This window comes from Petaurus breviceps, unplaced genomic scaffold (genome assembly GCF_028583685.1).
Source record: "Petaurus breviceps papuanus isolate PSGF00001 unplaced genomic scaffold, PetGlider_PUasm1.0 90845, whole genome shotgun sequence".
NCBI lineage: Eukaryota > Metazoa > Chordata > Mammalia > Diprotodontia > Petauridae > Petaurus > Petaurus breviceps.
The window spans coordinates 4,801,363-4,927,361 of record NW_027187359.1 but is presented as its reverse complement, the minus strand read 5'-3'; the positions used below and the strand labels follow the sequence as shown (position 1 = coordinate 4,927,361).

General features: G+C 39.3%; 2 protein-coding genes and 2 pseudogenes across 2 annotated transcripts in view; 2 read left to right on the top strand and 2 right to left on the bottom strand.

The window, feature by feature from the left end:
* The first annotated feature begins 6,422 nt into the window (after nt 1-6,422).
* Nucleotides 6,423-77,179, top strand: DNAJC27 (DnaJ heat shock protein family (Hsp40) member C27). The gene is made up of 7 exons (XM_069071955.1): nt 6,423-8,016; nt 19,703-19,785; nt 29,114-29,183; nt 36,105-36,269; nt 57,168-57,290; nt 64,280-64,440; nt 73,639-77,179. The coding sequence occupies exons 1-7, from the start codon at nt 7,930-7,932 to the stop codon at nt 73,769-73,771; spliced, it is 822 nt and encodes a 273-aa protein (XP_068928056.1). The 5' UTR covers nt 6,423-7,929; the 3' UTR covers nt 73,772-77,179.
* Nucleotides 8,038-13,574, bottom strand: LOC138149090 (small ribosomal subunit protein mS40-like; annotated as a pseudogene).
* On the bottom strand, nt 53,953-57,117 carry LOC138149088 (carboxypeptidase N catalytic chain-like; annotated as a pseudogene).
* Nucleotides 77,180-109,654: 32,475 nt separating the features above from the next.
* ADCY3 (adenylate cyclase 3) overlaps nt 109,655-125,999 on the top strand; it is a 136,650-nt gene continuing 120,305 nt past the window's right edge. Inside the window, exons 1-2 of the mRNA XM_069071985.1 lie at nt 109,655-110,387; nt 111,068-111,948. Coding sequence (XP_068928086.1) covers nt 111,274-111,948 — 675 coding nt within the window. The 5' untranslated portion in view covers nt 109,655-110,387; nt 111,068-111,273. The remainder of the gene's footprint in view (nt 110,388-111,067; nt 111,949-125,999) is intronic.

The following is a 125,999-nucleotide window of genomic DNA, read 5'->3' as shown; positions in this document are numbered from 1 at the left end:
AAAAAAAACCTCCGCCGTGTACTCTGGCGAATTTTTTTTACCCCCTTGCGCCCCAAAAAAAAAAAAAAAAAAAAAGTGGGAAAGGAACTAGTTGGGGTGGAAAAAGGATGGGCATATCTTTTCAGAGACCATTTTGTGTGAGGCCTGGCATGACTATGAAGCTAACAAAAGAGCTGGAAACATGTTGATCGTCCGAAGGCATGATGGCTAGAGAGTCTCAAAAAAAACCCAAAACAAACAAACATGAGCATTCTCTCTAAAGGAAAAAGAAAAAAGAACAGCAGATGATGACTGCAGGAGATGATGGCAGCAGCAGCCACTTCAGAAGAAAAGAAAAACCTCAGCTTCGGGGCTGGAGTAGAGCGGGAAGCAGTGAGACGCATCCAACTTCTCAGAGAGGGAGCAGTGAAAGGAGTCCTAGACACCGTGCTGCACTGGGAGCATGGGTTGTAGCTCTTTTCTCTCCAGCACAGGAGCCTAGAGGTGACTTTACTCTTTTGTTTCAAGGGAGCTAAAAATGATTTAGTTCATTTCAATGAAGCAGCTGCTCTCTTCCAGGCACTGTGCTTGTGATGGGGACCAAAAACAAAAATGAACCATTCCTTCAGGTAACTTTAAGGGAGAAAGAACATATAAATCAATGAGTAAAATCAAAATATGTACAAACTAAATACACAGTGATTTGTCTAGATTTCAGCAAAGCTTTTCATAAAGTATCTCATACTATTTTTGTAATAAGATAGAAAATATGGATTATACAGTACTATCATATGGATTCAGAACCGGTTGCATGGCCAGGCTTAAAGGACATTTTTGGGTTAGGGTTAGGGTTTTAGGGTTAGGGTTAGAATTTAGGGTTTAGTGTTAAGGTTTTGGTTAGGGTTAGGTTTAGGATTTAGCATTAGGGTTAGGGCTACAGTCAGGGTTAAGGTTAGGGTTAGGGTTAGGGTTAGGATTAGGGTTTTAGGGTTAGGGTTCAGGTTAGGGTTTATGGTTTAGGGTTAGGTTTAGGATTGGGTTAGGGTTAGGGTTTAGGGTTTGGCTTAGGGTTAGAGTTTTATGGTTAGGATTTAGCCTTAAGGTTCAGATTAGGACTTAAGTTTTAGGGTTAAGTTGAGTATTAGGTTTTTAGAGTCAGGGTTATTCAATAAGAGGTGTAGTTTTTGAGTTTGTGCACAATGAGGATAAGGGTTAGGGTTTAGGGTTTAGGATTTGGGTTTTGGTTTATGGTTATGGTGTACGCTTTTTGCTTTTAGGTTTAGTGTTAGGATTAGGGTTGCGTTCGGATTAGGGTTTTTGGTTTACAGCTAGGGTTAGAGTTTTAGGTTTGGACTTAGGTTTAGAGTTTAGGATTTATTTAAAGGTTTAGGGTTTACCATTAAAGTTTGTGTTAGGGTTTAAGGTTATGGTTAAGGTTAGGATTAGAGTTACTGTTCACGTCTATATTTTGGATTTGGATTAGGGTTAGGTTTTGTTTAAATGTAATGTTAGGGTTAGTTGATGTCTTAAAGTCAATGCACCAAGTAATCTCCAGTGGAATACACCTGGGATCTCTGTTTGATCCTGCATGATATAACATGTTTATCAATGACTTAGATAAAGGCATAGATAACCCACTCCTCAAATGTGCAGATGATCAAACACTGAGAACCACAACTCCTATATTGTATGACAGAATTAGCATACAAAAAGATATTGAGAGGCTATAAAGCAATGGGGTGAATTGATCAAGATTAAATTTAAAAGGGATTAATCTATCAATCAACAATCCTTTATTAGGTGCTTACCAGGTGCTGGGCCCTAGGGATACAAAAAAGAGGCAAAAGATTGTCCTTGTCTTCCAGGAGCTCACAATCTAAAGGCGGAAATATAATGCAAACAAATATATACAAAGCAAGGTATATGCAGGATAATTAGGTATAATTTTACAAGGGAAAGTATTGGAATTGAGGAGTCAGAGGAGGCTTTCTAGAGAAAGTGGTATTTCAGTTCGGGTTTAAAGGAAATCAGGGAGGTCAGTAGTCAGAGCACAGAAAGGAAAGTATTCTAGATCTGGTGGATAGCCAGAGAAAATGCCTGGAACTGAGACATAGTGTCTTGTTTGTGCAACAGCCAGGACTCTAGTGTCACTGGATTGAGGAGTACGTTTTGGGTAGTAATGTGTAAGTAAAGTCTTATACTTGGGTACAGAAATCAACTTCCCAAGTATAAAACAGGGGAGGCATGAATAGCAGCTGTTCTGGAAAAGATCTTGGGATGTTAGTGGACTACAATCTCAATATGAATCAGCAGTTTGATAAGGCAGGCAAAAAAGCTAATATAATTTTGGACTACATTAAAAGGGGCATAATTTCTAGAATTAGGGAGGTGGTGGTCCCTCTATACTTTGCCCTCAGTTTGAGAGAACTAATAAACTAGAAAGTATTCAGAGGAGAGCTACCAGAATGAAACCAATTGAAAGTGGGCATGTTTATTAGCCAGAGGAAGAAAAGTTTAGGGATGGATATGATAGTTGCTTTCATATATTTGAAGGGCTGTCATATGAAGGAAGGATTCAATTTGTTCTGTTTGACCCCCAGGGATAAAACCAAGAGTAACGGGTAGAAATTTCAAAGAAACTAATTTAGGCTTAATATCAAGGGGGGAAACTCCCTAATAATTAGAGCTATGTAGAAGTGAAAATGAACTGTCTCACAAAGTCTAGGCTTTTCCTCTTTAAAGGTCTTCAGTCAGAGGCCAGAGACCCACTTGACAGGTATATTGTGTACCTTTTGCATATGAGTTGAACTAGAAGTCACTGGGAATTTCCAAATCTCCAATTTTGTGACTATATGATGGAGAGTACATAAGTACCAACAGCTGGGGAAATCAGTAAGGCTCTTATAGGAGGTGGCTCTTGAGCTCACTTTTTGAACGAGGTAGGGGTTCCAAGAGTAACTGAATAAGGAAAGAATCCCAGGTATGAGAGACTGCTTGTATAAAATCATAGAGGCAAGAGATGGGATGTCATGTATAGGGAATAGCAAAGAATCCAGTTTGACTGTAATATAAAGTACACATGAAAGAATCATAAGAGATCAATTTTACTGCTGGCTTTTCCTTTTTAAAATTCATTTTGTGATTCTGTTCCAATTAAAAGCTTTAGGATTTGGTTTATGGTTCTTGGTCTGTATTTACAGAATATCCTGGATGAGCACTCAAAATATATTAACATAACTGTAATTAACCACAAAATATATAGAACCTGATGGTTATGAGGCAGCACAAAATCAAAGTTAAATGTAGACTCAAAAGTCAGAGAATGCATGTATTGGAGAGATTGTCATGTAGAAATCCTGAGAAAATAGGAAAAAGTTGTAATGTGTGCTGAGGTACAACAAAGAATCTGTAAAAACAATCGACCATTCTAGAATTCCTAGGCTGGACTATTATTTTCTCAAAAGGTTATTCTTCACATGACCAGATGATCTACCCTCCTGCTCTCCCAACTCTACCAATAACGGCATCAGTTGAGATGGAATATGCAGTCATGGAGAAAATAACATCTGAAGAGTTGAGGAAATATATATGTCTACTACTCCATGCTCCATCATTTTCTCAAAACCAGAGAAATATGCCTATATTTCTACTTTCCATTATTCTTCCCAGCATAAAGATGGGGAGAAAGAGGCATGATTAGGCTTTAATGGGTACATGCATGTGTGTGAGAGCAAGTGAATGAATTGGTTGTTTTATTTACCAAAGTGTTTACAAAATCAGTAAACTATTAACTATATTCTCAGGGTCTAGTATTCATTCCTATGACAAAATCCCAGAAAACAGAGGAACTGAACTCAACAATTCAATTCAATAAGCATTTAGTTAGGGTCTTTTATGTACCAGCAGTCTGCTAGGTCCTGGAGGTTAAAAAAAAAGACAAAACTGAAACAGCTCCTGCACTCAAGGAACTTACATTCTTGATGTGGGTGGATAGAACTTACACACAGATAAATAAGGGGATCCAGGAATGCCCCATGGTGGAGCTGGCCCCTGGGCTGTGCTTTAAAGGGATTTTGCATGGCAAGAGGAGTCAGGAGAGTATCCCAGCTATGGAAACATGGTGCCAATTACCATACCAACAAACAAAATCTTTTTGTAGCTCTGTTCTCATAGATTTCCTAACTTTATAACTTATTTTGCCATATTTTGTAGAGTCAGGGAGTCACCTAGTGGTAGAGAGAGAAGTTACTACTTCCTTTTTACTTAATGGAAAACTCTTAATTGTTCTATCAAAAGCCCTTAGCAAACCTAATGAGTTTTTATAGTTCTTTATATAATTCAAGGAAGAAAACACAACTCTGCTTCTAAAATATACTATGTGACCATGGGAAGCTCATCCCTCTGTGATACAGACCACCCTCAAGGTTCTACATTGCAGATGAGATTTTAATCTGTGTTGGTTGAGGATTTCCACACCAGGAGATTCCCACACCAATAAGATCACAGAGGTGGGGGGTGGGAGAATCTTAATTCATACAAACCCTTCCCAATTCTGAAAGAAGTATATTTTCTTTTTGGGAATATATTTTTCTTTTTTAAAGTACTGAATTTTTACCTTCTTTTGGTCAGATTGTGTCTGCAGTTACACAAGAAAACTGAATGAATTGGTTGTTTTATTTATCAAAGCTAACTAAAATGTGAGTTACTATAATTAACAAGAGGATAAAGACTTTTGTATTAGTGTTGCCACTAACTTGGCATTCCACCTCTCTTGGATCATTTTCTTATCTGTAAAATGATAAGTTTGGACTAAATGCTCTCTAAGACATTCTTTAGCTCTAACATCCTATGAATGCCTTCTGACAAGCAAAAGTGCTATAGTTATGGATAATCACATCACTGAGATAATTTGATTTTGTATTATCTCCAGGATTCAGGTTTAGCATCAGAAGGTTATTTTCTAAAAGTATAGATTCCTAGGAAGAACACAATATAACACAGAGAGGAGGTTAAAGCAATATAGAGCTTTGGAGAAAGGAAATGAGAATATGGAAAGTCCATTTGACTAAAGGAAGTATTCTCATGCCATTGTCAGATTAATCAATCAACAAGCATTTATTAAACACCCACTATATGCTAAAGCACTAGGTTAGGTTCTGGGGATACAAAGAGAAATGTAAAGGAAGCAAATTCTACACTTTACAGATTCTATGTTCTATTGAGGGAACCAATGAACATGAATGGGATGGAACCACATAGAGTTACTTTCCCTCACTCCTCTCTTTTAGAAAAACTAAAGATTTACATTTTTTAAATTAAGAATTCAAAATTAATAAATAATTTAAAATTATCCTAGTGTAACATGCATCACTGGTGTGGTGAGTCTCTAAGTGGAATACTACCCACTGGTAGTAAAGCTCCATGTCTTGTAAGGGTTCTCTTTGTGTCAGGTAGCCAGAAGGGAGACAGTATAGACTTTCTCCTCCCACCCTTCTCCAAAGGACACTTTAATGCCTCCCAGGAGGGGAAGCAGGAGTTTTTGTATTCCTCACAGAGAGGAGTACTAGGCTAGAATTATATCTATCTGCTCCCTTAAATATTATTAGTCTATGGGATATGACCAAATTCTAGCTAACTTGTGATCACTTTGTCATTACTGGGGGGAAACAAGGACCCCAACTAAGGCTTCACTCCTTTCCCACCTATTACCAGTTTCACAATGAACACAAATAGCAAATAGAAAAGAGAACCCATTTATCCAAATTGGTAGCAAAATAGAAATTAGAGAAGGTATACATAGAATATATACCAGACAATACAGAGTGAAGGTACTCTCCTACTAGGAGATAGCTCAGCTCAACTAAAAGAGATAGTTTTGGATCTCATTCAAGAGGTAGTTCCCCAGTCTCTAGAGTGACAAGGGGGGTAAGGGACATGATAGATTGCTGGCTTCTCTCATGTCTTACCAGTCTTTTCTTTCAGCAACTTGAAGTGGGATTAGCCTCTTTCATCTTCCTTCCTGAAGCTGGGAGCCTGAAGCAATTTGAAGCTAGAAGAGTCCCAAAGAGGACTGAAGGAGGATGCTCTCTGCCACACTCACTAACTCTGCCCTGCTCCTCATGCAGAGCAAACATTCATCTCCACCAATAGAGAATACTATATAAGTGGGGCTTGGGACAAGGATTACAGTAGCCTGAAATTTTTGGACTAATCTAAGAAAGAAATCTTATCAGTCATCAGCCATCAATTCCAAAACAATATCCTGCTTCTGTTCTTGTTGGCTTCCCCTAAATTCAGTCCAGGAAGGACTCCTCCCTGTAAGAAATTAGTGACAAGAAAAACGACTGGAGTCCTGGACTGATCCACCTAAGAGTTGTAGCCTTTTTCTCCACATTCCCTGAAAGGATTGTTGTTATTGTTGTTGTTTGTCCTTCCTTTTTTTTTTTCTTTTGAAGAGGACCAATGACATGACAGTGATATCTTGACTTGGTTGTAAATTGGATATGTGATGCACAGTCGCACAAAATTGTCAGCTTCACTCTTTCTTCCAGAGTCACTGAAGTTCACCGTCAACAAAAATCAAGATGACTGGTGTATCTTTCAATCTCTGACCAAGCTTTAAGCACTCCACAGAACCTGCTTCAGCCACCTTCATGGCCCTTGGAACAAATCATTCTCATTAGCCCATTCCAATGGTGGGAAGTCTTTACATGCTTGGGGTAGACATCCCCCTACCTCACTGGTGGGTTTGAGGCCTTTTGGTGACTGGAGGATGAATGGAGAGTGGAGAGACTTGAGGTAAGGCAGACTCACCAGCAGGCTATTATAGTAGTCCAAGCATGAAGTGATGAGGCCTTACACCAGGGTAGTGGCAGTATCAGAGGAGAGGAATCATGGTGTGAAGTATTGATCAAAACCTAATTTGACAGACTGCTATCGAGTTTTCAGAAGTTTTAGTTAAACTATGAGTACTTCCCTCAGAACCCGAGGTCTTTTGGTTTATTAAACACTATGCTAGTATTTTTGTTTGCTTCTATGTTGTGTGTACCTACCATGGATGTTGATCCATGTTTCTTTTTTAAGTAATTACAAATAGTTTTTTAATGACCACTACTGTGTAGTACAGTTTTGAGATCTGGTACTGATCTCTACTTCTTTTTTTTTTTTTTTCCATTTTACCCTTGAGATTCTGGACCTTTTATTTCTCCATATACATTTTATTATTTTTCTAGTTTCATAAAATAGTCTTTTGGGAGCTTGCTACAGCACTGAGAAAATTACCTTAGATAGTAGTCATTTTTATTATATTGCCTCAACCCAGTTATGAACAATTAGTGTTCCTCCAATTATTTAACTCTATTCCTGCAACATTTTAAAATTAGTCATAGAGTTGCTTTCTGGGTTACTATTTGTGAGGGTTGAATGAAATATGTTAAGTCCTTTGTCAGTCAATAAGCATTTGTAAATCTTAACATGCTAAAGTGGTACCGGTAATTATTAATTTGTGCTTAGAGTCCACTGCTTTTTTTTCTATTACTTACACTGCTTAAAGGGTACTAGTCCAGTGAGGTCATGAAAGATCAGGAAGCTGACAGAATGAAAATGAAAGCCCTCGAGAATCACAACGGCCCTCTGACTGCAGAGCACCATGGAAGGAATAACACTCGCGGCCCAGAAGGACTCAAGGCGACGACCCGTAGGGGGAGGGGAAGTGACGTCACGCCCTCCCTAGTCTCCTCGCGAGACTCGTCGCGAGCCCAAGGCTCACAGCATGCCTGCTGCTCGGCAGCCTGGCCCGCTATGGCGGGTCGTGTCACTGAGGGGGCGACGGTGACAGCGACGACATCTGCGGCGGCTCCCCGATTGGGCGGTGGAGGCCCGAGAGACGGACGAGCTTAGCGAAAGAGGAACGACTACGTCCTGCTCGTTGGCCCCGCGGCTGTGAGGGCAATGGAGGCCGGTATGCCAAAGCGGAAGGAGCCGGGCAAGTCCCTGCGCATCAAAGTCATCTCCATGGGCAACGCAGAAGTGGGGAAAGTGAGTACCGAGCGCCAGGAGGGGAGGGGCACTGCGAGGGGCAGGACTGGGCGGCAGAGCCGGCGCCCATTGGCTGCTGCGGCGGCCACTCAAAGGTTTTAGGCCTATCCACCCTTTTGCCCCGCCGCGGGTAAGCTGGGGAAGGCGGAAGAGGACCTTTTCTAGGCGCTTTAGAAATAGACGTTTGAGTTCAACGTTCCTCGTTTTATATTGAAAAAGAACTGAATCCCGGATGAAGTGACTTACCTGGAGGCAGGCGACTTGTCCAAGGTCACACAGGTAGCAGATGGTCCAATCAGATTTGGAACCTAGTACATTGACTCTAGAGCCAACGCTCTTTCTACTGCCCCAAGCTGACCAGCCCCTCAAATACAGCCCCCGAAAAAGATTAAATACCTGCCCCGGCTTAGGGATAGAATCAGGATATCAGAGATGGAAGCGACCTCAGAGGCTATTCAGTCCAACAGGCTTCTAAATACGATAACCAACAAGTGGTCATGCAGCCACTGCTTGAAGACCCCCGGTCATGGGGAGTCTTCTCACTACCTTTAAAGCCAGCCTATTCCAGTGTTGGACCTATTTTATTGTTAACAGATTCTTCCTTCTCTTCAATTGACCCCTTCTTCTTCTAGCTTCTAGGCATACAATCTAATGAGTTGACATAGGAGCTTTACAAATCTTAAAGCACATTACACATGCTAACTATTTATTGTTGGAGTCTGTAAATTTGGGAGGGATATTGGAGGTCATCCAACCTGGCCCTGTTGGAAGCAGTCTGGTTCAGACAGCAAGTATTTATTTTTATTTCCACATTAGTCACGTTATGAAAGAAGAGTCAGAATAGAAGGGAAAAACCGAGAGAAAGGAAAAATAATAAAGAGAATATAGTATGCTTCAATCTTCATTCAGACTCCATAATTCTTTCTCTGCATGTGGATAACATTTTCCATCATGTATCTTTCGCAATTGTCTTAGATCATTATCAGGAAGCATTTATTAAATGCTTATTATGTTTCTGGCCCCGTGGATTAAAAAAAAAAAGACAGCTCTTGCCCTCAAGGAGTATATATTCTTATGGAGGAGACATTATGTAAATAACTAGGCACCTAGAAGATATTTGCAATATTGATTGAAGGCAGCCTGAGAGAAGACCTCTTGCAGAAGGTGGGATTTGATCTGAATCTTGAAGGAAGCCAGGGAAACCAAACCATGGAAGTAAAGTAGAAAGAGCTCAGGATCTTGAGTCAGGGATCCCAGGTTCAATCTCTCTTACATCGTTTATTGACTGGAGAACTTTAACTTCTCTGGGTCTCTGTTTCTTCTTCAAAAGGAGGAGCTTGGACAGAATGGCCTGTAAGGTTTCTTCTAGCTCAATCATCCCTGACAGTCTCTGCTTTAAAACCAAACAGTGAGAAGTGTTCTTTACCTGACAAAGGAAATCCTTTCCATCTTAAAATAGCTCTCATTATTAGAATGTACGTTCTTTTTTTTTGAACCTAAATCAGCCTTCCTGTACTTCCAGTCAGTTGGAAGGAATTGGCTGTGGTCTCACACACAATAGTTAACCCTGGGCTCACAGTCAGCATTTAAACCCAGGTCATCTGACTTCGAGTCCAGTGATCTTATTACTACATATATAAAGCCACAGTTCCCTGCTGATAATAATATAACACTTTGCAAAGCTTCAAACTCTGTATAAGTGTGTTGTTATTCTACAAAGGCTAAAATTATATAGTCTCCACTCTCAAAGAGCTAGTATTTCTTTTTTTTTTAATAAAAGTTTTTATTATAAAGGGTTGACTTGACAAGTTAGGCACCCCCTACTCCTGAAATTTAAAAATATGGGGTGCGGGAAGCAGCATGAAGTGAAGTCGACCAAAAACATTTATTCAGACAATGCTTCATTTTACCTTCTCCCTGTTGTCTCTTTTCCTCTAGGTCAGAGCTTGCCATTATACTACCCATTTCTAAAAAAGGGTAGGGATAAAAATCAGTTCAGTTTAGGCATCAGAACTTTCTAACATCCATCCTTAAGCTCTGGAGCACCACAGAATATATCCACCACTTCCTTTCTAGGGGACACTTGTAGATTCCTCTTCCTCAGGGAGAACATTAGTTTGAGATGCAAGTATGGGCATCATTTCTGGTGGGGGTCCACTCTCTTCCTTAAGATGGCCTCAATATAGCCTTCGAAGATGGGCCAGCTCTCTCTCAGGTGGCAGCTGCCAATTGTACCATGGATACCAGGAGGTACCTGCAACTAGGGCAGGAGCCACTGGGGTACAGCCCACAGCTCCATGGGAGTTGCTGAAATCAGTATCTCGTGGCTGTACCAGTGGGATGTGGTAACTTGAGAAAACCATGGTCTCTGGCCTTCAGGATAGCCTCTGTCAGCTTCTTATGCTGCTTCATACAGACACCTGTGTATGGGGCATGGAAGATGACACCTGTGTGAGCACACACAAACTGTTCCAAGAGCTTCACATTTCTTAAGTCCATATGGAGCTTCTGATCATGGCAGATAGGGCAAGGGTTCCCAGCAACTTTGTTCCCTCGAATGCATGTCTTACGGTTCGCTGTGGTGGGATACCACCTTTGTAGTTTCGTTGATAGTCAGCCCAGACTGGGCAGGAGCTATATCGAGCCAGGTATTCTTCAGTTTCCAGATATTCCCAAGGAGCATCCTGATAGAGGGAGACAGGAATGGAAGATTCCTCCTTTGGTGCATAGAGCCCGGGGAGTAGCCTGCACCCAGTTGAACCCTCTGACAGGTGTGAGGCCCAAGAGCCATCTAAACAGAATTAGGAAAGAGGTTGCCATCTTGGTGTACGGTTAAGGGAGGAGCGGGGAAAGAGCTATTATTTCGATAAGGAGGGAAACGTGTATATCTAGTTAGCTAACAATACAAACTATATACAAGATAGAGGGAAAGCATTAGCAGCGGGGATGACCAGGAAAAACCTCATGCAGACTTACTTGAGCTGAATCTTTAAAGAAACCAGGGGTTTTATGAGGTAGAAGTGAGGAAGAAGTATGCTTCAGGCATCGGGGGACAGCCAGTACAAAAGCAGAGATGGAGTGTCCATAGAAGGCACTTAATAAATGCTTCTTGACTTGCCTTGACTTTTTCTTTTTCATGTACCTCTCCAGGAGAACATAACCTTCCTTGAAGGTAGAGAGGGTTCCATATTTGTATTTGTAGTATCCACACTATGCCTGGCCCATAGTAGTCACTTAAGGACTTGTTGATTGATTTGTTACTATGTCTTAGCAATTTTTCTTGTACATCATTAATGAAATAAGCCTTTTCCCTGTTTACTTCCATGTTTCTTTAGGAAGCTTGGTTGACCTGAAAGAGACCTCTGGATGAATTCAGGGGAAACTTTGGTGGTGGGGGGCAGGTGCATAATTTCTATCAAGTTACACACAGAATTGCCCTTGTCCAGATTTTCAATTTAATATACTCATCTTATTTTTGACCATCTTTGTGAAATTTCCCTCAGGCGAATTTCACCTTAGTCATTTCACTTTGGCTGGCTCTCTTCTTCCCCACCTCTTTCCTTGACACTTCAGACAGAATTAGGCTAGACCCACTGGGGACCTGACAAGCTATGTTTGGAATGGAGAGGGGAGGGGTGTTGTAAGAGAGGGAAGAAAAAGTGAGAAGAGAATGATGAAAGAAACCAGTCATTTCCTGAGGCAATATTTTGAAGTAGGTGATGATGATTCTCTCTAATACCTCTCCTTTCTTACCTCCCTTTCCTCTCAGGGACCCTCTTTCCCTTCCCTCAGCAGCTCAGGTTTCAACTGCCCTCCAAATGCCCCTTTTCCCCAATTCACTCAGGCTACTCTCATTTTTCCTTCTCCATCTTCCACCAATGCTTCATGAACCCTTTGATTCCATTTTGACTTACCACCTCACCCCATCAGGACTTATTTTCCCTCATTAAATCTTAACCATAAAAACATGAAATCATAACATTTTACAGTTGAAAGGGACGTCAGAGGTTATCTGGTTCAATCTATACCTGAAGCAGGATTCCTTTCTGCAACATCCTTAACAGAGTACTCAAGCCTTTGAAGACTACAGATAATCCCTGTATAAAGAAATTGAGTGGATTGCAAGCACATTTGGTAAATGTTCCATATTTACCTTCATTTCAAGTCATTGAAGGAAATGTTAGACAAAAAGAGCCCGATTACATCCCACTAGAAACCTCTCTCTAGTTTGACATTGAGCTATTATTACTTACTGCTTCTTGGATCTGGTAACAGAATTAGTTCCAAATCAAAATGTAATCTAACATCTATCATCCTTGCCTCTTCCTCTTGTCCACAAGATACTTTTAATGATAGATTGACATGTTGCTCCCTGAAATTAGGTATACTTTATCACAGCATTTTCCTCATCTGAGGATGTGATAATCCTGTCAAAAAAAAAAAGATGAGTTTAGTCTGTAATGACTTGTTCTTGATGAACACATATAAGTTTAAAGTGATCACCAGCTCTCCTTTCAAGTTCTTACAGACCTTCAGTAATTCATTCTAAAATTTTTGCAGGCTTGAGCATCAAGATTGGCAGACTATAATTTGAATAATTCGCCTTCTCCTTTTTGAAAATTAGAACAGTAGACCCTTTTCAGTCTTGCAGCCTTCTCTGCATTTTTTCAGCCTCCGCAGACCTTGGCTCAGCAGTTACGTCTACAGATTGTTTCAGTGTTCTGAAATGTAGTTCATTCAGGCATCATGACTTGAGAGTGTTAAAGTGCTTTCTTACCTTCTCATCATCTTTCTTGGTAGACATTTTTATTCTGCTTTTAAAAAAATTGGCATTGATAATTTTTGCAGTTCCAGCTAGAGCCTTGGGGCTGCATCCAGAGTTAGGGGCCAGGATATGAGAGATCTAATAAAAGACCCTGGAAAAGAGCATTCAAGATGAGCAATAAGAGAACCAAGAGAGAACTGGGTCATAACCCACAAAGGACAGAGTACCCAGTAGCAGAGGTTAGTCAAGTGGAGAAGGATGAGGACTAAGAAACAGTCCTCGAATTTGATAATCAGGAGATCATTGGTAAGAGACAACCTCTTTGTCTGCCGCTACTTACAGCTATCCTAAACCAGTTAAACTAGGTTTCCTAGAGTCCAGGCTCAAATGTTTGCTTGTTTTTGCTTGCCTCTTTCCCCTTAGCAATTGTCAAGTGACCACTGACCAAGATTAAAGAGACTTGATCTTGTTACAATTTTGTTAGGAACTAGCTGCATGACCATGGGCAAATCACTATACTTCTCTGGGCCTCAGTTAAAAGATGGTCTTGAACCATATGATTTCTTTTGTTTTTATATGACATACTTTCTTCTACTGTATTACTTCCCAATCCTTCCCAGAAAGTCCTGTTATGATAAAGAAGGAAAAAAGGAAAGAAAAAACTTAAGTAGAACTAACCAACATATTGAAAAAAATCTGATTTTATTTGTAGTGTTCTGAATGCATGGTCTCCCATCTCTGAAAAGAAGGAGGGGAGATGTCTTCCTATAGTTCATAGGCAAATCTTGGTCATTATGATTTTTAAATTAATTTTTTTTTCAATTAACACCTACCTTCCTCCAAGCCCCCAAAAGAAAAAAAAAAGGCCCAGCAACAAATATGCATAATCAGGAAAAACATGTTCTTACATTAATTAACCTTGTCCAGAATTGCATGTCTTACTCTGTATATCTATCACCTTTCCATCAGGAAGTATGTACATTCTAAATCATCAGTCCTCTCTAATTGTGATTGATCGGAACTCTTAAATCTTTCAAAATTGTTCATTTTTATACCATTGTTGTTTGTAAAGCTGCATGAGCAACCTTCCAGAAGAATGCTACTGTGAACAGCTTTCAAGATTCTGATTATGTAGTATAGTGAACACTCTATTCAATAACAAATCAGAGCAAAACATTCACAGTAAATCAAGGTACAGCATTCACAATATTACAACGTATCACAGAAAATCACAATATAGTATTCACAACAGCTTATCATTAAAATGGCCACATAGTTTTCACCCAAAGTGGTCACAATATTTAGAACCAAGAACAATCATCTCAAAGTACAATAGTGAAAGTCCTCTACTCATGGAGCATGCAACTCAATCAGTCACTTATTCAACAATCAATTACAAAGTATCATTAATCACCAAGTACAATCCTTAGAGAAAACACAAACCCTCCACCCCTAGGTCACTAGTAAACTACAGTTTCATCATTACTCAGTACCCAAGGAGAGGTCTTTTCATCTTGACTAGGGGCCGGTTCTTAGATTCCCTGGATCCCCTTCCATGGTCCCAGATTCTACCTGGATTCACCTGACCGTCACCTGGGTTCAATGACCGACAACTCCCAGTTCCTTGTCCAGCTCTCTGGGTAGGTTCTGCTTCACATTGAAGGTCACAGGGTCCAGTCCATCTCAAATCCTTCACAATTTCTGCTTCTGGGAATTCAAGGCTCAGCCAAGCCACAAAGTCCTTGCATCCCAGTCATACTTCCACAGTCTTCTGCAGCTCATTTAAAAAATCAGAATCACCTTATTGCCGGGGAGGAGGTGGGGAAGGGAAGGGAGGTATTCCTCGGCTCCTCCCCATCCTCCTCCGGGTGGCTACTTCTGCCTCCAGGGTTCTCCAAGAAATTCTGACTGTGCCTCTCTGAGGCTTTTCTTATATGTACAGCATTAGCTACTTCCTATTTCAGCCAACCCCTTCCTGTTATGTCAGGAACAGGGGTTCATACCTTCTGTTTCTTTCACAGAGGCTTGATCAGTTACTAAGTGCTAAAGTACTTGCTTACTTGCCAATACAAAGAGGTCATTACATTACCATTACAAAACCATCTTGGTTTTGCTTACTTCACTCTGCATCAGTTCAAAATTAAGTTCAAGTGATGCCCACATGCTCCCCAGCAAGCTGTATAGACTTCTATTTGTTGCTTTCCCCAGTTATGAGAGATAAGTTATGCTCCTGTTCCCCATTTCTTCCCTAGTATGTCCTTCCTTCCCTTCATTCCCTCCCTTTCCTATTTTTCCATTTAATATCATCAGACTCTAACAAAAACCACTTTAAGGTGTACCATCTTATTTGACTTTCTGACCCCTGATGACATCGATGTTCTTAGTGGATGGTTGTATCACACACACACACACACACACACACACACTAGAATTCAGCCACTTTATTCTTTCAAAGTATTTTTTGAATATTTACTTATTACTATTATTATTATTATTTGCTTCGCTTTTTTATATTTCTCTTTACTCCTTACTTCTCTTTACTTTGTAGTTCATAGTTTATAATCAGTTCCAGTCTTTCTATTATGAATGTTTGGAAGTTCTGTTTTACCAAAAATCCATTTTCCCCCTGGAGGATTATAGTCTGACTTTCAGGATAAATTATTCTTGGTTGTAAGTCTGTGTCCTTTGCCTTTTAGAATATCATAATCTCTCTTCCCCACTCCTTTATAGTGATAGCTGTTAATTCTTGTGGGACCCTAATTGTCATTCCTTGATACTTTCTGGATACTTGCAGTACTTTTTCTCTCACCTGGAAGCTCTGGGTTTTGGCTATAACTTTCCTGGGAGATTCATTCATTCATTCATTCATTCGTTTGTTTATTTACTTATTTATTTTAGGGTATGACCAGTAGATTCATTCTCTTTTTACTTTGTCCTGTAGTTCTAAGAGATCTGGGCATATTTTTTTTAATTAAAAAAATATATAATTTGTTTCAATCAGTGAAATCTGCCTTTTCTTCTCTGCCATCTCCTCATTCCCCCCAAAGAAAAACAAAACCAAACCCCTTTTGTAATTACATATAAGCAAGTAAAATAAATTCCTACATTGGCCATGTCTGAAAAAAATTTTTGTCAATCTGAGTTCTGAGTTCATCACCTCTCTATTGTTAGGTGGGTAGCATGTTTCATCGTGAATCCTCTGGAATGATTTGGTCATTGTGTCGGTCAAAGTACTTCTGCTGCCCTTCCTTTCTTCTTTTTGCTTGGATAAGGTTTTATATTTCTTGTGTCAAGCTGTTAATTCCCTTTCCAACTCTTTTTCAATAGCTCTCATTTCTTTTCCAATTATTTCCTCTAATGCTCTAATTTCATTTATAAAATCACTTTTAGCTCTTTTAAAAAAACAAATAAAAAGAATTGTTACTTCATTTTTTGCAGGAATTCTGGTTGAACTTATACCCAAGTTGTGTTTTTCTTTGAGGCTTCACTTATAGGTATGTTGGAGTTATTCTCCTTTTCTGCGTTGGTGTCTTAGGTATTCCTGATCTTATAAGAACTCTATTTTTTTTTTAATTTTGTCATTTTTCTAGCAATCTGTTCTAGGACATCTGGCATTGCTAGCCTAGTTGGGAGCTCTAGAGGCTGAGCCTGTGACCCTGGCCCTTCTAGGAGCCCCCTGTGATGCTGTCCTAGATGGGGTCTACAATCAGCTCTTAGAGCTGAGTTAATGCTTCAGGCACTGAGCTAGAAGTGGGAGTAGGGGGTTGGGTGGGGACTGAGTCTGACATCAATTCTAGACATCTCCATGCTATTAGCCTAGTTCAGAACTCTGGGTACTGAGTCCACGAACCTAGTGACCTTTATTCTGTACTTCTTGCTTTGGTCACTTTCCTAAAAATTAAATTTTGTAAGTTGAATTTGTGATCTTGGAATGGAAAGGTCACCCATTGTAGCTTTTTTCTTTGATTTCACAATTACTTCTTGGTCTGGTGTTCTTAGATTGTTGTTGGAATTGTGGGGGTACTTGAGCTGTATTGTTTTCTCTTCACCACCTTGGCTGTAACTTTTGGTCACTGTAATTTTGCAACAGGAAAGGATGATCTTTAAGCTCCCTTCTAGTTCCAACATTATATGTTTCTTTGAGAATGCAGGTAAACAGGAGAATCAGTAGGAATGGTCCTTTCCTTTTTTGATAGGATAGCACCATTGAATATCAGGAAGACATTGGATGATAGGAACAGGAAAGAGATTTGAAGTAGAGAGTTTAACTGAGGGAAAGAAAAAACAAAAAAGGAACATAGGAACTCCAAATCCGGTCTTTGTTTACTTCTTAATTTTGAAAACAGATAGAAACTAGAAGTATTTTATGTCATACATAGTTAAATGTAACTTTGTGGAAACATTGATCTTAGAGTCTTAGAGATCTTTTTAGCTTAAATAGAACCCTCCTGAGATAAACACACTCCACCACCTTTCACCCTCAGATCTTACCTTGCACATCAGATCTTATCTTGCACATCAGGGAAAACTTAGGCATTATATGTGAATACTAGCACTTAGCCAAGCAAATTCAGTGAAAAATGAAGCCTTTTTGGTATCTTAGGTAAGTTGTAGTCATTCCTGATAGTTTTTATTTCTCATTGTAGCACCTTTTTTTGGAAGTCACTGTGCTAAGATAAGCAGTATAAGGGTAAGGAGAAATTAAAACGTAACGTCCCTCAGAGTCTATGGGTTTGGCAACCTAAACCATTTTGGGTATTTGCCTGTCCATAGTAGAACAGTCAGGAATACCATGAACTTTAATTCTTAGAGGTTTTTTAAGTCTTGTGCCAGAGGTGTCTAAGTTCTTGGGCTTCTGGTTAGGAGAAGAGGGAGGGAAGGATGGTTCATTCCAGAGCAGCTCCCTAAGGACAGTGGTTTATATATAAAATTATGTGTAATTACTCTGGAAGTTATGCCTTGCTTCTCCTGTTCCCCAGCCTTGTCATAAAGCTATTGCTTCTCCCTTTCCCAGTCCTAGCTTTGTCAATAAAAGCTTTTTTGAGTGCTCTCTTCATTTAAAAATAATGACAACACACTTATAGGATTTTTAAAAAATTAATAAACTCCTTTAGCAGTATAAAGCTTTTACTTATTTATTTGGAATGAATAAATATGTTTGAAATGACAAACTTGACCCTATTAATAGCTTAGGGTTTCTACAACTCTGGGGTTACAAAATATTTACATATGTGGTTATAAAATATTTAATACTCAAAACAACCTTGTGAGATAGGTAGTAATAGTATTATTTTCTTCATTTTATACATAGAAAAACTGCGACTTAGGTTTTTATGAATAATAGAAGAAAGAATAGAAGAAAGTAAGAAGAAAAAAATCTAGGATGAAAAGGAATTAGCTAATGATAGAACATTGCTTCTAGAAGGCATAATGGGATGAACAGAAAGCAGAGAATAAGGATTGGGGAGGAGGAGGTCTGAGCTGGAAAGGAATGGGTCTGAGGAAAGGTTGAGGAAAGGGGTTTTCACTTTAGTAGATGGGGACTGCAAATAATTCAGATTAGAGGTGCAGGATTTAAGAGTTTGCTAGCCATAGGACTGTTAATCTGTTAATTTGGGTTATCAATTGCTTGGAGCAGGATACAGGAGGGTTGACAGTGATGGTGACCTAGATAGTCATTTGGTGACGGAGGCCACTAGTTCTAGACAGCATTCAACTATGAATGAATTGCAAACCAACACTTTCAAGAGGTTTGTTAGAGATGTCTGATATTTGAAAGAGACTAATAATAAGCTGGTTAACTATAGAGCCAAGACTGCAAAGGAAAAAAGTTCAGAACAGGTATGATGGACTGAGAACAAAGAAAGGTAAAGGAAAAGTTTGGATTTTGATGATAAACGCTATATTTAACAGAAGTAAGACTGAGGGAAAGATAACAAGAAACGGAGATTGTATTTAGGTAAATTTCTGAGATTACTGAGTTGGAAGAGTTTCTGGTGATGGTGTAGTATAGATTTGAAGGTAGAAACCATTCTTGTGAATTTTCTAATTGCCCTGTGAGGCAATATGTTAAGACTGTATGATCTCAACTCCCTAAAGAGATGTGTTTTCACTGAATTAAGATTTAATATTATAATTTAGCTTTTATAGAAGGCAGCATATAAGAGATACCCACTTAAACAGTATTTAGATGTATTTTGTAAAAACGTAGTCAAAGATATTCTGCATTCTGTTAGCCACTGTCTCCTATGTGATACTTTTTCACTTGATTTCAGTGGCAGGAAAAAGTTTCTCTCTTCAAGGAAACTTGATGATTCTTTTATCAAACAATAAGAACTGTGTAACTCATCATGTTTCCTTTTCTGCCTTAGTTGTCAGGAAACTTAGAGATAATTTCAGTGCTCAGCTGCTGCAATGAATTTATGCTAGGTGCCTGGTAAAAATTGATTTTTCTGCACCCTTGAATTGGTTTTGTTTTTAATTAATTGTAATTGACTTTTACATTACTATGTTTAATTTAATAAGCTTCATCCTTTGGGAAATAGAGTGAATATTAAATAAAATAAGTTTTTAAGTGCTATAGGAACTTTGAATCTCTTGTATATAAATGAGATATCCCTTTATCATCCCACTGCACATCTTTATATTGTGGAATTTTGTTTTCCAGACTTTTGCCCTTTTTTTCTTGGTTATGTATTCCAGTTTTCTAGGAAAAAAATATTTTCTATAATATTCAGGAAAGAGATTCTTTTTAGTTATTCTTTAACATTCTTCTTGGAAGCACTTTATTTCTTGACTGCTTCAAGTATTTCTATTGTTAAGATCAACCTCTTTTCTAGAACATAACAATGAATTTTGATTTTTATATGTATGTATGTGCCTGTATATATTTACTACATGTTATTATTTTATTATTTTTAGAGCTGTATTATAAAACGTTATTGTGAGAAGAGATTTGTGCCCAAATACCTAGCAACAATAGGAATTGACTATGGAGTTACAAAGTGAGTATATTATTTCTTTTAGATTATAAATTGCACAGGAAATCAGAAATCCTATTTCTTTATACTTAATAGTATAGATTTCACTCTCAGAGTAGGAACTATGGTAATACAATTGAAGAAAATAGGAATAAAAACTCATTCCAAATATATAGGAATTGTCTAAATTGACAGATAGAACTTTTAAAAAAAATTTAGTTTCTGTTAATGCAAACATTTTCATATACAAAAAGTGGAAAGTGAATTGCATGTGAAACTGATTTATTATTTTATTATGTATAGTTTCTTTTCAAATTACATATTAAATCTAATACAATAGTACCAAAATTACCTTGCTTGCCTGTATCCTTATCTGAACTTGCTTCTTTCTGTTCACTTCTGTGTATTTTTAAATGTTTTATTAATGCTTTCTGTGATTTTTTTCTTTTTTGGGGCGGGGGGGTGTAAAATTATAGCTACCCATCCACTACTCACTCAACTCCCTTTGCCCCAAATTAAAAGTCCTTCTTTGTAACAAAAATATACTGTAGTCAAGCAAAACAGATCCAAATGGAAATTTTCAAGAAGCTATAGATGTTTCTATGTTATCTTTTCAGCAGGTGTATCTTCAGAGCATTTTTGTTACTTCTGAACTGCCAAAATACTATGTGGAAAGCTTTATAATTTGCTTATTATTCAGTACTTAAACATTTCTGACTTCATTGACCTGAGTGCTCCTTTCACAGATACATATGGCAGCCTCTTAGTAGATGGTTTTCATGAGTTGCTGTGGCTAAAAAGTATTGCTTACCTGATTACTCACCTTTGAGTGATCAGTCTCTGCGAGCTCAACTCCATTGGTCCTTAAGACAACAAACATACGTACTCTATAACAACTTGATCCATATTTTCCTTTCTTACTTAGTATGACCCACTAGAGGTTGACTTACCCTACAAAATCTTCATGAACCCAGGCAATGAGCAATCCAAAGAAAGTTTCAGTAGAGGTTAAAAGAATTCTACCAGGAGAAATGTCCTTTCCCCTTATTTGTTTATAGTTCCTATAGCCCATTTGTGACTCCTGTCTGATGTCCTCCAATAAAATAAACATTCTTTGGGGTGGAGGCAACTGAGTGTAATGGAAATAGCATTGACTGTAGAGTCAGGAAAGGTGAAGCTACTTGAAAGGATGGATTGTTTCTTTCTTTGAGTTTGTATCCCCAGTGTCTAGAACAGTGCTTGGAATTTAGTAGGTGCTTTAGAAGTGTTGTTTGATTGTATAATTGAGAGATTAGCTATAATTGTGAGGTCTGGCATTCACTTAACTTCCCTGGGTTTCATTTTTCTCACTGGGAAATGAGGGGGCTGGACTGGATGATTTTTTAAAACTGAGTACTTCCCAGGTGTGGAGAGATGTGATACAAAAAAACTATAAAGCATTATCCCTTCCATCAGGAAACAGTAAGGTACAATGCCCAGCAAATAGGTAAATAAAAGAAAAGAAATTATAGACTCTACCAGTAGTGCCATGGGGAGACATTCATTTTTGGCTACATTGGCAGCAGTAATTTTGGAGGAGAGAATCTATATGGTGCCATAGGTGATGAATTTAGGGATAGAAAGGGCCAGAAATTACTTTGATTTTATATCTATTTTGGAAGTACTTAAGCTTTAATGCTTCAGTGAATCTATGATCTTATTGATTTGGATCTTTACCTCTTCTGAGTGCAATCCATCATACCTTGTCATACTGTACAGTTCTTGTCTGTGTCATCCCAGAAGCCAGAAGGTAATAGGAAAGGGAAAAGCCAGCAAAGCCAGTGCCAAGGCAGTGTAGCCTACCAGTATACCTAAGAAATTGACACATTTAAAGCCTTCAAAGCTGTGTCCAGAGGCAGAAAAAGTGAATGACCCACTCAGCCCCAAACTGAAAACTTTGGCAGTGGGCAGAGATCAATGGGGTAGCAGCATTCAGACAAGGATATCTTTGGCCCAGGGACTCTGGGTCTCTAATATTATGTCTTTGACATACTAGAGAAGACTTTTAAGATCCAGCACTCTGAAATTGAAAGGTCTGGGCGGGGGGGGGTCTAACCTTGGGAAGGCAAGGTCAGCACAGGAATCCAGGGGACCCAGGATTAGACCAAATAGAGCCAACTACCCGACCCAGAAACACAGTAGGAGGTGAAGTCTGGTCCTTGAACCAAGCCTCAATTCAGGAACTAAAACTAGAGAGTTAAGTAAATTTAAAAAAACTTCTACCAGTATAAAAAATTATTATAAATCTAAAGATCACCCCAAAGAGAGAGTAAATCTGTAATAACTGCAGGCAGAGAATCAAAGGAAAAAATGGTCTTTCCTCAAGAATTACATCAATAGGGGTGGCTAGGTGGCTCAGTGAATAGAGTCAGGAGGACGTGAGTTCAAATCCGGCCTCAGACACTTAACACTTATTAGCTGTGTGACCTTGGGCAAGTCACTTAACCCCAATTGCCCTGCTTCCCCCCCTCTCCAAAAAGCAAAACAAAACTAAAAAAAAAAGAATTACATCAATATGTGAAAGAAATGAAGCAAGAGTTTTTTTTAAATGAAATAAAAATCCTAGAAGAAAGAATTGGAAGGAGGATAAATAGCTTAGAAGAGAAAGTAGTCAACTTTACCTAAGAAATAAATTCCCTGAAAACTAAAAAAAGAAATCAGTGTCTGTGAGGCAGCAAAAAAAAAAAAAATCAAAAGATTGAAAAAAGGAAGAAAGAAAAGGTGAGATACCTGACACCAAAAACAACTGACCTGAAAACCAGTCAAAAAAGAGGTAATTTAAGAATCACTGGATTCCTTGGAAATCATGACCAAAAAAAAAGCCTCAGCAATGTATTTCAAGAAATCAAAAAACTTTTTGAAAGCTGCTCAGTTCCATTAGGACTAGAAGTCAAAGTGAAGATAGAAAGAATCCATCTATCACCTCCTGCAAGAAACCCAAAAGCAAAGGTCATTGGTAGGTGGTACAGTAAATAGTGCTGAGGCTGGAGTCAGGAAGACCTGATTTCAAATCTAGCCTTAGGCACTTAATAGCTGTGTGTTTCTGAGCAACTTGACCTCAGTTTCCTCAACTATAAAATGGAGATAGTAATAGCACCTACCTCTCAGCATTGTTGTGAGGATCAAATGAGATAATATCGTGAAGTACTTCCTAAATATTAAAGTGCTATATAAATGCTAGCTATTATTTATCCAGAGTTCCCGCATCAAAGGAAAAATAGTAAAGCATCCAGAAGGCAGCATTTTTTTTGGAGGGTAATTGGGGTTAAGTGACTTGCCCAAGGTCACATGGCTAGTTTGTGTTAAGTGTCTGAGGTCAGATTTGAACTCAGGTACTCTTGACTCCAGAGCCGGTGCTCTCTTCACTGTGCCACCTAGCTACCCCAAGAAGGAAGCATTTTAAAGCCCCAAAATCCACTTTCAGTATCATGAATTATCTAGCATCTTTTGCTAAAACTGAGAGGAAATTTTGGAACACAAATGTTCCAAAGAACAAATGATAGAAGCTTGCCACCAAGGATATAATCCTAAAAGAGGAAATGTAGGACTTTCAAGTATTTCTGAGGCAAAGACCAGAGCTGTGTAGGAACTTTCAAATGCAAACACAAGAGTCAAAGGAAATCTAGGGTCAGCCTTGAAAAGGGCAATATGATGATATAATATTAATATCATAACAGAGAATAAAGAAAAAAGTGGTCCTTTAGAACTTGAATGTCTTCATAGGGAACTGAGGGAGCTGAATAAGGAAAAGAGGAGCTTTATTGAATATAATGTAAAGCTTTCTACATTCTGGCTTCTGACCTCATTCAATTGAAAACTGCTATCTCCAAAGTTACCAGTGTTTGCTTAATTGCCAGATCTAATTGCCCTTTCTCAATCTTTATCCTTTTAAACCTCTCTTCAGTCTTTGACATTATCAGTCACCTTCTTCTCCTTAATACTCTCATCTCTAGGTTTCTGTAGCAAGACTACCAATTCTCCTCACTCTTCTTTGTTGGATTTTTACCCAGGTTAGGTCCTTGCCTCCAGGGCACTGTCCTGGGCCTTCTTCTATTCTCCCTCTCTACTGTTTCACTGAGTGATCTCATCTATGGACTCAATTATTATCTCTATGCTGATGATTCATAAATCTACTTAGCCAACCCTAACCTCTCTCCTAACCTCCAGACTTGCATCTCTAGCTACCCATTAGACATCTCAAACTGGATGTCCCATAGATTTCTTAAATTCAACATACCCAAAACCAAATTCTTTCTTCCCCCTCAAACCTTTGCATCTTCCTTAACTTCCCTATCAAGGGCAACACCATCCTCCCAGTCATCCAGTCTTGCAACCTAGTCTTGCATCCTCAATTCCTGACTCTCACCCCCATATTCAATTTGTTGCCAAGTCCTTGTGATTTTGCCTTTGTAACATCTCATCTATCCCCCCCTCTGCCTTCTGATCCCACTACCACCCTGGTGCAGGCTCTTATGACCTCTAACATGGACTATTAAATAGCCTTTTGGTTGTTTTCCTTGCCTCAAGCTTCTATCAAATTGACATTTTTAAAGTGCAGATCTGACATACCATCCTCTCATTCAGTAAACTTAAATGATCCCCTATCACATCCAGCATCAAATAGAAAAACCTTTTTTGGCTTTTAAAAGCCCCTCATAACCTGGCTCCCTTCAACCATTCCAGTCTTCTTATGCCATACTTCCCCTTATGTACTCTTCGATCCACTTACACTGGCTTCCTTGCTGTCCCTCAAATGCAATGCTCCATTTCCTAACTGGGTATTTAAAAAAAAAATTTTTTTTTGGTGCTTTTTTTGGAGAGGGGAAGGTAGGGCAATTGGGGTTAAGTGACTTGCCCAAGGTCACAAGGCAAGTAAATGTTAAGTGTTTGAAGTTGGATTTGGACTCAGATCCTCCCAACTCCAGGGCTGGTGCTCTACTCACTGCGCCACCTAGCTGCCCCAACTCTGGGTATTTTCACTGGCTGTTCCCCCATGCCTAGAATTCTCTATATCTTTGATTCTCTGGCTTCCTTCAAGTTCCAATTATAATCCCACCTTCTCTAGGAAGACTTTCCTGTATCAGCAATGCAATATTCACAATGCCTACGGAAATTGCAGATATGCTGATGTAGTTATCAATCACAAATATATCAGGCTTGCTATATGGGGGATGAAGAGAGAACATTTATTAAAATACCAAAAGACTGAGTCCCAAAACCAGAAAGTCAAAGCCATCAGAGTAGTTATGAAATTGGCACAGGCAGATAAAGTAGAAAGCACCCACATTCTCAAGCCTTTAAAACAGAACAGGCTACCTCAGGCAAAGGTCCTCCTCTCCCCACTCACAGCAACCACCCAGCGTCCAATAAGCAAGCTCCTAGCAGCTCCGGCCCCTGGAAGTCCTCAGCAGGAGTCCTTAGCAGAAATTCTTGCTGGCTCAAAAAGGGGTTCGCCTGCCGCTGCCTCTGCTGCTGCTGCCGCCACCGTCACCATCACTGCTAGCCACTGCAAGAACTCTCACTTGGCTTCCTCTTCCTCTTGTTCCACCCCTTCCTGCTACATCAGCAAGTCCAATGGGGCATGGAAGATCTTTAAATCCCATAACCCTTACATTTCCTCATCCCCCTTAATGTTAGTACCTTGTTTCTGTTGACTATCTCCAATTTGTCCTGTGTATACCTTGTTTGTACATAATTGTTTGCTTCTTATCTTCCATTAGGTTGTGAACTCATAGAATGCAGGGACTGTCTTTGGTGTTTTTTTAATCCTCAGTGCTTTGCACAGTTCCTGGCACATAAGTAGGAGTTTAATAGATGCTTGTTGACTGACAGACTAACTGACTTCTTCAGTGTGTTGATCAGTTTCACTGAAATTTTTTTTCTTCCTCTTTTTCTTTCTTTGAAAGAATCTTTTATAAGATATGATCCTCTGAGAGGATGAAGGAGAAGTATTCAAGGGTAAATCTATAGGCTATTTAGAAACAAAAATATATTTTAAAAGAAGATACGTTTTTATTTCTGGAAGCAGCTTGGGTCATGGACAGCACTTCATAATTTTCCATTGTTATCATGGCTCCTTGTTTAGTTTGTTATCTCTTTCCCAAACCTCTCTTTCCTTTTTTTCTAGTATACTCTTACGTCAGAATTGCTTTTCTCCGTCTATTGCTCCTTTATCATATTTTGATTTAAATTTATGGATTACCTCACAGTAATATACCTTCCTGATTTAATTCTGTTCCATTGTCACTTTTTTGCTATTTAGTTCTTTTTGGAAAAACTATATCCTTTTAAGCTTAAGTCTTGCCATGAGTTACATTCCAGAATGCGTCAGTGACAGCTATGAGGTTGAACTTACCTTATGTTAAGATTTCTAATTCCTCTGTTAATGTGCTCTGTACATTTGTATATACACATCTGAGACTGTGATTTTAATTATAACTCTTCTTGGCTATTATCTTGTGTGAATTATTGGACCTTTCCACTGATTTTCTTTTCACGTTGGACATTTCGGCATCTGGTTTGGTGGGTATATGTGGGTAATTTTCTTTATTTAATAATCCTGTTCAATAGGCAGTCCAATTCTCTTACATTTTTAGTTTCAAGCCCTCTTGATCCAGATTAGCAGGACTGTAGGCAAATAAATATATTTTTCTTCTGATCTTCATTATATGCACATTAGCCATGAATCTGTGATAGATGGCACCATGTAACTGCTCTCCTCTCTAATTGCTTTTGCCAATGTAACCGAAGAGTCATACCACCTCCCATGGTACCATTGGCAAAAACCGTGGCTTGTTGCTTGCTTTAATCTACCTCTTTATCTGCTGGTCATTGTTGTATTTTTGTTCCTTGTTGCAAGGGCCTATATTTTATAGTTCTTTTGTGTCTTTGTTCTCTTCCATAGCAGTTTTGGATACCTAGAAGGTACTAGAAAAAAGAAAAGCAAAAAAACGAACCAAAATAGAACTTGTTAATTGATTGATTTGCTCTGCTTTTGGGGATGGGCTGATTAAGAGATAGCAATGTGGCTAAATTCCACTGTCAGGAGAGGGGCTGAAGCATTTGAGAGATTATCAATAGAAGTTGCTTCTTTTAAGTCTTAGATTTTTTGAGATCACTATAAGTTGTATTAGTGGTCATAATTATTTCAAATTAATGGTATTAAATACCACTGGAATCAGGGCTCATAATATTGAGGATACAATTAAGAGACAACTTCTTTGGCTGATAAATTTCCCAGGGGCCTAGAAAAAGCACATACCTTAGAAAAACATTTAATTTTCATTAAATGTTATTCACAAGTACAGATTGCTTACTTAATTATTTGTCTTAAAGACTTTACTGATAGTTCAGTTTTTATATTACTATTGTAAAAGTATGTATATTTGTATATAGAGTACTTTAGAAGATCAGAATATTTGAGGGTGGTAATGTATTTTGTATGTTCAGCACAATTATTTACCTCTATGGCCATACATGCTTCATAAATCTTAATGGCACTCTATTTAAAAAACAATAGTCATCTGTCAAATTTAATAAAGAATAATGACTCTTGAGTCTTCTCGGAAATAGTGAACATTTGTTTTTCTTTTTAAGAGAAATGTAATGTGATTTTTTTAAACAAAATTTTTTTCCAATTGATGAAAATCCTCCTCTCTCCCATTTGCTAACCTCCCCCACTCTGCCCACTGAGAAAGAAAGAAAAACAAAAATCTCTTTTTAGTTAAACAAAATAAAATTTCTCCCATTGGCCATGTCCAAAGACATGTCTCAAATATGCACTGAATCTATTAGGAATCCACTCAGTCTCTTAGGAGGTAGGTAGCATGTTTCATCTTGAGTCTTCTGGAATTATCATTGGTCATTACATTGATCAGAGTTCTAAAGTGTTCCTAAGATTTTTACCTTTACCATAATGTTGTTATTGTATAACTTGTTCTCCTTCCTGGATTTCTCTAAAATTGTCCCCTTCATGATTTCTTATAGCACAATACTATTCCATCATATTCATTGCTCAGCTATTCTCCAATTGATAGACACCCTCTCGATTTCCAATGCTTTGCCACCATAAAAAGAGATGCTGAAGATATTTTTGTACATATGGGTCCTTTTCTTTTTTCTTTTTGGAGTATAGATCTAATCTTGGTGAATAATGTTTTTGTAGATTGAAGGGTATACACAATTCAATAACTTTTTGGATATAATTCCCAAATTGTTTTCCAGAATCCCTGGACCAGTTCACAGTTCCACTAAAAGTGCATTAATTACCTTTTTTCCCCCAAAGCCTTTCTTACCCTGGTCGTTTTTTCCTTTTCTGTCAACTTTGTCAATCTGATGGATGTGAGGTGGACCCTGAGAGTTGTTTTAATGTACATTTATCTAACTATTAGTGACTTAGAGCGTTTTTTTCATATGGCTTTTGATAGCTTGGATTCTTCCTCTGAAAAGTGCCTGTGTTCATATCTTTTGACTATCAGTCAGGGAATGGCTGTTATTATATTCTTACACATTTTAATCAATTTCTCATATATTTTAGAAATGAAACCTTTATCAGAGAAACAAGAAAAAATTTTCCCCAAATTTCCTGCTTTTCTTACAATTTTTTTTGTGGTTTTATTTGTGCAAAAACCTTTCAATTTTATGTGATTAAAATTGTCCATTTTATTTCCTACTATACTGTCTTTCTCTTGTTCGATCATAAATTATTCCCCTATCCATAAATCTGACAGGTAATTTCTTCCTTTATCTTCTCATTTGTTCATGATATAGCCCTTTATGCCAAACCCATTTGGAGCTTCTCTTTGTATATTGTATAAGATGTCCTTTCATATCTAAAAATATGTACTTTTAAAGATAAGTTTGGTTTTTGAAAATGTATGAGTGGCCAGGAATGGTAGTACACCCTGAAATCTCTGCTACTGGGGAAGTTGAAGCTGGTGGATCTTTTGAGCTTGGGAGTTCTGAATCATAAATGACTAAGCCAATTTTGTGTCTGCACTAAATTTTATATTAATTTATTTAGCACCTGGGAATGGGGGAGGAAAAAAGTTGCCTAAGGAAGGGCTAACTGGCTCAGGTGGGAAAATAAGCAGGTCAAAGCTTCCAAGCCAATCAGAGAAAGATTGCAAGTAGCACTTGTGTTCCCAGCTCAGGTGGGTGGGTTAGGGAGATCTAGACTTTAAAAAAAATAATAAAATTAAATATTTTTTTTTAAAAAGAAAATCTATAAATGACATGCAGATTTAAAGAGCTCTATTAATGCTCTACATAAACTTTGGCCTCTTTTGAAATGATTTACATTTGGACATTTCAGAGTATACATCAAAGACAGAGAAGTCAAAGTTAACATCTTTGATATGGCTGGACATCCTTTCTTCTATGAGGTAAGAAATAAGAAACATTTTTATAAAGGTGTATATGTGGTATCCTGAATGTGGGATCTTTATTTTTTGTTTTTTAGTTCATCAATAAGCTGGGCACTGTGCTCAATGCTTGGGATACAAAGACGGGCAAAAATAGAGTCCCTGCCCTCAAGGAGCTCTTACTCTGGTGGGGGAGATAGGATGCAAATAACTGTATATATAACATACAATGCAGATGGCAGATGTTCCCCAAGGGATATTGTTGTTCAGTTATTTCAGTCACATCTAACACTTTGTGACCCCGTTTGGGGTTTTCTTGGCAAAGATACTCTAGTGGTTTGCCATTTCCTTCTCCAACTTATTTTATAGAGGAGGAAACCGAGGCAAACAGCATTAAGTGACTTGCCCAGGGTCACACAGTAAGTGTCTGAGGCCAGATTTGAAGTCAGAAAGAGTTGTTATCCTTACTCTAGGAGCTCTATCTAATGTGCCACCAAGCTCCCTCCTTTTCAAGGGAAGGCATTAGTATTAAGGGGATTGAGGAAGAGTGAAAGGTCTACTCCAGAATGTGGGATTATCAGAATCTTTTTTTTTTTTTTAAAGCAAATGGGGGTTAAGTAGCTTGCTCAAGGTTACATGGCCAGTTATTTTGTGTGGCTGGTAAGTATCTGAGGCCAGAACCAATCCCGGGTCTCCCGACTCTGGGGCCGGCGCTCTTACTGCACCACCTGGCCACCCCTGGGATTATCAGAATCTTGAAGGAAGCCAAGAGGCAGAGATGAGGAGAGAGAACATTCCAGGCATTAAGCATAGCTAGTGAAAATCAAATTGTTTGGAAGCAAGCAGTATTTATAATTACATAGGTAGACCTAAAGTATATTTGTCATCTGTCCTCTAAGTTGTAATCTGATGACAAATACTTATTTGTACAAGTTTCTTCTGTCATCCCTTGAAATAGGGTTAGTGATGGGTTCATTGGTTATGTTATAAATAGGCAAACCAGGTATTTTTATTGTCTTTCATGTGTTCCTAATTCTTTAAAATTAATATAAATGTTTCAAGATAGTCAGATCCATGCTGGGTCTTAGGAACTCAGTAATATGAATCATAAATGTCAAGCCTTCCTTCATAGCAGGATGCTAAATTGACTTCTCCCTGAGTTTTGCCCCAAGTTCTTTGTGAGTTCTCTTTCAGCAAAAAGTTAAAACCACACTCCTGATTTCCCTTACCCAAATTTTCTAGGTTTATGAGCTCAAAATGACTCTTCCTTATGGGCAGCTAGGTGGCACAGTGAATAGAGCCCTGGCCCTGGGATTAGGAGGACCTGAGTTCAAATCTGGTCTTGGACTTTGACACTTATAGCTGTGTGACCTTGAGCAAGTCAATTAACCCAAATTGTTTTGCCTCCAAAAACAAAACAAAACAAAATGACTCTTCCCCTTCCCTCCTTGGAGCATATTCATGGTGCATTGAAGAATACTGTCTCTGGAGTAAGAGGACCTGGGATGTATCCAGAAATATAGATATAAAAATGATGTAAAAATGGAAATGAGAAATAAAACTTATTAAAAATGAAAAATATCCTAGAGAAAGAAAGGAAGAGACCTAGTGTTTCTTGAGATTGGGATACCTCAGGTGAAAGTCATCCAAAGAGTAAAAAGATGCAAGGAGAGTGAATGTTATAAACCACATTATTATTTGGATTAAGTAAGGAAAATGTGAAAAATTTATAGCAATAAAAGTAGAATACACTGTTTCTGCTGGGCTGGGCAGGGGAGGGGAGGGGAGGAGAAATGTCTTGAGGGTGGAGTTGAGTAGAACGGATACTATTTAAGTCAAATAAGCCACAGCTACCTAGTCTTGATTCGGTGAAGACACAAAGTTTGATGATTTGAGCTGGGCTGGTATGGTGTCTTTTAGGGATGTAATACTCATATCCTTTTATTATAGTTGTGTCTTGTCTTTATTCCTATTCTACTTACTTAATTATGCCTCAGATAAAAATAATAATCACTGACATTTATATAGTGCTTTAAGGTTTGCACAGCTCTTGTACTACATCTCTTTTGAGCCTTACAACAACCCTTTATTATCCCCACTTTACAGATCAGGAAACAGAAACTTTTAAGAGAGTTTAAGTGATGCCCAGGATCATATAGCATATAACCAATAAGAACCTGAGGTGGAATTTAAACCTGTATCTTTCTGACTTGACTTTTTGCTTCTTAGTTTGTATATGCCTTCTCATATTTCTAAATATTCCCAATATTCATTTCTTGTAGCAAAATAGTATAATTATCCTCTTTAGCACATTTGTGAAACCATTCCCTGTGTATGGGGTACCCATTTTATTTAGAATCCTTTTTTCTTATCATTCAAGCCATATTCCCTCTATGACCTATAGACAAAGTAGGAATCCAAAGGGACAATAATAGTCTTCTCTCAACAATTTCAGAACCCACTGTGTTTCCAATTTTGTGCTGCTATAAAATCTAGAAGATTAGGAGCCATTTCCTAAGAGACAAGCAGTCAAAGAATGTGAACAAGTTTTCAAAAGAAATAATACAAATTATCTCATAATTTAATAGCATTAATTTATAAAAGTTGTTCAAAGTCACTAATAATCAAAAATATACAGATTAAAATATCCCTGAGGTCTCAGCATGTACCTGTAAAATTAGCAAAGATGATAAAAAATGAGAATGCTTATTGTAGGAGGGGCTGTGGGAAGAGTGACATACTAATCCACTGCTGGTGAGGAAGTGAATTAGTTCAACTATTCTGGAAAAGAACTTGGAATTATGGAAGAAAAATGGCTAAATTGTTCACCTCCTTTAACTAAGTGATTCCACTATTGAGACCATAACCTAGGAACACTATTGAAAGCAAGAAAAGTACATGTGTACAGAAATATTAACAGCAATATTTATTTTTATTTATTTATTTATATTCATTTCCAAGTCTGTCTCTTCTTTCTCTCTTACCCAGGGATCCATGCTCTGTAGCAAAAATAAAAAAAAGAAGAAAAAATAGTTCAGCAACACCAGCCAACATATATCAGACAGTATTCCATGCCCATTCTTCTCTGTCTTTTCAAAAAAGAAAGGAGGCACTCAGGAGAAGAAGCATTTTCTCAGCTCTTCTCTGTGGTCATTAATAATTACAATGTTCAGTTTCATTTTTTCAGTTCTTTATATTGTTATTTTATATTGTCTTTCTGGTTCTGCTCATTTCACTGAATCAATTTGTGTAAGTCCATGCTGCTCTGAGTTCTTCATATTTGTCATTTCTTATGCTGTAGTCATATTACATTATCTTCATGTGCTATAGTTTTTTATTCATTCTCCATTCAGTGAGCATCTACTTTATTTCCAGTTCTTTGCTACTACAAAATGTGCCAGCATTATTGTTTGTAATAGCAAAAGCTGGAAACCAAACGTTTGTTCAATGATTAGAGAACAGCTGAACAAAATATAATATATGAGTTTCATATGAGTGATGGATGTGAAACATTCAGAGAAACATGAGTATACTTGTATGAAGTGATAGATTGAAGGAAGTAGAGCCAAAAGAAAACCCACTGTTACTATTAACAGTATTAAAAAAATCAACACCTAACAGGCTGGTTAGATCTAACAGGTAATCTTGGTACCACATTATCAAAGCTAATGTATATGACCTTCCTTTCTGAACAATTGGCAGGTCTAGGTGTATTGTAATACGGGGCTTGAATTAAAAGTAGTGACTGAGGGAGGGGAGAGAAGGAGAAAGCTAAGAGAGAGACTGTATTATAGTTTTCAGATCTTGACAACTGATTGAATGCAAAGGGAGAGGGAAGACTCAAAAATAACTCTGAGTTACAAACCTGACTGACTAGGAGAGTGGAGGAACCCTCAACAGAAGTAACAGTTGGAGGAAGAATGGGTTTAGGGATAAAGGTGGTAACTTCCTTTTGGACCATGCTGAGTGGGAGGTACTAATGGAATATTCAAGTAAAGATTTCTGAAAGGCAGTTGGTGATGCAGGACTGGATTTCAGGCAAGATTAGTTCTAAATGTGTAGACTTGCAAGTCTGCATGGAGATGACAGTTGAATTCATGGGAGTACATTAGGATCTCTTGAGGATCTAGGACAGAAGGAAAAGGGAGATCATTTGGGACACTCACAATTAGGGAATGGGATTTTGATGGATATCAGCTCAATAGGACTGAGAAGGAATAGTCAGGTAAGAGTGGGCATTAGAGAGAATAGTGTTGCAGAATTACAAAATCAGTAGAAATTGCTTAAATCCATCAACATCCAGCAAATCTGTTTGATTGAAATGGCCTAGATTACTGTTTCTAGCTAATATTCTTGCCAGTGTAGCCCTTATTAGAGCCCAAAACTACTTTCCTTTTACCTAGTCCCAAGTTAGCCAGAATTTCTTCTTCCCCAATACACATCAAGATTTACCAGCTGCAGTAAGCCTATCTATTTACCCCAGGCCCTGATAACACTGATTATCCCTTAACAGTGTCATTACTTCCTGTGGTAGATTCTTCATTCGTACTGTGCAAACAAATTACTAAGGACTTATTTCTGAACACCTGCCTAATATCTTAGAAAGCCATCTTTAGAATGTCACCCTGAGGTATTTACCAAGGGAAAAACTTCTCCCAGAGAATTTAGGTACCATATCTTATTGCTGACCAGTTCTCAAATATTCGTTCAATTTAATTGGTCATTTTTAGTGATAGCACTGATAAATGCTCAATTTTAGATAATTAAAGCAGGCCCGATTTAATTGACCTGATAATTAGACCTATCCCATTAAGCTAAAAGTTTCTTCCTCCCTCTGATTATAGAAACTTCCAACCTGAAATTCTGGTCTCATTCTTCAACCTTGCTTTTGTGAACAAGATTCAGTAAGCATGCCAACCTTGGGGTTAAAATGTGTTGTTTTTTTTTTTCTGGAAATGGCATGAATGCTGCTTTTTGCACATAAGTAGTGGCCCTTTCCTCTATTCCTTGCTCTGCAATTTACTGATAGAGAAAGGGACTGAATTTGTGGTTTCAGTAGAGTGAAGGAAGCTTCTGGATGAGGAAATTACTTCAGCATCTTCTTTTCAAATTAGAGCCTTAAAGGGTTACCCAGAATACCAGCTTTGCAATTTAGAGTCTTCAAGTGTTGCCTAGAGCACTGAGGGATTATTAAGCAGGGTTACACAGATAGTATGTTGTCAGAGGTAGGATTTTGAACCTAAATCTTCCTGGCTTTGAGGTGAGTTCTCTACCCACTACTTCATGATGTTTCACTTAACTTATTAATAACGCTAATAATTTTCTTTTTAAAAATGTTTTGTTGCTCACCCAGAAATAACTGGCTGTGTAACCTTGATTAAGTTACTTAACCCCAATTGGTTTTAAAAAAAAATGATTTATTGCTGCCTTTTTTTTACTTTAGTCACTTCCTGATAACCTTGCCATAAAACTTCCTTTTATACAAAGAAAACCAATTAAATTGATCATCTGAAACCAAGATTGGTTGCATTTAATCTAAATTTTAGTGTTTTCATTTACATCATTGTAGCCATTGTGTGTGTTGTCCTCTTGTTTCTACTTTTTTAAAAATTAATTTATTTTTAGTTTTCAACATTCACTTCCCTAAGATTTTGCATTCCAAATTTTCTCCTCATCTCTCCACTTCCCTCCCTGCAGGATGGTGTATAATTTGATGTAGACTCTACATATACATTCATATTAAACCTATTTTCACATTAGTCATGTTGTAAAGAATTAGAATCAATGGGAGAAGCCACAAGAAGAAACAAAAAAAAAGGGAAAGAGCAAATAATATGTTTCAATCTGCATTCAGATGCCATAGTTCTTTTTCTGGGTGTGGATAGCATTTTCCATCATAAGTCTTTTGGAGTTGTCTTAGATCCTTGCAATGCTAAGAAGAGGTAAGTCTATCAAAATTGGTCATTGCACAGTGTGACTGTTACTGTGTACAATGTTCTCCTGATTCTACTCTCTTCACTTAGCATTAGTTCATGTAAGTCTTGCCAGGTTTTCTGAAGTCTGCCTGCTTGTCATTTCTTATAGCACAATAGTATTCCATTATATTCATATACCACAATTTGTTTGGCCATTCCCCAAAAGATTGGCATCCCTTCAGTTTCCAGTTCTTTTTTGCTCTACACTTTGTTCCTTCTGCAGCAGGATGTATAAGTCTTCACATGGTTTTCTGTACTTACTTTCAGCCATACATTAGTGTAAAAGAGTTAAAACAGCGAGACCATTGGTTACTCGAGTGTGGTGTTTCATTTCTTGACCATATTCATTTCAGTTATTCACAAGACATGATTGAAGAATACTATAAACCTCTTAGATGGAAATAACTTGGCTATAGTTTGTTCATATTTTTTATGGAGCTCTATTGAAGATGAACAATATTTGAAGCAGTATGCCAGAGAAGCAGCTTAAAGAGCACTTAACATGGTGTAAAAGATCTGGGTTGAAGTTCAGGCTCTGATCCTTTTTACCAGGTGACCCTGAATTAAGTGAGATAGTTTTAATTTCTTTATCTAAGGAAGTAATACTTGATGATTATTCTCTATACCTCAGAGGGTTCTTATGGGGAAAGTGCTATGTAAACTATAATAAAACATGAGCAAAATGTTTTATTGTTATTAATTTTCTGTTATTAGTTCATTATTAGTTCAATTTTATATGACTTTATTGAATGCATTATTAGTTCAAAATTTGAATTTTGAATATTCTTTCAAATCATTATTGACAGTTTTTTTCTATCAAAATTGCTAGTTGTGTCCTTTGACTACACTACTTTCTAGATCTGTGTCAATTTCCAACTTTTTCCTATTGTGTATCTCTTGTTGAAAACCTATGAAAAAATTTTAGAACAGATTAAAAACCTAAATATATGTGTTTACCTTTTTATAGGTTCGAAATGAGTTTTACAAGGACACACAGGGTGTCATCCTAGTTTATGATGTTAGCCAAAAGGACTCTTTTGAGGCTCTTGATAGCTGGCTGGCAGAAATGAAGCAAGAGCTTGGACCTCATGGAAACATGGACAATATTATATTTACAGTCTGCGCCAATAAGGTAATTACATTGGAACTGAACATATCAAAGGATTAGCTATAATGTGTTGGGAGTATAGCTTTTAGCTTTGATAATCAAGTGGAGATAAAACAACTTGTATCAGTATTATATTTTACCAGAGATTTGCTAACATTTTAAGTGACTTACCAGTGTTCTGAAGAGGAGAGGGATGCTGGTAATAGATACTGACCCTTAAGCAAGAAAAGGAATGGGTCCTGAACATCAAGTGCCAGTCATTGCACACTACCTAATAAACATTGGAGATCAGATGTTAACTCTTATAAGAAGGTTCTTACAAGCCTGTAGGGATGGGGCACTATAATGAGGATTGATTATCCCCCAAGCCATTGAAAGCCACAGAGTCTCAGAGTTGGAGAAACCCTCAGATACCATCAGTAGATGAACTAGTATATGAATTTGAGCATATCCTCTGAACTAAAGACTGCTAAAACAGCAATTTAGGGGAAGTATGTAAACTCCCAGATCTTCAAGGGCAAGAGGTGTCAAACTTGTACCCTAAGGACAGCGTGGCCTCATACTTTCCCAGAGCACCTGGAACCAAATTAAAATGTAATTGGGAAAAGATTAACAAATTAAAATACATAGAATAATGTTATTAATGTTAATTTTGGTTTTCTAAATCAATATGCAGTTTCCATTTGACTTTGACATCACTGTTCTAAAGAATCAGTGACAACTTTGAAACAGATTCCCAGGATAGTGGCTATTGGTAAGTTTTATTGTATCATGACCTAAGGCTTTTGGTTTTGGTAACAAAGCACATTGAGTGGGGCGGCTAGGTGGTACAGTGAATAGAGCACCAGCCCTGGAGTCAGGTGGACCTGAGTTCAAATCCAGCCTCAGACATTTACCACAAAAACTAGCCATGTGACCTTGGGCAAATCACTTAGCCCCAATTGCCCTCCAAAAAAACAAAGTACATTGAGGGGAAAGGCTGCTTTTAGAGACCATCTTAGTGGATTACTGCATTTGCACTAGAGGGATCCATTGCACAGCTATTTATGTCTGTTCCTACTCAGCCATATTTGTTTTGGGGTTCTTCTAGAGATATAGAAGAGAAGAAAAATAGGGAAAGGAGACTTTTTCTGAAATTATGAATTTTTTATTTTTCTGGTGTTTCACATGTCTAGTTTCTAGACAGAATGTTATATTGAGGAGTGCTCTGATCTTGGAATCACTGAGGCCTGTATTCAACTTCTGCCTTCTGTCACACAATAGCTCTATGACTGGAGGAATGTTAAAACTTAATCAATGTTAATTAATTCCTGATTCTCAGTTTTCTTATCTCTAAAAGAGCATAAAAATACTCATGGGTTCCTACCTCAGAGGGCTGTTGTAAGGCTGAAATGAAATATATTTGTAAAGTTCTTTGCACATCTTTTTTTTTAATATTCTTTCATCATCAATATTCAAGTTACCTGCCAGTTTTACTGTTCCTAAACTTAGCGAATAAATCCATGTCGTCATCTTCTAACACAGACTTTTTAGTCCTTCTAATACAAACTCTCATCATTTAATTTGTCGGTCTCTGGAACTTGTAGCCTTGGAGGTGAGATGCCCAAGACTTAATGCCTTCATTTAGGAAGTTCACTCATAGAACTGTAGTGGACATCCGAGAAATAACAGGACAGCAAAGCCAATTATAATTTAGGAGTGTTTATTAGCCACGGTGACTGCCTCCCCAATAGGGAAGACAGCATCGAGTCTTCTATAAGATGCATTTTTATAAACCTTGATGTTGCTAACAAACAAAGTATGGTTCCAAGGGGGGAGGGGTACCATTTCTAATAAAATCTTGGGTACCTAACAAGAACAGACTTGTATCTGGGGTATGTTTCTAGCAACACAGGTGAAATGTTCCCTCACTATTATGGCCTATTAGGTGGTTCCCAGGGACCCTGGTAGGGGTCCCCTTCTAGCAGGTTTAGGGGGCTTTGGTGTATAATTTCTGGTGGGCACTTCACGCCCCCCTTTTTCTTGTTCATAGTTGAAACTTGGACTCAACTGAGTCCAGGGGACTGTTCTCTTGCACTAGGGCTGTGGTACCCACTGATGCCAATCCTGCCATACCAAGGCCAACTAGGATAGGGACTAAAATGGGGGCTGCCAGCAAAAAGGTGTTCTTGCATACAAGCAGTCAGAAGTTAAGCTCAGGTCCGAGGAACTTGGGGTCTACCAGAATGCTGTCCGAGTCTGCAGGGGTGATGGTGATGGGTGAAACAGTGGGGCCATCTGGGGTTTGATCACCACCAGGAGGTGGGTTGAAGACTGGGTTGGGATCGGTGGGAGTAAGATCCCTTGGCACCGGAGTGCATTGAATAGTGAACAAGGCCCCAGGGTCCCTTCCTGTGACATAAAACCTGATTCCCCAAGGTGTCCCAGTTTTCCAATTCTGTTTGGTCCAATACAAAACTCTGATGACAACTGGGTTATTTACATCACTTAAGGGTATTACAATGAAATGAAATGTGATGGTCACGGCTGCCACCGGAGACCCAGTCAGCAATGGTTACACAAGCCCAATTGACACAGTGATATTTCCCTGTCCCCCACAATCGGGAGACCCATCCTCAGGGTAGATATACGCCTGGGTTGACAAAAGGCTGCTTTTCTGCTCCACAAGCAGCAGCATTGGTCCCCACAGAATACATGCCTGTATAGGGAAACAACATGAATCTGGGGCGCAGTGATCAAAGAAAAAAGGTGGGCCGGCCATGAGTCACATTTCTGTAATTAGAGTCCCATCAGTTGTCTTAATAAAAGTCCAAGAGTACAAGGTGGGAGCATAGGAGTTGGAACCAGCCAAAGGCAGGAATGCCAGGAACAGGAGCATCAGGACAGTCTCTTAATCTTCAGTTGTAAGTCACTGGCTGGCTCTGTTACCCACAGGTGTGGTGGGTTGGGAGGAGGCGTCACTTTGATGTGTGAGGGGTAGATCCAGGCTTTTCTTCCAGCCACCTTAACAGCAGAGTGGTCTGATACACCGCTTGGACTGCATCCTGGATGTCTTGGAGAGCTTGGAGGGACTTGAAAAGTAAATCATTAACAATCATACATAACAGCATTCACCACCCAAAATACAATAGAAGGTGGGGTGCCGAACAAAATTTCAAAAAGGGGAATGAATTTTACACATATGCATTCAATTACAAATGTTAGCACTTGCTTAGATGATGAAATAACTACAAATTCAGATTAAAAGAGCAAGTTCTTTTCTGATTTACAGTTTGTTACATCAGTTTAGCAAGAAACATGTCTTGCAAATGGAGATTTTAGTGGGTCTCTTAGAATCACACTAGAGATTTTAAAAATTTCTTCTAAAGATATTTTCCTTCTTCAAAACAGTTTCAAGATTTATAAATAATCACTAAACTTTTATAAAGGAAATTAAAAACTTTTAAAATGATCTTAAGCAGTTTCTATAACTTTCTGTACATTTAATTCTAGATGAAAAATAATATTGATCTTCCAGTAAGCTAACATAAAAAAGCTCATATCTTTTACTGATTACTTGCTTTGAGCATAGAGACCTGTTATAGAAGGAAAAAGCAGGTACATGTGACATTCCAATTATGCCAGGAGAAAATGTCCTTGGCTCTGTATAAATTCAGGTACAGTTGCAGATATTCCATCTCATGCAGCATCTGTTCCATCTCATAGCTAGACTCAGAAATAGGTGGGAAACATTCCTTTTCAAAGGAACCTCATGGGTAAATCAAGCCAGGAGAGATCCCATCCCAGACAGAGGCTAAGATTGTCCCTTCGGCCTTTACCAAATGTAGACTTCCACCTGTTGACAGTACAGGATCACATTTCCTCTGAGTAGCTAGTGGCATTTTCCTCTTAGACACTGATTCAATGCAGACAACTATACCCAAATTCAGACTCAAAATAAAATTTAGTTATGGTCCCAAGTGCTTTTTACCTTAAACAAGTTCTACCAGTCATAGCTCAGAGCCAGTTATAATTATTTCTATTCTCATGGGGCTGCAATAAATAATAAAGATGTATCAGATCTTATAATATAAGGAATTCCATTTTCCATCCTTCTAAAATATAAAAGCCAATTTATAGAAATCCTTTTTAATCTTTGCAACTTCTTAGCAAGTTAGGTTTATTTAAAAACTACATGACTGAAACAAAGTTTCTTTCTCAGGCTGAATGGCCTTGCCTGGAGATAATTTCTAGGGGATTTGACAGTTTTACAACATAAGGAAAATGTATATGAATTGTAAGCAGGAGAGACTACTCTAAATGGGCAGAACTAGTCAGACAGGTTTTTATCCAGTTAGTTTCCTCTTTTCCACATACAATAATCAATTAACAATTACAGGTTTTAGCATTAAAACATTAGCCCAGAATAGCTTAATTGATAGTTTTACAAGTTTTTCTAAATAACAGATATACATATTACAAATCAGGGTTAAAATAACACTACCGGACTTGCACAATTTTTTTCCTCACTCGGGTTTTACAATATACAGTGTAGAAATACAACAATAGTATAAACTGCGAGATGACTTTAATTGCATTTCCAAATTACATAGAAGAATGATTGATCTTACCAAGTGAAGAGGCTAGTTGACTTTTGACCTCATTTTCTCCTCTCTTTTTCTCATCTCCTCACTTTACAGATGAATTGAGATTCAGGGTTAAATGATTTATACTAGGTCACACAACCAGTCAGTGCAGAGTTTGGAACACACTTTCTCACTGACAAACTTTTTCTCACTTTTCTGATTTTCTCTCTTTCATCTTTCTCATAGTTGTACCTCTCTGGTTTTTCTCTTTTCACTCTATATTCTGGGGTGTTTTCTCCCTGCTCTATTGTTTTCCAGGAGTCCTTAGCAATTTTCTTTAATTCCTTGGCACTGGAACAAGCAAAGGGATCATTTGCAGCAAGGGAGAAACCTCTTAGATGGTACTGAAGTTGGGGCTTCATGGTACAGAGTAAACTCAATATTTCAGGGGAAAACCCTCCATTTTTCCAAATTCATCACACTCAAAGCACATTATCAGCCAACTAGGGGGTGCCAGGAGATGGTAGTCTGGAGCATTGAGGAGAGGGTTTGGGAAACTTGAAGTAAAAACTTCAGGCTCTGCTTACTTAGAGGGATGGACTTCAGGGTACCTGGGGATTTAAAACTTTCTGATGGGAGCTAGATCAAGTACTCTTTTACTAAACTATTTAGGCTGTGGAAAGAATATAATTTTAGGCTAAATAGCTCAGATGTAACACACACTTTAGTAGTTCAGATGTATCCCAGGCTTAGTATATGGGATGATTAACTTGTATTTGTATCTTTGTTTCACAAGCTTCTTTTCCCTTGTCTAACTGTTCCCATGCCATTCAGAAAAAAAAAAAATTCTGTTCCAGGGATTTAACCTTTCAGGTAGGCAGATGACAAACCCATGTAGTTTCGAAGTAGCTACTGTACCTTCCCCCCTTTTTCTTTTTGGAGGAGGTTAACTCAAATTAACTTCACTGCAGCCCTAGCTCAATTATAGCCAGGACAACAGGGAGAAAAAATCTTAATGGTTCAAATCTCTTACTGTCTCCTCAGCTCCGTCAGAGCTGGATGACAGGGGAGGGCTCTGTAGCCCTAGCTAAGAAGAACTGGGACCAGAGGGAAGAGAATCTTAGTGAATTTCTTTTTGACCTTTTGATCAAGTAAACTTTTCTTAGGTGTTCATTCCTTTAAAATTTCAGATCTACTTCAAAACTTTAAGAGAAACTGCTTCTCACACAACATAGATGATACAATTGTTTACCAGTAACAATCATGGTCTTAATTTTGAACTTTGAAATAAAAACAATTGAATAACCAATCTAGTGACCTTAAACTTCAGTTTTTGTAGTTACACAGAACTAAATTTTTTTTCTTGGTGCCAAATAGTAACCAGAATGAATTCAATTACCTGGATCTATATTCCCAATGATGTTGCACAGTTCTCTTTCTGTGACCCAGGAAAAGGTTAAGTGTTAGTCCTATTTCAAAGTGCAGCTTGGAAACCTACTTCTCTTTGATCATTGAAGTGACCCCTTTTCCCTTAGATAGATTTTAGGGGAGAAATTTCCCATTCTCTCTCTGTCCATTTGCCTTTCTACTTCGAGAACTTTGGCTGGAGTTCAAGGAGTAGAAGGAGAAATGATATTCTGCCAACAGCCATTCCTTAAGAGATTATTAATTTCTCTAGCGCAGGTACAGCATTCTTTTGGTTGCTTCTTTTAATCTTACAGAATGGTAGATTTAGAAATTTCTTTACACATACAGACAGAATATATGGGAAACGCAGCAGGGCAAAGGGAAGAAGGCTTCACCCTTTGTACCTGCCCAGAGCTCCGGGGCCAGTAGGCGCAATAAAGGCATCACCGGTATCCCAGAGACAGGATATACACAAAACAACACAAAAAGTACACACTTTGTCTCTCCAATGGTTCCTTGCACTGAAAGTTTGGATTTCGAAAGGGAGTCCAGGGGAACCTCTCAAGAAGTAGAAAAAGTGCATTCCTTCTCCCCAGTGGAGCAACCGAGATTCCTCAGGAAGAGAGCAGGTCAGAATCAGCTGTAGATAGGATGCTGCCATGGCCTTCCATACCCCATCTCCTACCCTAAATGATGGCCCTATTTTGTGTGGTCTCTTCTCTGTCACAACCTATATGTAGGTTCCAAACAATTAAGCAGGCTGTTTCTATACTCTAATAGTGAACCATTCTCCACCATGTCTTAAAATAGACAAAAAAAAAAACCCTTTAGCTCCTTAGTCATAGAATCAGAGGATCATCTTACCCTCAGTGCCTCACCCTCATGCACAGAGAGTTTCTGGCTTTACCCCAGAGCTTTCTGGGAGTCTTCTAATACCTTTACTTCTGACTCTTACCAGAGATATGGGGGATCTTACTGGATCCACCTAGCAGAGGGCAACCTCTCACTTTCCTAAATCACCCAACTTGACCAAAACCCAGGCAGTTCCATAATTCACTGTATGCCTCGGGATTCCTCTGCTCACAGTCAGAAGCATTCTCTTCTATGACACACAAAAGTGACAGGAATTCCAATAGCCCTGTCTTCATCCTCACATCATCTCCAATCCCTTCAGGCCGACCAGAGGTGTGGATAAATCCTCCTTACCTGTCTGACCAAAGTCAGATTAGTCATGAAATTCTAGGTAATCTCCCAACTTCCTTTGCTCCCCACAGGCTGACCAGAGCCTAGTATGTCACCATTATTTCTCTGCCCCTAAAACCAGCCTGAAGACTTGGGGGGAATTGCTTTTGTTGCTTTTATCATTTATCCTACTGGTAAGGCCTCTATACCTTGCTAGCCTTTTTTTTACTACTCCCATTCTTAAATAGAAAATAGGGTACAATGAAGAAATCTTACAATGTTAAAAAAAAAAAGCCAAAGCATAAAATTTCTTCATAAATACAAATCGAATTGTCTAATTAATAAGTTGAAATACAAAAGGATAAGTTTGATTGCACAATAAATACAATAAAAGAATTAGAGGAGAGCTTTTAACGTAGTTTTTTAAAAATTCGCAAGAAGAGGTAAAGGAAAAATTGGGAAAAATACAAAGTAATATCCAATAAAAACATCAGTGGATATAGCAAATAAAATAAATGAAGTTGAACAAAGATCAATAGATACTAAAAACAAAATTGAGAAACATACATAAAATTTAACAGCTTAAATAACTAATAGATATGTAGGACAGAATAAGACAAAGCAAGAAGTACAAGCATAAGATTGATTAGGATCCAAGAATGCATCAAAAATGAAGGGAAAACATGTTCAATAATATAATTAGAGAAAATTTTTGAGAGTAGACAGATTAAGTGACATTCTGCAGATAGAGAAAATGTATAGAACTCAAGCACAGAGAAATCCTCAATCTAATTGTTAAATTGTAGAATTACAAAGATAAACAAAAATGTATCAAATATTGAGAGAAGAAAGAAACTTGGCAATTCTTAAGGACAACAAAGGAAAAACCACAACACTGGATAAAATTATGCAGAAGTCTTAAAATGTAAAATTAAACTCCCCCCCCCCCCAAAATGACAATGCTGTTTGAAACAAAAATATATTTCAAATATAAAACCTTGAGGAACTTATTAACAGAAAGCCATAAATAAAGAAATCCTCATAAGCAGCTGAGGGAGAACTACAGTCTGAATGCTAATTTCTTAACAAAAATATTATGTTTTAAGCCTCTTGCAATGTATAGTTAAGACTTCAGTATGAATAATATTAACAATAATAACAGCAACTGATATTTGTCACAATTTAAAGTTTGCCAAGTATTTAAAATACATTATCTCATGTATGTTTGGAAATAAAATGTATGATCTTCTGACTCTGATAGAAATAATAAAATTGATGTTTGAGTAAAAATATGTATTATGCTTAACACAAAAAGGTACAACAATGAAAATATATCCATATTTATTAATAAAAATATACCGGTATCACATTACATGACCAACAAGATGGAGGACTAGACTTTTTTTTTTTCTGGTTAATCTCTACCCTTTTTTTCTTTTAATGAGGCAGTATGTGTCAGATACAGAGCAATTATAGCTGACTCCATTGACCAGGAAATGAAGAACACAAACAAGGTAATAACTTTAAGAATGAACAGTGAAATACACTAATTCTTAACCTGTTCAGTGATCCCCATTCCACCAGCCTCCACACTCTGGCAGAGAGTATTACTTTATCTACTGTCTTGTGGGGCCCACTCAGATATTTCTTAGCTTCAACTATAGTCTCTGCCAGAACGCCCTAACCCAGGGGTGGGGAACCTGCAACCCTTACCTTACTATTCTGTGGCAGCAGTAGTGGACCTTAGCTTTCTCATTCACTTCAGGAAGAAGGGAAGGCATAGGGGGGGTAGGACTATGTTCTACCTGGGACAGTCCTTTATCCAGAGAACTAAAGAATAGAGGAAGTTCATGCAGGGTACCATCATACAAAGCTGCTTAAAGCTTGAACAAAAAGGATAGATTAGAATCCAGCTGAAACCAGTCCTTTCCTCCCAGAAATTACTTACTTGGGGCAATGATAGAGGCCAATGAAAAATGAATTCCCCATTGTCAGAAGAGGCTAAAACAGCTTTGAGGTCCAGCCCCAGGAGCCCCATCATCAGTCAGAAAGTGAATGCTAGAGAAATATAAGGAAAAAAGCTTAGAACTTCTAAAGATGTCAGGAGAAAGAAAACATTTTGGGGGGAAGGAGAGATGGCAAGGCAATTGGGATAAAGTGACATGCCCAAGGTCACACAACTAGCAAGTGTGTCAAGTGTCTGAGATCAGATTTGAACTCGGGTCCTCCTGATTCCAGGGTTGGTGCTCTGTTCACTGCACCGCCTAACTGTCCCTAAGAAAACATTTTAAAAAGTAGCACACAAGCAGATAAATCAGGGGAGATACTGAAACTAGAAGGCAAATCAAAGACTGCAAATGCCTGACAATAAGTATTAAAAGACAAAAGAAATTTAACCTATACCTTATGGAACCCAGGAAGAACCTTGTGGATTCCCAAGAGAATATGGAACTTCAGCAATTTGTTCCTAATTGGTTCAAGAGGAAAACCAAAATCTTGAAAGAAATAAAAGGGAGCAAAGATATTAAAAAGGAACAAAGAATTTATGACCTACACAGCAGAAATAATTAGCAGAATAGAATCCATGGTGGCAAATCTCTCCAAAATAGTGAAAGAAAAATCAACAGATTGGGAATAGAAACATGCTGAAGTAAAGGACAATCTGGAAGAAGAGAAACAAAAAAGCAGTAATGTTAAAAGAATGGATCATCAATGCATTAATCTGAAAAGGCTATATATATTATGACCTTAAGGATCATAGGCCTCCCAGAAGAACATGACAAAAATGTGAACACAATATTAAATAAATAATTTTTTTAAACTGCCCCAGATGTTCTGCATACAGAAAACAAAGTATCAATCAAAAGTATCCACTATCACCTCCATAAAAACAAATACCTATGCTTCAAACTTCCAAGACATAGTGGATACATTTAACAATTCCAGTGACAACAAATGTTACCGATGACCAGGAGAAAGACATTCAAATATAAAGGAAAGGAAATTCAAATACCATAAAACTATTCTGTACTCACCAAAAACTGTAGAAGAGCATGGAATAACATATTCCAAAAGGCAGAGGAACTCAAGATGCAACTCAAAATAATACTCGACCATCCTGAGCCAAATCATGAACAACAAAAAATTCAGTAACAGAGAAGCATTTTAAGTACTCCTATCCCCTCCCTTGCAGAAATACCAGGTATGAGCTTACTGTTCTACTTGCCAACACTCTGAATAGCAGAAACAGAAGAAAGGTAAATAAATACAACCATCAAGGAAAGCACATATAACAAAATAAATCGTCCCATTTCTAGATGGGGTCATTCTCTAAAAGGAAAAAGAAATGCAAGAAAAAGAAAAACACCATGAGATTTAAAAAAATAAAATAAAAACACAAGGATCATTCAGAAAGCTCTCTCCAAAAGAATATTTAAAGGGGAAAAAGATGAAAATGGAACTTTAAGAAATGAAAGTGATAATGGACAAAACAGGCTTAAAACATTAGGACCTAAAGTTCACACCTTTCCCCCTTTACAGGTGAATGAATATATTTTATGGGACTCAGCTGCTGAATTGCAAGGGGCGTAAAAGGAGATGGAGGAGAGATTCAATAGAGGAAATGTACTGTACTGTATGTGTAATGTACTGTAATCAAGTCTTTGGTTAACAATGAAGGGAAAATAATTCCTGAATTATTTAGGAATTATGAGATGGGAAAGCCCTCAATTCATTGGTGGGAGAGACTTCCTCAAAAAAACAGTTTCATGGGTGTAGAGATACTGTATTTGGTAAAAAGAAACCTGGATTTACCATGAGTCTAATCTTCAGGGATTTGTTGCTCAAGGAGACTACTTCCTATGAGAGAATAGTATGCCTTTGTGGACAATATCCTGCCTCAGGAGAAGTGGGGATCAGAGGTTGTAGGGGCAACTGGCATTCAGAAGGGTGGGAGGATATGGAGTCAAAGAGAAAACTGCATGGGAATTGGGAATGAATATTATTGGGAAGAGGAGAGGGGGTAGAAGTAGACTGCACTATTTGGCACAAAGGGACATTTCTACCTTAGGGCAATGATTCTGTTTCCATTGCCTCCCCGAGGAATTGATATTTCTAAGAATGAGGCACAAGAGAAAAAAATGAGAAAGGGGAATGATGAAATAACATAGAAATTGTTTAGAAGCGAGAACTCAAACTTGGTATTTTAGAAGCTTCTATAAAGAAAACAAAGAAACTAAAGATAAATAACTATAAAGTTTATGAAACATCATAAAAATGTAGAAATGATGAAAATGGAAGAGAATGAGTAGAATAAGCTAAAGAAATCCTTTTTAGTCAAGTCATTAAGCTTTTATTAAGTACCTACTGTGTTCTAGCCAGGGTGGGGAACCTATGGACTTGAGGCCATACGTGGCCTTCTAGGTCTTTGGGTGCAGCCTTTTGACTGAGTCCAAATTTTACAGAACAAATCCTTTTATTAAGAGGATTTGTTCTGTGCAGTTTGGATTCAGTTTAAAAAAAAAAAATCTGGCCTCAAGGCCCTAAGTTCCCCACCCCTGTTCTAGACACTTTATTAACTTCTGAGGATACAAAGAAAGGCATTAAAAAACCAAACTTGACCCAGTCCCTTGTCTCAAGGAGCTCACATTCTTACGAAGGAGACAAACTGCAGATATTTAATGTACATAATCTTATGGATAAAAAGACATTCAGGATAAATTAAAAATAGGGAAAGAGAGAAGGGACAAACATGAAAGTCTCCTTGGAGAAGGGGGGTTATAGCTCTCTGGTGATTACTTAATGGGAATAGAAAGGAATTTACATCCCTTATCCATGTCAGTCATACATGGCACTTTTATAAAAATTAATCATTTTGGGGTCATAAAGACCTCACCAAAAATGTACAAAAGCAGAAATAACAAATACATCATGTACTAAAAATAACACAAAAAATTATAATCAGTAAAAACCCCTTAAAGGATTTTAAAGTAATTGGGGGTTCAAATAATTATAAAGCACTGTTGGGTCAAAGAATAAATAATAGAAACAATAAAAATAAATGGCAGTACTGTAATGAGAAAACATTCTGAAACTTGTGACATGCTGCTAAAGCTATTCTGAGAGGGAAATTTATAACTAAACATTTTCTTCAACAAAAGAAAGAACAAATCAGTAATTTGGGTGTGCCATTAAAAAACTTGAACAACAAATCAAAAATTTCCAACTAAATAACAGTTTAAAAATTCTGAATATTAAATGAAAGAGTAATATAATTGAGAGCAAAAAGATAATTGAGTTAACAAATAAACTAGAACATACACACACACATATATGTATAGACACACATTTTGCGGGGGGGGGGGGAGGCAAAGCAATATATATACACATTTTAGAGGAGGGAAGGCAAGGCAATTGGGGTTAAGTGACTTGCCCGAGGTCATATAGCTAATAAATATGTCAAGTATCTAAGGCCAGATTTGAACTCAGGTCCTCCTGACTCCAGGGCAGGTGCTCATATTCACTGAGCTACCAAACTGCCCCTAGGATATATTTTTTAAATCAACAGTTGGCTAACCAGATTTTTTTTTAAGAGAAAAAAGAAAACTATTGCAAAAATGGAAAAAGATAATTTACAACAATTAAGAAGAAATAAAGGAAATCATTAGAAACCATTTTGCCCAGTTGATATATAACTTAGAAGAAATGGAAGAATATTTACAAAAGCATAAAATACCCAGATTAATAGAAAAAGAATAGATTGTTTAAATAACCTAATATCTGAAAAAAGAAATTGAGCAAGCCATTAAAAAAAAAATCCCAAGGTCTAAAGTGTTAATAAGTAAATTCTGTTGGTCCAAGAGCATTTCATTATTTACAATAATAAGAAAAAGAAAACTACTGTATCCCTTGATCATTTATTAGTTATAGAACAGTTGTATTCTTTATCCAACCTCAGACACTTGACGCTTAACTAGCTGTGTGACTTTGGGCAAGTTGCTTAACCCCAATCACCTTGCCTTCCCACCTGTGGAAAAAAAAAGATGATTTTCCCCAGTTACCTGTTTCCCTTGTTTTATCTGCATTGGTTTTGTTTGTGCAAACATATACACACAGAGCTTTTAAGTTTTATTTAATTAAAGTTGTCCATTTTACCTTCCATAATTCTCTTTATCCCTTAAGTAGACATGAATCTTAGCCATAGATCTGAAAGGTAATTTCTTCCTTGCTCCTCTGATTTTTTTTGGGTGGGGTTGGGGGGGGAGGATTGGTCTTAAGTCATGCATCTATTTGGTCCTTATCTTGGTATATGGTGTAAGATACTATTTTACCAGTTTACTCTCTCTTTTCCCATTTTCATCTGTTTTCCTGGCTACTTTCCAGTTTTCCTATCAATTTTTGTCACATAATAAGTTTTTACCCCAGTAACTGGGGATTGTATCCTATTCTCAACCCTCATACTTCTTTTTGTTTGTTTATTTTTAGTTTTCAACTTTCATTTCCATAAGATTTTGAGTTACAGATTTTATCCCCTTCTTTCCCCTACCCCCACCCCAAAATAGCAGTTCTACTGAATACACCTTCCCCTAATTTGCTCTCTCTTATATCCTCCCCCATACCCACTCTGACTTTCTAGTAGGGCAAGATGGATTTCTATAACCCTCATACTTCTTGACCTCTTTGAAGCTAGCTCCATTACCTCCTTCTCTTGGATACTTGCTCCTCTCTAGATTTTCATTCACTGCCCCCCCCATTCCCCGATCCCCTTCCCCCACCTCCATTCTCTTATGTCTGACCATTCCTTGACATTTTCTTTTGCTGGGTCTTTTCTCTTGCCCTTTAACTATGGGTGTCCCTCAAGCTCTGCCTGTGGCCCTCTCCTCTTTTTCCTTTATACTATCTCATAATTATTATCTTTATGCAGATGATTCTCACATCTTTTTATCTAGCCCTCATCTTTCTTGACCTCCAGTCTCATATCATAAACTACCTATTGACTATCTTGAATTGGATGTCCCATAAGCACCTCAAATGCAGCAAATACAAAACAGATCTCCTCATCTTTCCCCCATATCCTCCCTGTTTTCCAAACTTTTCTATTTTCACGGGCACCACCATCCCCCAATCACCCAAGTTTGTAATTTCAGTATCATCCTCATCTCCTCAGTTCCACTCACCCCCCATATGCAGTATGTTATCTAATCTTGCCATTTCTACCTTTACAACATTTATTATATGTGTTCCCTTTCTATTCACACAGCCACTATCCTGGTGTAGCCTGTTGGCACCTCACATGTGGGCTATTATATTAGCCTTCTTCTGTTTGTCTCCTCCCTGTTTCAGGTCTTTCCTCATCCCATCTTCTATTCAACTGCCAAAGTGATTTACCTAAAACTTAGTTCTGCCTATGTCACTCCCCTTCCTCTCTAAAGCTCGGTTCTGACCATTTCACTCTCCTTTCTTCCCCCTGCCCCCATATCAGTAAGTTCCCTTTTATCTTCAGTCTCAAGTATAAAATAATATACTATTTGGATTTTAAAGCCTCTAAAAACTGACTCCTTTCTATCATTCCACTCTTCTAACATTTTACTCTATCTTCTGACTCTGTACCTTTTTAGTGGCTCTTACCCAAGTCTGGTATTCTTTCCCTCATCACCTTTTCCTCATGAGATTTCCTGGCCTCCTTCAAGAACTCAGCTCAGATCCCACCTTCAGTAAGGTAACTTTTCTGTCAGTCCTTCCACTGCTAGTACCTCCCTTCTATAAAGATGTAAAAGACATAGAAGACATAAATCAATGCTGCTCTTTGGACTGGATCTATCTAGCAGAAAAAAAACTAAAAGGAAAATATATAAAGTTGAACAAGTTTTTGGAAAATTTAGAGCTAAAAAATTTATGACACCTTTTGAATAGGCTCACTGAAGAATATACATATTACTTTGCATCATATGGTACTTTTATAAAAGGAGACCAAGTATTTTGGCATGGAGAAATTAAAAATAAGTATTAAAAGACAGAAGTGCTAAACTCATCTTTTACATATCATAGAGCTATAAAAATACAACTCTGATAAGGCAAACACACAAAAAGGCAGATCTAAATGGAGATATACTAATGAAATCCTAAATATTTAAAAAAGAAAAAGTAACATTATCAGTAATTATGTAAAAGACAGTGATAAAGATGAGACACCATACTAAAATTTCCAGTATTCAGCTAAAGCTGAGCTTGGAAGAGAAATATGTTCCTAAAAATAGATAAAGATATAGAAGATAAATGAACTAACATGCATTTAAAAAATAACGCAGGTGAAAATAAGCACAAAAGAGGAAATCTTTAAAATGAGAGCAGAATTGGGTAAATTTGAAACAAAAAAATTACAGAACTGGTGAAACTGAAATCTGATTCATTGAAAAGACTAACAAAAACTGATAAAACTTCAACTAATCTGATTTATAAGAAAGCAGAAAATCAAATAAACTAAATAGAAAATGAACAAGGTGAAATCACAGCCAAACCAAAAGAAATAAAAGAATTATCAGAACATATTATGCACAATTATTTACCAATACTGAAAACAGAAAAAAAAAATAGAGGATTACTGTTGGAAAATATAAAACACTCAAACCAACAAAACACCAAATAGGAATCTTAATCCAGTCTCAGAAAAGGAAAGAGGGGTTGCCAGGTAGCATAGTGAGTAAGAGCACCGGCCCCAGAGTCGGGATGACCTGGGATCGAATCCAGGCTCTGATACTTAGCACCACACCCAGAAATAACTGGCCGTGTAACCTTGAGCAAGTTACTTAACCCCGATTGCTTTAAAAAAAAAAAAAGAAAATTTAAAAAAAGAGAACTAGCTGCAAAGGAATTACATAATTACATTATAAAGGAATTACATAAAGAAAAAATACTTCTGGTCTGGATAGATTTATGGGAGAGTTCTATAAGCCTTTTAAATTAGAATACACTTATTTTCCAAATTTGACTAATAAAGCACTCTACACATTATTTATGAAATGAATAATGACCTGTACCAAAACCCAAGGAAAGAAAAAGGAGAAGAGGGCCAATTGCATTAATGAATTTTAAATATAATCCTGTCAGACAATACAGTTGTACTAAGGAGTCATTTGTTGTGTCCAAGTTGGATTTATACCATGATGCAAGGATGGTTCAGAATTATTAAAGTGACATAATTATATTAAAAACAAAAAGATGCACAGTGCTACCAAAGTTAATTTCTGGTTTAATACTATTAATTTAATAGCATTATAATTTAATTATCAGATTACAAAAGGATACTTTACAGAGCTAGATGCCAAAAAACATTCATTTGGAGAAACCACGTTTTTTTTTTATTAAATGAAATAATAAAAAAGCAATGAAGTAATTTCTAACCTCAAACTATTATCACAACAGCAGTCATCAGAATCATTTGATAAATCAGAAATATAAAATTCTATAACACTTAATAAACCTAAAAACAAATTACTTAGGAATACCCTATCTGGTAACTATTAGGAAAACTGGAAAGCATTCTGGCAAAAATTAGATTTAGACCAACATCTTATACCACATTCTATGATAAATGGAGACAAAACTTAAATATTAAAGATCATACCATAAAATAATTAGAAAAGAAACAGATCATACCCTTTCCTACTCTAAGTAGGAAATGTTTTCTTAACCAAAGAAGAGAGATAATTACAAAAGATAAATAGATAATTTTGGTTACGTGAAATCCATCTGCACAAACTAAGTAAATGTATTTGGGATAAGAAGGGAGGCAGTTGAGGGGGGGGAAATCTTCATTTCCAAATTATGATTTTTCAGATAAGGGTTTGTTCTACATATAGACAACTATTAGAAATATAGACAACCAAAAGTCAAAAATGATAGATAAGTAATCAAAGATTATGAAGAAACAGTTCCCAAAAAAAGAATTACAAATTATTAACAACTGTATGAAAGAATGATCTAAATCCCTAATAAAAGAAATGTAAATCAGAACAATTACAAGGTTACACCTCAAACCTAGTAAATTGGCAAAGATGACAGAAAATGGAAATAGTTTTGGAGAGGTTGTGGGACAACAGGTACAGTAGAAATGACAAAGAATAAGTATGGCACTGAAGAAAAGATGTGAGAAAACACACCCCCCTTTGTTTGCAGAAATCTAAAGTCCACAGACACCATTGCATATATTTTGGGGGTATTTTTTTTTGTTTTGATCAGTTTTGCCGTGTTTTAGAAAACATCCTTTATAATACCCTATGACTCACTGGGAGGAGGAAAACAGGATCGTGGGGAAATTTAAGTGATGTAAAACAAAAGACAAAAATGTACCTTTTTTTCTGAATTCATTTTGTATTTAAATGCCTCACAGGTAACAAAATAGATAGCTTCATCTTATTATCTCTTGGCCTCTTTTTTCATCCTAGTCTAGACGACTTTGGTTTTAAGGCAGGAGTGACCTGAAGTGACCTGAACTCTGCTACACAATCAAGGTCTGTCTCTCTGTCTCTGCCAGTTTCTCAGGATGCCAGCTTCTATAGGAGGGTTTTGCCATTGGGAGCCTTGATAGGAGCTTTTTGCTCAGTGGATTCTTTAGTAGTGTCTTTAATGAGCTAAAAGTTAACTTGCTTTGGTTCTACAGGTCCAGCTGTCACAGTTGTGTGATCCATACCTAGGTGCTGTGGCAGTGACAATGTAAGTCGCAGCTGGAAGTAATCACCTTGCTTACCTGAAGTGACATCATGAACAATCTCATTAATAGAAATCATTGCTCCTGCAATGCCATTGTTACTTTCATCAAGTATCATTCCCTTGATACTGTAGTGAACTTCTTCCAGGAAACTAATCACTGCCTCCCAGTTGCCAAGCCACTCCCTTTGCAGCTCTTCCTGGCATGGAAACTTATTGTAATTCAATTCCAGAATGATATCAAAGCATTTGGTATGGAGGTAATTGAGGTTTTTCATTCCCTTGCTAACAGAATACTAGGAAGCACCATTGGTGATGCCATTAGGAAAGTAATCTCCACATTTCCAGCCCAGGTGCATCCATCCATGTGCATAGGAATAGCCTTTGGCCAGCTTTCTGAAAAGTTTCTCATCCAGAGTGGGAAAATCAACAGTATTACGGAAACCCCGAACCTAATGCTTATGGGGCTTATCATATGGGTAATTGGCTATATAACTGTACCTCCATAAAGAGTGGCAGAAAGAACAAGATGGATTCCATCTACTGTATAACAGCCTCAATCCCCATTTCCACCTGATTTCTCCAGTTGTCTAGAAGGGGTATGTGTAGTGGTTGGGCTCCCACTGTTCTCATTGTAGTACATGTAGGTATTATGATCTGGAAAGTTTCGGTTTAGGTCTATTCCATTGGCATTGTTCTGGCCAGTAAGATACTCCTTAGTGTGTGGGCCCTGGTCTGCAGCTACTGCATAACCACCCAGGTTTGGGGAAGGCAAGAGGTGAATCATTGTGTCATCAATCAGCTAGACAATGTGTTCACTCCTCTGGCGATATTCTTCCCACAGGAACTCACACCGTTCTTACAGGAGCTCTCTCCTCAGCACTTCACTCCCATGGGTGTTTCTGACATACTTAAATTCTGGCTACAAGAACTTGTGCATCCCAGGGAAGTCACTTAGAGATGCTGAGACATGCTGTAAACGTTAGTGATGTGGGGTCATGCATTATGGACCTTGTGTAAGACCTGAATTTATCATCATAATGATGATGTTGATGTCACAGAAACCACCCTACCTAACAGCAGCAGGAGCCAGGAAAGGGCTGAAAGTACTTCTGACATCTGCCCAGCCCATTTCCTTCAGAGACTCCAACTTTTCCAGCCCTGACTTCTCACCAGAATCCAGGAACACCCAAGTTTTCTCCAGCTTCTCCTGAAGAAGACCTCGGCCCTACTGAAGAAAAAAATGTATCTTTAAAATAAAAATAAATACAAAAATTTTTTTAAACAGATTAGAAATAAGAACAGAGGGTAAAATGGAAAGAAAGGAGTTAAAAATCCTGAATTCAATATTCTGATCTGTAAACATTTGGGAGATATAGGAGTTAATACTTTAAAAACTAAAATAGAACTTATTTTGTTAAGTTTAATAGATGAAAGAGATTTAGAAAATTAAGATAGATTTTACTTTTATACAATAGTAGGAACAACAGTAATAATGAGTGGAGTTATATAGCATACATGAGAGAGCTAGGCAGCAATGATAATATGTCACAAGGTCAGTAATAGTAGCTTTCTGTAAGCAATCCAGACTGCCTCAAGGCTCCACTGTATTATTTAATATTTTATCATTGCAGTCTCCCCAAATCCTCCACTACCTGCTACTAGTTCAACACAGCTTATCTGTAAGCAACTGAAGTTTCTTCTTTACAATATTTGACTTTTCCTGGCCTTTCCATTACAGTAGACAAATGTGCAAATACAGAATGTGATCCAAGGCAAGGTGGCATTGCTTTTGAATGACAAACCCGCAACCTTGTATTAAAGCTGTGTCATTGCCCCCAGGCTTGTAATATTCAAGTTGTATGGCATGGTTGATAGAGCACTGAACTTGGAGTCAAGATCTATGTTCAGATCTTGTCACATTACCTGTGTGACCACAAACAAGTTATTTAACCACTCAGAGGCATGGCGATAATAATGCCTAGAGTGCTGTCTCACAAGGTTGTTGGGAAGTTTAAGTGAGATAATGAATGTAAAATGCACTGCAGACTTTGTTGTTGTACAGTTGTTTCAGTCATGTCCAACTCTGTCATGACCCCATTTGGGGTTTTCTTGACAAAGACACTGGCGTAGTTTGCCATTTCCTTTTCTGGCTCATTTTACAGATGAGGAAACTGAGGCAAACAGGGTTTGATGACTTGCCTAGGGTCACATAGTAAAGAATGTGAACCCCATAGAAAAGTGTGGGGCTCAATTTGAACTCAGGAAGATGAGTCTTCCTGACTTTGGGCCTCTATCCACTGAACCACCTCACTTTTCCCCTGCAAACTTTAAAGTGCTATAAAAATGTTACCATCATTGTTGTATTGTTCTTGAAGATCAGGATGTTCAAGGCATGAAGTTGATTACTGTGTGTACTCCTACATGAGTTATACCAGAAAGCACAAAAGTATGTTAACTGCATTTGGTGTGTTTGTTAGGCTCTACAATTGACCCAATCATTGAGATCCATTGATAGGGAGTGTGAAATGTGTCCTATTTATGGCACAATAGGCTATAAACTCCCAGGAGATGAGACCATTCCATTGAAATGTTCAATTAGGAAGTTAATTGTGTATCTATCAGCTGAAAGCTAAGCAAGAGGAACAAAGTATTTGTAATCATTATTAATATCATTGATTCCATTACCATAATTCAGTAATTACAATTATATTTTCTTCTTTTTCACACATATTATACATTTGCTCTATAACTTAACTACTGATGTTCATTTTTGCACAGGGTAGGTAAACTAGAATACTCATGATTGAGTGGTTTCTGAAGCAGCTGTGGGTCACTTCCACTGCTCAATACTCAGTGAACTATTTCTCATTCTCTTTGTTCCTTTTTCTCATTACCTTTTTCATTTTCATTTTTCCTCCTCCTTTTTCCCCCTTTATTCCTACTAATGATACTTACATACATGCTTAGCTTCACTGACAACTATTTTAGATGAAATGTTTGGTTAAGCCACTCTATAGGAATAAAAAATTATTAAATATAACTCTCTTCCTTTTTGTTTAAGATTGACTGTAGCAAGCATCGCTGTGTAGATGAAAGTGAAGGACGCCTTTGGGCTGAAAGCAGAGGGTTCTTTTATTTTGAGACTTCAGCACAAACTGGAGAAGGAATCAACGAGATGTTCCAGGTAATGTAGTCATGTAGGGATTGTGCCAGAATTGACCCTGTCATATTTTAGTTTAAGTTCTAAGACGCCAACAAACTAAAAAATGTATTTACTAAGAAAATGAGTGAGTCATTGTTCCTATAAAATAAGCCCCTTTATGAAAGGAAATTTCTTTGTATCTGCCTATCTTTCATTCTACTTATTATAGACCATTAAATAAGAAAAGAATTTTCTAAAAGACTTCCTTTGACCTCTAAGCAAACATTAGCAACTTGCTGAGAACTTAGGAAGGGGTATCATATGTGTGTGCCTTAAAAACTGAGACCTTGTTGATAATGACTATTGATTCCTCTTCACCCCTGAGTTACAAAGATTGTAAGGGCAACTTCTAATACTGGCTCCTGGGAGAATGTCACTAAGTGTGTTGTTGAGAGCAGAGTTTGAGTATGTAGAGAGGATGGAAAATTAGAATTGTATTTAGAATGATTAGTGGTGTGAGTCAGAGGGCAAGTGAAAATGTACTGTACAATAAATAAGCTGGCATGGATAGAGATGGAGAGGGTAGGTAGTGTTTGGATGTGAATCCATAGGCATTTTAAGAGGGATAATGAGACGCAGGTCCCTACATGTTTTGTCCTGACTCTGAAGTATGATTCTTCAGAAGGTTGGGGTCCCCCCAAACATCATAGTGAACCTTTATTTGTAGGAGGAATGTAAGAAGAACAGTGGATTAAATTAGGCACAAAAGTAAAGTGAGTGTTTAGCTAGCAAAATTAAATGTATTCTAGGGCCCACTCTACCCTCATGGAACAGTTCCAGCATCTGATTACTGTGATGTGATGACAGAACTTTGTCACATTCTGTACCTGAATGGTACGGTTCTGAGTCCCTGAACAAGAAAGGAAAATGTCTACTTAAGGCCCACATAGACCCAGAATATAGCCTCAGAGAGTGGGAATGAAAGTGCATCCATGATATTTATCTTTCAGAACCATCAACGGTTTCCTGTTTACTGTATCAATCTGTTCTTTTGAGTCAGTGATTCTTAGTAAGTTGGTAACTAAATGAATATCAGTGAATATGGTCTATTTTGTATCTTTAAAAGTCCTAGCATATTCTACCAGTAGGATTATTCCTAATTAACAGGGCTAGAAGAGGACTTCATCGTCAATATTCCTACCAGACAATCTTGAAACCCAACATTAACAGGAAATAATCTACCTCCTGTAGCTATAGATGCTTTGAAGCACTGTAATTTTAAGTCAGCATTAATATGGTCCTAGAACCTTCCATAACTCTTCTTTAACAATGTAAATCTTTTTAATTTTTTGCTTTATTTTTTGGAGGGCAGTTGGGGTTAAGTGACTTGCCCAAGGTCACACAGCTAGTTTTTTTGTGTGTGTTACGTGTCTGAGGCCAGATTTGAACTGAGGTCCTCCTGACTCCAGGGCCAGTGCTCTATTCACTGTGCCACCTAGCCACCCCAACAGTGTAAATCTTATGCTTATCTGATAGAAAAATATCCTCAGAAACTAACACTCTTTAAAAATAGGGCTGTTTCCAAAGCTTCTTGTGGGATGTTTTTTATTTCTGTTTTTGGGTAGAGAGAAGTGAAAACCTGTAGATTGGGGAATGACAAAGCAAATTGTAGCGTATGAATGAAATAGAGGATTATTGTGCTATAAAAAATGAAGAAAGGGCCTTCCCCCTGATACAGTGAAGTGTGTAGAAAATTTTTAAGGTGGCTACATAAAGAAGGACAACCTCAAAAGACTTAAAAACTCTAATTAGTGCAATAGTCAACCACAACTCCAGAGTACTGATGATGAAGCATGCTTTCTACCTTCTAACAGAGAGGTGATAGAAATCAGACCCAGAAATCAGATAAGCATTTTCAAATATGTAGATTCATTTTGCTTGCCAATTCTTATTTGTCACAAGAGTTTGTTTTGTTTTATTTAATAGGGGAGGGAATTTGGGAAGTGAATGAGAAATAATGATGTAAAGGAAAAGAAAGAAGTTGTTGAATTTTTTTAAACTTAGAAGAAAATAGATGGAAATTTGGAGGAAGGCATAAGCATTATAGTTTTTCTCAAACATACTGAATTTGTCTTATGCTTTTAAAAAAGGACATTTTGTTTGTAATGGAAATGTTCCATTCCATATACATACCTCTTTTTTTCTCTTCTTTTTATATGAAAATATTTATGCTATTTGATGTATATCAAGCATAGAATAAAAAAGAAAAGGTATATTTTTTAAAAAGAAGAAATAAGCCATGTAAAAACCATTAACTTTTCTGTATATTATCAACAAAACCCAGCAGACAAATTCTATTCAGAATTACTGCAAAAGGGCAGCTAGGTGGCTCAGTGAATAGAACACCAGCCCTGGAGTCAGAAGGACCTGTGTTCAAATCCAGCCTTAGACACTTGACACTTAACTAGCTGTGTGACCTTGGGCAAGTCACTTAACCCCAATTGCCTTGCCCTTCCCCCCTCCAAAAAAAATTACTACAAAACATATAAAATATATGAGTTCACCTACTAAGACACATAGAGGAATTATATGGACATAATTATCCAGCACTGTTTAAAGAAATAAAAGACAGACCTAAATAATTTTGGGGAGATTGATTCGAGCTGTGACCATAATAATATAAATGACATTGCTATCTAAATTAATTTGCTTAATAAATTTTTGGTCAAACCACAAAAGTCGTTATTTTATAGAACTAAAAAAAATAATATCAAAATTCTTCTAAAGAAAAAAGTCAAGAACCTCAAGTAGGAAGGAAGAAAACCTCACAGTACCACATCTCAACCCCTAGACCACTGGTTCCACTTCCAACCAATCTCCCCAGTTCCTACCCAGGAGAGTAACTCCTATAGAGAAAGGGCCCTGCTATCTCTGCCACCATGTACACCAACTTCCATGGACAAGAAAGGAAACCTAAAAGCCCAAAGAACAGTAGCACCCTTGAGACCACTGGCTGTATTCCAGCGTGGCTGCCATAGCCATCATCCAAGGGAGTAATCCATATGGGAGAAGGACCTGCCATCTCTGTCTCACCAATTGCCAACCAACTGCCCTCGAAGGACAGACAAGCTCAAGAGCCTTGGGAAAAGCAGCCCTTTCCATAGTACCAGCTCTACTTCCCAGCCTTGCCACCAAAGCCATCACCTAGGAAAGCAACCTTTATGGAGAAGGGGCCTGCCACATCCTAAACCAAATGCCAGCCAATTACCGGTGGCTAGCAGAGTCCCAGGAGCACCAGTACCCCCCAGACCACCAGCTCTGCTTCAGTTTGTTCACCACACTTACCATTCAGGGCAGCAGCCACTGTGTAGAAAGGGCCTGCTATCCTTGCTACCACCTATACCAGCTGCCAACCAAAAATCAGTGATAGGCAGGTGGGCCCAAGAGTCCTAGGAACAGCAACACCCTCCAGACCAACAGTTCTTTTTCCAGTCTGGCTACCACAGCAGTCATCTAGGGGAGTGACTCCTGTGAAGAAGGAGCCTCCCACCACTTCTTCCAGCTACCAGCTAACTTCTTGTGACAGGCAGGTAAGCCCAAAAGAAACTGCCAGTTTCCCCTCTCCACCTGTTCTACTGACCTAACTTCTGGCCCCTTAAGGATTTGTTCTGAGAAGTTTGTATTAAGTCAAAGGGCCACACTTGAGGACGTAGAGGGCTTTATGAAGAAGCAACCTGGCAGCTAACTCCCTCTACAGCTGTGCTTCCTCAGCAACCACAGATACTGAAGTTCTTAGAAAAGAAAGTTCTCAGTGCCAAAGTCCTAGGTCCTACAGAATGGTTCACCAGCAGAAACTGACATGTTTTAGTAATGAAGATGACACAAAAATAATGCATTACCTCATACCCTGCTACTGTACCCTAAGGATACCTGGGTCTTTCATCTGACAACAAGTACATATGTAAGTATATGCAGAATAAATAATCATAGCACTCTCGTTTGCAAAGATACACACACACACACACACACACAATCTTATTCTCACAACAATCCTATGAAATCTTTGCTGTTATCCCCATTATATAATTGAGAAAACCAAAGCTGAGAGAGATTTAATGGCTTCCCCAGGGTCATACAGCTAGGAGGCGTGAGAGGCTGAATTTGAACTCAGGTCTTCTTGACTCCGAGCACTCTATCTGCTGTGCCATCTAGTCATCTAAATACAAATAAATAAATATCAAGAAGTATTCAGGACCATTTCAGAATAAGGATGCTAGCTTTTGAGGTGAACATGAAAGGCTTCAAGTAGAAGGTGTTTCAGCTGCATCTTGAAGGAAGGGAAAACTCCCTGGAGGCAGAGGTAAGGAGGGAATACTTTCTAGGCATAGGGGACAGGCTGTGCAAAGGTGTGGAGACAGGATAGAGTCATGTGTAGGGGGTGGCTAGATGACCCAGCTAATAGAGCACTGGCCCTGGAGTCAGGAGGACCTGAGTTTGAATCCGGACTCAGACACTTAACACTTACTAGCTGTGTGACCTTGGGCAAGTCACTTAACACCAATTGTCCTGCCCTCCAAAAAAACAAACAAAAAAAAACAACAGAGAGAGTGATGTGTGAGGAACAAAGAAAAAGCCAGTTTGTCTGTATCATAGAATCTGGGGGCAGGAGTAATTCCTACAGTGAGACAAGAAAGATAGGTTGGGGTCAGGCTGTGAAAATCTCTAAAAGCTAAACAGAGAAGTTTATATTTGATCCTAGAGGCATGAAAGAGACATTGGAGTTTATTGAGTAGTGCAGAGGTACGGTCAGATCTATGCTTAAGGGAATTAAATTAATTGGAAACAGAGTGGAGGATGGACCAGAGTGCAGACTTGAGACAGGGAAACCAGTTGCAGTATTCTCGGTATAGCATCTGCAGCAGCACCTCTGGTACACTAATGCAATATTAGTGAAAACTTAAATTATTTCACCCATTCTAGAAGTCAGTTTGAAACTATACCAGAAAAGTCACGAGACTATACATTCCTTTGACCCAGGGTTGTCCTATTAGACCTATATCCCAAAGAGATCAAAGAAAGAAAGACTTCTGTATTCAAAATTACGAATAATAGTATTTTTGTTATAGCAAAAAAAGGGAAAATGAGATTCCCATCAGTTGGGGAGTGAGTGAACAAGTGATGGCATAAGAATGTATTATTAGAATACAGAATGATGAAAGGAAGGGTTTCAGAGACATCTGGAAAGATTTGTATGAACCAGTGCAGAGTGAAGTAAGCAGGACCAGAAGAACAATGTGTACATTGAGTACAGCATTATAATAGAAAACAACTGGGAAAGACCCAGTCAGAGCAGTGACCAGTCATGACTGCAGAAGACCACTGATAAGCCTGCTACCCACCTCCTAACAGAGGAATAGTGGAATAAAGGTGCAGCATAAGGCATACACTTTTAGACACAAACAAGGGTTGCATTTATTTTTCTTGACTTCTTATTTGCCACAAGACAGCATTTTTTTTTAGTGGGGGAAAGAAAAGTAGTACTAGTGATAGTGATACTGGGGGATTAAAAAGTTGTCAGTTAAACATACATTTGTTTGTTTTAATGAGCAGGAGAGAACAGAAGAAAGGTCAGAGACAGAAAAGCAGGACGACTTTGGGCCAAAATACTCTAAAGTCACCAGCTGTGCATGACAGAATTAGGCAGCTTCCAATATATTTTTTTGCTCATCTTCACTGTATACAGAAATAGTCATGTTTATATGTTTTCAAACTTTAGAATAACAAAAATTAACATGTTAAAGCATTTATTAAGCACTTACTATGTTTCAAGCCCTGCAAGTGTTGGGAATAGAAGTAAAGAAGTAAGAAAATCTCTAGCTTGCATTCTAATTAGGGGAAACAAATAAAAAAAGGCTAAGGTACAGGGCAGATGGAAAGTCCTGGTAGTTTTTAGAGTCATTGGCAGATGACATGGCAATGACAGAACAGATGGTAAGGCTTGGTGGACATTACTGTATAGTGCAAGGCAGATGTCAAGACTCAGTGGATCTCCATATTGCCAAAAGAATTGTAGTTGGTGACTCCTTGCTCATCCAAACATTCTGAGCAGCCATGTTGGGGGTGTCAAGGAAGGTCTAGAGAAGTCAGGCCACTGCATCCGAGGCCATTATCACTTATCCTGACATTTGATTTGCCACTGGACTTCAGTGACTCTGGAGGAAAAAATGAGGCTTAAGACTTTACACAGCTCTGCCTCACTTAAATCTAGTTCCTGCTCAAGTCAAGACATCACCCCTAATTTCCTTCAAGAATGAAGGAGCAAGGGGAGGCTAGGTGGCGCGGTGAATAGAGGAACAGCCCTGGAGTCAGGAGGACCCGAATTCAAATTCGGCCTCAGACACTTAACACTTACTAGCTGTGTGACCTTGGGCAAGTCACAACCCCAGTTGCCCTGCATTCCCTCCTGCATAAAGCAAAAGAAAAAAAAAGAATGAAGGAGCAAGGGCGGCTAGGTGGCACAGTGGGTAGAGCACCGGCCCTGGAGTCAGGAGGAACTGAGTTTGAATCTGGCCTCAGGCATTTAACACTTAACTAGCCATGTGACCTTGGGCAAGTCGCTTAACCCCAATTGCCCTCCCTTCCCCCATCAAAAAAAAAAATGAACAACAACAACAGAAAAGCTGGGTCCACAACCATTGAGAAAGGGAAAAGTAAGTCTAAAGGTCAGAATGGAGCAGAGGCCCTGGTCTCCTCCTCTTAAGGATAGCTGGGGAGGAGGAAAGGGAACGGTGACATTGGCAGAAAAGTTGGGGAGAAGGACTCCCTTCAGCACCTTTTTCTGTGGTGGACTGGTTTGGAGAGGGGGGCCCCCACTGTCTGTGCTTTTGAATTAGATACTTATTTAATACCTTTTAACAACTTCATTCATAACTTATAAAGATGATTAGCAGTTTTAATAAGTCTCATCATTGTCATAATAAAGTGCCAAATCCAGTTTTCCTAAGGTTAATTCTCTAATGCTTTGTTTACAGATGTTTTATTCTGCCATAGTTGATTTTTGTGAAAATGGTGGGAAACGTCCTGTAACAAACATCAGCATAAGTTTCACCAAAGAGCAAGCTGATAACATTCGCAGGATTCGAAACAGCAAAGATAGCTGGGATATGTTGGGAGTCAAACCTGGAGCCACAAGGTAAATGGTTTTTCAGGACCCCTGGTGTTAGGACTCTTAACCAGTTTGATAATTAGATGGGTTTTGATGGACCATTGATTTCACTAGTGTAGGAAACTTGACCAGTACAGACTAATATTTTTCAACTTAGAATCATTTTTTTAATTGGATTATTTATTTCTCTTTTTTATTTTTTAGTTTACATATTCCTTTCCCCAAGATTTTGAGTTACAAATTTTCTCTCCATTTTTCCCGTCTCCACCACCCCAAAACAGCGATTTCACTGAATATCCCCTCCCCCAATCTGCTCTCTCCCATATCTTCCCCCATCCCCACTCCGACTTTCCAGTAGGGCATGGTGGATCTCTCTGCCCCAGTGCCTGTATATCTTATTTCCCAGTTACATGTAAAATAATAATAATAATAATATATATATGTGTATATATATATATATTTTTAAACATTTTATTTTAAAACTTTGAACTTCAGATTCTTTCCCTTCCTCCTTTGTCACCCACCCTTACTGGGAAGATAAACAATTCAATATAGGTTGTACATGTGTTAACTATGCAAAACATTTCCATACTGGATATATTGTGAAAGACTGACTATATTTCCCACCATTCTGTCCCATCCCCTGACTTGTTCTATTCTCTACTTTGATGCAGTCCCTTTTCAAAAGTGGGTGCTTCCAACTTCCCTCCCCTCAAGCCTGCCCTCCCTTCCATCATCCCCCCTCTCATCCCCTTCCCCACTACTTTCCTGTAGGGTGAGTACCCTATTTAGTGTGTATGTCATTCCCTCCCTGAGCCAAATTCAATGAGAATAATGTTGATTCATTCCCTTTTGCCTTCCTGTTCTTCCCCTTCATTGTAACAGTTTTCCCTTGCCTCTTCTATATGAGATAATTTACCCCATTCTGTCTCTCCCCATCTTCTCTCATATTCCTGTCTCACCTCTTAATTTCACCTTTTAAGTATCATCCCTTGCTGTTAAATTGGTCCTGTGCCCTCTATCTATATATACCTGTACATATATATATACACACACTTACATATGTATTCATATGCCCATATACCCTCCTATATAGACATATATATGTATGTATACATATATGTATATATGCATTTCTAATCCCTTCAACTGTTCTCATAAGTTACAATTATTGTTTTTCCATGTAGGAATGTAAATAGTTCAACTTTGATAAGTTCCTTATGATTTCTTTTCCCTGTTTACCTTCTCATGCTTCTCTTGCTTCTTGTATCTGAATATCAAATTTTCTATTCAACTTTGGTTTTTTCATCAAGAATGCTTGGAAGTCCTCTATTCCATTGAATGACCATATTTTCCCCTGAAACATGATACTCAGTTTTGCTGGGTAGGTGATTCTTGGTTTTAATCCCAGCTCCTTTGACCTCTGGAATATCATTTTCCAAGCCCTTGGATCCCTCAGTGTAGAAGCTGCCAGATCCTGTGTTATCCTGACTGTATTTCCACAATATTCAAATCATTTCTTCCTGGCTGCTTGTAATATTCTCTCCTTGATCTGGAAACTCTGGAACCTGGCTAAAATACTCCTAGGAGTTTTCTTTTTGGGATCTTTTTCAGGAGGTGATTGGTGGATTCTTTCAACCTCTGTTTTGCCCTCTTGTTCTAAAATATCAGGGCAATTTTCCTTGAGAATTGCTTGAAAGATGATTTCTATGTTCTTTTTTTGATTATGCCTTTCAGGTAGTCCAGTAATTTTAAAATGATCTCTCCTGGATCTATTTTCCAGGTCAGTGGTTTTTCCCATGAGATATTTCACATTGCCTTCTATTTTTCCATTTGTTTGGATCTGTTTAATAGTATCTTGATTTCTCATAGAGTCACTAGTTTCCATTTGCTCCAATCTAATTCTGAAGGAATTATTCTCTTCAGTGAGCTTTTGAGATTCTTTTTCCATCTGGCAAATTCAGCTTTTTAAGGCATTCTTCTCCTCACTGCCTTTTTGAGCCTCTTTTGCCATTTGAGTTAGTCTGTTTTTTAAGGTGTTATTTTCTTCAGTCAGGTTGTTGACTCTCATTTCATAATTTTCTTGCATCATTCTCATTCCTCTTCCCAATTTTTCCTCCACTTCTCTTGTTTGGTTTTCAAAATCCTTCTTAAGCTCCTCTACGGCCTGTAACCAACTCATATTTTTCTTGGAAGCTTTTGGTGTAGGAGTTCTGATTTTGCTGTCTTCCTGCTGTTCCGTACCCCAATCCTTTTTGCCTCCAAAAGAGGAATCCAAAGTCAGATCGCTGTACTTGCTTTGCTTCTCTTGTTTGCTCATGTTGCCACTCAATTTTTTGAGTTTTTTGCCACAGTAGAACTCTGCTACCAGAGAGGGGAGCTTTGTCCCATATCACTGTGTTTTTCTCAGCTGCTGGAGCTATTAGTTGGCTGCCCTCTTTGAAGCCTCCACACGCTCTGGCAAACTGGTCACTCACCCCAAGACCTCCACCCTAGGCTGCAATCCAAATTCAAGCAGGTTAAAGCAAGAACGATTACCCCTCAGACTGGTTGCTTGGTCCCCCTACAATCTGCTGGTCCAGAGCTCTGAAGCAGCCACGCGGCTGTGGCACCTCAGCCATTTCTTCCTCCAGGGGGCAAAAGCCGGACCGCATTCCTGAACTCCCAGTTCCCAGTGTCCACACTGCACTGACCTCTCACTTTGTCCTTAGCATCTATGAGTTGGTAATTCTGGAAACTGCCACAGCTACTGGTGATTTGAAGTCCTTCTAGATGGCGGCTGGTTGTGGCCACCCAGAGGCTAAAACCTCGGGTGCACAGGACTGGGCTTGGCTCCCAGAGTACTGTGCTGGCCCCTTCCTGCCACCCTGCCGGGCTGTCTTCAATGGGAAGTTAGCTTCTCTCTGTCATTTTTTGGGTTCTATAGCTCCAAAGTTTGTTTAGAGTCATCTTTTTTCATGAATTGGAGGAGGTGGAAGCAGGAGCCACGTGGAAGTCCTGTTTCTACTCTGCCAGCTTGACTCCACCCCTCAACTTAGAATCTTAAAGAATTAACTGAGGTTCTGTCAGGTATTTGCTGGTTCACATAGACCATCAGAGGTGAAATTTGAACCCAGGTCTTCTCTCTATTCATTCTGCCACATTGCCTGTCAGCATTACTTACAGGTCAAATTTTTAGGAGAATCCTAATTAAACATTAAGCACAGAATCTAAGTTAGAAGGTATATGAGAGGCCATCTAGTCCAATCCATATCTATCCATCATTCCCCCACAAGTGGTTATCCAGTCTCTGGTCCAGATTTCTGTTGAGAGGGAACCCATTCTTTTCCAAGGAGGTGGTTTCTAGCTCTAATAGTAAGGAAGTTTTTCTTTGTTGTTGTTCAGCTGTTTTTGTCGTGTCTGACTCGTTTTAACCCCATTGTGGGGTTTTCTTGGCAGTGATATTGGAGTGCTTTGCCGTTTTCTTCTCCAGCTCATTTTCCAGATGAGGCAACTAAGGCAGAATTAAATGACTTGCACAGGGTCACACAGCTAGTAAGTGTCTGAAGCCAAGTTTGAACTCAGGAAGGTAAGTCTTCCTGACTTCAGGCCTAGCTCTCTATCCACTGTGCCACCTGGCTGCCTTGAAGTTTTTCTTTACATCAAGACTAGCTACATCTTCCTCCCGGAAACTTAGAGCCTTTGTTTCTAGTTCTGCCCTCTGGGGTCAATCAGAAAACAATCAAATCACCCTTCTAGGTGGTGGTTTTTCAGATAATAGAATAGAAATATTCTCTGCCTCTAAAGTCTTCTGTTTTCTAGGCAAAATCTCCTTAGTTCTATCAGCTTGTCCTTTTATGGCATATCTATGATGATTGCCTTCACTTTTTCTCTTCTCGCTTCTCATTCTCTTGTCTTCTAAGTTATGACCTTGTTATTCAGCAGAAGCTTCTCTCTCCACTTACTATTACTCTCTTAATTACCAAAATCTGTTGGCTTTTTCTCAGTACTCATCTTCGTAGTCTCTGTGCAGCATTTGTCATTGCTGTTCACCCTCTCTTCCTTGATACTCTCTGGGTTTTCATGACACTGTCCTTTTAATTCTCCTGCCTGCCTTTGAGGGCCTTCATGTCACAAAACCTGCTGTTAAATGTGGAGGTAGCCACTTCTCTCTGCTCAACTGTAATCCTCTATAAATATATTTAAGTATCCAAACACCAGGCTTTTCACTTCCAGACCTTGCTCTTAGGACCAGAGACTCAAAGACTAGGCCCATCCAGGAGCCTAGTTAATGTTCCAGTTTTAAGGTATCTCCTGGATGTGCATCGTAGCCTGACATTGGACAATGAGACAAAGAAATTAGTGTAAAATGTGTATTCATTTAGGTCCCTAAGGACCCTATCAATAGTTATTTTACTGATCCATATGTCTAACCTGGTCTGCCTACAGGCCTATTATCTTCTTTCTTGGTGTTTGTAGAAGGAATAAATAGATGGACATAATTTCTCTTTCCCATTTCCCTATCCCTATCATCATAGGACCCTAGAGAGTGGAAGCTTTAGTCACATAATCATAGGTTTGTCTAATACTTTACCCAGTTAATGCAGAGAAAACTCCCACCTACCCTTTCCCCCATCCCTGTGTTTCAGAATCAGTATTTGCCAAATCAAAAACTTCCCTCAACAAGCTCTCCTTCTGTGCACTAGGGCTTTGTTAGTCAGCCAACATTTACTAAGTGCCTACTGTGTGCCAGGCACTGCTATGTGCTGCTGAGCCACAGAAACATTTACCCTGGAATCAGAGGGCCTGGGTTCTGTCCTGCCTACCTGTGTGACCTTGGGCATGTTACTTAATGTTGCCAGAAATAAAGTGAGGAGGTTGGACTAGGTACTTTTACTTTTAGGTAATTTTCTGGTTCTAAATTTGGGATCCTGTGATCTACCAATCTCCAGGCCATTCTTCATCCTTTCTTTAGTTCTTCGGTAACAGTCTTCTCTTATGCCCCAGCCTTTTCCCCAAATGTGGAAACTTCAGTATGCCTCTATGACAGTATTTTCTCAAACACTTTGGCTTCCCAGTTCATCTACCTCCTCAGCTTCCATGTCATATATTCCCTTTACCTCAGCCTTCCACAGGGACGGTCATACCATAAACATATCTTTCCCCCAGAACTGTGATACTTCCACAATTTTGAGCTCTGGAATTTCTATCTCTAGTTATAACCTCTTACCCTTTCATCTCTACTTCTGCCTTACTCTGCCTAAACCTGTTCTCATTGTCACCATGACCTCTTGCCCTTCCACTTTGCCCTGGTCCCCTTCTCTAACAATTCTTCTCCAGCTTCACTTTCCTCCTTTTAAATACTTGACCATATAGTTAACCAATTCAATTATTCACAGGTTTCTACCCTTAGATCCCTTACCCCCTCATCCTCATGCAACTTATGCCTTACTAAAAGTGAACCCTGGGTTATCTTCACTACCTGCCTTCTCATCTTTGACTTGTGTGCTGCTCATCATCATTGGAAAATGTCACAGACTGCTGTAACAGCAAGCACCCTGGACACCCAGGGTGGCTTTCTAGCACAGGTTCTTGGATCTGCCTTTGTAAAAGGAAAACAACTTTTAAGGGGGCAATAACCTACTTTAATTACATTTATTAATTCAGGGGAAAAGTCAGCACCCTGAAAGTCAGAGAAAATACAAGCAGAGAAATTAGTATGAAGACCAACAGACTAGGATCTGATTGCCTGAATCAAAGCAATATTGCTATACACTTTACATACACCACTAGATCGAGAGAGCCTTTTCATCTGAGCAGATGGGAGGTGAGGGGGACTCTGAACATATGGCTACTCAGAGTCTCAACCAGGAAATCAAGTGGACCTTCTCATAAACAAACCCCCAAAGCTGAATACCAACTCAGAGCCAGTAGGCATCACAACCCTCATGACTCGGTGCCTAATGAACTTAGTACCAGAAGGTGTGTAAGCCTTCCTACAATAGCAAGCCTCCCCTAAGCAAATTTTCCTTAATGGGCTCCATGTGTTAATGGGAGGGGAAGATCTTATATCCCATTAACATTACAACCGCTACAGATTTATGTGATCTAGTCTCAACTGCCCCACAACAACCCTTTTTTCTACCGTGTTCAGATTTCTGTAACGCTCCCTGAAGTAGCTGTTTTCATTCTTTTCTTCAGTCTCATGCTCTCTATCATACCCATATCCCTGTATTCTTAGCTGGATTTTACCACCTGCTTTTTGAGAAAATTGAAATCCCTTTTCATCCCAACGCTATCTATCCAAACCTTTCCATGAGGCGCACCCCCTTTTCTTTTCTATAGTCTCTGAGGAGGACATGGCCCTTCTTGCCACGGCTAACCCTTCTGCTTCCTGCCTTTGGGCCCATCCCATCAGATTTCTGAGAGCTTGCCCATTGGGTGATTTGCTTTCTTATCTTCAGTGTCTCTTTATTTCTTGGTTCTTTCCCTGTGACCTACAATATGCCACCCTCACCTGTATTCTTCAGAAGCTTTCATTTCTCCTCCTGCCCTCTCAAGCTGTCATCCTGTATCTCTCCTCCCTCTCACAGCCAAACTCATAGACAAAGGCATTGATCCTCATTGTCTCCAGTTGTTCTCCTCCTATTCCTCAGCTCCTTGCCAACTAGCTTCCGGTCCTGCCATTCAGCCGGAACTATCTCTACACTCATTAACACTGTGCAGTTACATATGGGGGGGCGGGGGAGGTATTTTCCCTTGGTTGAGTTTACTGCAGCTTTTGACACTGTTAACCACTCCCTACTCCTGGACATTTTCTCCTCCCTTGATTTTCATAACACCTCTCTCTTCTGGTTCTCTTATTCATATTACTTCTTCTCAGTCTCCAACCAGTTGATCCCTAGTACTACTGGAAATAATGTTGATGGGTTATATTTAGGCTGATCTGAAAACAAATGGTTTCTATTTAGATCTGAAGAGATATATATTTAATCTCCTGGGTCACAGGTCCAAACTGTAGGGGGTAACTACTGGTCATTTAGAAACAGTGGGCTGGTGCAGATCTCTGGGCCAGGAACAAATCCATAAAGCTGGCAGAAGCTTCCAGACTCCACCAAAGCCTCAGACTCACAATACTTGTGGGCCTATCAGTTCAAGCTCAACAGTTAGAAATAGGTAGATTATGAAACATATGATGATGTCAGCCTCTAGGGCTATAGAAAGAGGCATATCCATAGTGGCAGGTTAGTCCATGTTTAACTTCCTACCAGGATGGATTTCCATACCACAAGGGCAAGCTGGACATGATAGCTTTAAGTATACCCTTTACCCCCATCATGTGACTAGCTGTGCCATCACAATGTGGAACTTGATATCAGATGCTATCAAATAAGTGTAGACACATTGATTGGTACCCACATCTGCATATGGGCAAAGCCAAGCACTTCATGCACTAATGCACCAGATCATAAGTGTTACATCTCAAGTTCCAGCTTAGGGAACAGAGGGAACTGGCATATTCTTTCATGGTTCCTTATCCTTACTGGAGCCGGCACAGAATAATAATAAACAGTAATATAAGTAGCATTTATATAGTACTTAAGGTTAGCAAAACACTTTATATACATTAACTTTTTAGCATATCATCTGGTGAGCAGTTTTCATCCTTAGAGGAACATTAGAAGTCCCAGCTCCCAAAAGAAACCCTTACCCACACACGTTGTTCATTAAGGAGCCATTTTCAATAAGGTAAAAGGTGATTCAGTGGACACTGTGCAAGGCATGACCAAGGCCACCTTGACTGAGGCTGTGGAGAAGAGTCCCTCTTGATAGAGGTCCTTGAACAACTTGAACCAAACCCAGGACCCATATAAGTCCTTTGCCAACTAAGAGAAGACTCCAGGGCTAGGCCATGGGCTCCAATAGGAGCCCACATTTGTATTGTGCTTTAATTTTTACAAAGTACTTTTCTCATAATAATCCTTAAATGTACAAGATTATTATCCCCATTTTACAGAAGAGGAAACTGAGACTCGACATTAAGTGACTTGCTTTTGGGTAGCTAATAAATGGTAAAGGTGGGATCTGAACCCAAGTCTCTCCTGAGTGTAGGTATGATGCTCTTTACTACACTACACTGTGAAAATATGCTAACAATTAGACACCAACATGAGAGGGTAGATGAAGGAGGTTCTGAATTGGGGGGAGAGAAGGCCTAAATCAGAAGAGTAGGCCAAGTGAATATCAGTATGTCTTCAGATCACCAAAATCTAAGAATCTGGGATAAAGTAGGTCAGTTAACCATAATACAGAGAATGCTGGAAAAATGGCTCAGTCTGTCTTTGTATCCTTGGTGCTTTGATGGCTTCTGCTGACATCCTCAGTTCCTCGGGGGCCGAGGTGGTTCAGAGGAGGGTCTGCTCTGTCTTCACCTTACAGTTTGTAGTCATCAGACTTTTGGGTTTTCAGCCTTTACTGCAGCATGTGGCCTGGCCTTCCACAAATGAAAGCCTCTGTGCAGAGAAGAATGAAATTATCAGGCATTAGAAATGTGCTGTTATACAGACTCTCTTTCAGAATATTTTCTCACTGTGCAGCTCTGCATATTGTACTGTGGGGCACTGTCTACTTTGCCTACCCCTAATTCTCTCTCTGCAGAGCAGCATTACTTCTCATTGCTTCTCAACACAGATATGCATGACCTGTCCCACAGTCTGTTCATTCTGGCCTCTATACATTTGTACTTGCTATTAACCCAAGTGAAATGCAAAATCCTTACCATTTTGCTAATCCATAAACTTTCCTTCCTTCAGAATGCTGCTCTACAAAACTGTCCCTGATTAACTCTGCTCCACTCTGATTATTTAATCATATACCTTTAGAGATACCACCTCTCTTATTTTTGTTATACAAGTAAATTAATGCCCAGAAAGATTAAGTATTTCTTCTAGAATTACAGAGTGAGTTTGTGGCAAATCCAGGTCTCACACACAGGTCTTCTTACTCCTAGTCCTTTCTGCTATCCCATGTTGCCTTACTCTGCATCCCAACCATCACTTTGCATGATTTTATTATGAAATTATTTTTGTGTTATTATGTGTTGCTTATTTGTGTTTTTTTTTATTTTCACCCAGAGTAATGATTTAAATTAAATAATATAATTGAAAGAAATATTATTGGAAGTCAAAATAAAATGGTTGAAGGCTCACCATGTTAATAACAAATAACTACCTTCTTTTCCCCCAGAGATGAGGTGAACAAAGCTTATCGGAAACTTGCTGTGCTTCTCCACCCTGACAAGTGTATGGCTCCAGGCAGTGAAGATGCCTTCAAGGCAGTTGTGAATGCCCGGACAGCCCTCCTGAAAAACATCAAATAATCTAGGGAGACAAGTGCTTGTCTCCACTAGAGAATTCCATTCCCCAGAGAGAAAAAAATTAAGACCTCACCAAGGCTTGTTGTTCTGTCCATTTGTGTATACATAATTTCAGATTCTCATCACTATTTTTCTTCAGAACTTTTTGAAGGGAAAAATAGGCTATTGTTTTCAGATATGAAGAGCTATGATTCATATCACTCATTTTTATTTGCCATTTTTAAACGGACTGACAACTTTCTTCTCTTTATTTATAAGCATGGTGGTAGTATTATTTCATAGACACTTCAGTCAGGTGAGGCCATCTGGCTTCCAGGGGGTGAGAGTCATTTCTCAATTATATTTTACTTGGGCTCATCACCTAAGTGATAATCGATCACAAATGAAAGCAGGGAAGAGAACATTCTGTCATGATATGACATCATGAAGGAATTTCTTCGTTTTTACTCTCAATGTAAAAAGGAGAATGTTTAGGAATTCTTAGTAGTATTTTAATTGCCATTTTAGAATTGATGAATTCCATCTATCTCTTTGATTTCAGTGAAATGGGCTGCTTTGCCTCTGAATTAAGGCAGCCCTCTCTTTATGAGCCTGCACTCCCTTCAATATGTCCAGCCAGGGGAATAAATCCTAGCCTTCTAGGACAGGTTGAAGTCTGGGAATGCCAACAGCTGCCTGTTCCACTATAGTTACAGCTGTCGTTTCTTGGTCAATGGTGGTTAATACCAGTAGAGTATATCATAGGATTCAAATCACAGACCAGATATGATGGGAAAGCATGCATACAGGGTGAGGTTTGATGTCAGTGCTCAAGCATTGGCCATAAATCTCTAGACAGGGGAGACCAGTCCTGCCCAGGGCATGTCCTCTAACCGTTTGAGGGAAACACTCAATTGAGCCTGAAAGTTTTTCCTTCACAAATGGGTAGAAAGGGGAAAGGGCAGGCAAGCATCCTTAAATTCTTCATCTGCTCCTCCTTTCCTCTTCAGCTCCCACCATCATTCTCTCTCTCTCTCTCTCTCTCTCTCTCTCTCTCTCTCTCTCTCTCTCTCTCTCTCCCTCTCCCTTATATACTTCTAATTACTATGTTCTCCATCCTCTAGTTTAGGCGTGCTATCCAAACCAGTTTAACCAGTCTGAAACGTTTGGTAGGGAATGGTGGGATAGTAATGTGAAAGAGTCTTTGTCTATTTAGGACAGAAGAGGGAAGTGCTTTCCGACATTTTTTCTTGAACTTTTAAAGTTTTTATATGGCAATATTTATTCAAATACAATAAATAAACATGAATTTTGCTTAGAGGAATACCATCATGTTCACTACCATGGCATCCCTCTCATCATACAAAGTAATAAAGATTTTCACATATAATTTTATGTAAGACATCTGATTATGAGTATGCCTCATATTCTTTGGCTGCTAAAAAAAATGGTTTAACTGGGCCTTTGAGGTCTGTAGACACAAGAAAGCTTGACTAGTTGGTCCTTTAGACTTGCCAAGAAGAACTTACTTTACAGCCTAAAGGGGAAAGACAGACCAGGTTGTTAGAGCCCAGTGGCAGCATCCGTCTTAAAGCTGCCATATTTTCATGCTGCTAGAATCAGGCTGCATTTTGCTCTGTTTTTAGTTAACCCAAAGCATCCCTCCCAACCTCTGACATCATTATCTTAGTGATGTTTTAAAGATTATTTTTACTTCCCTCCTTCCCTCTCCCCCACAATTATGGGTCTTATATGATTGGATATGCCTTCAGGTAGCTAGGGTTAGATTTTATTGTAGGGTCCTCCATCCCAGTTTGAGAGTCTCAATACTTTTAAAGTAACTTGCTTGTGTGAGGTTTTCCTTTGACCCTGTAGCTAGCCTCAGCTCACTGTGCTACAAATGTTTGTCACCAACATAGTATACATACATAACAGGCCCTTAGCCAAACTAGAGTCCTGATGGTCCTGGCATGCACTTTACATGTCTTTATCATATTTAAATAAATATAGTGTTGGAATTTGTAAAAAAAAAAAAAAAAGCTAAACTAAAATCAGATGAATAAGGGAGTCTTCTAGTCATTCGCCAATCGCCACATCTATAGAACAGACGGAATTCTTTGGCACAATATAAATAGCAAAATTACCAACCATTTTTTATATAATAATAGAAGGGTTACTTTACCCCAACTTCAATGCATGAATGATTAACTGTGGCAAGTAGAATTTCAGTAAGCATCTCAGCCATTATCTTTTCAATGCAAATGTGGTTCATTGAGATTTAAAACTCAATCTTGAGCCATAGGTCTTACAAGTCTTTGTTTTCCACAGTTAGCAACTTCAGAAATGTCACTGCTACATACTGAGATTCTAGGCCCTTTATGTTTTGGAGTTTTTTGTTTTATTTTTTTATTTTAAGCTCAGGATCCTGGCATTTACTACTGTGGTCCTTGAGCAGGATTTGAAGGAACAACAGAGTGTGTTTTACTATGAAATAATAGTTTGGCAAGTACTGGCTATTCAACTATTTTTCTATTAGAAAAACCTGCAGACCCTCCAAATACAAATCTGACAACCTCCTGCTGAAAATATGTATACAGTAGTTCAGCCTTGTAAGTTCTTAAGCCAGTTGGGTTTTTTTTTTCCAGAGGACTTGATGTCTTTCATAGGGGATGAGGGTAAAAACAGTTTAATGCAGTTCTTATTGGAAAACAAATCATTCCTTCTTAGGTCACAAGGGTATACAATATTTTAGCAGTTGTTTACAAAGCTCCAGAGAGATGTTGCATTAATCTAACAACATACCTAAATACCTTAACATTTATATTCTTTTTGACTTGATATTCTGACTGTAATTTAACTCTCAATATTTCTCCATTTCAATACCATTGTCAACACTGTCAAACAGTGTATCATATGTTGAACTCTCAGCTAGACAGGATCCAGAAAGATATGCCTTTCATTATTAGTTTTCTGAAAAAGAAAATACAGGAATTTGAAAGCATAGCTCATACTTCATAGAAGTTCAATGTTTTATTTTGAAACCAGTTTAGAGATGCTTGCTTTAGATAGGGAAGGAGGTCATGTTTCTGATGTTTCATGTATCAAATTGTTTCCAGCAAACCAAACTGCAATTTCAAGCCATGCAAATAAAGGCCATATTGATAAAAAATTATTTCTTTTGGAAAATGGACATGTTCCAGTAAGTCATAGCATTTTCTGTGATGACTCCCCTTCTGGTATTGTTCCCTCTCGAAATGTGAATGTCATGCATAGCCTTGTTTCAGATCTTTAGGTTGAATTTACCTATTTTTCTTTTTGTTGAAATGAAATACCTAAAAATATTTAATCTAGCAGATGTTTATGTCTTGATGGAAATTGTTATTTGCCTTTAAGTTATGTATTTTTATAAAGTAAAGCCAAACTTCAAACACACAGTTTTGTCTGTATTCTACATTTGTACGTGACATTGTGGCATCTAATAAAATATATGGTGGGCTAAGTCATTGAGTACAACACTTAATCAGTTATAGTTTTACATACTTGGATAAAAAACAATGCTCCAATTTTTGCATCTGTAAAATGGGGAAAATAATAATCATCAGTGCTTTGCACCTATTAGCCACCTAATAAATGGTTGTTGTAGAGTTGGCTTCATCATGTTATTCTAAAAGTGCTTTGAGCTTTCTGATAGGTGATAATTTCTATTTGGTTTTCCTAAATTGGATGATCTGTTGTCCAGGTTGTATTGAACATACAGAGTAAAATGACCCAGTTAACAGGTACCTGGCCAAAGGGAAGTCTTCATATAAAAGGAAAGACACTATGGGGAACCTAGAAATTAATAACAAAAGCAAAGGAGAGTCAGCACCCAGAAAACCCAAAAGGTCTAAACCTTCAAATCAAAGAAGAAAAAAAGCTTCAAAATTCAGTTTATGGAATGAATTTATCTTAATAGCCTTCATGGGTCATAAAAAAGTTGTGGAGAAACTTGTGGTCCTCAAGCTGGTATAATTTATGCCAAACGGGGAACTATATAGGGTTATGTACTTAATCCATTAAATAAGGAATCCAGTTATTTAAAAACAAACCATAAGTACTATATACTTAATCACTTACCTGTCACTTCTTAAACACATTGGAAGATTTTTGCTTTCCAAGTGTGTGTTTTTAGTCTATGGGAATTGATGTTTTTGGTCTGTGGTATTTTAAGAATGTATTGACTCTCCACTTTATGACTTTTTAAGTTTAGGAGACAGCTTGAGGTTTATAGTTTTATACACTGCTTCTTTATATTAGATTGCGTTAACAGCTACATTTTAATAAAGCTTTATTTTCAAATTCTTGTTTTTCATTGACCTTGAAGCTTTTTACTTTCTGTGCAAAATTTGAAAGAAATATTATTTTATCCCATTAGGTTTGTTTTACACATCAGAAGTTACCTTAAAGAATGTGAAGTTTGTTTTTGAGTCCACTTTCTAAATACTTGGATAAAGTGATGTTGATGTTTTATTTATTAGATTGTAGATTTATGGTTGATAAAATACTGAAGCTTAAAAAAAAAATCATTGAAAAATTTGGTGGACCAGTTGTGCACATCTGAGTGAAAGTTCAGAGGAATAGGTCTTTGCAAATATTATTAGTGTTCTCTTTAATTACCTTGTATAGTTTTGTATTTATTCTGTACCTATTTACTCTATATACACAAATGTTGTCTCCCCCATTAGAATATAAAGCCCTAGAGAAAAGGGATTTTTTTTTTATCCCAGGCACCCTGTAGGCACTTAATAAATGACTGTTCCTTGATTGATTTAGCCAGGTAAATCATTTAACCTATTAACTGGAAAATTCAGCCAGCACTACTTGTTGACTAAGATACTTTTTACCACAGTGGATGGAAATAAATTAATTTTTTAAAATTTAAGATTTAAGAGCACATGGCCCTTTATTAATATCAAGAGAGTAATAAAAAGATATTTTTACCCAAGGTATTTGCCACAATCATAAAGAATATCCAGGGCAAAGTATGAATTGAAAAGAAATTCTCTAGAAGATAAGGTCCTCTAGATACTCCCATTAGTGGATGACATTGCATTGATGGTTTAATCCCCAGAATATAACAGAATCATCTCTTAAGATATTCAAAAAAGTTCGGCCTTACCAAGCACAGGGAGGAAAAGCCCAGTGGACTGAAGAGTGATTATTGCCCATGTTGTATGTGACTAGAAGAACAGCCATAGAGATATTGCAGGTGGATAATAAATTGGGCCCAGAACTGTATAGGAGGAGAAACAACTTTGGAACATACATCATTGTTAGTTTACACCAACTTCTCTCTAAAAAGCCCATTTATGTCCTTTGGGGGGCGGCACACAGTTACAAATTAGAGAGTACTGCAATTCTTTTTTATGTATTTAGTATTTTGTTTTTCCCCAGTTACATGTGAAAGCAATTTTTAACATTCATTTTTAAAACCTTGATTTCCAAATTCTCTCCCTTCCTCTTCTCTCCACTCCTCCTGTCACTGAGAAGGCAAGTATTCAATACAGGTTATAAATGTGTAGGCATGCAAAACACTTCCATAATAGTCATGTTGTGAAAGAAAACATAGAGGAAAAAAAACCTCCAGAAAAAAACAAACAGGCTTCAATCTGTATTCAGATACCATCAGTTCATTGTCTGGGGATGGATAGCATTTTTTCCCCATAGTCCTTTAGAGTTGTCTTGGATCATTGTATTGTGGAAAATAACTAAGTCATTCACAGCTGGTCATCTTACAATATTGCTGTTATTTTGTATACAGTGCATTTCACTTTGCATCAGCTAATGTAAATCCAGGTTTTTCTAAGAGCATCTTGCTCATCATTTCTTTTAGTACAATAGTATTACATCATAATCACGTACCACGATTTATTTAGTCATTCCCCAATTGATGGCCATCCTCTCAATTTCTAATTCTTTGCCCCTAGAAAAGAGCTGCTATAAATATTTTTGTATATATAGGTCTTTTTCCTTTTTGTTTTTTCTCTCTTTTGGGATACACATCTCGTAGTGGTATTGCTGGATCAAAGAGTGTGCATGGTTTTATAGCCCTTTAGGCATAGTTCCAAATTGCTCTACAGAATAGGTGAATCAAGAACTGCAATTCTTGAAGAAGTATCACCCTCAAGAAAAATACGTGATGGGCACACATTTACCAGTGAACTGCACAGAAAGAGCATAAAGAATCTCATAGGAGATGCATGGACCAGAAAAGGAATGAAGGCCAGTCACAGTAAGCATGTTGGATAACTGATAGGTTGGCAGATTGGAATGGTTTACTATTTCCTTCTTTAGCTCATTTTTCAAATGAGGAACTGAGCAAACACAGGGTTAAGTGACTTGCTCAGGGTCACATAGCTAGTAAATGTCTGAGGACAGATTTGTACTCAGGCCTGACTATCCTGGCACTCTATCCACTGCACCACCTAGCTTCCCATGATCCAATGAACATTGCTGTTAATTTCACAGAACCACCATATTGAATAATAAGAAGTGACAGTGGATCTACATCTCTTAAGTGGTAGTAGTGATAATAGTGATCATGATAAATGAGAGGAAGATCAGCTTGGGGGAAGCATGGTGAAGTAGGAAGGAAGAATGGGTTATTTGAAATCAGATGACCCGGGTTTGAACTTTGGCTCTGGCATCTACTACTTGAGGGACCTGGATAAAGTCATTTAACATCTCTAAGTATCAGTTCCCTCATCTGTAAAGTTAGGGACTGTACTAGATGACTTCTAACAACCCTTCCCATTCTACATCCATGATTCTATGTCTTGGGTTCGAGTCCTGCCTCTGACACATCCTTGTTGGAGAAAAGGGGCTGACTTGCTTTGGTAGAGGAAACTTCTTTACTTGGGAGTTCTCAATAAAAATGAAATCCCAGGTCTAGTACTTACCCATAACTGAGACCTAGAACAGTTAAGTGACCTGCTCTAGGAACCACAAGTAGTTAAGTGGCAGAGTCAGGATTCAAACCTGGGTCCTCTGATTCCAAATAATGCATTCTTCCTATTATGTGTACACTTCCTAGTGTATACACCTATATACATACATATTTACATATATGCACATATATATATAATTATGTTATTATTCTACATGATGTGTAGTGATTTCAAGTTTTCAAAGCACTTCACATCAATTGTATCATTTGGTATTCTGGCTACTATAACCATCCAAAATCCAAAGCAACTCTCTCCCACCTCACCCTCACTGTCTCTGTAGTCCTGGAAGGACCAGAAGTATGCTGAAGGAATCGCTAGCTCCTGCTGTGCATCCACCACTCTCTTTCATGGCTCCACCCCCCACCTCTGCTTGCCACCCTCTTTCCCTTTATTGGATGTAAATGCAATTGAATTGAATGGAAACACCCATTACTATTTGTTGAACAGTGAACCAAACATTTTCTATTTGTGTTTTTTTCCAAACTTCTGGAATAAATGTATTAACTATGGTTTGTTCATAGTGCTTTGATTTCTACAGAACTTCTCTTTGAATAGGACAGTTATAGCAGCCCATTCCCTGAACTGCCACTGACCTTGGATCTGCCCAGGGCTGGATGAAGTTAAGTCCAGACCAGCTCCCATAGTGGGCCCTGCCCAATGGTACCTGCTGGATTCTTTCCCAGGCTACAGTGGTACAGCAGCAACTCCTGCAGGGCAAGTAACACCCAGATTTCCCCCCCCCCCTATTTTAACCCTTGGTCCCTGGCAATACAAGCATAAAAATTTGGTTTCACTTTATTTTCCCAAGAGGCTTTATTGTGTTGGCAGTTAGGGGTTAAACTTTTCTGTAATACTAACACCAAATAACAAAGCATCCAAAGATAGTACTACCTTAACTAGTGATGCATTTAAGACCTTTTTGCTGTTTACACTCAGCTGAGGAAATCTCTTTACAAACTGAAATGCCCAGTTAATAATCTCCTTAACTGCCTGGTAGATCAAATGCAAAGAGTAAATAGAGTTATGTTTGTTCTCTATAGTTGGTGCCTTCAGGTTAGATAAGGCTCCTATGGAGGCCATTGGGCCTTTAGATACCCCCTACAGGCAGGTCAGATATGGTCTGTCAATGGTTGTTCATGCCTCATCAAACAATAGCAGAGATATTTTTCTCAATTGGCTGTGCTGGGGAATATACCTCTCCTAGAATCCTAGAAACTGAAAGCTAGAAGAAGTGGTAGACTAAGTAGAGTGATGGAATGGGAAAGGGGTGGAAGATGCCAATCTTGACTTCAGAGGATTGACAGTGAACCATGCCTCTCTCCTCCTGAGGCATGTATTGTCAGACAAGGTCAATATGTAAATTTGTTTTGCATAACTATACTGCTATGGGGAATAGGTACTATTAGGAGGGAGAGTCATTGAAAAGACATAGCAATATTTTTTTAATGGCATCAATAAATGAGAAAGAAAAGGAAGGGAAGAGAATCTTAGAGTCAAAAGATCTTGTAATCTTGGAGGTGAAAGAAACTTCAGTTGTACATCTTGTACAACCCATACCGAAACAAGAATCCTCTAAAGTATGCCTGCCAAATGCTCATGCAGCCTTTGCTCAAAGACTCCTAGTGAAAATGAACCTGATGGCTCCTGGGGGTATCTCATTCTACTCTAAATATGAGGGAATTTTTCCTTATCCAAAGCTGAAATTTGCCCTTTTTCAGGTTCCACCCATTGTTACTGGTTCTACCAAGGCAGAACAAGTCTTTCTACCTAACAGCTCTTCAAATTCTTGAGTTTAGCTCTCATGTTCCCCTTAAGTCTTCTCTTCCTAATACTAAACTTCTCAGTTTCTTCAACAGGTCATCATATATAGTTACAATCTCAAGGTCCTTCATCACTGTGGTCTCCATCTTCTGAATACTCTCTAGTTGACCAGTGTCTTTCCTAAAATGTGGCACCTAGAACTAAGCACAAAAGTCTAGATGTGGTCTGACAAGGACAAAGTCCAGTGGGGCCATCACCTCCTCATCCTTGGGGACTGGGAGCTCTGGGTCCCGCTAGCTTTCTCAGAGGCCATAGCATGCTGTTGATGTCTATTAGACTTGCAGTCCACTAAAATCCCCAGTTCTTGTTCAGAAGAACTATTTTCTATCAATGTCTCCCACATCTTGTACTTGTGAAATTATTTTTGAGCCTAAACACTTTAAAAAGTCTTATTGTACATATGCTTTTTGTTTTTCATAATCCCCTTTTCCAAATATGTCTCTTCCCCTTTCTGCTGCCCAATGACACACTTCTTATGACGAAGAATTAAACAGGAAAAAAAATGATTCAGAAAAACTAACCAACCCTTCAACTGTGTCTGACAGTCTAGGCAATAAGTTCATACTTGTAGCCCTCTATAGCTGCAAAGAATGGAGAGAGGTTCATTTTCAAAGTTCTTCTTCTGGGCCAAGCTTGAAAAGACTTTATTTCATCCTTATACAAATAGATCCTTTATTTCTTTCTTTAATTTCTTAGGAATAGAAGCCTAGCAGTGGCATAGCTAGGCTAATGGGTACACACAGGGGCTGTGAAGTTTGGATTTAGTCAAAGGGCCACACTTGAGGACCTGGAGGGCCACATGTGGCCTTGAGGCTGCAGTTCCCCACCCCTGATACTATACACAGTTTGCTAGCTTTATAGGCATGGTTCCAAATCTTTTTCCAGACTAGCTGGACCAATAATTCATGACTCTACCACCACTGCAATAGAAAACTCCGCAGTTTCATTGGTTCAAATGAATGATTTCTATAAGTCCCTTCTACCTTTGAATTCTGTGATTTCAGTCTATGATTCAGCCACCTACTCCAAACTCCCATCCCATGCAACAGCCCACACCAGCATCTCTGACAGCTTTTCTTGGACACTTCCAGCTATGGGGATTTTACTTCTTCATAAAGCAGCCCTTTTCATTTCTGGAGAGTTCTACTTTCAGAAAATTATTGTTTATGTTGAGCTGAAATTTGCTTTCTTATAACATTCAACCATTGACTTTACCTTTGTCTTCTGGAATAATGTCTACTCGTTCCTGTTTCTATATGACAGCTCTTCAAATTGTTAAATACAGCATTCATATCTCCTTTTTTTTTTTTTTTTTTCTTTTTTGAGGGGGGAAAGTAGGACAATTGGGGTTAAGTGACTTGCCCAAGGTCACATGGCTAGTGTTAAGTGTCTGAGGCTGGATTTGAACTCAGTCTCTCCTGACTCCAGGTCCGGTGCTGTATTCACTGTGCCACCTAGCCGCCCCTCATATCTCCTTTTAAATTTCCTCTTTTCCAGGCTAAGTATTCTTAGTTCTTTTAACTGATCCTCAGATGACGTAGTTTTGAGACCCTTGGCCTCCACCCACACACACACACCAATTCTAGTAGTCTTCCTCCAGATAAACTCCATTTTGTCAATATTCCTTCTAAAATGTGCAGAATTGAGCACAATATTTTCTGTAATGCCCCCTCACTCTGTAGCTGTCCTTCTCCCTCAATGGGAGATGGAGCCAGCAATTTGAACTAGGCAGTGAGAAAGAAAAAATGATGGGATGCAGTAGCAGCAGAAAGTAATAGTCAAAGTCAGAGGGAAAAGGAGATGGGAAAATGCAATGATAACATGGATCCTTTCTGAAAATGGCTACATACTTTACTTAACATTGCTCTCTGATGGGTTAACCGCACCTACACGAGATCAGGGAGCTCCATCAACAACCTGTAGGTCAAATGGAGGAAACACTGATCTTCCTGAGCTCTAGTTTATGCCAGATCTTGAGTTTCACACCCTGGTATCTAGAGTGAGCTGAGACCACAACTCCAGAATTTCTGCATTTTGAACTAATGGATGGATCAGTCCTAAGGCAAGCCTGAGTCAAACATCCCATGAGCACTATGCTGTTGTATGCCTTTGCCTTTTCAATGGAGAATTCAAATTATATTGTGACCTAGAACTCCCGGGTCAAGATCAATCCTACTTGGGGGGGGGGGGGGGGGGGAGGCATTCCAAGGTCTGGGAGAGAGAGAATGATTTGCAGATGCTTAGTTATTTTAATGTACACTGACCCTGTGGTAAATAATAATAATAGGCAAAGGCCTGGAAGATGACCCTAGCAGGGCAGAGGCCTGGAGGAGGCCTGATCAACGTGGAGGCAAGTTGACCTACCAACTACAAGGGCCACTGCCAAGCCTATCACCTAAGGGCTGGGACTGGATGGAGCAGGATAAGAGTCAAATGCAGGACCCCTGGCAGGGCAGCAGCTACTCCTGGGACTACCAATCCACAGCCTAGAAATTAAAAAGCCCCTATCTGGACCTCCAGGGACCAGGATGGCAGAGTGAACCCTGGCTGCTCCAATCCCCTGCTCTGACCCTGAAAACATAGTAATTATTTCACCAGGGCAAAACTTTAAACAGTAAATGCTTGGGAACCCTAGAGGAAGGGCGTGGCTATGACCCTGCCTCGAAATGAGTAAAAAGCAGACTGCAAAGACAAAGACTCTGGAGTCCTACTATCCTGAGAGGGAGGAACCAAATTCAGAGGGAGACAGTGTTGACTCCACACCCACAGCTGAAGCCTCAACAGGGAACTGGTCTTAAGCATAGAAAGCATTCTTAGATGAGCTCAGAAGGAACTTTGAAAATCAAATCAGAGAGATAGAAGATAAAATGAATAATTTTTAAAAATCAAAATTAGAGAAACATTACAATGAAGAAAACAACTCCTTAAAAAGAAAAATGTGGGATATGGAAAAGGAGCTCCAAAAACTAACTGAGGAAAATAATTTGCTAAAAACTAGAATCAACCAAATTGAAATGAATAACTCTATGAGGAACCAAGAATTAGTCAAATAAAACATCAAGAAGGAAAAATTAGAAAAAGAGGTAAAATATCTCAATGGAAAAATAACTGACCTGGAAAACAGATCCAGGAGAGAGAATCTGAGAATCATAGGCCTACCAGAAAATCATGATGAAATAATGAGCCTGGACAACATCTTCCAAGAGCTCATCAAGGAAAATTGCCCTGAGATACTAGAACCAGAGGGCAAAATAGAAATCTAGAGAATCCACTGGACACTTCCTGAAAGAGATCCCAAATTGAAAAGTCCTCGAAATGTTGTGGCCAAACTCCAGAACTACCAGATAAAGGAGAAAATACTTCAAGCAGCCAGAAAGAAACAATTCAAATATTGTGGAACCACAGTGAGGATTGCACAGGATTTGGCAGCCTCTACACTGAAAGATTGCAGGAAGTGGAATACAATTTTTCTCAAGGCAAAAGAGCTTGGGTTACAACCAAGGATCGCCTACCCAATGAAACTGAACATATTCTTCCAGGCAAGGAGATGGTCATTCAATGATATAATGGATTTCCAGACCTTCCTTATGAAAAAGCCAGAGCTCAATGGAAAATTCAACCTCCAACTACAGAATGCAAGAGAGACATAGAAAGGTAAACAAGGAAAATACACACACACACACACACACACCCTGTTATTTAATAAGAGCAAACTGTTTATAGACAAGTAGAGGGTATAGGTATAAATTACACAAAATGACAATTTAAAAAAACCTTATTAAGGGCTACAAAGGGACAGCAATGGAAGAAGAGGAAAGAATGAAGTGGAAAAGGGTAAATTATGCCACACAAAGAGTCATAAAAACAATATAGCAGAGGGAAAGAAGGGAGGGAGATGAGCATTATATGAGCTTTTCCCTCATTTGGTTCTGGTGCAAGGAGGGAATAACACAACCAGTTAAGCATAGGACTCTATTGAGAAGAGACACAAAACATATCATAATAGAGGGAAAGAGGGGAGGGAGAGGAGCTTTGCACGAGATCTGTTCCTGTTAATCTTGGTTTGAAGAAGAAATAACATACTACATTAACTATAAAAATCTATCATATCCTACAGGCAGTAGGAGGGGGGAAGAGCTAAAAAAGGGGTGAGATGGTTAGAAGGGAGGGAAGAAGTAAAGGGGAAGGGGAGGAAAAGGGAGGGGGGCTGATAAGAATGGAATACTGAGGGAGGTGGTGGTCAAAAGGAAAACTTTTAGGGAGCGAAAGGTAGAAGGGAAGAAAAAAGCATAAACAGGGGAAGGAATAGGATGGAGGGAAAGAGACAGATAGTAATCATAAGTGTGAACGTGAGTGGGATGAACTCTCCCATAAAACAGGCAGATAGCAGAATGGATTAAAAAACATAATCCTACAATATGCTGTTTACAAAAAACACATCTGAAACAGAGGGATACACACAAGTTAAAGGTAAAAGGCTGTAGTAAAATATATCATGCCTCAGCTAAAGTAAAAAAAAGCAGGAGTAGCAATCCTTATCTCATATAAAACAAAAACAAAAATTGATCTAATTAAAAGAGATAAGGAAGAAAACTATATCCTGCTAAAAGGCACCATTGAGAATGAAGCAATATCATTACTTAACATATATGCACCATTACTTAACATATATGGACCTTAATATCCCCCTCTCTGAACTTGATAAATCCAACCTCAAAATAAACAGGAAAGAAGTTAAGGAGGTGAATAGAATTTTAGAGAGGGTAGGTATAATAGATCTCTGGAAAAAACTGAATGGGGATAAAAAGGAATATACTTTTTTCTCAGTGGTACATGGCACATACACAAAAATTGACCATGTACTAGGACATAAAAACCTCACAATTCAGTGCAGAAAGGCAGAAATATTAAATGCATCATTTTCAGATCATGATAAAACAAAAATCATATGCAATAAAGGGCAATGGAAAGATAGACTAAAAACTAATTGGAAACTAAACAATTTAATCCTAAAGAATGAGTGGGTCAAACAAGAAATTATAGAAACAATCAGTAACTTCATTCAAGAGAATGACAATAATAAGACAACATACTAAAATTTGTGGGATGCAGCAAAGGTGGTTCTTAGGGGAAGTTTTATATCCCTGAGTGCATACATGAATTAGAGGAAAAGGGAGGTCAATGAATAGGGCATGCAATTGAAAAAGCTAGAAAAAGAACAAATTGAAAATATGCAATTAAATACTAAATTAGAAATAATGAAAACCAAAGGAGAGATTAATAAAATTGAAATTAAGAAAACTATTGAATTAATAAATAAAACCAAGAGCTGGTTTTATGGGGAAAAAAAAACAATAAAATTGATAGACCATTGGCCAATATGATAAAGAAAACAAAGAAAGAAGAAAACCAAATTATGAGTATTAAAAATGAAAGGGGTGAATCTACCTCCAATGAAGAGGAAATTAAAGCAATAATTAGGAATTATTTTGCCCAATTATATGCACATAAATTTGACAATCTTAGTGAAATGGATGAATATTTACAAAAATATAAATTGCCCGGATTAACTGAAGAGGAAGTAAATTTCTTAAATAACCCCATATCAGAAAAAGAAATTGAACAAGCCATCAGTGAATTCCCTAAGAAAAAATCTCCAGGGCCATACTAATTTACTAGCAAATTCTATCAAACATTTAAAAAACAATTGATTCCAATACTCTACAAACTATTTGGGAAAATTAGTGAAGAAGAAGTCCTACCAAATTCTTTTTATGACACAAACATGGTACTGATACCTAAATCAGGAAGAGATAAAACAAAAAAAGAAAATTATAGACCAATTTCCCTCATGAATATAGAGGCAAAAAAATTTAAATAAAATATTAGCAAAAAGACTACAACAACTTATGACAAGACTAATTAATACACTTTGATCAGGTAGGATTTATTCCAGGAATGCAAGGATGGCTCAATATTAGGAAAACCATCAGTATAATTGATCATATCAACAATAAAACTAGCAGAAACCACATGATTATCTCAATAGATGCAGAAAAGGCTTTTGACAAAGTACAACATCCATTCCTATTAAAAACACTAGAAAGTATAGGAAAAAATGGAGCCTTCCTTAAAATAATAAGTAGCATCTTTTTAAAGCCATCAGCAAGTATTATATGCAATGGAGATAAGCTAGAAGCATTTCCAATAAGATTAGGCATGAAACAAGGGTGTCCACCATCACCCCTCTTATTCAATCTGGTATTAGAAATGTTAACAGTAGCAATTAGAGAAGAAAAAGAAATCAAAGGAATCAAATTAGGCAAAGAAGAGACCAAGTTTTCACTCATTGTGGATGATATGATGATATACTGAGAGAATCCTAAAGAATCAAGTAAAAAACTACTTGAGACAATAAATAAATTTGGCAAAGTTGTAGGATATAAAATAAACCCACAAAAATCCTTGGCATTCCTATATATTTCTAATAAAATCCAACAGCAAGAGATAGAAAGATAAATCCCATTTAAAGTTACTGTATACATTATAAAATATTTGGGAATCTACCTGCCAAAACAAATGCAGGACCTATATGAACACAACTACAAAACACTTTTCACACAAATAAAGTCAGATCTAACTAATTGGAAAAACATCAATTGCTCATGGCTGAGTGGAGCTAATATTATAAAAATGAAAATTTTACCAAAATTAAATTACATATTTAGTGCCATACCAATCAATTTACCAAAAAATTACTTCATAGAACTAGAAAAAATAGTAACAAAATTCATCCAGAATATCAAGGGAATTAATGAAAAGAAATGCTAGAGAAGGTGGCATAGTTATACCAGATTTTAATCTGTACTATACAGCAGTCCTCAAAACTACTTGGTACTGGCTGAGGAATAGAGTAGTGGATCAATGGAATAGATTGGGTACAGAAGATTCAGCAGTCAATGACTATAGTAATCTACTGTTTGATAAACCCAAAGACCCCAGTTTTGGGGATAAGAACTCACTATTTGACAAAAACTGCTTGAAAAATTGGAATATAGTATGGCAGAAACTGGGCATAGACCATTATCTAACACCATATACCAAAATCAAGTCTAAATGGGTGCATGATCTAGGTATAAAGGCTGATACTTTAAGCAATCTGGGAAAGCAAGGAATAGTTTACCTGTCAGATTTGTGGAGAGGGGAAGACTTTATGACCAAACAAGAATTAGAGGGCATTATAAAATGCAATATGGATAATTTTGATTACATTAGATTGAAAAGCTTCTGTATAAACAAAGCCAATGTAACCAGGATTAAGAGGGAAGTGGGAAATTGGGAAAGAATTTTTACAACCTATGTCACTGATAAAGGACTCATTTCTAAAATATACAGAGAATTGAGTCAAATCTATAAGAATACAAGTCATTCCCCAATTGATAAATGGTCAAAGGATATGAATAGGCAACTCTCAGAGGAAGAAATTAAAGATATCTATAAGCATATGAAAAAATGCTCTAAATCACTATTGATTAGAGAAATGCAAATCAAAACAACTCTGAGGTACCACATCTCACCAGTCAGATTGGCTAAGATGACAAAACAGGAAAATGATAAATGCTGGAGAGAATGTGGAAAAATTGGAACACTAATACATTGCTGGTGGAGTTGTGAACTGATCAACCATTCTGGAGAGCAATATGGAACTATGACCAAGGCTATACGTAATTTCATATCCTTTGACCCAGCAATACCACTTCTAGGGTTGTATCCCAAAGAGATCATAGAAGCGGGAGGAAGACCCATACATACAAAAATATTTATAGCAGCTCTTTTTTGTGGTGGCAAAGAATTGGAAATTAAGGGGATGCCCATCAATTGGGGAATGGCTAAATTAGTTATGGTATATGAATGTAATTGAATACTATTGTGCCATAAGAAACAAAGAGCAGATGAACTTCATATCTACCTGGAGAGATTTATATGTACTAGTGCTGAGTGAGAAGAGCAGAACCAGGAAAAATTTGTACACAATTACAGATATAATGTATGTATGGCGACCAACTTTGACAGACTGGACTCTTCTCAGAAATGCAAGGATATAAGTAAACTCCAGAAGACTCATGATGGAGAGAGATGTCTATACTCAGAGAAAGAACCAGAAAGAACAGAGTTTGAATGCAGATTGATGCAAATTACCTACTCTCTGTCTTTTTCTTGTTCGATTTGGTTTCCTCTTTCCCATTGTTCATTCCATCTGATACAATCCTTCTTTATAACCTGACTAATGTCTAATGTGAAAGTATCTGCAGATCCTTTACCTGATTGTATGCTGCTATGGGGGGAGGGGAAGAAAATTTGAAACTCAAAAAACTGGGGAACTGAATCTTGTAAACTCAAAGTAAATGAACAAATTAATAAAGACCAAAAAAAAATAAAGAAAAAAATAATAAAGATGTAGCATTTCATCATGTGTGCCAACTTCTCTGGGGAACCAGCTTCTTTAGATCAAGACCAAGTGACTAATATTCACTGAAATAAATCATGTCTAAAGGGAAGCAGAGATAGCCAGTGGGTGTGGGCTGATAGCTAAGTTCTGATTGAATGGATCCATAAGTTAACACATCCTCTAGAATATAAGCAATTAGAGCAGACATTCTTAATTTAGGGTCTATGAACTAAGTTTTAAAAATTATTTTGATAAAAATATTTCAGTGTAATTAATTTCTTCTGTAGTTCTATGTATTTTATTTTATTCATTTAAAACATTATTCTAAGAAGAGGCCCATAGGCTTTACCAAACTACCTTAGGGGTTGATGACACACAAAAAGATTAAGAATACTTGCTTTAGAGAGAGGCCCAATTGAGGAATAGAAGGTCCCTGATTCTTTCCTTACCAGAGAATAAGAGATTTACTTAGCACTTTCAATGGGTCATGTGCCCCCCACCAGTAAGTGGAGATCAGCACCACATGGTAGCAAAATCCAAATGTGATCTAAATAGGAAAAGAGAGCCATTGTGTTTGATGAGGAAGATGCCAGAGACACAAGAAGTGGCAAGTTCTGGGGTCTCTGAGTTTCCTGTATAAACACCATCTCTTGACTACATTTTTAGATGGATTCTCCTATAACTAGAAGTCTCCGCCTCCTGCCTTCCCTGGTTTCCTTCAAGTCCCAGCTAAAATCCCACCTTCTGCAAGAAGCCTTTCCCGATCCTTTTAATGCTTGTACCTTCTCTGTATTGATTATCTCCGATGTATCTTCTCTGTACCTTGTTTGCGTGTTTTCTCCTCCTCCCCCACCATTGGATTTCAAGCTCCTTTGAGGCAAAGGATTGTCTTTTTCCTTTCTCTGATTCCCCAGGGCTTAGCATAGTGCTGGGCACAGAATAGGTGCTAAATAAATGCTTGTTGACTTATTGACATGAATTCAGAGTATGGACAGACTAGAAGGGCTCTGATCTACCCATAAATGCAGCGAATGGTGCTTGCTACACGTTCAACCAGATGGTGGGAAGCAAATGTGATGAATCAAAACAAAGACTGCTCGACACCCTTTACTTTTAGAAAAACCAAAAGCCTTGTGGGTCGATCCCCCACCTAGAATGTCTTTCAGCATGCCTGGAAAACATTAGGCGCAGAAGATTGGGAGCTGGAATTTTAGATTTCACTAAGAAGGGCAGGAAACCTCCTACTAGGAAGTGTCAACACTAAGACTGTTAATTTCATTTTCCTTGTAGAAAAGAGTCCTTTCAATCTAGACATGAATAAATTGGGAAAGAGATTAAAATCCTATGGAAATGTAGGCATAAGCCAAGCTAGTTATATATACTTGGTGGGAACATTCATATACTAGATAGAAACCTGGGCTGCAGCACTAACAGGAAAGACTGAGAGATGTGAACACTGAGGCAAGTCCCATCTATGCATGTGCAAAAGAGTTAGAATTTCAATAGCTCAGTCCTGCTCATGCCTAGGTAGCGCCCTGAACTGGTAATGCAAACCTAGGGCGCCACCTGGGGGCTTGCTCAGGTATAGCACATTGAGTAACCAACCAGACACATTGATCTTACCTAAATCAAAATGAAACACAGTATTTAACATGGTTTGTCCATCTTTATATCCCTCAGTACCTAGCACAGTGTTTTGAACATGGTAGACACTTAACTCAACATTATATTTATTAAGTAACTTCTATGTGCAAAGCATTGTGTAAAGTACTATTTGACAAACTCTTAAATTAATGTAGTCTAGCATTATTTTTTAAAAGCATCTGCAACTTACTATTGAATCACACTAAAACATTGTGGTTAACTAAAACCCCCAGATCTATTTTCATGTGAACTGCTGGCAATTCAATTCGTTTCCAGCAGGCACAAAGCATGCTATAGCGCCAGAGTGCCAGAGTGCTAGGCCTGGGGTCAGGAAGACCTAAATTCAAATTGAGCCTCGGAAAATAACTGTGTGACCCAGGGCAAGACATTTAACCTCAGTCTTCCTCAGTTTCCTCAATTGCAAAATAGGGATGGTAATAATAATTATTATTATGCCTTCTCAGGGGTATAGTGAGGATCAAATGAGATAACACATAGTAGGTATTCAATAAATGCCTACTTACTTCCATGATACATTTGTACAACTGAAAAAAACAACAACAACTAAACACTGGATTTTATATTTACCCTTTTAAATTCCATCTTTATGGTTTTTGGTCCAGTCATCTAGCCCCCTGAGACAATTTTGAGACTTGGTCCTTCAGTTTCTCATAGCATTGTGTGGAAGCAGGCCTCTGGAGTGACAGCACCTGGGTTCAGATCCCAGATCTTTAATTTACTGCTTGTATGAAGTTAGACAAATCTCTTAGTCTTTCTGGGCCTCTATTTCCTCATCTGAAAAATGAGAGGGTAGAACTGATGACCGCTATTATTCCTTTTAAACTTAAATCTCTAATTCCTCCTAACTTGGTTTTATTAGGAAATTTGATGAGCATACCCTCTGTGTCTTGGTTTAAGTCCCTGATAAAATTGTTTAAAAGGACAAGGCCAGGAAGCCCTATGGGATGTCTCTAGACACTTCCCTCCAGGTCAAATTCAATCCAGGAATTGACACTTTGGGTGGAGTCTGACTCACATTCTAACAAGAGAGTCTTAGAAGCATATAATGTTAGAACTGACAGAGACTTTACATATGCTTGATTCATCCTATTTTAGGAGCAAAGAAAGAGCTAAGAATCCATTTAGTCCAACCTCCTATGAAGAAACTGGGGTCACTTACCCCCAAAAGTGAAGTGGCTTGCTTGACCCAGGTCACACAGGTAATAAGAGACAGAGCTATGACTGGAAACCTTTCCCTCCAAACCCAATGTTCTTTTCACAACACCATGTTGCCTCTCCAAAAGAAGGCTATAGGGATTGGTTGTTGTCCTGCACTCTCAAAGAGGACCAAAATGACATCACTGTTGGGGTCAAATTACGGTGCATCTGACTGTGACTGATCAGACCAATACAAGCTCGAGAATTCCCTGCCACAGATCAGGCACAAATAGTCCATGTGAACATTTGAGGCAAAGTTGCACATCCTGCATTTCTTTTTAGCTACATCAGTTCTGCTTTGCTCATAGAGCACAGTCCCTTCTTTGCTGAAGCCTTGTCATGCTGAGTGGTCTTGTGCCAGTGTCTCCCATGTCACACAATCAATTCCAAAATTCCTAAGAGAGACCTTGAAATGATGTGAATGATTTCCATAGCCCCTTTGCATTGCTGGGCTGTGCAGGGTCACCACTTGCTTGCATAGTCTTAGCTCTGGGCCAATTCCCATTCCTCCAGTTCTTGTCCTTTATCTAACCTGATGTGTTCAACTCTCTCATATTCCTTCCCACCTCCATGAGTTATTTCTGTTCCACAGACCCCTAAATTAATCTTGTCCAAGTTGGCTCTTTATTCTGAAAGAAAGAAAAGCCGTCTAGACCTGTTCCTATAAGAGAACAGTGATGAGCACCTGGAGGAGAATCACAGGATGGAGAGTTGGAAAGCTTTTCAGTAGCTGTCCATGCTGGCTTTGTGGAAGTCTGCTCTGCTTAAATCCAATTCACGCACAAGCCAAGACATCACCCATAATGTCACTAGTCCTCTGCAAAAACTAAGGACAAACAGTAATCCAACCCCACTATAACATACCCAACAAGCGGTCAACAAGTGCCTCTTCTGGAAGGCTTCCAATGAGGGGGAACCCTCCACTTCCCAAGGCAGCCCATTTGACACCCTTTGGAAAACCTCTGATAATTAGGAAACCTTTCCTTACATCAAACCTAGACATACTCACCTCTCTGGATCTCGCCTCTGCTCTGCATTCTAGGACCAAGCAGAGCACCTACAGTCCCTCTTCTGCATGAAAGCCCCTTGAACACTTGAACACAGCTATCATTTATCCCCTAAGTCTCCTTTTCTCTAGACCAAACATACTCAACATCTTCAACAGATCTCTTGTGGCACAGACTTGAAGCCTATCACCATGCCAATCACCCTCTCAGACTGTAATCCAACTTAACATCCTTCCTAAAATATGGTGCCCAGAACTGAACGCAAGATATCCCAGATGTAGTCTAATGGGGACAGAGTACATTGAAATATAGTTGACACTATGCCTCACTTAATGAAGCCTAAAATCTCGTTAGTGCTTTTTAGCTGCCACATTGAATTTGTGGTCCACTAAAAACCCTAGTTTTTTTTTCACAGGAATTATTACCTAACCAAGTTTTCCCTGTCTTATACTTGTGAAGTTCATGTCTTTTTTTTTAAACTCAAGTATAGTTACATTCCATCTTTGTTGTTATTAGAAGGGACTTTAGAGGTGATCAAATACAACCTTTTTAAAAATAATATTTTAAATTTTTTTAAAATGACATTTTCCCCAATTAAATGTAAAAACTATTTTTAACCTTCACTTTAAAAAATTTTGAGTTCCAAATTGTCTCCCTCTCTCTCCCTTAAACCCTTCCTGAGACAGTAAGCAATCTGATATAGGTTACACATGTGCAATCATGTAAAACATATTTCCATACTAGTCATTTTATGGAAGAAAGCTTGAACCCCTCCCAAAAAAAGAAAGAAAATAAAGAAAGTAAAAAATAGTATGCTTTGATCTGTATTCAGACTATCAGTTATTTCTTTGGAGGTAAATAGCATTTTTCATCATGAGTCCTTTGGGATTGTCTTGGATCATTGTGTTGCTGAGAATAGCTAAGTCATTCACGATTGTTTATCATATAATATTGCTATTATTGTGTACAATGTTCTCCTGGTTCTGCTCACTTTACTTTGCATCAGTTCATATTATTCTTTCCAGGTTTTTCTGAAATCATCCTGCTCATAATTTCTTATGGCACAATAGTATTCTGTCATAATCATATACCACAACTATTCCCCAGTTGATGAGCATTCTTTCAATTTCCAATTCTTTGCCACCACAAAAATAAGTACTACAAATATTTTTGTACAAATAGATCCCTTTCCTTTTTGTTGATCTCTTTGGGATACAGACCTAGCGGGGATATCACTGGGCCAAAGGTTATATATAACCCTTTATAGTGTTATAGCCTTTTGAGTATAGTTCCAAATTGCTCTACAGAATGATTGGATCAGTTCATACTGATACAATACATTACTGTCTCAACTTTCCCACATTCCCTCCAACATTTATCATTTTCCTTTTCTGTCCTCCTCTTTTTACATGGAACAATAAGAACCTACTGTAGGGTCCAAGCATCTGGGGCATTCACCCCTTTCTCTTTTCTGCTAAAGTGTCCCTCTCTGTTGGTCCATGCATCCAGTCAAATGAGGTTCCATTCTGGGGAGTTTATCCTCTAATGAAAGGGAGATAAGCTCCCTTATCTCATTTTCTTCAATTTATTAACATTTCATATCCCCCCCCCCCACACACACACACAACTTCATTGACTCAGGAACAATTTATTTATAAGCTTAGTTTTTTGTCTCATTCTAGGAGTCTCCAAAATGGGGAGTAAAAAAGGTACTCAGTGGACAACATAAATCAGGTATGGGGAAGGTATTTTATTCCTACACACAAAATAAATGCTAAATATAAAAGACAGCACCCATCGACAGAAGAACCTAAAACAGAATTCAGTAACAACTGGTAACTATTAAAACATTCTGGGAGGCTGATAATGGAACAACATCAAAATATGCAGCAATTTAAGGACTGACAATTAGGTGTTCTATATTTCACCTTAGCTCTGTGCTATCCCTCAAAGTTCATTACATTTTGGAAAACCAGCTAGGGATTTGGTCTCCTTTTGTTGGTGGCCATCTTCTCCAGTGAAGAAATCCCCCTTGCTGCAAGTGAGATTTCTTCAGTAGACCCAGGATCTCTGGACCTTAAACTCACAAAGCTGACTCCAGTGCCTAGACACATCTATTTCAAGTATGACACTCTGCTGCCTACTTGGGAAAGGACCCAGGGCCATCTCCAGTTGTCCTGTACCATATCTGGCCACTGGATCCAGATGTCTCAGGAAGAAAAAGTGAGGCTGGCAACTTCTCCCTCACCTAAATCCAGTTCTCTTGCACATGGCATCATCTCCCCGAAGTCATGGTCCTCTTTAAGGACAAAGGACAAACAACAACTTAGAAAAGGAAAAGCCAGCCAGAGGTCCAGGTGCAAGCTTGCCTCATGGAATCTCTCTATTCTAGCTTCCAGATGAGAGTAGCTACCATAGTGTCAGACCAGGGAAAGGGCATCTCATCCCCAACCCCTACGGGGGAGTCTCCCTGGGAGTGTTGTATGATGATACCCAGAGAGTCAAAGGAAGAGATAGCCAGAAGCTGCCTTTCCATTTAACTGATTTAGCTGCCCCTTCCACCCCCTGCCAGTGTCACAGGGTAGGGGAGGACCAAGGGACCACTCAAGGTTTTTCTGAGTCATACCAAAGTGACAAGCCCTTTCAGTACTAACCTACCACATGACTAAGAAGCAGCCAGGAAATTCATCATCCCCAGGTGCTGAGTCACCATGTCCTGAGTGTCTGAAGAAGTTTCCAGGGGAGCTTTGGATATATGTGCCCTAGAATGGACCCCATAGACCAATTCAACTTTCACTGCATCTGATGAAGAAAGGTTAACCAGAGGTGCTAAGTGATTTACCCAGGGTCACACAACTAATGTTTCCAAGGTAGGGTTTGAACCCAGATCTTTCTGACCCCAAGTTTGGTGCTTTGTTCTCTGCATTACTCTCCTTTCTCAAGACCTTTTTGGATCCTGACTCTATCATCCAGAAAGGCAGCGGTCTGTTCTAGCTTTGTATCATTTGCAAATGTGAGAAGCATGCATAACCCAAAGATTCTTAAGATGGAGAACATTAACTTTTTTTTAATATTTTGATGGCTAAATTTCAATAATTAGCTTCCTTTGCAATTCTATGTATTTTGTCTTATGCGTTTAAAGACATTCTTCTGAGGAAGGGTTCATAGGATTCACCAGACTATCCAGGTAATCCATGATAAAAGTAAGGTTAAGAACCTCTGCTATAATCCTCCCCAACTGCAAAAATCTGTGAGTTAGTGACCTTGGAAAAAATGACTTCAGTTCTTTGGGTCCCCTCATCTAAGAATTTAGACTGAATGGTCTTCTGACCTAATGAAATCTCTAAGTTTATGGTGACATGAGGTGGCTAGATGGTATGATGAACAGCTCTAGACTTGGAATCAGGAAAATATGAGTTCAGATCCTCAGATACTTCCTAGCTGTTTGACCTTGGTGAGTCACTTATCTTTGTTCAGTCCCAGTTTCTTCATCTACAAAACTGGGGTAGTAATAGCACCTACCTCACAGGTTTTTTTATGAGGATAACATGAGATAATATATGCAAAGCAGTAAATCTTACGGTGCTTTATAAATGTGAGATAGTAGCTAATATGACCTGGTTTCAAGGGTGTTCTGGGGGCCAGTCAAAATGGCTCCAAAGAATCGATCTAAAATATTTCACTTGTGAGCATTTATACCCTAGGAATCGGCAAATGCTACAAACCAGGGCTCTATTGTTTTGTTGATCATCTAGACTTCAGACAATGATGGAGATGTTAAGAATACAGATTCAAGGGATAGCTAGGTGGTGTAGTGAATAGGGCACTGGCCCTGGAATCAGGAGGACCTGAGTTCAAATCCAGCCTCAGACACTTAACGCAAAAATTAGCCATGTGAACTTGGACAAGTCAGTTAACCCCAATTGCCCTGCCTTCCCCCCTCCAAAAAGCAAAAAAAAAAACAAACAAACAGATTTGATTTTCAAGTGTGCCCTATGTACATTATCCTCCATGGAGAGCTGATTGTTAAACATTTACCAGTATACTACTACTTGGTTCCTATATTGGTTTTTCTCTTGATCCAGTTTGCTATGAGAAGCACCATGGCATAGTGAATAGAGTACTTAACTTTGAGACAGAAAGGGTTATACTCACTGACTCTGAACCTCAGTTTCCTCATCTGTAAAGTAAAGGGCGTTTGACTCAATATTTTCTAAGGTTCCTTCTAGCTTTAAGTTATAAGAATATATGAAGTTGTATATGATTTTAAAATTAATATAAAAATAACCCATCAGCATGAATAATTATAATTAATATATGTACAAGTCACTTAACCCTGTTTGCTTCAGTTTCCTCATATGTAAAATGAGCTGGAGAAGGAAATGGCAAAACCACTATAGTATCTTTGCCAAAAAAAAAACCCTAAATGGGGTCAGGAAGAGTCAGATACGACTAAAAAAAATGACTGAATAGCAAAATATATGACCTCCTACCCTTTACCTCAGAGAGGGCTAACTTCCCTCTTATCTGAGGGATAGTGGATCCCAGTTTAAATATCTTCTTCCTGTGTTTTAGATCTCTTCACGTTACCTTGTGTTATTCTAATTTTCTACCTATTCCTTCTTATCCCCAGCAGAATACCAGGGAGCTTGTTGTGTGCATTTCTATGGTGCTTCTCCCCCAAGGAGCTCTGGGTACTTTGGGAAACTTTGCATTCCCTGAGAGCCATCAGTATTACTCAGCATTTGTATTCTCCTTAGTACTTCATGGTTGTCTTACTCCTCACTCTAACATGCTTATGGGTACCTTTGCCAAATCTCCAGAAAAAGAATCTGTTCATAACTTCTACAATATTGTCCTAAAATCCTCTGGGGCAATAGATACTGTAGGAAAAAAAGCAATTCCCAAAAGAAGAATTGCAAATGATTAATATGAAAGAATGCTTCAAACTACCATTGTCTTAATCACCCGGGTTTGCAATCTATTTGTCATCCTCTCCTCACTTTCTCTAACCCCTCCCCAGCCATATCCAATCACTTGTCAAGTCTTGTCATTTCTATCTTTGTAATGTCCCTTATATATGTCCCCTTCTCTCCTTTGTTGCTGTCACCACCCTGATATACACACCCTCATCATCTCCATAGCTTGGATGATTACAATTGCCTGTTGCTAGGTCTCCTTGCCACAAGTCTCTCCCCACTCCAATCTGTCCTCCACTAAGCAGTCAAAATTGATTGTCATATAGGTCTGATCATGTCACACTAATCTCCCCACCACTGAACAAGCTCCAGTGGCTCCCTATTGCCAACAGGATCAAGTATAAAATCCTGTTTGGCTTTTAAAGTCCTTCACAACGTGAGCCCTTCATACCTTCCTGGTTTTCTTCTACCCTACTCCTGTGTACATATTCTGCCATCCAGTGATACTGACCTCTTTGCTTTCCTCAAATAAGACACTCCAGATTCCCACTGGCTACTCCCCAAACCTCTAATGCTCTCCCTCTTCATTTCCATTCCTTTGCTTTCCTAGTTTTCTAAACATGGATGCAAAGGATTCCCTCTATAGAGAGATTCAAAAACACACACAGTCCTCAGCTAAAACCCCCACATTTTGCAAGAAGCCTTTACTAGTCCTTCTCAATCTTAGTGCCGTCACTCTGAGACTGTATGACTTACCCTGTATCTCTCTTGTTGGTACATGGTTGTTTGCACGTTGTTCACCCCATTAGACTTTGCATCCTTTGAACTTAGCACAGTGCCTGGCATATAGTAGACGCCTAATAAATGCTAGTTGACTGACTGAAATGCAAATCAAAGCCGCCCCATGGTTTCATTCATACTCAGTAAATTGGAAAAGATGATAAAAGATGGAAATTGTCAATGTTGGAGGTGTTGTGCGAAGATAGGCACCCTAATAAATTGTTGGTGGAGCTGTGAAAGGCTCTAATTCTGGAAAGCAATATGGAATTACTTAAGGAAAATGACAGAAATGTCCATAATCTTTTTTTTTTTTAAAAGCAATCGGGGTTAAGTAACTTGCTCAAGGTTACTCAGACAGTTATTTCTGGGTATGGTGCTTAGTATCTGAGCCCGGATTTGGTCCCCAGGTCATCCAGACACTGGAGCCGGTGCTCTTTACTTGCTGAGCCACCTGGCCGCCCCTAAGCAATTGGGGTTAAGTAACTTGCTCAAGGTTACATGGCCAGGTGTTTCTGGGTGGATGCTAAGTGTCTGAGCCTGGATTCGATCCCTAGGTCGTCCTGACACTGGAGCCAGGGCTCTTACTCTCTGTGCTACCTGGCCACCCCTGAAATGTCCATAATCTTTGACCCAGATATTTCACTTTTAAGTATAGTGGTCCATAATAAGGAGGTCAGAGATATTTTTTAAAGTCCTACGTATACAACATTAGCAATTTTGTGGTAGCAAAAGAACTAGAAATAAAGTAGATGCCCACCAAGAGGGGAATGTCTAGACAAATTGTGATAAATGAATGCAAAGAATAAACATGAAAAATTCAGAAAAGCATTGAAAATGAAGTAGAACCAGAAAAACAACATACACAATAACTACGACAATGTAAATAGAAAGAATAACAACAACACAATCAAAACAGCATACTACAAAATGATAATGACCAAGCTTGGCTCCAAAGAAGATACATGAGAAGGCGTCTCCCCAGCTCCTTTGAAGAGGTGGGGAAGAGTGGGTATGGAATGCTATATACAATATCAGATGTTTTTGATGTGTTGGCTAGTTTTACTGAACTTTTTTTCTTCATCTTTTAAAATTCTTTATGATGAAAAGACAGTTCTCTGGGAGGAGGGGAAGAGGGATAGAGGAAGAAATGTAGATAACATAAAAGCATAAAATATAAAGAAAATTTTATTTAAAAATCATCCAGGGATCCAAATTGCCATTAGGCTTTGGTCAAAATGAGAACTCAGATCTCAGCTTAAAAAGGCTAAGGTCTCCCACTGAATGGGGAGGCCATTTCCAGTAATCCTTATCTACATATGGCCACTGGACGCAGATGACTCTGGAGGAGAAAGTGAGGCTGGTGACTTTGCACAGCCCTCCCTCACTTAAATCCAATTCACTTGCATGTCATGGCATCACCTTCCTGATGTCATAATCATCTTTGCGAATGAAGGACAAACAGCAGGATCACATAGAAATGCCTTAGCCTGGCATGTAAAGTCCTCCCAAATCTGGCTCCTACTTACCTTCCTAGATTTATTTTACCTATTCTTACATGATGTCTACATTCCAAACAAACTGGACTGCTAACGGTTCTCCAAACTCGACATTCCACCTCTCATCTCCATGCCTTCACAGAGAGGCCCCATTGGGCACATGGAGAGACAGAAACAGCACTGTGCTTTGTCTGATGCAATGAGGCAGTAATAGATTAGGAGACAAATGAAGGCGCCTGGGAGTTTGAGGAGGAAGCAGGTAGTTCATGGTAGTGGTAGCAGAATGTCATGGCAGGAGGAGTTAGAGGTTTGTACTCCCAGATCCAGAGTGGACAAAGTCACTATAGCTCTCCAATACCAACTCTATCATAGAGGTGAGACATGACTATTTCCCAGGTGCCTTTCAGAATTGAGGAATCCCTCCCTATCTCAGAGTATTAAATTCCAACTATAACCTATGGAATATGGAATTATTTAGAACTCCCTCTAAGAACTCTGGGCTCACACAACCCAGGAACCAATCCTGGGGCTCTGGACATAAAAAGATCAATTTCTCTCTTCAGTTCATTGCCCTCACCTAGTGTATTCCATGGAATACTCTAAAAATGCTCATGGTAAAGTACATGTCTAGTGAATGTGGGGAACAGGTCTCCAACTCATGCACAGGCACCTCATGTACACTTGGGGATCAGGTACAAGATGGCTTTTATTTATGAAATAATGAATGCAAAGGATTCATTCTATAAAGAGATCCAGAAACACACAAAGCCCTCAGCCCATCAGACTCTCCCTAGAAAGGGAACCCTCTTGTGGTCCTGCATGAACTCATAGTCACTGGGGGATGGGCAAAGTCCATTAGCAAATCATTTAATTTTAGGGAAATAAATATGTGCAACATATAACACAATGCCTTGTACTTAGGAGGGCCTTAATAATGTGTCAAATGAATGAATTAAGTCAATGATAGGTGACATACCTGACATGCCTCAACTTAAGGAAAATGATAATAGCTAGAATCTAGGGACTACTTTACATATGCTTCCTCATTTGCCCTTTACAACCCATTGAGGTAGATACTCTTATTATTTCCATTTTACAGATGAGAAAACTGATGTTGAGAAAGGTTAAGTGACTTGCTCAGGGTCACAAAATTAACAGTTGTCTGAGGCAGGATTTGAACTCAGGTCTTCCTGATTTCAAGTCCAGCATTCAATCCTCTATACCATCGAACTGCTTCAATCATGATGTCCATACACCTGAAGTTCATAAAAAGTAGTTTATTCAGAAGAATATGCTGGAAAACTTGATGGAAGGTCAAAAGTTCATTTTGTAAATTCTCTTTATCAGCTGTTCATAGAATAAACATAGAAGAGAGATAATCTCAGAGTTGTTATACAAGTTTCTAATCAAAGTGATCAAGGTCAGAAAACTAGATTTGGCTAGGAAGGGGTGCCACCAAGAGATGATATTTGAGATAGGGAGGGGGGGGAATGGTAAGATTTTACAAGGTGTGAATTATAATAATGATGATGATAATGATAATAATAATAATAATAAATGAAGTACCAGAATGACACAATTGAAATAAAGGAGTTCTTTAAAGGAAAATAAAGAATTGTGTCTTTTGTATTTATTTATTTATTTTGCTTTATGGAGGGGGGAAGATAGGGAAATTTGGGTTAACTGACTTGCCCAAGGTCACACAGTTAATAAGTGTTAAGTGTCTGAGGCTGGATTTGAACTCAGGCCCTCCTGACTTCAGGGCTCATGCTCTATTCTATTTATTAAGAAACACTATTTGATGAGTGCATACCCTTTGACCCAGCAATACCACTTCTAGGGTTATATCACAAAGAAATCAGAGAAGTGGGAGGAGGACCTGTACGTACAAAAATATTTATAGCAGCTCTTTGGCAAAGAATTGGAAATCAAGGGGATGCCCATCAATTGGGGAATGGCTGAAGAAGTTGTGGTATAAGAATGTAATGGAATACTATTGTGCTATAAGAAATGAGGAGCAGATGGACTTCATAATAACCTAGAAAGACTTATATAAACTGATGCTGGGCGAGAAGAGCAGAACCAGGAGAAATCTGTACACAATCACAGATACAAAGTATGTGTGATGACCAACTTCAATAGACTGGGCTTCTCTCAGCAATGCAAGGTTTTAAGACAACTCCAAAAGACTCATGATCGAAAGAGACATCCACATCCAGAGAAAAGAGATGCAGAGTCTGCATGCAGATTGAAACAAAGTACCTGCTGTTTCTTTTTCTTGTTTTGTTTAGTTTCCTCTTTCTCACTGATCATTCCATCAGTTATGATCCTTCTTTACAACCTGACTAATGATTAATGTGAAGATATTTGTAGATCCTATATTCGAGTGCATGCCACCATGATGGGGGGGGGAGGAGGGGGAGAAAATTTGAAACTCAAGGGACTGTGGAACTGAATGTTGTAAACTAAAAGTAAATAAACAAATCAATTTTTAAAAACCGCTATTTGATGGTGATTTGATTATGACACGAGAGAAGGAATCATAGAATGCTAGAGGTAGAAGAGGTTTTAGCCATCATCTAGCCTAACCCTTTCATTTTACAAAGGAGAATGAGGTTCAGAGTAGTGAAGTGATTTGACCCAGGTTGCAGAGCAAGTATGAAGGTAGAAATGACAGTAGTGATATTGCTGGATCAAAGGGTATGCACAGTTTTATAACCCTTTGGACATAGTTCCAAATTGCTCTCCAGAATGGTTGGATCAGTTCCAGTTTTCCCACATCTTCTCCAACATTTATCATTTTTCTTTTCTGGTATATTAGCCAATCTGATAGATGTGAAGTGTTACCTCAGAGTTGTTTTAATTTGCATTTCTCTAATCAATAGTGATTTAGAACAAAGAATCTCAGCAGTTTCTTGCCCTTGGGGCAAAAGCCTAAGCTCTCCTAAGTACTGGTCCCAGAGTGTACACTGCACTGACCTCTCACTTTGTCCTTCACATCTATGAGCTGATAAATCTGGAAATGGCCACAACTGCTGGTGATCTGGAGTCCCTCCAGCCAGCGGCTGGTCAGGCCCACCCTGGGGCTAAAACCTCCAGCTCAGCGAGCCTGGCCTTGGCTCCCGGAGCGCTGTGCTGGCTGATTCTTGCTGGGCTGTCCTCAGAGGGAGGTTAGCTTCTCTGTGTCATTTTGTGGGTTCTGCAGCTCCAAAGAGTCCCCTTTTACATGGATTAGGGAATGTGGAAGCCAGAGCCCCATGGAGGACCTGCTTCTACTCTGCCATCTTGGCTCCACCCTCCTCTGCTTTCCTTCTAATCTTGGTGGCATTGGTTTTGTTTGGGCAAAACCTTTTTAATTTAATGTAATCAGAATTGTACATTTTGCATTTTATAATGTGCTCTATCTCTTATTTGGTCATAAATTCTTCCCTTCTCCATAAATCTGATTTATTCCTTGCTTTCCTAATTTGCTTATGATATCATCCTTTATGTTTAAATCATGTACCCATTTTGACCTTACCTTGGTACAGTGTGAGATGTTGGTCTATACCAAGTTTCTGCCATGCTCTTTTCCAGTTTTCCCAGAAGTTTTTGTCCAATAGTGAGTTCTTATCCCAGAAGCTGGAATCTTTGGGTTTATCAAACAGTAGATTACTATAGTCATTTATTACTGTGTCTTGTGTACCTAACCCATTCTACTGATCTATCACTCTATTTGTTAGTCAGTAACAAATAGTTTTAATGATTGACAGTTTATAATATAGTTTTAGATTTGATATGACTAGAGAAGGTGGGACTTAATATGAGACTTGAAGGAAACCAGGGAAGTCAGTAAGAAGGAGAGCATTCCAGGTATGGGGGACCACTACCGAAAATGCCCTGAGTTGGGAGATAGTGTTTTATTCAACAAGGAGGTCTGTATCATTAGATCACAGAGTATGTTGGTGGGGAGAGTTAGGGGAAAGCAAAGGGTAAGAAGACTAGAAAACTTGGAAGGGACCAGATTATGAAAGACTTCAAATCTCAAATAGAGGATTTTATATTTGATCCTGGAGGTAACAGAGAGCTGTTGGAGTTTGCTGAATATGGGGGTGACATGGTCAGACCTAGGCTTTGGGAAGGTCAGTTTGACAGCTGAGTGGAAAATGCACAGGAATGAGATTTGAAATAGGGAAATCATTCATTAGGCTATTAAAATAGTATGGGCTGCAGATGATGAAAGCATGGATCAGGATAGTAGCAGTATCTCAAAAGAGCACAGCATGTACAAGAGATGTGAAGGTAGAAACAACAGAGCTTGACAACTGATTGGATATGGGGGTTAGAGAGTGAGGAGTCAAGAATAACGTGAAGGTTTCAAGTCTGAGTAACTGGAAGTATGGTGGTGCCCTTGATGGTAATAGGGAAGTTAGGAAGAGAGGAGGAGAATTTTTTTGGGTAAAGATAGGAGTTCAGTTTTGAACAAGTTGTTTTAGATGTCTAACAGGAAGGTGATACCCAAGATAAATAGAAAGATACTGAAAAAACATCTAGTTGTTCTTGACAAGTTCAATTCACAAAGCTTCCCTTAATTAAAACTCAGAATACTGGGGCGGGGGGGGGGGGGAGACAAACAAAAATAATCCAAAACCTGGCAGATGTGATTGCTGTCCATTGTCAGTGATCCTTGGAAAACTGTAGATAATAGAAGAGGTCCTTCAGAATTGGAAAGGGGCAAATGTCCTGATTTTCAAAAAAAGGAAGGCGAACTCAAACTATAGGATAATAAGTTTGACTTCTATTTCTAGAAAAATTCTTGAATATGCTTGTAATGAGCAGAGGAGGTGGGGAATAACACTGGTTAATGAAGGTCCAGTCCTTGTAGCATGTGAAGGCAGTCTCTTTCTGCTGCCAGTCCATTGTGTGGGATTTTGGAATCAAGTTTCAGTTATGATGACTCAGGAATTTGTACTGTGTGACGAAAAGCCTTTTAACTGTCAGTTTTAATGACTAAGGAGGCACGGAGTGGGAACTGAGTTTGCATGCAAAAGGATGGACATACCTCTCTTTCCCTTAATGGTTCAATGTTGGTTTGAGAGGAAGTCTCCAGGGGAGTGCAACAAGAATCTCTCCTTGGCTCTATTGTTTAGCATTTTGACTAGTGCCTTAGCTAGGAGGGTCAGCTAATATACTGAATGAAAAATTAGGGAACCAAAAAGACCATGACAGACTAAGATATTGGGCCAAGTCAAGTAAGATGAAACTTGATAGGGATAAATGTAAAGTCTTGAACTTGGGTTCAAATAATCAACTGCACAAGTTGGAAGAATTGTGGAACCATTTAAGACTGTTATCATTGTTCAGTTGTTTCTGACTCTTCATGACCCTGAATGGGGTTTTCTTGGCAAAGATATTTAAATGGTTTGCTATTTCCTTCTCCATGGATTAAGGAAAACAGATTAAGTGACTTGAGCAGGGTCATACAGCTAGTGAGTATTTGAGGTCAGATTTGAACTCAGGTCTTCCTGACTCCAGGCCCAATGCTCTATCCATTGAGCCATCTAGCTGCTTCCACATGAGACTAAGGAGATCCTAATCCAGCTGTACTCTGACCTGCTTAGGCCACATTGTGTCCAGTTCTGGGTGCTACATTTTTTAGGAAGGACATTGATAAATTGGAGCATGATCAAGGAAGGGCAAGCAGGATAGTGACAAAGCTTAAGATAATGTCAGATAAGGATAGATGTTTAGGTGGGATAGGATAGTTCTGAGAAGCTAAAAAATAGACTTATTCTGCTTGACCCCAGAGAGCAGAACTAGGAGTGAGAGGGAAAAGCTACAAAAGTAAATTTAAACTTGGTATCAGGAAAAATTTCCTAATAGTTACAGGGCATCAAAATGTGAACTAGGTGGAGGGGATGGAATCCCACTCACAAGAGATGCAAAAGGCTAGATGGGTATTCATGTCTTGTTCAGCGATAGATAGGGTCTAGATGGTCTTTGAGGTCTGTGATACTTAGGTAGGTTCATCCTCTGACTGCATCAGCCTCCTGCCAGGATCCTAATTGAACGAAGCCTTTCTAGCTTGGTAGGACCTGATGGAGCCTTTCTTTATGCATAGCCTCTAGCACACAAGCCTCCTTTCTCCATCTTTCCTCCTTTTCCTTTGAATCCCAAAGTGGTGAAGGGGTTAAAAGTTCAAGAGAAAGGGACTAGTAGGAAGTTTGTTGACTGGAATAGAGAAATTAAACTCCTCTAAGAAAAGAAGCTGACAATATGGAATGAATCCAGAAGGTGACCAATAGGAGAACTGGAGACCATGTTACATCAGGGTCAGTTGATACAACTAGAGATGTTTTGTCTAGAGAAGAGAGGACCAAGGGGGTGGTTATGGCCGAAATCTTTGATACTGAAAGTATTGTCATGGAAAATAGGGATTAGATTTGCTCTGTTAGAGAATCCAGAGGACAGGACTAGGAGCGAGGAGCAGAAATTTTCTCCAATAGAATATAAATTCCATGAGGGCAGGGACTGCTTTGTCTTCTGTTTTAGTAGCCTCAGTTCCTACTTGGCACTTGATGAATTGAACTGAATTGAAATTATAAAGTGACAGATTCCCACCTGACAAAAGGGTGGGAAAGTCTGCCTAACACCGCCCCCCCCCCCCATATCTTTCCTTTTACATCTTGTCTTCTCCCATTAAAATGTAAGCTCCTGGACAGCAGGAATTATTTTTCTGCTTGTATTTGTATTCCCAGCGTTTCGAATCTATTAAGCTCTTAATAAATGGTTTTTGACTAACAATGAGAGTGGGTTTCCAGGAAGGGAAAGTATATTTCTTGTCCCTGAAGGTCTTCAAACAGAGGTTGTATGACCACTTGTTGGAATGACCACTTGTTGGAGATGTTAATAGTGTAGACAGTTTTTTATGATTTGGGTAGGGGTTAGACCAGATCACCTCGGTGCCTCCTTTTAACTCTCAAGGATCTCTTCCTGCTTTTTCTCTTCTTCTTCTCTTTCTCTTTTCTTCCTCCTACTAATTCTCTTCTCTTCACTCCCATCTCCCTACCCTCTTCTTTTTTCTTCTCTTGTATTTTTCTTCTTCTCTTTCTTTCCCCCCACCCTTATTTCTCTTCTCTTTCTCCTCCTCTTTTCTTTTCTTCCTTCTCTTTTTTTTTCCTCTCCTTTTTCATCTCTCCCAACGATAAGTCTGCCAGAGTCCCCGGTTTGGAGATTCCCTTCTCTCTGCACCCAAACTCTGTGGCTTGATCATAGAAGGGAGGGGACTGGCTCCTCCTCCAGCCCCATGAGGACCTCCTCCCGGCAGTCTCCCGGGGACGCTTTTCTAGCTTTGGAAGGGAAAGAGGAGGGACGGAAGGAAAACGCAGCAGCCACTGCCAGGGAGGGGAAAGAAAGAAAGGGGAAAAAAAAGAAAGAAAAGAAAACAACCCCAGGCGGGTGGGGAGAGCGAGTAGCAGAGGCCAGTGCTCTGTCAGTCGGTCCGGGGGCCCCGGGCGCTCTCTCTCTCCAGCCGGCGCTAGATGCGGGTGGCTTCCCGCAGGCGTGCGGGGGCGGCGGCGGCGGCGGCGGCGGCGGCGGCGGCGGCGCTGCTGAGAGAAGCAGGAAGAGCGAGGGGCGGCTGCCTCTGGGGCCAGGGGGAGCTTGGGAGCGGCCAGCCAGCCGGGGCTGGGGGCGGCCGCCGAGGATGCTAGACGGCTCGCCTGGCCTCTGCCTGCGTTTCCCACTCTTCTCCGCAGAAGGAGGGCCCCACCGGAGCAACTCTCTAGTGAAGCCCCGCCGTGCCCGTTAGAGAGAGAGGAAAGGTAGGCAGCAGGCGGGCGGGCAGGGTCCGGCAGCCGGGAAGCAAAGCAGGCTGTGCCAGCGCCGGCTGAGAAGCCAGCTCCGGGAAAGCAGTGATCCCCTCTAGCGCCAGCGCCAGCGAGCAGCCCTGCAAACGTTGCGAGACAGCGGCTGCTGCCGCGCTTGGCTGCTTCCCCTGAATTTTCCATCCCTCCTCCTCCGACGTTACCGCCTCCTTCTTCCTTCTTCCTCCTGCGGCTGGGCACATCTGGATGTTGAGGGACAGTAAGTCCTGACCTCCCAGCCAGAGCCCAGCAGCCGAAGATTGTGAGGTGGGATCTGCTGCCAAGCGCCGGTGCGCCGCTGGCGGGGATGGAGGCGTCTGTCCAGCGCGGAGGAGTGTATGGATAAGCCCCCTCCTAAGGCTTCGGGACCCCCTGCTTTCCTACTTGCCTGCCCTCAGCCCCACTGATCCCACAGTCCTGACGGGAGACAGCCTGAGGAACTGGGCTGTGGAGGCTCTTCCTCCCACCTCTCACAGGTAAATAAAGGGAATGAACCCCAGAAGGAGGTGAGTGGAAGGGCCCACCTTCTTTCTCCTCCTTTCGAGGGAGCAGACGCTTAGAGATCAGAAGGGGATACTAGACAGAGATATAGGGCTGACCCAGGCAGGCTGTAAAGGGGTGTGTATCTATGTCCTCTCACTCTCCAGTTCAGGGTTGGGAGGCAAAGGGAAAGGGCCAGAAGGAGAAGGTAGGATTCTCAGAGGCTCCTTTTCTTTCGCTCCTCTCCCCTTCGCCCCCTTCCCCCTAAACACGTTTTATTTCAAATCCTGAATGTTAGGACCTTGGGGGGAGGGGGCGGAGGAGGGGGGAGAGAGAGAGAGAGAGAGAGAGAGAGAGAGAGAGAGAGAGAGAGAGAGATGTGCAGTGCTTTACAAAGATTAGACACTCAAGAAATGTTTATTGAATTGAATGCCAGAGAGGAAACCAAATGCTAGTGAAGAGAGAGGTTGCCAGGCCTCTAGAAGAGACAGGGAGGAGAGACAGTGTGTGTGACTGAGAGGGTGTGGGTGGGTAAGGTTTGTTTCTGCAGCCTCTTGCAGGGGAGACTGTGCACTGGGTTATGGGGGGATGGAAGGGTCAACAGGAAGAGTCTTGAACAACGAGCAGGGTAGGTGGAGTGGAGGAGTACCCTCTCCCTTAGCAATGTCTTTTGAAGTTTCAGAGGAGCCAGTCCCACCTGCTGCTCAGAAGTCTCAAACCAAGCTCTGTCCCAGTCGGCAGTCCCAGACAGGAAAAGGCCCTTGGAAAATCATCCCCAGGCCTGATGGGTTCCTGGTAGGACAGGCCAACTGGAAGAACCTTCCACAGCTTCACTCCACTTTCCAGTTCTCTGAGTAGACCTGAGACTAAACTCGTGACAGGATGCCCAGGAACCAGGGCTTCTCAGAGCCCGAGTACTCGGCCGAACAGTCGGCCGAGTACTCGGTCAGCTTGCCTTCAGATCCTGATCGGGCAGGTGGCCGGACCCATGAAATCTCTGTCAGGAACACGGGCTCCTGCCTCTGCCTACCCCGCTTCATGCGCTTGACTTTTATCCCAGAGTCCTTGGAGAATCTCTATCAGACTTATTTCAAGAGGCAACGCCACGAGACACTCCTGGTTCTGGTGATTTTCGCTGCCCTCTTCGATTGCTATGTGGTGATCATGTGTGCCGTGGTCTATTCCAGTGACAAGCTGGCTCCCATTGTGGTGGCCGGGGTGGGGCTGCTGCTGGACATCATCCTATTTGTCCTCTGTAAGAAGGGCCTTCTCCCAGACAGAGTCAGCAGGAAGGTGGTCCCCTACGTGCTATGGCTGCTGATCACTGCCCAGATCTTCTCTTACCTGGGCCTGAACTTTGCTCGCTCCCATGCGGCCAGTGACACGGTGGGCTGGCAGGCCTTCTTTGTCTTCTCCTTCTTCATCACGCTGCCCCTCAGTCTCACTCCTATTGTCCTCATCTCCGTGGTCTCCTGCTGCATCCATACTCTAGTGCTGGGGGTGACTGTTGCCCAGCAGCAGCAGGAACAGTTGGATGGCATTGAGTTGCTAAGGGAGGTAAGTACCTGCCTCTCACTCCCTGCCTTTTCTCTGAGCAGAGCTGGGCCAAGGCATTTGTGCCCCCTGGATGAGGCTGGGAAATGGTACCCTCTATGTGATTCTCTCCACCAGTGGTTTGAAGCTGTTTATTTAATCAATTTTTTAAGCACTTACTGTGGGCAAGGTTAACTTACTGTTAACTCTCTCATCACAACACCTATGTGCCACAGAGAGCAGAATTTTCTGGCATAAAAATACTAGATGTGTGTTTATTAAGAATGTGGCAGAGTAGATGAAGACTAGGTCAGAGTCAAGGAGACCTGGGTTTAAGCCCTGCCACTGACACATACTAACTGTGTGACTATGGACAAGTCAGGCAATTTCTCAGTGCATTCCAGACAATTTCTAAGAGTCTAACTTTTAGACAAGGGTCTGTTCTGCATTGGTAGGAGGAGTTTCTTCACTGGCAGTTCTCTATACTGATGAAATCATAATTCTGACTCTTCCTCCCTCCTCCCACTAAAAAAAATGTGTACTTGTGTTTTTGTTTATTTTGGGTGTTGTTTTGAACTTCTGACTTCGTCATTGTGTAAACTCCAACTCCCAATGTAAATCCACAACCCAGAATTTATAGTTTTAGAGAAATGTCTGGAGTCTTGAGGGGTTATATGACTCACCCAGGGTCACACAGCTGGTCGGTGTCAAAATCAGGATTTGAACCTAGGTTGTCCTAACTTCAAACTCTCCTTTCCTCTCTCTGCTTCATCACTCTTCTTCTCCCTTGTATTTCTAGAAGGGCCTTTTTTGTGTCCCCTTGCATGTCACATCCTGGCTAGCTGCATCCCTTGCTGGAGTGATGGTTCTGGTTAGAGCCCTCCTTTCCCCTGCAGAATAGGTGACTGTTTTGAGGATGGGCAGCTGAAGCTTCTCTTCATTTGCTCTGAAGTCTGAAAGGGTCCTAAAGAAACTCCAAAATTTCCAGCAGAAAGGAGACTCCTTTCCCATTGCCCCAGTGGTTTATAGCTTCAGTAGCACTGATCACTCTCTTCCCAAACCTAACAGAATGAGCCACCTCTCCCCAACTCCCTAATGCTAAATGTGGGCAAAGTTGGGTCTCTGGGATGCTCCATTGCCTCACACCAGCATAAGGCTTTTGTCTCCCTCCCCATAGGTCAGTATCTTCCAGTAGATGTCTCATTTCCCCATGCTTGGGACTCTCTCCCATCTCATCTCTGCCTTCAGGCTTCCCTCGATTCCTTCAGATCTCAGCTAAAGTCCTACCTTCTTTTTGCAAGAAAACTTTCACAATCTTCCTTAATGCTTGTGCCTTCCCTAGAATCTCCAATTCATTCTGTTCACATCTTATTTGTACATAGTTGTTTGCATGTTGTCTCCCCTAGATTGTGAGCTCCTTGAGATCAGGAACTTTTTTGTCTTCATACTCCCAGTTCTTGGCACAGTGCCTGGCACATAGTAGGCTGACACCAGGGCCTCCCATTGGTGTGTTTGACTTTCCACCAGAAGCACTCTCTGAAATACCAAGTCAGTACCTTCTGGTGTCTAGAGTTTCCAGTTGTCTTTGAGTTGTCTTTGTCTGGGGTGAGAAGTGAGTGAGAAGGACCAAGGCCCATTAGGGATGAGCAGTTCCTGAATAAACCAGATTTATTCAGTAGAATCAGAAATTCAGTAATAAGAAATAAGGTAAGAACATGCTAAGGGGGCCAGCCTTGGAGTCAAGAGGACTTGGGCTCAGCTTCTGACATATTCATCTGACAGATGCTACCTCCATGAAAATGGGCAGATCATAGATTTAATGCAAGAAGCAATTTAAGAGATTACTTGGTCCAGACCCCTTGTTTTACAGATGAGGAAACTGAGACCCAGAGCAGCTAAGTTCTGGAGGTCACACAGCTAGCAAGCGTCCAAGGCAGGATTCAAATGTTGGTTCAATTTTAGGCTCAGATGCTCACTAGCAAAGTGACCCAGAAATTTTTTTTTCCTTTTTGGAGGGCAATTGGGGTTAAGTGACTTGCCCAAGGTCACATGACTAGTAAGTGTTAAGTGTCTGAGGCTGGATTTGAACTTAGGTCCTCCTGACTCCAGGGTCAGTGCTCTATTCACTGCACCACCTAGCTACCCAACCCCAGAGATTTTTTAAAAAAGTTAAATTATATTCTGTTTTAAAAGGCAGGGGAACATGATGTTATATTTCAGAAATATTTTAAAGTCAAGAGAAGGGTTCTAAACAAATGACTTTTGAGAGTGCAATAAAGGCATTGTAGTGCAGTTTGTAGTGTTTTAACTGGAGTCAGGATGATCTGGATTCAAATGCCCCCATTTGACTCTTATTGGCTACAGGACCATGGGTACCATTCTCCATTCTCTTATACACACACACACACACACACACACACACACACATATTATATACTGGCTGCAAGCTGAGAAAATCACAGGTCGATGAATCAGTTAACCATCGAGTATTTGTTAAGTGCCTACCATGTGGCAAGTTTTTCTGGGCAGTGGCTTGGTTAGGTGGAGTGGGAAGGCTGTTGACCCATCCAGAGATGTGGGGAGCTTCCGTCACATGGATTGCTCTGGGTTCTGGAGATCTGATTGGTTACTGGCCCTCCTCAACCACCATTTCAGGAAACTCCCCAGTCAAGTTTCACTTCACTCCTGACTCTCCAGCCATTGCTTCTCCACATCCTCCTCTTCCACCTCTTCCTCTCATCCCTCCTTCCTCCAGTTCTGGAAGCATAAAGACAGTAAATTCAACTCTGCCATTATTCCTGAATAGGATGTGTCAATTTACTCCCCTACTCACCATTCTTGTAACTTTCTCAACATCCCTGAACTTTTCCTCCCTGGCTATTACTCCCTTTTGCATCTTGGCTCACCCATTAGAATATGAAGTCCTTGAAGGTAAGAATTGTCTTTGCTTTTTGTATTTGTGTCCCCAGTGCTTAATAAATGCTTTTTCATTAATCAATTAATTTATCCGGAGATCTTTGAAAAGGGATGCATCTAGGAAACAACACAGATTAAGAGACAGGAGAACTGGGCTGCTGGGGAAAATACAAGAGAAGTCAGAAAATGAGAATCTGGGTGGCGTTCTAAACTGAAGAAAAGGAGAAAACAAGACTAAATGACATTCCTCAGTAAAGTCATATGCACCTTGGTTTCCTCATATGTAAAGTGAGGGGGTTGAATTAGATAATCCTAAAAGTCCCTGAAAGTTGGTGAAAGAGGGGTCTATGAAACCTTTACTCTGAAAAAATGCTAGAGAATTTATGATAGCTTAAGGAGGGACTCAGGCTAGTGGTAGGCATTGTGATGGAGGCCTAGAGTGGGCAACTCGCCCTCTAGTAACCCTCTCACAACCCTATTGAGAACCAATATTAAAATACAAAGTCTGAGCTTTCTTTTTGATGTTTTATTTTTTAAAGTTCTATTGATGTATTTTGTTTTTACATTATATTTTCAGACTATCCCACTCCATGAGAGGCTTCCTGTCATTAACAAAGAATATAGTGACTTCATCTGAAAGGGTACACAACATTACAGGTCTACAGCACCTCCCCATCTCTATTTAAATCTTTAAAAAAAATTATAGAAATCTATTTTCTTTCTACCTCTTGCTTCCTTGAAAAAACAGGAGAAAAGAAAAAGAAATTCCTCATAATAAGTATGCATAGTCAAGCAAAACAAATGCCCTCCATTGACTATATACAGATATGTATATATGTATATACACACATGTATACATGCATGCACATATACACACAAATATGTATATATACACACACATATATTTTGCACTCTTAAATCTGTCATCTTTCTAACAGGAGGTAGAGAGCATTTCATCATCTGTTTTCTGAAATCACAGATAGTCATTATATTGATGATAGTTCTTATAGCATTCGAAATTGGTTTTTATATTGTATCAGCTGTTCTAATTCTGCTCATTTAATTCTTCATCTGTTTATAAAAGTCTTCAAAGTTGTTCATTTCTAGAATATTAATATTATGGTATAATTTATTCTTCTAGTCCTGCTTACTTTGCTCTGCACCAGTTCATATAAGTCTTTTCATATCTCTTTGAAATAATTTATTTCCTCATTTCTTACAGCCCAATAATATTCCATCACATTCATATACCACAACTTACTCAACCATTCTTCAACTGATGAACATTAGTTTCCAATTTTTTTGCCATGCCAAAAAAGCTGCCATAAATATTTTTATACATGTAAGACTTTTCCTTATTTATTTGATCTTTTTTGGCCTAGGAATATACTGAGCAGCATGGTTGGGTCAAAAGGCATGCACTGTTTAGTAACTTTTTGTGTGTAACTCCAAAATACTTTTCAGAGTGGTTATATTCATTAATAGGTCCTGTTTTTCCACAACACTTCCAAAACTGATCATTTTCTTTTTTGTCACTCTGATGGGTGTGAGAAGGAATCTCAGAATTGATCTAATTTGCATTTCTCTAATTAGTAGTAGTTTAAATCATCTTTTCATATGGCTTATAGGTAGCCTGGGTTCTCTCTTATGAGAACTGCCTGTTCATATCCTTAAACCATTTACCAGCTGGGGAATGGCTCTTATTTTCATAAATGTGAAGCAGTTCCTTATGTAATCTTAGAAATGAGACCATTATCAGAGAAACTTGCTGTAAATATTTTTCCCAATTAATTTTTTCTTTTCATCTTAGCTACATTGGATTTTTTTTGGTATGAATCTTTTAAATTTTATTTTGTACAAATCATCAGTTTTATCTTCTGTTATCTTTTCTATCCCTTGTTTAGTTGCAAATTTTTCTTCTCTCCATAGATCTTGTAGGAATTTCCCCCCATGTTTTCCTTTGGATAGCTCTGAGCTAACCCACTCCCTTAAGTAACAAATGTGGGTCCAGTGAAGTCTAAAGGATCCTAGAGCCTTATGATGGGCCATTTCCTTCTCTGTTGTTCAGGTGAGGCTGCTCAGGGTACCATTCAGGTAACTTACTAGGAGCAGTTTAGCTGGGGGTGCTTTTTGGCTTAAATTACCAGAGATATTTTCCTTTGTGCATACCTACTGCGGTACAGTGAAAAAAATGCTGAATTAAGGGTAAATTCAAAAGGGGTAGAAGGTGGGAAGGAGGAAGAAATGAATCAGGTCTCAGAAGACTTGTCTTTCCTAGCCCTGTGACCTTGGACAAGTTGTTTAATGCATCTGAGCCTCAATTTCCTCATCTAAGAAATGGCTATAATAGCACAGTCCTTGCCACCTCACAAGATCAAATAGTAATAGATGACATTTGTATAACATTTAAGGTTTATAAAGTGCTTTACATATTTTTTCATATGCATATATGTATGTCTTGGGGTTTTGTTTGAGGAGCAGGGAGGTGTAATGAAATATTTCTGGACTTAGAGGACAAGAACTAGGATTTAAGTCTCAGCCCAGGCAAGTCACTTAACCTCTCTTTGCTCACATGTGAGAAGAGAGAGTTTGCTTAGATGCCCTCTTAAGATTCCTTCCAGCTCCAGCCCTGTGATCCTCACATAGACTCTGTGAGGATGTAAGTACCGTACCGTACCATACCATACCATATTGTCATCCCTACCTTATAGTTGGGGAAACTACGGCTCAGGCAGCTATAATAATAATATTAGCTAATACTTAACATTTATCTAACACTTACTAAATGCCAGGCACTGTTATTATCTCATTTGATCTTCCCAGGGTTGTTACCCTGTAAGGTAGGTGTTATTATTATCCCCATTTTACAGATGAGGAAACTGAGGCAAGCAGAGGTTAAGTGACTTGCCCAGGGTCACACAGCTAATAAGTGTCTGAGGCTGGATTGAACTCAGGCCTTCCTCACTCCAGGCCCAATGCTCTATCTACCACACCACTTAGCTGCCCACAATCACTTTGCTAGTAAATGTCTGAGGAAGGATTTCAATTCAGGTCTTTCCTGATGCCATGTTCAAAACAATGATCACTATACCATGTTGCCACCAATGAGGTCATGTATAGGGAAAGTTCTTTGTAAGGGGCAAAGCACTTTGCAAATAATTCCCAACACTATTATACACACAGAGAGCTAGAGCTAGAAGAGACCTTGGAGACCAGTCATTTTACAGGTGAGGAAACTGAGGTTCAGGGTCACACAGACAGTTAATAATAGCAGGATTTGAACACAGTTCTTATGACTCCAGAGCCTGTGCTCTTCCTACAGTACCACTACATGTCATATGTAAAGTAAAAACTCAGTTATATGGCAACCTTAACTACCTGGAATGCAGGCAAGGAAAAGGATTTTAACAGTGCAAGTAGATATCACAAATACCATGCATTAAAGCCCACATCCTCTACTCACAGGAGCACCCCTTTTACTTAGATGGGCAGAGTGGTGTGGTGGAAAGCACGTTGGCTATGGAGCCAAAGACATTGAGTTTAAATCCCAGTTCTTTCATTTTGTCATTTTTATCTGAAAAAATGAGGGGTTTGAATTAGGTAACTTCCCAGGTGCCTTCTAACCCCAAATCTGTATTCCTGGGCACACTTTTACAAAGCTTTTTCACGTAGTTTCCAGGCTCATTGCAGATTCCAAAGAACACATTAGAAGAGGGGATAGAGCTTCCTAAAGGCAGGCCCTCACAGACAGCATAGAGAAGTCAGCCAGACTTTGATGGAGCAGACAAAAAAACCCCTAGAAAACACAGTAGGAAAATTCCAAAAGCTTGACGGGGCCGTTAAGGGTGGGGATACGTTGTCCTTGTGTCTCAAAGACATCATTGGAGGCATCCCAGTGTTGTAACCCTGTTTGATAAGGAAGATCCAGAGCCATCAAGGAAGGATCATTGGTGGTCAACAGCATCCGGTTAAGAAGGCTGGGATGGAAGGGTGTATGTGATACTTTAGAGAAAGAACTCCATTAAAGTGGTTAAGATAAAAGTTTAGGCAATGTAATGGTTAGTCTTCAATTGTGTAGAAAATTCACTTAGGGAGTGGGAGATGAGATTGAGAAGTTCTGAGGGATTGAGAAAGGGAACTGAGAGCTCACATCACATAGCCTGATTCTTCTCAGGAAAGGAGGAGGCTGACAGTAAATGAGGGGCAGTGTTGCACAGTGGAAAGGGCCAGCCTCAGAGTTAGAATGACTTGGATTCTCAAGTCTGGCCTCTGATGGGTGATCCTGGGCAAGTCACTTCACTTTGTTTTTGTTTTTGCCTTTTTTTTGGCAGGCAATTGGGGTTAAGTAACTTGCCCAAGGTTACATGGCTAGTTTTTGTGTGTGTGTGTGTGTGTGGGTGTTAAGTGTCTGAGGCTAGAACCGAACTCGGGTCCTCCTGACTCTGGGGCTAGCGCTTTACTCACTGCGCCACCTAGCCACCCGAGTCTCTTCACTTTAAAGGGCCCCCAGGCAGCTCTTTAGGAAGATTATAAAATTCTAGAACATCTCAGCTTTGGTTCCAGTAGTTCCTTATTCCAGTGAAATCACAAGTCCAGTCTACCCCCTCCCCTCCCCGCCCAAAAAATTTAAATTGACTTTGTACAATGCCGTCCTGTTCAGTGTATATTATTTAACCACTTGAAACTCATTATTAAGACCTTTTAATCTTTTCTCCATGTCATAGGTCAGAGGACTTTAGAGATCATCTAGCCCAATGCCTTCATTTTACAAATGGGGAAACTAAGGCCTATAGATGTGGCATGAGTTGACCAAAGTCACAAAGTTAGTAAATAGCAGAGCAAATAATTTCAACTCCTTCAGCCTCTTTCTAGGGGTCCTAGTTTGGTACCCTTTTCTCATTTTAGTACAGGACCATAGGGTCTCTAACTGGAAGAGATCTTAGAAATCATCTCCTTCAATCAACCTCCACATTTTGAAAATAAGGAAAGGTTAAATAATTTGTCCAAGGTCACATAGCTAATAAGTGACTGAAGCCAGTGTTTGACCCTAGGAGCTGGGAAATGAAAGAGACCCACTCTCTTGATTGGAGTTGGATGCCTGGTTTCTGTAACTATTTCTCTGCCTCTGGCCCTATCAAAATGGGGTCTATGGACCAGCTAGGTCTTCAGGCATCACTTGCCTCTGTTGTCCACCAGCAAACATTGGGGTACTTCATCAGATCAGCAAGGGCATTGTCAGGGCAGAGAATCTGGAGGTTCAATGAGGGCATTGTTCCATGAAGCCAAGAAGTCAGACTTTAGCAGACATAGGGGTTCCTCACTTTGGTGGGAAAACAGGACCTGTTAATGAATATAACTACTCTGAAAAATAATTTGGAGTTATACACAAAAAGTTACTAAACAGCGCATGCCTTTTGACCCAACCATGCTGCTCAGTATACTGCTAGACCTTCACCTCATGGACTCCTACCCAGCTTATTCTGTGCCTCAGTTTCCCTGTACCTTTCTTCTCAACTGCCATTTCTTCAACTTGTCCAAATAACTGTTGCATAGGTGACTAAGGATGGTCTGCCAGGTAAGTGAAGATATTGATGGGATAAAACACCATCCACTATAAACTACTGGTTTTTTATAAGGCCTGTCATTCCATCAGATTTAGGGAATTCTCAAAGTGAAAACACCCTCCACAACAGCTCCTCTTTGGGCAATGCCCTGAACTAGCACACTTCCAATTTTCCTTACTTCGAGGGTGACTTGTAAAGAACTTTATTTCTAGAGCTCCAGACATGCTTTTCCATCAGCCCCTAGGACAATCTTTCTCTTGATGGGCTGCCCTGTGAGGTAGTGAATGCCCTAGAACTGGGCACATTCAAACAAAGGTTGAGATGCTGTAGACAGGGGTGCTGTTAGAAGGATCTCTGCCTTGTCAATCAATCAACAATTTCTAATTATATACCTACTATGGCACTGCTCTGGGCAATGAGGCTAAGAAGAGAAAAAGCTGAAAGAATTTCTTCCCTTGTGGAGCCTACATTTTATGTACAATGAACAATATTGTTGTGAATGACACATACTTATGTAAGGAAATGCAAACTATGTACATAGTAAATAGAATAATTTGGGGAAGATCAGCAAGGGAGGTGGGAGGAATCAGGAAAGGCCTAATATGAGATGACAGTGGATCTGAGCCTTAAAAAGATAATATTCTAGGGGCAGCTAGGTGGTGCAGTGAATAGAGCACCGGCCCCAAAGTCAGGAAGACCCAAGTTCAAATGTGGCCTCAGACACTTAACACTTACTAGCCGTGTGACCTTGGGCAAGTCACTTAACTCCAATTGCTCCACCTTCCCCCTCAGAAAAAAAAAAAAGGATAATTCTAGACCTAGGGCCAACCTATACAGAGGCTTGAAGATGGGAGATAGAATGTCATGTACATGTGCTGGAGGCAGCTCAAGCTGGTTGTGAAATGTTCAGCATGAACATTTAAACCTCTGGAATTGGCAAATGCTATAAATCAAGTCTTGACTTGTCATTTTGTTGATTGTCAAAGAAAGCATTAAGTGTGCAGAATAAACTGAGAAGTATGTTGTGTACACTTTGTTTTTTGTAGAGCTGCTTGTTAAACATTCACCAGCACATCTCTGTGTGTACACAGTAGAGCAAGTAGCCAGTCTGACTGGCCTGTGAAGTTCACGAAGGGAATAATGTAAAATAAGCCAGGAGAGGCAGGTAAGAGGCAGTTTGTGAAAGGCTTTAAGCATCAAACAGGGCTTTATATTTGATCCTAGAGATAATATGGAACCACTGGAGGTCGAAAATTTTTTATTGGTTTTTAAATTACATATATTGAATATATATTAAAACTTAAATATAAAATAAGAAAAAGGGGAAAACCATGTCATATGCACAGCAGAATGGAAGAGGGTCCAAAATATAAAGCAATACATTTCCATTTAGAGAAAGTCCATATATTAAATACTATACCTTGTGCTGAGAGCTGTCAATTTTTTCTTTGCTTCCTTGTAGGTTTCTTTTGTTCTCTGCTGTGCACTTTTAAGTTGTTCTTTTTGCCCCCTTTCTCTCCCCCCACCCCAGCCTACAATTAAACATGGATATATGTACATGCACATGTACATGATATCTATATGTTATATGTATGAATGTATGTTTATGTGTGTATATGTGTGCACACACATATATAAACTTTATATGCTTTCCCTAACAGATCTCACTCCTAATCTTTGTTTTCATGTTTGCACATATCTCTTATTTCTTATCCCTCCTTACTCCACTACTTTATTTCTCCTTGCTACCTTGCCCTCCTATTACTTAATCTCCCCCCCAACCTCCATTCCTATAAATCTAAACAACCTTTTATAAGACCCTTTGACCTATTCCTTCACTCTCCCCTCTAAAGGTCCCTCCCCTATCTCTTCCCCTTCCCTATCCCCTTAGTATTTTATTCCTTTCTAAATTTAGAAGACTTTTATACTCTTTTAGATGTGTATGTATTGTTCCCCTCTTAAACCCAGAACTAACAGCCCCCCTCCATTGGAGTTTCTTGAGCAGAAGAGTGACATGGTCAGACCTGTCATTTGGTAAAAATCACTTTCCAGTTATATGGAGGATAAGATTGGGGGAGAGAGATTTAAGGCAGGAAGACCATTTAAAGGGTTCTTGTAGTGGTCCATGTGAGCAGTGATGAATTAGGATGTTGGCTGTGACTGGAGAGGACATAGATGCAAGAGACATTATAAAGAACTGATAAGATTTGGCACCTGATTGAATTATGGTGTGTGTGTGTGTGTGTGTGTGTGTGTGTGTGTGTGTTGCGGTAAGAGACTGAGACAGAAGAGTTAGGGATGACTTTGAATTTGCAAACCTAGGGGACTATAAGGGAGTTGGGGCCATTGACAGAAACAGGGAATTTAGGAAGAAGAGTGGGTTATAATGGGCTCTATTTTAGACATGTTGAGTTTGAGATGACCACAGTACATCTACCTAGACATGTCAAATAAGAAGTTGGTGATGTGGGACTAGAACTCAGGAGAGAGACTAAGGTTAGATATAGAGATCTGGGAGTCATTTGCATAGAGAGGGCAATTGAACCTATGGGAACTGATGAGATTCTCAAAAGAGAGGAAGGTAAAAGAAAATAGAGCTTTGGTGGGGAAACTTAATGGGAAGGGGATGAATAATCTAACACTTGCCCCTGAGAAAGAGGGGCAAGATAGATAGGGGGAAAAAGAAGAAAAGAGAAAGCAGGGACACTGGAACCCAGGGAGGAGAGGGTGGTCAATAGTGCCAGAGGCTGCAGAAAAGTCAAGAAGAATGGAGATCGAGAAAAGGAGATCAGATTTCTTAATTAAGAGATCATTGGCAGTTCTGGAGAGGGCAGTTTCAGTTGAAGGATGAGGTCAGAAGTGAGACTGCAAGATTGTGTGGGTGGACTTGCTGATCAACTCATGAAGCTGGGAACATTCCCCTGGATTCACAGGAAGGGAGGCTGAGGCACAGAGGGACAAGGTGAGGGCTCTCAGTCAGCAATGGAAGAAGGAATGGGAGGCAGGGGGCTATAATTCTCAAACTAGGGTGCATGTATTAGATGTTTTCTCATTCCTCAAAGAAACCAATATGACTGACCCCATGGAATTTGACCAGTAGAGGAAAGTGTCTGTAGATCTTATGGTCAGAGAGCCCCCAGAGAGCTTTCTTTTATTGTGCTACCTTTGTCTTCCAGAGCTGGAAGGGCCCTTTTAGACCATCTGATCCAACCCCTATCTTCTCACACATGGCTCCCCTCCATGTACTCTCTGGTCCAGCTACACTGGCCTGCTGGCTGTTACTTATACATGACACTCTTGCCTTTACACTGGCTGAACCCTATGATTGGAATGTTCTTGGAATCTCTGGGTTCCTTCAAGACTCAACTCAAGTGCCTCCTTGTGCAAGAGTGTTTTCTTGTCTTCTCCCACCCCACCCCTGCCTCCAGCTGCTAATCCCTTCCTCTCCAAGGTTACTGTATACCAGTTTCATATGTATTGTGTGCATGCCTGTATGTTCATGCTATCTCCTCCATTAGGATGTAAGCTTCTTCAGAGTGAGGACTGTTTTATTTCTCTTTGTATTTTCAGCATCTAATAGAGAGCCTCGCACATAGTAGATATTTGATCAGTGATTGATTCATTGACTCATTGAAATTTGAGACCCAAGCTGTCCTACCTAGGAATGACAAGTAGAGCATTTGAACCAAAGATTAGGGGGAAAAAATCACAGGATATGTATAGGTTAAGATTTGTGGTGGCAACCTAACAAGGGTGACAGAGGAAGCTCCTAGGGTAAGCCTAGGTACAGAACCCCTTCTCTCCTTTTGGGCAATCTAAACTTTTCTTGAAAGACATATAGTCAAATGGATAGTGGGCTCTAGGTTCAAGGGATACAAGCCAACCCATACAGATGAGATCAATCAGTGCCACACCTTGTAATTGCAGCTAAGAACCTCTCAGTTTTGAAGTCTGTGCTTTTAGGAATCTGAGATTTAGCATAAAATGCATTGAATTAGGAATTCTTTCCTGAAATAATCATCCTAAACTCAGAATTTTGGAGGTAGTTTACTGAGATCACTCCCTATATGTCTCTTCCAGTTAGAGACCCTATGGCCCTGTACTAAAATTAGGAAAGGGTTATATTAGGAAAGAGGTTGAAGGAATTAAAATCATTTGCTGTGCTGCTTACTAACTTTGTGACTTTGGTCAACTAATTTACTTCTACTGGCCTCAGTTTCCCTACTTGTAAAATGAAAGCATTGGGCTAGAAGATCTCTAAAGTCATTTCTAGCTCTAAGTCCTCTGATCTATGATGTGGAGAAAAAGATTAAGAGGTCTTAATGAGTCTCAAGTGGTTAAAGAATATAAACTGAATGGGATGGCATTGTACAAAGTCAATTTTTCAAAGTCAAGTTGTATAAAGTCAAATTGTACAAAATCAATTTTGATTTTTTTTTTGAGCTCACATCACATAGCTTGAATTCTTCTCAGGAAAAGAGGAGGCTGACAGTAAATGAGGGGCAGTATGGTACAGTGGAAAGGGCCAGCCTCAGACTTAGGATGACTTAGATTCTCAAGTCTTGCCTCTGATGGTTGATCCTGGGCAACTTTGAAGTAAGATTATAAAATTCTAGAACAGTTGGACTCTGGTACCAATAGTTCCCTATTCCAGTGAAATCACAGGTCCAGCCAGACACCCCCACTCCCAATATAATCAATTAAAATAAAACTATATTCTTGGATGTATAGAGACAGTTTTGTGCAGAAGGAAAGAATGACTGATTTAGAGTCAGAGGACCTGAGTGGATGGATGAATGAATTAATAGGCATTTATTAAATGCCTACTATATGCTAGACTGAAAAAGGAAACAGTCCTTACTCTCAACACTCCATGAATGGACCCAATTCACTTGTGATTATAGATTCAGTTTCTAAGGCACCTTGATATCACAAAGGTGGTGAAGTGGGTAGAATGCTGGGCCTGCAGTCAGGAATACCTGAGCTCAAATCTGGCCTCAGACAAGTCACTTAACCTCTGTTTGCCTCAGTTTCCTCTGCTGTAAAATAGAGATAATAACAGCACCTACCTTGCAGGATTGTTGTGAGAATCAAATGAGAGAACATTTATAAAAAGCACTTAGCACATGTGGCACACAGTAGGCACCATATAAATGCTTATTCCCTCTTCCTCCCCTCCTTTTCTCCTTCCCTCTTCATCTTAATTGGTGGAATACAAATGTTCCAGTCATTAGAAAAGACATATTTCCCATTATAATTTAATAAATTGGCTTTCTGGTTCTAAATTAGTCTCTCACGAATTTGGTTATAGTGACTCAATCACCCAGAGCCTGTTCAACCTTGGATGGCCTGACCAAATTGAGGTCACAAACCTGCCAACACAGAGGACCAGGCTCTTGTTGATGGTGTTCCCACTGAGGCACAGCCCTTCCATGAGGCCCTGATGCAGAGAGGCAGTCAGTTTAAACATGACTTTATAAAGCACCTTTTCTTGCTTTCCTTGACATTTCTTAGAACTTTCCCTTCCCTTTTCCCCCATTACTCCCTAACACACACACACACACACACACACACACACACACACACACACACACA

Coding starts and splice junctions, on each gene's coding strand:
- DNAJC27 (XM_069071955.1), top strand. CDS start 7,930: ATGGAGGCCGGTATGCCAAAGCGGAAGGAGCCGGGCAAGTCCCTGCGC. Junction 8,017..19,702: donor GCAACGCAGAAGTGGGGAAA/GTGAGTACCGAG, acceptor TATTATTTTTAG/AGCTGTATTATAAAACGTTA. Junction 19,786..29,113: donor ATTGACTATGGAGTTACAAA/GTGAGTATATTA, acceptor TGGACATTTCAG/AGTATACATCAAAGACAGAG.